We start from the raw sequence: 109,232 nt of genomic DNA on the forward strand, positions 1-109,232 counted from the left end.
GAAGAAGAAGCCAGTACACGGGGCAGACAGAGTTGAGAACATGAGGTGGGAAAAAAGCCAGAGTACTGATGACATCAAGAAACTCTAGCTCAAACCCCCTGAAGCCTGCCTCCCTCTGGACTTTAGCCAATGAATTGGTTTTATTGTTTAGATCTGAACTGTGGCTTCTGTTACTTGCAATTTAAAACTTTCTAATAATAGTCTTTTGCAAGGTATAAACTGGTTCCCAGAGGCAGTTTCTTAATACTGGAACTCTATCTGCCCCACTTTATGGACTAGGATGCTTTTGGCTGCAACTGTAGTGGCTTAACCAATGAGATCCAGGACCACCATGTTGTACGACGTGGAGAGTTCTCCCCGGAGTTATGCAACACAGTGGCTCTGATGAGGCTGTTTATAACACCACTCAACAAGAAGTTCAGAAGCAGGCCTGCTGCAGACTTGGTTAATGTGCAGCTCGAGAAGTCTTTAAAGACCTGGATCCTTCAGCTTTCCACTCTGCATCCTCAGTGGATTGGCTTGGCTCCTCGTAGTCCCAAGACAGCTGACACGGAGGAGATATTTTCCTCAGAAGTGCCCCACAGACTTTGACTCATATCTCATTGACCAGGACTGGGTCACCTACCTACACAAAAGCAAAAACAAATGGGGTTGGGCAAATCATAATCTATATTTTGGGGCTCAAGATGGATCCCACTTCCCTGTGTACACTGCCGTTTGACAATCTGAAAAAAATTAGGGTTCTTAACATGGCTGCATTGGCGACTAACAGTGTTTGCCATATCCACCAAGGATATCATCGAAAATATCTGTTACAAACCTTTTTGTTTTCTACCTTGAGAGAAACATTTTTTTTTTAAAAGATTTTATTATTTCCCTTTTCTCCCCAACACCCCCCGGTACATAGTTGTATATTCTTCGTTGTGGATTCTTCTAGTTGTGGTATGTGGGACGCTGCCTCAGCGTGGTTTGATGAGCAGTGCCATGTCCGTGCCCAGGATTCGAACCAACGAAACACTGGGCTGCCTGCAGCGGAGCGCGCGAACTTAACCACTCGGCCACGGGGCCAGCCCCTTGAGAGAAATATTTTTATCAAAATGTTCAAAGCACAATCATACAGTGGAAATAAAAAAGTGATTTTCAAATCCAATTTTTTATGTCTGTTTTATTGTATGTCAATTTTACCTCAATAAAGCTATTAAAATATTTGTTATTAGTAGTGGTATCACAACTGTCATGCTTGACTCATATTTTAATACTAAAACACAAAGTCCCTGGACCTGGGCGAATTCAACATCAAAGATATTAAAAGAGGAGGACGCTCAATTAATCTGTTGTGTAGCAAGATCTATCAGATGTAGAAGCTACTATCCTCTCAATACCCTCTCTTGAGGAAAATAAGTTGAGAGCCACACAAGAGTTAAAATATTTGTTTCGCATACCTGTGATTCAAGATATATTATTGCAAAACCTAGTTATATTTTTGAGACTAGAAGCAAAGTTTAACCAACAACAACTTAAGAAATGACAAAATGAAGAAACAGAAAAAACTAGATAGGTAAGGAAAAGGAAATTGAACTAAAGAAAAAGGAAAATAGACAAGGGGAGTAATAAAAATATTTTTCAAAAATTATATATGCCTGGCTATCATTAAAAAACCACCCAAATATAAGTGATATCTATGTTTTCAGAGATATTGCTATTCGTATAATACTCATTTCTTTTGAGTTTTCCAGTATCATCAGTCTCTCACTATAGAATTACATTTGCTATGCCATATTATTTATTCTGTATTAAATTGCTCTGGCAATAATCAAAGACATGCTGTGGGTTTCTGTAACGTCCTGACCTATGGTTCTCCTTCAGTCCTCTTACTTTGATTAGTATGGTAGTTCTCCTGCTACCCTAGAATGGATTCCAGAAATGGAGAAATTGGCTTTGGCTTAATATTTATTACTTCCACTTTTCTTATAATAAGCTCTTAGGTCCCACTTATTTCAACATACATCTCCTGCCTTTTCATTGTTTTGTTGTTTATAATGTCATTGGCAAACACTGCGGGGGGAAAACCAGCTCTAACATAGCGAAATTCTGTCTGTAATTATCATGGTAGATAGTGGTAACAATTGTATTATGGCTTCTCTTTGTTTAATATAATTCAGCTTATATTTGTTAATCAAACGTTTAGTGACAATATGTTGTAAATTGCTGCTTCTGAGATGCATCATTTTCTAGTGTCACATCCTCTACATCTCTCTCTCCTTGACCGGGGTTAAAGTGACACACATTTCTTTGTGTCCACATGTACTGGATGGATTCCAAAGCTGCAGCTGCAGAAATCTCAGGTGAATTTTCAATGACATTTTAAATTGGTGCTTCAACTGGAAAAATCTCAGATGGTGATTGTGATAGGCAGCCTCTAAAACAGCTCCCAGCAATCCCATCCTTCTGGTGTTCATGAGCTTGTGCAGGCCCTCCCCTTGAGCGTGGGCTGGACCAGTGCTCCCTTCTAATAGATAGTGTACGGTAAAAGTAAGTGATGGGATGTCGCCCCTGAGATAAGGTTACAAAAAGACTGTGGCTTCCATCTTGGGCTTTCCTTCTGAGGGAAGCCAGCTGCCGTGTTGTGAGTCCCCAGTGGAGAGGCCCACGTGGCAAAGAGCTGAGGGAGGCCCCCAGCCCACAGCCAGCAGGTAACTGCAGCACCTCAGTCCAACAACCCCTGAGGAACCGAATCCTGCTGAGAACCACGTGACCGAGCCTGGGGGTGAATCCTCACCCAGTCAAGGCTTCAGATATCACCCTGACTGCAACTGGAGCCCCAGGCACCCTGCTAGGCTGCACCCAGACCTCTGACCCAAAGGAACAGTGACATAACAAATGTTTCATGTTTTCAGTCTCTAAATTCTGAAGTAACTTAAGCAAGAATTGATAACTAATATAGCGGCCAATTTAGTCCTTTTTTCCCCCAAAGACTGAATTGAGAATATTGTAAAATGGACTGTTAGCTCTGAAAAAACAAGAGTGGTCCAAGATTACCAGCTCACTTCTTGAAGTAGCCCCACTCCCTCTGTTTCAATGGCGAGGTGGGGAGTGGGGGGCAGGACCTCCTCTACCACCATATAGTCTGTCCATAATTAGTATTGTTAAATATATTAGGGTCCATTTTTCATTGCCTCTTTTTCAAAATAGGTTTGAGGCAGTTTATATTAAAGAGCATAAACACAATACAATTAACATTGCAATAGGAAATCAAGGCCAGGAGAAGAAGACTGCATTGCATCTACCGAGGGCGATGGTGGGAGGCAGAACGACGGCCCCCAAAGATGCCCACACCCTAATCCCTAGATCCTGTGAGCGTGTTATGTTAGATGGCAATGGGGAGTCAAGTTTGCAGATGGAATTAGATGTGCTGAAAGCTGACCTTAAAATAAGGAGATTATCCTGGATCATCTGGGTGGGCCCGGAGTAATCCCAAGAGCCCTTAAATGGGGAACGGGAAGAACCAGAGACTTGGCGTCAGGAGAAAGAATTGACCGGCCACTGCCGGCTTTGAAGATGGAAGGGGCCCAAGCAAGGGAGTGATCTTTTTCTAAGTTTTCAGACCCTTGTCATTTTATCTGGTCATCAGACGAAAAGATTTCAGGGGCAAATAGGCACCAAGGCAGGCTAATAATTTCAAGCGACTTCAAGCCTCTGCTCTTTCAGTATTGACTCACCGTTTACGTAGAGAGGCTGAGAGTAGTGTGCAGGAAGGGCCCTGCTCTGAGAAGTTCAGCTCAGGCTGCAAATCTGCAAGTCCCACACACTCGGGGAAACAGAAGCCCCGTCACAAACACACCGCACAGACCTACACATCTTAGAAGGAGTTTAGCCATGATTTGCTGCTTCTTGAGCAAGCCGCCTTGGAGATGGGTATCCCCCACCCATCACTGTAGAAAAGTGTTCTGACCCATCCCCTTCCCCTGTCTTTCTCCACTGCAGCCACGCTGGCCTCGTTCCTGTTCCTAAATGCCCCTGCAAGCTCCTGCCTCCTGGCCTTTGTGTTTCTGTTTCCTCTTTCTGGTATGTTCTTCCCCATTGCTCCCTCACCCTTTTCAGATCTCTGCTGAAAGTCACCTTGACAGAAAAGCCTTCCCTCTCCATCCTGTGTAGAGTGCTCCTCCCCTGTCACTGTCCCCTTAATCCGCTTTCCTCTCCTTCGTAGCCCCCGTCACTGCCTGACATTTTCTATAGTGATTCTGCACCGTCTCTGTCCCCCACTAGAATGTGGTCTCCACAAGGGCAGGGTTCTGGCTTTCTGATCACTCTTCATCCCCAGCATCCAGGACAATGCTAGGTGTACAGAAAGCACACAGTGAGTATTTAATGAACAAGTGAATGAATGCTTTCTAACCACCTATTGTCATCTCCCCCAGAGAAGTTTCCATAAATGGACTTTTCTCCATCTTGCTTCATTTTCACTGCTGTCTATACCATCCAGTGATGTGGGGAGTTCTCTGGCACCTGGGACGCTCCTTGTTGGCCCCGTCCTTGACTGGACTCTGCGAATCCACAAATTTGACCTGTATATGCTCGTTAGAGGGTCAGTAACATCTGTTCTATTCACCTAGAACTTACTTATCCCAAGTCGAATCTAGATCTCTAATAAATAACAGATCTTAGTGCATTGTTTTCAAACTTATTTTAGCCCCAATCCCTTTGTTCAAAGGAGGAGCAGAAGTCTAACACGTAAAACTAAATAAAGCAGCTATGCTCATTCCTGCTCCAAACTCACCCCTCCACACCTAAAACTCCCCAGGGGGCTCCACACCTCCCTGCTCTTCTGAGACCACACAGCGGAAAACATCCGTCTCCAGGCATATGTTATTCCTGGGGATCCCTCAGTTCAGGGGTCAATAACAACAAGGTCTCCTGAGCACTGTATACTCTGAGCATTTTTTTACCACTTTACTACCATCGGAGTCATGGGAATATGTCTAAAGAGTAAGAATTTAGGGAGTTCCACCATCTCTTTCTTTCGGCAGACATGTCCCTTTGGTCTGTGTAATCCAGGGTCTGCTAGTCCTTTCTCAGATTCCACAACATCTGCCCAAAGGTTTAAGATGTTTAAATCCCGGCAACGTTAATGAGACAATATCGTTAATGAAATGGAGGGAAAGCCCTACATAGTCTACTTTTTTCTGTTACAAAAGTCATATACGGTCATTGTAAAAGTTCTCTCAAATACAGAAATGAATGAGATAGACGTGACCCCTGACGTCGGGCTGCGGCACAGCTGCAGTAACATCTCCCCTCTCTTCCCTTCCATCACCTGTGCCCCGTGTGCTCCTGTGTGCAGGAAGTCCAGGGCCTCCTTCCTGAGGCTCCCTCTCCTTCTTCCCCCTATCTGGCCAAGAACCCCGGGCTCACTCAGGCAGAAGTGCCAGGCCTGCTGCTTCCAAACAGCACAGTGTCACCAGTGAATAGCTGATCCCTTTCTTGGCTGATTTTCTTGTGTTGCTTCCACTCAGGATTGCTGTGAAAGTGGTGGTCTGCTGCCCTTGCTGAGCCACACTTGACGACGTCACCAGGGTCCCTGTATCCCTCCTCAGCACTGTGAACATTCACCATACACACGCGGCTGAATGTGGCCACTCAGACAGGGAGGAAGACTCAGGCAGGAGCTGCTCCACAGAGGAGTCCTCCTCTGGGGCCCACAGACCCCGGAATTTCACTATAATTTGTTTCTGTGAAATGATATGTATTCAATTTTGTGCTTTTAAAAATGTTATTCTGAGAACGTGTTCATAGGTTTCACCAGACTATCTAAAGAGTGCATGGCACAAAAATGGTTAAGAACCCCTTGGAGAATGACAATTCTCATGCTCAAAGTTCTGTATTCTCAGACGCCCATCACATATAATACATAAAAAGTAAAAGTCTCTTGCAATCCTGGTCTTCATTGTCTCCCCTAAGCCTGGTTCTCCTCTTGAGTTTCCTGATAAATTTGGGATTCTTCCTTGAGCCCTCAAATGCCAACCGCTGTGGATTTTCCCTCCTAAATATTTCTTGAATCCATCTACTCCTCACCTTCCACGGCTACCGTGCTGGGCCACCATTCTTCTCTTCCCAGGAGCATTGCCATGGCCTCCCGGCAAATCCACTGCTCCCCTACTAGTGCCCATTCCTGCTCCTGAACTCCTGACATTTGAGCAGACACCTGAAGAAGGTGAGGGAGCAAGTTAAACAGATGGTGGGAAATCTGGTAGGAGGATCGTGTTCAGGCAAAATGAATGGCAGGTGCACCAACTCTGAGAAGGGAGTGTGCACAGGGATTGGAAGCCAGTATGAAAGGAAAGGAATGAGTGTGTCAGGGTGAATGGTAAGAAGGTGGGGGACAGTGCACAGATCAACTAGGGCATTCTAAGTCACTGTAAAGACTTTGGCATTTACTCAGAATAAGATGGAAGCCATTGGAAGGCTCTCGGCAAGGAAATAATATGACTTGACTTCCGGTTTTTGTGTTGACAACGGACTGCAGATGAGCTAGGGTGAAATCAAGGAGACCAGTCTGGATTGCAGTAATCCAGGGACCCACGGTGGGAACAGAAGTGGTCAGATTCTGTATATATTTTGAAGATAGAGCCCACAGGATGTGCTGATGGGTTAAGTGTGGGTGAGAGAGAGAGAGAAGAGTCAAATATGATTCCTAGGTTTTTTCCCTGTGCACCTGGTAAAATGGAGTTGCCATTTACTGAGATATTAGCCTATCAATAATGATGCCTATCTTTCTAGATTCATTTTTTCAATGCACAGAGAAAAATAGGTTTATTTTACAAAAATAGGATCAACTTGCTTTAAAAAGTCACACTTATAAGAGTAACACATCCTCCGGGTAGAAATTCAAACAGGAGAGACGGGACTACATTGAAAAGTGAAGTACTCCCCATCTCACATTTCCACACACTAGACACAGTCACTTTTAAGATTTCTTTTTGTATCATTTCAGAAAAAAATTTTTGCATATACAAATATTTATGTATGTTCTTTTTCATATTAATAAGATGATACTATTCGTAACATTTTTTATACTTGATTATTTTTATATCATTTATAGATCTACCTCTTCATTCTTAATCTTCGCACAATATGCCACTGGGTGCATGTACAATTATCCCTTACCTAGATAGGTATTTTAGATTAACTCTAGTGTTTTACGACTTTCTTTTTTAAATGCCTCTACTGTCTCAGCCAGGTGATCAAGAACAACATCAACAGTGATAAATCATGTTAATAGCATGCACACTTGATATGATATGTTCAAAGTGACATTTTACCTCTGTGGTCTTCCTCCCCAAACTTATAACTGCAGTCTAACCATGAGAAAAATGTCATACAAATTCCAATAGAGGGGTATCCTACAAATTGCTTAACCAGTACTCCTCCAAACTGTCAAGATAAGCAAAAACAGGGTAAGTCTGAGAAACTGTCATATCCAAGAAGAGTCTAAGGAGATATGGCAAGTAAATATAACATAATATCCTGGATGAGACCCTAGAACAAACAAAGACATTAGGTAAAAAACAAGAAAAAGAATCTATGTGAGATGATGGACATTAGCTGAACCTGTTGTGGAAATCATTTTACGGTATTTGTAAATCAAACCATCATGCCATATACCTTAAACGTACGTGGGGTTGTATGTCAATTATTTCTCAATAAAAAAATAATACTTTTTTCTCTGGAAAATAACTAAGGAAATCTGAGTGCATTACAGACTTTAGTTACTAATAATGTATCAATATTGGTTCATTAATTGTAACAAATGTACTAATGTAAGATCTTCATAATAGGGGAACCTGAGTGCGGGGGTTTATGGGAACTCTCTGTACTATCTTCTCAACTTCTCTGCAAGTCTAAAACTGTTCTAAAAAAAAAGTCTGGCAAAAAAGGCAAATTTCATAGAGAGAACTTGTATATATCTTTATATATATTTAGAAAAGTGGAATGCTGAGTTAAAGCATTTCTGCATTTAAATTTTTGATAGTGACAAACTGCCCTACTGTTTACTCTCCTGCCAGCAAGATATGAGTGCAACTTGTTCTTTTCCTCTTAGTAATGTTTAGTGGCCTATGTTGCTATTTCTAATGGCTATGTACTCTCTTCTATGGATATATCTTAATTCATTTAACCAATCCCCTGTCATAAAATGTAAGCTGTTTCTGATGCTGCAGTATACATCTTTGTTCATCTTTACACATGATGCTTACTTAGGATTAACTCCTCTAAGTGGAATTGCTGAATTCAAGGCCTTACACATTAAAAAATCTCCACACATATTGCCTAACTAACCTCTAGAAAAGCTGTGCCGATTGACATTGCTACCAACAAAGTCTATTTCCTCACATGCTCACCAACGTGACTTTTCATCTTTGCCAACCTAACAGGAAAAAGAAAAAGGTATCTCACTCTAATTTACGTTCCTTTGATTGTTCCTGAGTCTGAGGTCTTTTCAAACGCTTGTTGGTCATTTGCATTTCTTCTTTGAGTTGTCTTTTCTTGTCCTTTGCTCATTTGTCTATCAAGTAGGTTATCTTTTTCATAATTTATTTGCAAAGGCTCTTTGTGCATTACGAATATTAACTTTATTTCCTGTCATATATGCTTAAGTATTTTCCTCAATTTTTGCATTTTAGCTGTTTTTGGTGTCTTTTGATGCACTCGCAGTCAATCTTTTTTTACAATTTCTGGTTTTGGTACATGCTAACAAAACTTCTTCCCTTCAAAGACTATATTTTCTCCTATTACTTCAATGTTTTCCCTTTTACATATAAACATTTCACATTCCTCATAATTATTTTAATGTATGGTATGAAGTAGGAATATGTACATATTCCTGTATTATATTATATATATTTCAAATGGCTATTCAATTAACATATATTGAACGATCTGTGTATTCTCCCCTTGACTGGAAATATGGAAATACACTATCTACATCATACCATTAATCAATTAGTATGCATAGAATCTCTACATTTCACTTTATTTATTGATTCCTGGATGAGTACCACACTATTTAATAACTGTAATTGATGATATGACCATATGTTTTGATATTGTGTAGGGCAAGTCTCCTATGACTAATCTTCATCTTCAAAATATTCATGGTGATTTTAAGTAATTTATTCTCCCAGAGGAACTTTAGAATGCATTTTTCATCTCTTCTCCACACCCACCCAGACTCTTTTTGAGGTTTGGATTAGGAGTGCATTGAATTTATTAGGGAGAATTGTTATGTTTAAAATATTGAAACTCCTCATTCAGGAATATGACATATTTCTCAAATTATTCAAGTCTTCTTTTAAATTCAACATATTAGTGTCAGATATTCCTTGGTAAGTTTATTCTACTTATTTTATAGGTTATTATTGTAAGTAGAGTTTCCTTCCAGTATACTTTCTTACCAATTATAGCTAAAGAAAAGCTATCGCATAAATGAGATTGGTCTGCGTGTGTGTGTGTGTGTGTTTTTGCGAGTGTGTATGTGGTGGTGGTGGTGTTGTGATTCTAAACTTCATCAAGTTTCGTATTAATGTTATGCCAGCCTTGAATGTTATGTGAGTTTATCACTGTTGGCTTGCTTATAATCTCTGCTTAGTCCATATGACCATGATGTATATGCTAATATTTTAAAAATATTCATCTTATATCTGGATATCTGATCTTTCCATCGGTCTGATATATTTTTAAGTTGACTATCCTGGGATTCCTAGGTATATATCTAGAATATATCATTGCAAATAATAGTTTTGCTTTTCCTTTCTGATACTATGCTTTTTATTTTTCTTGTAGCATTGACTAGAACATTCAACAGAATGATAAAAAATAGCAAAAATGATAGTGTAAAAGATGATATGAATCGAGCTATGTTAAAATAGAGCTAAGGGCAGGCCCCATGGCCGAGTGGTTAAGTTCGCATGCTCTGCTCCCGTGGCCCAGGGTTTTGCTGGTTCGGATCCTGGGCATGGACATGACATCACTCATCAAGCCATGCTGAGGCAGCATCCCACATGCCACAACTAGAAGGAGCCACAACTAAAAATACACAACTATGTACCAGGGGGCTTTGGGGAGAAAAAGGAAAAATAAAATCTTTAAAACAGAGCCAGAGCAGCCATTTCAGAGGAATTGCCTTGCATGTCTTGTTTTCTTTATCTTCCAAACTAGACCAAACCATCAACATTCCAAGAAGTCACTAACAAAAAGAATATCTTGTTTGTTAGGACTCATGAAATTGGACTCTGCTGATGACTGAATCACTAAACAATCAACGAAGTACGAGTCTAGCCTTTTTGCCTGATGGCTGAACCTCAAGCCAATCTATGAAGGACATCCCAGCCTCACCTCATCTAGCATCAGTTAACCCTCTTGATACTACTCACCTCAGTCTCCTCCATTTTTCCTATGAAAATCCTAAGCCCCTCTCCTGTAATTGGGACACTATTTGGGTTTCTACCTGAATCTGTCCTCCCCAATTGCAATTCCTTGATCTCAAATAAACACTTTGCCTCTTAAACTGGTTTTTGTTTTTGTAGGTTGAAATAGAAACCCGTGCCTAATTTCTAATCTTAACAGAAATAGGTCTAGTCTGGTATTTCACTCTTAAGTACAATGTGTGCTAGTGATTTCTGGAACATAATTTTGATATTATTAAGGTAGTTGTCTTTTTCTCCTAGTTTACCGTCAGGAATTAATATTTAATCTTATGGAATTTACTTTTTCATCTATAGTGATGATGATTTCATATTCCCCCTTTAATTTGTTAATGTATAGTAACTGATTCTATAATATTGAAGCAATCTTGCTTTCCCTTGAGCATCCTCACTTTTGCTGCTGGGCTCCTGGCTGACCAGTACTCACTCTGCCCCTCATCTAGTGGTGTATATTGTTACCTCCCCACCAACAGTGTCTGCTTGGACCAATAAAAATACGTGATCAATGCACTTCAGTCCACAGGCATTATATTACCTGACTGAAAAAGATGAGTTCTTGGGGCTGGCCCTGTGGCCAAGTGGTTAAGTTCGCGTCATCCGCTTCGGCGGCCCAGGTTTTCGCCTGTTAGAATCCTGGGCGTGGACATGGCACCGCTTACCGGGCCATGCTGAGGCAGCGTCCCACATGCCACAACTAGAAGGACCCACAACTAAAATAAATAAATAGAGAAATGCATTTGATATTCTGCAAACCTGAATGATTGGTTATCTGAAAATGTCTTAGACAGATGATGTGTGTGTTTGAACAAGATAGTTAGTTCAGTTGTTCCCTTTTTAATTATACCATATATAAAAATCAGGTCTAGCTTGTTTATTCCAGACTTCATGGTAATCTGTTTTTATAAAAGTTAGTTTGAAGTTTATGAGAATATAAAATCTTAACTCTTAAGTCTTTGTTGTTTGAGAAAGTGTTTCTGAGCCAGCCCTGATGGCCTAGTGGTTAAAGTTTGGCGCATTCGGCTATAGCAGCCCAGGTTCAGTTCCTGGGCACGGAACCACAGCACTTGTCTGTCAGTAGCCATGCTGTGGCAGCAGCTCACGTAGAGGGCCTTAGAAGGACCTACAACTGGGATATACAACTATGGACAGGGGCTTTGGGGAGTAAAAGAAGAAAAAGGGAGATTGGCAGCAGATGTTGGTGCATCTTTCCCAGCAAAAAAAACCAACAAGAAACAAGAAAATGTTTCTATCAAGGAGAAAAAGAACAGAAAATCTGCTATCACTCTCTCATGCTACTGTCATCCTTTTGTAACTTTGGAAGTAGAACTATGTGATTGTGCTCATACTCTTCTAATTTTCTGTATCATCTCCTGTTAATTTTATTAGTGTTTCATGCCTTTAATTTGCCACTAAAATAAGATGTGTGTGTGTCGATTCATTTTTATAATGGAAAGTAATTGAGCGTGTATTACTTAAAGATGTTAAAATTTTCCCCTTACGCATATTTTAGCATACTAAATACTATAACATATTGGGAAGCTGTCATAAGGCATACATTTTAAATAACACTTTTGCATAAATTCACTTGATAGAGCAAATCTCAATAGATACTGTGATGATTCCCCTTTTCCCTAAATCATTAGGCTGATGGTATCTTGAATCATTATATTCAAATATGAAAACACACTTTAATAAATAATTGTACTTAGAACAATATAACATCTATACATCATATAGCAGAGAATTCATAGAAACTTTTTTCCTCCCAGTTTGTTTACCATAGAAATCAAATAAAAATTGAATTAAGCATGTATTTCTTCTTATGCCACAGTGCTCCCTAGGTGCCACTTATAAAATAGGTGACATATAGAGATTCAATGTCAATTCTTTATGTCTACATGATGCTGAAAGTGACTTCAGAATTTATTTTTACCGTAATGCTAAAGTCAACCAATATAAAAAAGAAAGCTCTCTGTACCTTGTAGTTCACATACTTTTTCTTTATGGATGACTGTTGTTGTTTCTGGAACCCTGGGTCTTTTGGGAATGCAAGGATATTAACAATTTGGTGAATGTGACCTTGATAATAAGGCCAAGTTGCATACTTGGGCTCCTTGCCACTTTAGTGATTTTCCCGGTATCTGGCAGTATCAGAGGTTTTCATTACTGTACCTTCATGGCTCCATTATCCTTTACTGTCACAGGGCAGTTGCAGGAGCACCTTGGAATCAGATGGTGCCCTGCATGTCACAAAGTGATGGTGTTAGAGGTGGGGCCTTTGGGATGTGATTAGGTCAGCAAGGTGAAGCCCTCATAAATAGGATTAGTGCCTTTATAAAAGAGACCCCAGAGGACTCCCTTGCCCTTTCTGCCATGTGGAGACACAGTGAGAAGTTGGCTGCCTATGAACCAGGGAGTGGGCCCTCATCAGACACCGAATCTTCCCGGCACCTTGATCTTCAACTTCCCAGCCTCCAGAACTATGTGAAATAAATTTCCACTGTTTATAAGCTAGCTGATCTGTGGTATTTTTGTTGCAGCAGCCTGAATGGACTAAGACAGTGGTCTTAGGCTGACGGAGCTAGGACAATTTGGAGTCTGCTGAGGTTTGACCTACACCCTCGCTGCAGTGAATTAGGACCTTCAGTTTGGCAGTAATGTACATATCTGAGGCCTCTTGAGGCCCCCTGTCCCTGATTACATGGATTTTGCAGTGCATCGGCATTCTGATGATCTCTTTGACCCCGATGTCATGCTTATTGTCTCCTGGGGTTTGGGGAATCTGATCAGACTTCGGAGTCCTCCGGTGAATTTGGCTTTAAGTCCCATCTCCTATCTTGTGCCTGCCCACCCACCATCTTCTATTGTCGGTGAAAACTTTCCTCAGTCTTTGTGTATGAGAAGTCGGCTTGGGGAGAGACCTTCTGTCCACCCACGTTGCCTTCTAACCCCACGTTTCTCAGGTTAGCAGTCAGGCGGTCTAACGTTAGGGTTAAAGCCCGAGGCAGACATGGAGTGGTTTGCGTTTGATAGAGCATCAGGCGGCTTTCCATGGGGCTGTCAGCGGACGGACTTGTGCTACCTGCTGGCGCAGCTGCAGCCCGGAATCATAGTGGCCGCTCCGGGGAACTTTGAAATGAACAGGACTTTCACTGGAGAGGCGCCTTAGAAGAACACACCAACAGAAAAACAGCAGACAAACCCTCAAGAGGAGAGCCTCTGTGTTCTTCGTCTAAAAGAGACCACTTTGTTTAGGTAGACCACTCACCTTTCATGTCATTCTTAAGGGCTTTTTCACTGTGTGGCTAACATTTCAACTTTCTCTTCTCCGTGAAGAGGAAGGCAATCAGCCTTTTCCAGGGGTACTTTCACGGTAGTATTATCAAACTCAGTAACCGAGGAGGCCCATCAGACAGGGGCTTTAATGCCTTAGCAGCCTCTGTAGGCAAACCAAAGCCTAGGCCTGTAGCGCCCCGGGGCTGAGAGTTGCGACCGCAAACCCTCGGGCCCCAGCCACCCACCAGGCTTCCCAAAGAAGGCGCCCGCGGAAGCCGCAGCCCGCCTAGTGATCGCCTTGCTTGGCCTCTGCCTCTTCTCTACAAAGTCTTCCCCTGGCTCCCGCTGGTGGGCTGTTCCTGACCACTTCCCATTTGCTGCTGCCAGATTTTAACCCATTTTTGCTCAAAGTCAAAATTTTTAATATGCCTCAATTTATCTTTTAATGGTATAAAGCTGGCTCTAGCTCACCTTTTTTCCTATTTCTCTTTTTCCTCTCACTTGAAAATTTTTAAAGATGAATTCAGAAAAAAATAATTTTGTCATATGTGCAATCTAGGACTATCTGGTGCAAATGAATATCCAAAATGGCTAAGAGAAAAAAGCCAATAAACTATTTGTGCTGCTTTTGCGTAAAATGTGGATGAGCAAATTTAAATAATAGCCTTTGCTATTATGGTTATAAGCAGAAAGGTTTTAAGATAAAAGAGGAGCTTTTAAATATGATTTAATGATTATGAATATAAGGTTTATAAAGTATTTTTAAAAAAGGTTTATGAAATATTTCCGATAAGTGGATGAATTTGGGCAAACTAATGAATGAATATTTCTTTAAATCAACTATATGTCTTCTCCAGGTTTTATTATTTAAAATTAATGCTAATAAAATATTCTAGCTTATATAAAACTAAGGTTGAACTTCTCATGATTTAAATTTTCTAACTTTCCTGTATTCATCTTATAGGTCAAATAAGTTATCACTGACTCACCAATTATGTAAGGTTACAAAATATAAAATGGTGTTTAAATAAAGCTGTAATACAGATATCCTTTAAAGGGGTTTTGACCTTATGAAATTGTAATTCTATTAATTATAAGGACCAAATGTGTTAGCTAAAATTGCAATTATTCAAATCCTCAGGTAACTTCTCAAGACCTTAGAAAATGTGCAATTAGCCCTTGGATACTTGCGTAATTTATAAGTGAAAAATGGTACAAAGCTTTGGTCACTAAAGATAATTTCAATGTATCTTTATTCTTATACATTTATAAAGTGACTGGATTAAAAGAATATGCAAATGTTTTGGATGATACCATATATGTGTATTTTGCCATTGTAAAACTTAACAGAGGTACCATATAATGTGTACACATAAGAATTTAGCTAGAGACTTCTTGGTTTTTTGTCTTTTAGTTTCCTCTGTGGAGAAAATAGTTGATCCCTTTGGTTAAAAGTGATTAATAAAAATAAGATATACTTTGTATAATAATTACGGAAAAATATGAAAATATACACACATAGAAGATAATGAGTATGAATTTTTCCTCAAGGAAACTGTTAAAGTGGTAATTTCAGTGTAACAGATGTACTGTTTTATATGTACTATTAAATAATTATATCTTAAAATTTTATTACCATTTACATAATTATGTGTTTATATATTTTAAACAAATACATATAAAGGCTTCTAAGACAATCTCCGAAAGTCTATAAATGAAAAAGTTTATTTAATGGTATATTCAGTGTTAACGGATTTATTCATCAAAGCAGCTTAATCTTTTTTTGTAAATTAATATATGGATGATATACAAAAAGTAAATTCGAAATTCATTACTGAGTCTCTGGTTTTACTTGTCCCTTGTAATTTCCTCTGATTTCTATTTATTCGATCTCGTTCATTCCACAAATATCATTGAGCACCTAGCCCACGCAGGGCGACCCAGCGATCCACAGCCCAGTCACTGTTCTCACGGCATTGACCTCACTGGGAAAGGAGACAGCGCTCAGGTGTGTGAGACGTCTGGTCTGAGAAGCGCTCTGCAGAGCGAAGCCGCACGAGAAGAGCGACGGGGAGGAGCTCGCGGGCGCGGAAGAGCCGGGCCTGGAGCACCCCGTTGAGCGGCCGCCTGCACGGAGGGAAAGCGCGGGCAGGAGCGGCCGGCGGGGCGGGGGGCAGGGGGCCGGGGCGGGAGAGGCGGGCTGGCGCGCGGCCCCGACCCCCGGCGAGGGGTTAAGGCACGCGCTGCCAGGAGACGGCGCGCTCACAGCGACTGAGTGCGGCACCGGCTGCGGTTTATGAGATGAAGACGACTGCAGAAGACGGTGCTGGGAGGGAGATCAGACGCTTCGTTTCGGACATAGTAAGTTCGCGATGCCTCCAAGTGGAATCGTCAAGGATGCTGTCTTCCATATGAACTGGCCCTAAAACGCCTAACACCGAAGAACGACGGAACGTTCGAGATGAGAAAAAGCACTTGTAATTGATAGTTCAGTCATCATTTTTCCACATTCTTTTCAGGTCGTGTCCTGTAGATAAGTATTTTTTCATATCTGTGATGGTAGCATAGATGACAACTGCTCTTTTTGTCACTTAAATTCTGTTAAAAAACGTTTCTCCGGGTTGCTACAGTTGGCACCACATCCCAAAAGGCTGCAGCGCTCTGGGAGCGTGCAAGGCTGGATGAGCTCGGCGAAGCGACTGCAGCTCCTCTTCCTCGTCGGCAGAGGGCGCCCGGGCAGCGGAGGGCGCTGCTCGGCCCTGAGATCCGGGAGCTCCTCCCTCTTTCCCTTCGTCCCTCCGCGCTCGCGTCCTTCGCCCCGGAAGTGCTCTTCAGGCGCTGCTGGCCGGCGTGACTTTGAAGGTCTCCCGCCGCGGTGCCGGTTGCTGAGCATCCCGGAGCCGCGGGCCCTGCGCTCCGGTTCTGCGCCGGCCATGAGGCTGCTGGGGACGGCCGCGGCCCTGGGGCGCGGGCTCCCGCGGGTCCCCGCCGCGCTGGGCTGGCAGGGGAGGCAGGTAGAGTGCCCGGGGAGCGGGGCCGAGCCCGGACTGTCCCCTGGCCGCGTGGCCCTCGGAGCGGCCCGGGCCCCTCTCCCTGTCCGTGCCGGCCGCGGGGCGCGCCCGGGGGCTGGCGTCGGGGGGCGGTGGCCCGCTGTGCCCGGGCCTGGCGCGCGCGGCTCGCAGGCTTCCCTGGGTTTACTCTGGAGGCGCCCGGCGCCAGGGTTCCCATTAGTTTTACCCGCCGCTTCCAAGTTGTGCTTCCCTCTGCCCACAAGTGACCGCAGTGCACTTGGATGTGCAGCCCTGTGGGCAGTGGTTTACATTGTGTCTTAATTCCATAAAATGCAGGATTCTGCCCTGTCCCCCCCGCCCCGCCCCAAGTAAAATAAAGTTTAAAAAAAAAGTCGTTTACTTTGTGTAGAAGGAATTGGAAACCTTTTGTGGGTTGCGTTAGAGCTGTCGGTACCACCGCGTGAAGCACGGAAGTCCTCGGACGGCCTTGCTAGCTGTGAACGAGACTAAGGGGGAAGGGGAAACAGCAGAACTTAAGATGAAAACTCTAGTTCCTAGTAAAGTAGTTGTTAGGATCTATCTTTCTGATTTTATTATCCCTAGTGTATACTTTCAAACCTATAACATTTGATAAAAGTAGTTGTCCCCTTTTAGTTAATTATATAATTAATGCGAGCAGCTTTTTCTGATTGGTTGATTATGTATTTGTTTTCAGGCTGTGTCTTCTCTGCTCTCCCCTGCAGCCTTCCCTTTGGTTTCGGGAGTTGCGGTGGAGACGTGCCCTCTTTTGCCTTTCCAAGCTGTCTCGTATGGTGTTTTGTGTCCGTTGAGTTTCTCTGGAGGAACGATGTCCGCTGAACCCATGCTCTCTCTTAGAAAAAGTGCACTGAATTGATCTCTCTTACTTTTCAGGTTAATTGGAAGGTCTGCGATGGTGTTCATCAGGGGTGATTCCCAACGAGAAAATACGAAATATTGGAATCTCAGCTCACATTGATTCTGGGAAAGCCACATTGACAGAACGGGTGCTTTAGTACACCGGCAGGATTGCAAAGATGCATGAGGTGTGTGGTTGTGGTGGGCTCCAGAGTAGTTAGAGCTTGGTTTTACTTGTTTTGTAGTTAATGGTTTGATAAACTTCACAAAACTTGAAAGGTTAAAAGAATGGTAACCGTGGATCTTTAGTCAGTCATATCACACAGAGGATTGCTCAAGTTGGCCTGAAATGTTGCTCTCAGGAATCCGTCTAGACCATCACTGTGGGTATCTTGAGTAGATTGTCTTTTAAGAGTGTTGTCAATATGATGTACCCTTCAACAGCCATTAAAATAGTATATACATAATTTTTAATGTTATTTAGAGATGTTTATAATGTTAAGTGGAAAAAATGGTTTTAAATATATAGTATGAGCTTGAGTTAAATACATATAGCAGAAAAAAATTTTTTTAAATCTTGAAACTCTCTTGAAGAAATTATTATATCATTGAGTGACTTAACTTTCCATTTAAAAATATTTCTTCAGATAAAAGATCGTCTTGTTAAATCATACGCTTTAAAAGCTGAATCCTTCCCACCTGGGCCTCAGACTCTACATGCAGCAGAGCAGGGCAGAACCCGTTCTCTGAACATCTGCTCCCGGACTAACACGAGGCCGGTGGGCAGGAGCGGGGCAGAGGGAGCAACAATGGCTTTCAGACCAGGTGATCGCTCTGTGGGAGCCCTTGCTGGGAGCAGCAGTGAAAAGAGGGTTAGACAGTTCACAGAGGGTAAAACCTATTACCAGTTTTCTATTTCAAGAGATGATCTGGTTTGGTGATTAGGCTTCTTTGGAAATTGCCCAGTTAACCATCTGTGCTCTAGTTCCACCTCAGTAAAGACTTCTTTCCTTCTTGGAATATAGGGACAGAAATCTGAATCACTGTGCTTGTGTTTAGGTGAAAGGTAAAGATGGCGTTGGTGCTGTCATGGATTCCATGGAACTAGAGAGACAAAGAGGAATCACTGTTCAGTCAGCGGCCACCTATACCGTGTGGAAGGATGTCAACATCAACATTATAGATACTCCTGGTAAGCTGAGTTCTTGGTTTTGTTGCAGCTTATTTTGGCAAAAGCCCATTTACTTCTTTTCTATTCTATGACCCAGCTCATTGTTGAGTATCAAATAATACTCTAAAGTGTGACTGTGAATTTCCTATTAGAGAAATCTGACTTGGGACCTAGAGCATTTCGTCCTTATGTAGTTTCCTTGAAAAATAGTGCAAATAATTTGTGAGTGGGAAGGTTCTCACGTTTTATGTGTTGTAGCTGATCCAAAGGTGCCCATGTCCTGGTATCTTTTTGAAGTGATTTGGGGCTCTGGACCTTATGCTGGGTGAATGGTATGAGTGATTTAAGAAATCCACATTCTAGGGGCCGGCCCCGTGGCCAAGTGGTTAAGTTCGCATGCTCCCCTTCAGCGGCCTGGGATTTTGCCGGTTTGAATCCTGGGCGTGGACATGGCACCGCTCATAGGGCCATGCCGAGGCGGCATCCCACATGCCACAACTAGAAGGACCCACAACTAGAATATATATACAACTATGTACTGGGGGGCGCTGGGGAGAAAGAGGAAAAATAGAATCTTTAAAAAAGAAAAAAGAAATCCACATTCTAATTAGAAGACTTATGTCGTGAAAGATAAAAAACTTTTAATTTTGCATGTTATAAAAAAATCAGACCGCTCTTTAAGACTCTCCCACACTTCTTTGTCTCATTTAGGGCACGTGGACTTCACAATAGAAGTTGAAAGGGCCCTGAGAGTGTTGGATGGTGCAGTCCTTGTTCTCTGTGCTGTCGGAGGGGTGCAGTGCCAGACCATGACTGTTAATCGTCAGATGAAGCGCTACAATGTTCCATTCCTAACTTTCATTAACAAACTGGACCGCGTGGGCTCCAACCCAGCCAGGGCCCTACAGTAAATGAGGTACCGAGCCTGAGAAAGGACAGGGGTTGTGACCATCTGGATAACAAACCTTACCTCCAGAACTACGATTGATTCAGTGTCACTGGAAAAAGAAATTTATTTATGTGAGTGACTTATCTTAGTAAGTGGAACACTGAGGTCAGTAGTTTGATTTGTGTTGTGATCTCATCAACTACCTTCTCTGTAAAATGGTGAAAATATGACTTAAATTGTAGGGTTGTTGAAGGTGAATTCAGAAGACAATCTGGTAATTACTGTTTTGCTATAGTTAGAAAAGTCATAATCTAGAGTAGATTTTAAAAGTTTGTTAGAGCTGTTGACATGATTCCGACTCCTAGTGACACAGCAGAGTGGTGTCTTTCTGCACCGTCCTCTCACCTTATGGCGCTACGTCAGAAGTATTCCGCTGCTATCCACAGGGTTTTCATGGCCACTTTTTCTGGAACTGGGTGACCAGGCTCTTCTTCGCAGTCTGTCTAGTCTGGAAGCTCCACTGAAACCTGCCCACCCTGGGTGACCCTGCTGGTGTTTGAATTCCTGCAGCCACCACAGTATGACAACCGACAGAGGGCTGGTGTGGTTCCCTAATGGGGAAATGAACTCAGGCGGCATGGTGAGAGCGCCAGATCTTACCACTGACCACCAGGCCTGGCTAGATCCTAAAAGTACTTGCATTTACTGAGACAAACCTAAAAGATCATCTTCAACTAATTTTAATTAATGCCCTTAGGTAGTCTGCTCTCTTCCCTTGCTCTCATGTGGTAACATATTTGCTGAGACACAGTAGCACTTCTTTCTGTGCCAGATGTTACCCAGTGGTATTTGTGGCATTTTACATTTTGCACAATACTGTGTGTGTCACATAGCCTTGGGAAGAGTCCACGTTTCGCTCTTCACCCTTTGTAACTGTGTAAATGGAGCTGTAGCGTTCCCACTCAGCTTTCCCATGGCAGAGCTGATTGATGGGTGTAGGCAGTTGGGTTCGTGGTAGTGGAGAGACTGAGTGATGTGTCCAGTGCCGGGAGGGATGGTGCTGAGGACCTTTGTATCACTGTGTGCACTCAGATGGAAGTGAGCTATTTGGGAACATGAGAATGAAATTTTTCTTTATTGGATGTTTGTCATATTTTCTTGGTAAAATAGAACGTTTTCACTTTTTTGCCTTTATTACTTATATTTTACTTGTACTTGGCAGTAGTGGACTCTTCCCAAGTCTTTTTCTGAATTCCAGGAAAATTTTCTGTTAGCGTTTATTTTTCTACTTTGGTTCTTTAGTCTACTCTCTTTTTTTTTTTTTTTTTGAGGAAGATTATTCCCGAGCTCACATCTGCCGCCAGTCCTCCTCATTTTGCAGAGGAAGACTGGCCCTGAGCTAACTCCCGTGCCCATCTTCCTCTACTTTGTGTGTGGGACGCCTACCACAGCATGGCGTGCCAAGTGGTGCCATGGGTTCCGAACCGGTGAACCCCAGGCCGCCGAAGTGGAATGTGTGTGCTTAACTGCTGCACCCTGGGCTGACCCCTACTCTCTTTAATCTGTTTTCCCATTTTGTAACTCTCATTAAACAGATTTTGAAACTCCTGAATCTCGCCTTCTTAACTTTTCTGCCATACTTTCTGTCTCCTTCTCATTTTGCACTGGGTCACAAGAGAATTCTTGAGGTCAGTCTTCCAGCTTACTACTCTGATATTCATCTGTATCCCTTCTCTTGTTTAACCTATATTTTTCTTTTTAATTTCAGCAATTATATAGTTAATTTCCATAAACTTTCTCTTTTACTGCAACATCTTTGTTAATAGAGGTAATTACTTCTCATCTTTACACTTTATTTTCTTATAGTAACTCTCTCTTTGGACGTTAGTTCTATTTCTTGAACTCATGCCTCTCTTTCAAGCTATTGGTTTCCTTCGAATATTTGGTGATTGTTAGTTATCTATCCATAGTTACAAATGGGGGCCTAAAGTCTAGACTGGATGTTGGTAGCTGGAGCCCATTTCTTCTTGAGGGAGAAGCCCTGCTGGTGAGTGTGGCTTCTGTTCAGTGGTTGGCCTGAGTCGGGATACGGGCTGGTGACGAGTGTCTGCCTTTAGCACCTACTCTGAGAGTCTTCCCCTAAGAACTTCCTCTTCAGATGGCAGTACTCGGCTTCACGAGAGTCGGCTGATCCGAGAATGAGGCGTGGGCACAGTTACCCCACCATCTTCAGATTTCCTGGCCAGCTACCCATTGACCTGTTCCTCCCCCTTCGGTTTCTGATCCAGGCTATTCTGGGGATCTGATGGCAAAACACTTACTTCAGAGTTCTTTTTGTTGCCTAAATAGGGTTGTGGCTTCCTGAGCACGAAGAGTTTGGTTGTCAGTCTGTCCCTGACTGCCGTATGTCTTCCATTCTGACCTGCTGGTGACACCCCTCGCTGTCCCACCTCATCTGCCATAGATTTCTTTTTATATTTATTTTGTCATTTCAGAGACATTTGGGGTGAAGAAAGAGGTAAACGTATGTATTTTTATTTTTCAGGTCTAAGCTAAGTCATAATGCAGCGTTTGTGCAGATGCCCATTGGTTTGGAGAGCGATTTTAAAGGGATTATAGATCTTATTGAGGAGCGAGCCATCTATTTTGATGGAGACTTTGGGTAAGTATTAAAAATATATTAAAATCTTACATTTTAAAAAGTATGAAAGAGAAGGAAAAGAATGAGTTCTTTAAACGCAGAGTAAACATCTTTTTGAAATGAGGCTGGGAGAATATCCTTTAAGCTGATTCTGTTCCAATGCCTTTAATCCTGGTTTCTTCCTATTTTGCTTAGTATTCATTCCAAGGGAGCGTAGGTTAAGTTTTCGCTAATTGATTTCTATCACATTGTGCCCTGCCTGGTGTGGTGGAAGGAGGCCTTCAGCTTGGGCTAGGAATGCAATCTCTCTTTTTCAACTGATTTATTTATTTGTTCATTCATTCTGCAAACTTTTTTGGAGCAGCTGCTATGTCTTGGGTCTTGTGACAAAAACTATGAAGAAAATAGGGATCATAAATATTTTCTCTGCCTATTTCATGAGATTACAAATATAAAAAGATTAATATGTAAAGGCGGTTAAAAATTGCACAGATGTGGTTTGGGCAATATAAGAAGCAAATTGGTAACTTTTTGACATGGTATTTGGTCCATCAGTCCACTTTTGAGTGGCCTTTGCATACAAAGCACTATAATTGCCCAGTGGTTATCAAACCACAGCATTCACAAAAATCCCCTGGAGAGCTTGTTAACGCACATGTTCCTGGATCTTCCTTCGGAGATTCAGTACATCTAGGGTGGGGCCTGGAATCTGCGTTTCTGGAAAGCCCCCAGGTGATGCTGATGTTGCAAGTCTGCAGACCGCACTTTGAGTGGCACTAATCTAGACAATGTGGGGAGTGGTAAATGACCCTTTGTTCTGAGGAGTGGCCCCAAGGGCCTGGCACTTTCTCCAAAGGTACTTCTTGAGGGATTTCCTTCCTCTGCTCTGGAACTGGGATTGCTGGTCCTGCAGGTGGGTGATAGGGCCTATGATCAATTAGCTGTAGAGTTTATCTCATCTTGTAGTTAGGGAAAAGATGGAGGCTGTCCAGCGGATGAGGCATTTCTCTCACTTTTCGTGTGACAGCAACAAAGTTTGTCTGTCCCCCTTAGAATGTAAGGCCCAAGAGGACAGGGATTTTTGTCAGGCTTATTCCTTCATGTCCCTAGCCCCAGAACAACCTGGTATGTAACAGGGACTCAAAACATGTTGGTAGGTAAAGGATTAAATCCACTTCCCCAGAATTACCAGGGCACACGTTTCTGTCCTCTAAAGTGAAGGCTTGTCAACTTTGTTGTGCATCAGAACCCCAGGTGGAACCTCTTAATATACCTGCCCCTGCTCAGCGCTGGCCCGCCGGGCATGTGTATATTCTGATGTGAAACGCTAAGGGTCAGGGAGCTTGCGGGAAGGAAGGAATTAAGCTCTAAAAGCTGTGAAGAGCATTCTTTAGGATAATAATTATTTTCTGATCGTTTGCAATTGGCTTCTTTTACTTTTTTGGATTTAGAAATGTGTTTTCTGAAAAGCTTATTATTTTTTGACATTAAGTTCCATTTTTAAAGAAATACTTTGAAAACTGTCAGACTATTGTTTCTAAGTGTCAGGTGTATCCATTTCTTGGTTGTGTATGTTTTATTTGTGACTCTTAGCTATTCGTCCCCTAGAGGAATGAAGCATTGGGATCAAAGTTGAAGAGTCTGCGTATTTAGTAACCTTTTTTTTTTTTTTTTACTGCAAAATGGGTTAGTCTGTGTTAAAAATTATGTGATTGGTTTGTTATTAATGGAAAGCAATGGAGTCGGGTCTCTAAATCTGCTTGTTAGAGACCATGATGTTCTGATTCATTTGGGTAATAAATTTTCAGGTGCTCACACGGGCTTTGGGGTCAGACTGGTTTCGAATCCTGCTGCTTCCATTCACTAGCAGGACACCCTTGAGCGGTTTGTTCTGGCTGTGTCAGTGAAGTATTTTGCCCACTGTTTTGTCTGAACTTTAAAGCTGTATGTTAATCTTATTTGCCATTATACTGCAAATATATCAGAGCTCTTTCTCATCTGAAAAAATATTTTAGCCATTGGTTTATCTTCTTCATGAGTGCTTTATGTGTTTAATCGAATATCCTCAAAGTACCAAAATAAACGTTTCTTTTCTTAGTCAAGTTGTTCGATACGGAGAAATTCCGGCAGAATTCAGAGCAGCAGCAGCTGACTGCCGGCAGGAGCTGATTGAGTGTGTTGCTAATTCAGACGAGCAGCTTGGTGAGATGTTCCCGGAAGAAAAAATCCCCTCTGTTTCTGATTTAAAGGCAGGTGCCGTCGAACTGGGCCTTAAGTTGACAAAGCACGAGGTGGGGGGTCTGGTTTGCAGCGAGGAGATGTGATGCTTTCCGATGGGCTTATTCATGGAATCTGAGTAAACTTATTTAACATGATTGCTTTCTTCAAAAAGTACTCGAGGGCTAGCCGTGTGGCCTAGTGGTTAAGTTCATTGTGCTCTGCTTTGGCTTCCCGGGTTTGGATCCCAGGGCAGACCTACACCACTTGTCAGCCATGCAAGTGTAGAAAGTGGAGGAAGACTGGCTCAGGGCCAGTCTTCTCAAGCAAAAAAAGAGGAGGGTTGGCAACAGATGTTAGCTCAGGGCGAATCTTCCTCAGGAAAAATTAATGCTTGACATGGTCTCGTACTCGTTTTTTTTTAAGTAATGAGTTATGTAATATTTTTAAATGGAAAAGGAGTCATAGTTTGTTCTAGAAAAAAGATACTTAAATAGCTAACCTCTTGGGTATGTCCTTATTAGAAAGAAAGAAGATATGTAGAGAAATGTTACAGCAATAAGAGAGATTAAGAGACAAGGCTGCTAAGTGTTTGCTGACTGCATGTTGGTACTTACACTGTTGTACTGTTTGGAAGGCTGTATAGAGTCTTTCACTTCATTGCTCAACTCTTTACAAATAAAGAGAAGATCCCTGCCTAAGACTGGTAGCCATTTTTTGATTATATGTTTCTGCATAGAAGATAACAAATGACCAATAAGCACATGAAAAGATGCTTAAGATTGTGAACCATGAGGGAAAGCAAATCAAAACCACAATGAGATACTGCTTCATCCATTAGGATGGCTATTATTTCCAAAAAACAAAAAAGCAGATAATAGGTGTTGGCAAGGGTGTGGGGAAATTGGAACCCTTGTGCATTGCTGATGGGAATGTAAAATGATATAACTGCTGTAGAAAACAGTATGGCAGTTCCTCAAAAAACTAAACAGAACTACTGTATGATCCAGCAATTGCACTTGTGTATACCCAGAAGAGCTGAAAACAGGGACTCAAACGTACTTGTCCACCGTTTTGATAGCAGCACTATCCACAGTAGCCAGGAGGGGGAAACGACCCAAATGTCCGCCAATGGATTAATGGATAAACAAAATTGGTATATACATACAATGAAATATTATTGAGCCTTTAAAAAGGAATAAGATTGTGATACATACTATGTGAATGAACCTTGAAGACATTATGCTAAGTGAAATAAGCTAGACACAAAAGAACAAATATTTGATTCCACGTATATGAGGTACACAGAACAGTCAAATTCCTAGAGACAGAAAGTAGAATAGTGCTAATCAGGGGCTGGGGAGGGGCCGAAGGGGGAGTTTACTGGGGACAGAGTTCCAATTTGGGATAATGAAAAAGGTGTGGAAATGGATAGTGGTGATGGTAAGATAGCAATGTGAATGTACATAATGCCACTGAACCGTAAACTTAAAAATGGTTAAAATGGTAAATTTTATTTTATGGACATTTTATCATTATAAAAAAATGACTGATATTCATTTTGTCTAACCACTTCATGCACTTAGCAGAAATCACATAAGTAATTATTGTGTGTAAAACATTGCACTCATGGAGTTTCTAGGTCAGATGCCCAAGGAAAGAACTGTTGAAGCTGAGGATGCTTACTAATATATCTCATAACTTAGTCCTTTACCGCTCACAAAGCTCACCACCTCAGTTCTCTGATGAGTAGGGAACACAGTGTAGGAAGGGATAGGTCTGGCCATAAATAAAGTCAAGTATTGTGTCCTGGGAACCACAATAGAGAGTTAGGTTTTTATCTATTAAACAGAATGTGGAAGAGGTCCCCACGACCACGCCCAGGTTCGTTGACTAGGAGGACTCGCAGGACTCAGGACATAGTCACACTCAAGGCTGTGATTTCTTACAGAGAGAGGACATACAGCAGAATCAGCACAGGGAATAGGCACGTGAAGTGAAGTCCAGAAGAAACCGTGTGTAAGCTTCCACGAGTTCTCTCGCAGTGTAGTCACGTAGGCGTGCTTGACTCCTCCAGCAGCAAGTGGTGCCTGCGCCTGTGAAATATCTACCAGGGAAGCTTCTCAGAAACTCGGTGCCTAAGGTTTTATTGGGGGCTGGTCACATGACACCCTCTACCTGGCATGCACCAATTCCTGGACTCCCAGAGGGAAAGCAGGTGTTTAGCATACACCACATTGTACAAACAGTCTTGGCCCGGTGAACCAGTCTTAGCACTTCTGGGAATGCTGGGCACCCTCCTGAAATCCTGGTTCCCAGACACCAGCCAGGGGCCAACCTTGCAAGCAGGCCATTCTCAGGATAGCACTTCCAGTCCTGCTGTGTTTACTGTTTTCTGCACAGGATGCGTGGGTAACTTTAGTTTCTGTATTGTTGGATATATTATTATTAGAGACAGTGGAAGTCAACAAAGTGTTTCTTAAGAAAACAAGGGAAAATTTTGGAAAAGTACAGCTTTTGTTAGGCTGGTATAGGAATAGTTTTTCTATTTATCTACCACTATTTGTTTCTCTATCCAATGGATGTAAAGTAAGCATGGTAAGATTCTTATATGCCCCTACTTGCGTATAAGGGAGGGGTGGAAGGTCAAGGATGTGACCATGTGGCCTGGGTAGCCTCGGTGGTTAGTGACCTAGCCATTTTTGGTTCCTAGCAATGGCAAAATCAAGTTGCTAAGGTAGTTTCAAATAGTAATTGTTTTTTTGCTGTGCATGTTTTCCCCTGTTCTGCTCTGTTTTATCATGCTAGCTGTTATCTTACTTTTCATTTTCGTGATGTTTAAAAATTTTGGTTATAAATATTTTGCTTTAAGCTTTTTGAGGGTAGTTTTTTTTTTTTCATGAGGACTGACAAATAACTGTATGCTGGCTCCATATTTCTGCAGAGGTAGGTTGTGGCCACAGCGCTGCCCTTGGCCTCTTTCAGCTGCAAGAGCTGACGCTCCACTGCTGACGCTTGGAGACCTCCTGGGCCATTCGGGCACCTGGGGATGCAGCCTGAGGCCCACTGATAGGGCTTGCACTAAAGCCTGGCGTTCGTTATTGTAGAGCCTCTTACTCTCATTGCCCTTTATGATGAGTGATCCGTACCGCTGGACTTCCTGTATGTATGTTCTTTTAAAAAATAAATAAATAAACAATCAAGTGTTTTCTAAGGTATGCCTTTTTTTGGTAAGGAAGGTTGGCCCTGAGCTAACGTCTGTTGCCAATCTTTCTCTTTTTTTCCTCCCCAAAACCCCAGTACATAGTAGTATATGCTAGTTGTAAGTCCTTCTAATTCTTCTATGTGGGATGCCACCACAGCATGGCTTGATGAGTGGTGTGTAGGTCCCTGCTGGGGATCCAAACTGGTGAACCCTGGGCTGCCAAAGTGGAGGGTGCGAACTTAACCACTGCCCCTCCAGGCTGGCCCCAAGTGTTTTTAATAGATGATACTTTCATATGGTTTAAAATTTTTTAAAGTATGCAAAGATATACAGTAAAAAATCTCCCACCTGTCTCCCCTCTGCTCAGTTCTCTGCCCCTCCCTAAAGCAGGTTACTGGTAAATGGTTTCTGTTGTATCTTTCCAGAGATTTTTTTTTTGCATATGTATAACTTTTCCCTCTATTATGTGCAAGTGTTAGCATACTGTTCACACTCTTCTGTGTATGTGTCTATTTTCTATATGTATGTATCTTTTTTTGCCAAATTGAAAATTAGTGACATTCCAAGAATGTTGAAAGCCGTTGTACAGTACGTAGCTTCCAAGCCCTGAAAAAGGAACTGATTTTGTTTCTTTTTCTTTGTATTTTGACCTTAAGTTATAGAGAACCTGATGCTAGTCTCCGCTAGAGCCAGTACTCCAAAGAGTATCAATGCATTTCATTCATTTGTTGGTTTATAATTGATCTGAAACAAAAAATGTAATTTTTAAGATTAACTAATCATTAAATTTTTTTCTGTTGCAGCTTGCAATCCGAAGAGCTACTCTAAATAGGTCCTTTACTCCTGTCTTTTTGGGAAGTGCCTTGAAGAACAAAGGCGTCCAGCCTCTCTTAGATGCTGTTTTAGAGTATCTACCGAATCCATCTGAAGTCCCGAATTATGCTCTTCTTCATCAGGAGGAGTAAGTCTTGCAAACTGACTCCTAGTTTCTGCAGAAATACGTTAACACTTATGCAATATGAAAGCAATGGTTCCTTTAAGAAACAGACTTTTTTAAGCACGCATTGATTATTTTTCTTTCCTGTCTGTACCAGATAATTTCTGTATTTTTTAGTCTGCTCTGGTCCTGTCACCATGTTGTAACTAAGCCCAAGGAAGTTACTCTTACTGATCTCTTTCAAAGAAATTTCATTTATGTGAGGTCAGAAATGTTTAACACACGTGCATTTTCTTAGCTAATACTCTGATGAAAGAAATTGATATAAAAGAAGTATTAAATATTGCATCTCATAGATTTATGTTTCTTTTATTTTAAGTGATTCAAAAGAAAAAACCAAAATCTTAATGAACTCCAAAAGAGACAGTTCTCACCCATTCGTAGGCCTGGCTTTTAAACTGGAGGTAAGTTGCTTTCTAATGTATTTAACTGCTGTAGGTAGAGATTTTCTTTTCTTTTAGGTTTTTATTCCTATTATAAATTGACTCATAAAAGATTTGGTGACAGGGTTCTCTGCTGTAAAGTTACTCTTTTTTCCCCCTTTTGATACTGACTCTTTAGGAGGAAGTTACTATGCACAGCCACAGTTAAGGGGTGGGGCATCAGCTCCCCCTCCTGGAAGGAGCAGCATCTACATTAACTTACTTGGGATTCTTCTATATGGGAGAGTTGTCTCTTTACCCCTGTTTATGTGTTTACTCAGTCATTAATTTATATCAGTATGGATTCATGGATATTTATTTGTAGTTTGAGTTGTAATCCAGTAGTATGTCACTTATTCTGTTGCCCAGCTTTGGCCAGTGGAGCTCTTTCCGTTGGCTCCTGTGTCTCTTTGACGTTCTTCAATGTTTTGCTTTTTTGAATACTTTCTTACTTTGTGGCATTACATGGCCCAGGCCCTAGAATCAACCATTTCTCTGGGAGCCCTGATTCCTTTTAATCAAGAATAGTATTAGGAACCAAGATTTGAGCATGGAGTGTGCTTTTTGTTGGGATATTGTTGCTTCTGTTCCTAATATTTTAAGTGGGGAAAAATGATGGATAAGTTAGAAGTGTGAAGAGTGGTTATTTCTGGGATGGAATTTTATTTGGGGACTTTTTCCTAGTTTTTATTTTTAAATTTTTACAATCTACTTCTTATTACTTCTAAAATGAGAAAATAATTTTAAATTCAAAAGTAGAAATAACTGTGCAGTGACAATTTTATGCATAAAGCTTTTAAAAATAGGTATTTAGGAATGCTTTCTTAGCATCCCAGAATAGTGATTATTCAGTTTAAGGTATGGAATGTTTTAATATTTAATGGTTTGTATTGCCAGATTGCTTTCATACTCTCAGAATTAATGTACTAGGTTATTTCAATGAGTCTTATTCAAATTGAGTATTATTTATTAAAAATCATTACTGATTTCATACATGAAAATGGCATTTTAATATTTCATCTTGCCTTAATTCCTAATGATAGAGAATATTTTTTCATATACTGTTTATGCAGTTGCATTTCCTTTTTTGTAATTGTTTCTTTATTTCTTTTGTCTTTCCTTTTTTAAAATTAGAGTCAAAGTGTTTTACTTATTTATATGAGCTTTCCCTAATAAAGTTCTCTTTTAAAACAATTAGCAGTTTAAAATTTATATAATCAAATATATGTCTTTATCTTAAGTCATTCTCTCATTTTTAACTGCAGAAGCCCTGCTCTTTGAATATATTTTGTAAATATTTCTTTAGTTTCCTCTGCTTTGTTTATTGGTTGTTAAACCGGCTGGAATTTGTTTTGCTGTGTGCTGTGAGGTAGGGTCTAAGTGGATCTCCTCTGCCTCCAAAGAGAAGACCCATTGTCTCGTTACCAGGTTTTGAACAACGTTACACTTTTCCATTGATTGTCATGTTTTTTTAATCATTGTTGACAAATGAATTAAACATTTTAGATTTTTAACTATGCTCTATGGACTGTTCAGTCTAATTGGTGCTAGTTCCATACTTTTTAAGTTTTGGAGTATTTAATATTTTTAAATATTAGTCAGGGTTAGTTTCTTCTCATTGCCATAGTTTTTAAAATTTCTATTTTTAACCATTCTTCTAAGTAGATTTTAAATCACTTATCAAATGTTTATATATTCCTCTTGGGATTTTGGTTGCTATTGTGTTAAACCCATAAATTAATGTGGGAAAAATTGGTAACTTTTAAATATATATCTAATTGATTAGTGTTACTGTTCAGGAGGAATTGATTCTTGAGTAGTCATTTTATATTCAGTCACTAGCTTTCCAGGTGATTATCAAAGGGTTTTTTAGATGTATAGTACAATCTTACCATTTCTAATGATGTTTTTGTTGTCTTTCCAATAATTATACCTTATTTTTGTGTCTTATTTTATTAAACTGAACTTATGAAATAATATTAGAAGGCAAAAGCATACTTCCTAATTATATAAATAATTAAAATTTTCTTTTGATAACTTTTATTTTGGAGGAAACAGAAGTAGTACCTTGGATTGTGATACCAAAAAGAATAACAACAACCATTTAACTTATCTTATTCAAAGCTAGTATTAAGGTAGTTTATGACAAACCAAAGCATGTATATAAGATGTACTACTAAGATTGATAGGAAATATTTGGAGGTAGTGTGAAGTTCTCCTAAGTTTGATTACTTTTATTATTATTTATTTGATTGAGGTCGCTTTGGTTTATAACATTGTATAAATTTCAGGTACACATCATTATATTTTAATCTCTATGTAGAGTGCATTGAGTTCACCACCAAAAGTGTAGTTTCTCTCTGTCGCCATACACGTGTGCCCCTTTACCCCTTTTGCCCCCCAGCCCTCTACCACCTGCTGCTCTGGTAACCACTAATCTGTTCTCCTTATCTGTGTGTTTATCTTCCACATAGGAGTGAAGTCATATGGTAATTGTCTTTCTCTGTCTGACTTATTTTGCTTAGCATAATACTCTCAAGATCCATCAGTGTTGTCACAAATGGCACTATTTCATCTTTTTTTATGGCTGAGTAGTATTCCATTGTGTGTATATACATATACCACATCTTCTTTATCCCTTTATCCATTGATGGGCACTTAGGGTGCTTCCAAATCTTGGCTATTGTGAGTAATGCTACAGTGAACATAGAGGTGCATATATCTTTTCAAATTAGTGTTTTCATGTTCTTTAGATAAATACCCAGAAGTGGAATAGCTAGACCATATGGTATTTTCTATTTATAATTTTCTGAGTAATCTCCATACTGTTTTCCGTAGTGGCTGCACCAATTTACATTCCCACCAGCAGTGTATGAGGATTCCTTTTCCTATACATCCTCTTCAACACTTATTTCTTGTCTTTTTAATAACAGCCATTCTTACAGGTGTGAGGTGATATCTCATTGTAGTTTTGATTACCTTTCCCTAATAGTTAATGATGTTGAACATCTTTTCATGTGCCTGTTGGCCATCTGTTTATCTTCTTTGGAAAAATGTCTGTTCTTATCCTCTGCCCACATTTTGATTGGGTTGTTCATTTTTTTGATGTTGAGTTAAATGTTTTTTGATGTATTTTGGATATTAACCCTTTATCAGATATATGATTTGTAAATATTTTCTCCCAGTTGGTGAGTTGTCTTCATTTTCTTGATGGTTTCCTTGCCATGCAGAAGCTTTTTAGTTTGAAGGACTCCCATTCATTTATTTTTTCTTTTGTTTCCCTTGCCTGAGTAGACATGATATTGAAAAAGATGCTGCTAAGACTTATGTCAAAGTGTACTACCTATGTTTCCTTCTAGGAGTTTTATGGTTCCAGGCCTTACATTTAAGTCTTTAATCCATTTTGAGTTAATTTTTGTGTATGCTGTAAGATAATGGTCTATTTTCATTCTTTTTCACGTGGCTGTCCAGTTTTCCCAACACCATCTGTTGAAGTGACTTCCCTTTCTGCATTGTATGTTCTTGGCTCCTTTGTCAGAGATCAGTTGTCCATAGATGTGTGAATTTATTTCTGGGCTCTCAATTGTGTTCCATTGATCTGTGTGTCTGCTTTTCTGCCAGTACCATGCTGTTTTGATTACTATAGCTTTGTAGTATATTTTGAAATCAGGGAGTGTGATACCTCCAGCTTTGTTCTTTTTATCAGGATTCCTTTGGCTGTTTGGGGTCTTTTGTTGTTCCACATATATTTTAGGATTCTTTGTTTTATTTCAGTGAAAAATGTCCTTGGGATTTTGATAAGGATTGCATTGAATCTGTAGATTGCTTTAGGTGATATAGACATTTCAACTATGTTAATTCTTCCAATCCGTGAGCACGGAATAGCTTTCCATTTCTGTATGTTTTCTTCAGTTTCTTTCAATAACGTCTTATGTTTTCAGTGTATAGGTCTTTCACCTCCTTGGTTAAATTTATTCCTAGGTATTTTCTTCTTTTTGTCACAATTGTAAATGGAATTGTATTCTTAATTTCTCTTTCTGCTGGTTCACTGTTCGTTTATAGAAATGAGACTGATTTTTAAATGTTGATTTTGTACACTGCAAGTTTACTGTACTTGTTAATTATTTCTAATAGTTTTTTGGTGAATTCTTTAAGGTTTTCTATATATAGAATCATGTCATCTGCAAATAGTGGCAGTTTTACTTCTCCCTTTCCAATTTGGATCCCTCTTCTTTTTCTTGCTTAATTGCTCTGGCTAGCACTTCCAATAGTATGTTGAGTAAGAGTGATGAAAATGGGCATCCTTTTTGGGTTCCTGTTCTTCGAGGGATGGCTTTCAGTTTTTCACCATTGAGTATGGGTTGGCTGTGGGTTTATCATAAATGGATGTTGAATCTTGTCAAGTGCTTTTTTGTATCTATTGAGAGGATCATGTGATTTTTATTCCTCTTTTTGTTATTGTGGTGAATCACATTGATTGATTTGTGGATGCTGAGCCATCCATGTGCCTGGAATAAATCCCACTTGATCGTGGTGTATGAGCCTTTTAATGTATTGTTGTATTTGATTTGCTAATATTTTGTTGAGAATTTTTGCATCTATGTTCATCAGTAATATTGGCCTGTAATTTCCTTTTTTGTGTTGCCCTTGTCTGGTTTTGGTTTCAGGGTAATATTGGCCTTGTAAAATGAGTTAGGAAGCATCCCGTCCTCTTCATCTTTTTGGAAGACTTTGAGAAGGATAGGTCTTAAGTCTTGGTTGAATTCACCAGAGAAGCCCTGTGGTCCTGAAGTTTTGTTTTGTGGGAGGTTCTTCATTACTTCTTCAATCTCTTTATTTGTGATTGGTCTATTCAGATTCTCTATTTCTCCTTGATTCAGCTTTGGGAAGTTGTAAGAGTCTAAGAATTTATCCATTTCTTATATGTTATCCAGTTTGTTAGTGTATATCATGTATAATGTATATCATGGTGCATAGCTTTTGATGGTATTCTTATAATCCTTTGTATTTCTTTGGTATCTGCTGTAATTTCTCCTCTTTCATTTAAATATATATTTAAATAAAATATTTAAAATAAAACTGATTTTATTTATTTGTGCCTTCTCTCTCTTTTTAATTTTTTTGTTGGGGAAATTGGCCCTGAGCCAACATCTGTGCCAATCTTCCTCTATTTTGTATATTAGTTGCCACCACAGCATGGCTTGATGAGCAGTGTGTAGGTCTGTGCCCAGGTTCCAAACCTGCGAACCATGGGCCCCTAAAGCATAGCTCGTAAACTTAACCACTACACCACCAGGCCAGCCCATGAGGCTTCTCTCTTTTTTTCTTAGTCTGGCTAAGGGTTTGTCAATTTTGTTTATCTTTTCAAAGAATCAGCTCTCAGTGTCATTGATCCTTTCTACTGTCTTTTTAGTCTCTATTTCATTTATTTCCACTCTGATTTTTATTATTTCCCTCCTTCAACTGACTTTGGGTTTTGTTTGTTCTTCTTTTTCTAGTTCTTTTAGGTATAGTGTTAGATTGTTTATTTGAGATTTTTCTTGTTGCTTGAGGTAGGCCTGTATTGCTATTTAGTTCCCTCCTGGTACCACTTTTCTGCATCCCATAAGCTTTGCTGTGTTGTGTTTTCATTTTCTTTTGTTTCCAGGTATTTTTTGACTTCTCCTTTTATTTGTTCATTGATCCAATAGTTGTTCAGTACATGTTTAGTCTACACATATTTGTGACTTTTTCAGCTTTCTTATTGTAGTTGATTTCTAGTTTCATAGCAGTGTGATCAGAAAAGATGCCTGATATGATGTCAGGTGTCTTAAATTTATTGAGGCTTGTTTTGCTTCCCAATGTATGGTCCGTCTTTGAGAATGTTCTTTGTGCCCTTGAGAAGAATGTATATTCTGCTGCTTTGAGATGGAATGTTCTGTATACATCCATGAAGTCCATCTGGCCTAGCGTTTTGTTTAAGGCTAGTGTTCCTTGTTGACCTTCTGTCTGGATGATGTGTCCATTGTGTAAGTGGGGTGTTGAAGTCCCCTACTATTATTGTCTTGCTGTCAGGACAGGGTATTCTTGGCTGACAGTTTTTATCTTTCAATATTTTGAATATATCATTCCACTCTGTCCTGGCCTGTAGAGTTTCTGCTGAGAAATCTGCTGATAGCCTGATGTGGGTTCCTTTGTATGCTATTTTCTCTGGCTGCTCTTAATATTCCTCCTTTGTTGTTGACTTTTGGCAGTTTTAATGTAAAGTGCCTTGAAGAAGGTCTTTTTGCATTGAGATAATTAGGGGTTCTATTAGCTTTATGGACTTGTATATCCAGTTCCTTCCTCAGTTTTGGGAAGTTCTCAGCTGTTATTTCTTTGAATAAGCTCTCTGCTCCTTTCTCCCACTCTTCCCCTTCTGGGATACCCATTGTCCTTATGTTGCTTTTCCTGAGTTGGATATTTCTCCATTTTTAAAAAATCTTAGTTCTTTCTCTTCCACCTGAATCATTTCTAGATCTGTCTTCAAGCTTGCAAATCCCTTCTTCTATATGGTCTGCTCTATTTCCACTGCTTTCTAGTTTTTTTCATCTCATTAATTGTGTTCTTTATCTCCAGAATTTCTGGGGGGTTTTTAGTTTCAGTCTCTTTGGTGAAGTGCTCCTTCTGTTGATTTTATTCCTGAGCTCATTGAACTGTCTTTCTGAGTTTTCTTGTAACTCACTGAGTTTCTTCATGACAGCTATTTTGAACTCTGTCAGTTAGATCACAATCTTCCGTGACTTCCAGTTTGGTCTCTGGAGGGTTGTTGTTTTCCTTCTGTTCTGTGTGTTGCTGTGCTTCCTCATGGTGGGTGATGAGTTCATCCCCTGCCAGCGCATTCATGGTGGTACCCACCTTTCTTATTTGGGCACGGCTTTGGTTACTTTGATTCTGAGCTGCTTCTGGTTGCATTTCAGAGCCTGCACTTTCCACCCTCCACTGCCTCTGCCAGAGGCATCGTCAGTGCCCTCTTGTGCTGCTTGTGCCTGCAAGGTTGCTGCTTATGATGTCCCCACAGTCGCGGGTGTTGCCACTGGGGTCACGAGGATGCAAGCACCTCTGCTGGGTCTCGTGTTCCTCCACTAGCTCTCTGTGGGCTCTCCACAGGCTCGGGTGCTGCTGCCCCGTGCACCACCTGTGCTGCTGCTCCCAGGTTATCTGGGGATGCTGGCAGTACTACTATCAGAGGCACTCAGTTCACAGGTGTTACTGCCAGTGACTGAGGTCTGGGGTCTCGTGTGCAGCCCCTGCTGCTGGTAGGGCTGGTGTCAGGAGTGCCGCCACTAGGGGATGGGTGACAGGTACTGCTGTGACTCCTGGAGCCTCAGGTTGCAGGTGCCACCCGCCACTGCAGGGGAAAGGAGAGGGGTTAAGTCACAAGTGCCACTGCTGGGAGAGGGGCAGGGGCTGAGCCAAAACTGCTGTTGCTGCTCGTGCAGCCTCTGGTCTCCAGTGCCACTGTGCTTTTTGAAACTTCAGGTCAGGACACCACCACAAGGGGTATCTGCATTTTAGATGCACCCTTGCTGCTGGGAGGGCTGGTGTTGGAGTTGCCAATACTAGAGGAGGACACCGGGGCTGCTTCCCTAGTTCCACTGCCTCCCAGAGGTCCAGTCCACCCACCTTCAGGTGTTTATATGTCTGGATCTCTCAGGGTTTCTGGTGTGCTGTGCACCTTTTGTTTGTCATTCGATCTCCTACTGGCTGTAACTTAGAGGGGAGACACAATGGGAACAGCTCACTCTGCCATGATACTGACATCACTCCTAATTTTGATTTTTATGTTTCTTTTTCATTTCTTTCTGCCCTTACCCAATCTTGACTTCTAGGCAGGTCGTTTTGGACAGTTAACTTATGTTCGCAATTATCAAGGAGAGTTGAAGAAGGGTGACACCATCTATAACACCAGGACAGGAAAGAAAGTGCGAGTGCAGAGGCTCGTTCGCATGCATGCCGACGTGATGGAGGCAAGTACAGTCATTGCTGTGAGGTCCAAAATTTCTCTGATGTCCATGAAATACATCTACCTTCTTGGTATCCTGAACCCCATGGGGAAATCACTTCTATTGAACATGTTCTTCTGGCTTCTTCCTTTTTAATTAGCTGTGCTACAGGTCTGATGGAGCACTTTGGTAAAGGTTAAATCAGCAGATGATAAGAACACATTCCACACCACTATTTGTGAGTTAGCTGTATTTCCTCAATGGCCGAGGTTAAGGAGAAGGGACAGTTTGGTCCCTGAGACTCAGAACACAAGATTCAGCCCTTAAGAGCTATCATTACAAAGAGTATAATAGGTTTTTAGGACAGTGGAACTGTGGTTCTCAAAGGTAAGTGAGAGTAATAAATTCACACATAATTTCCCACATTGTTTAGTGGATTTACTTTCTGAAATATGGCGGATGTGAAAGCTCTTTTTAACCCTAGAGTTTTGTATTCGTAGAACCAGCCCGTTGACAGGTCCCATTGGTGCTGGAATCTATCTGAAGATTGAAAGCCTTTCGAGATCTGGTCTGGAAGATGAACTTCTGCTTAGGGCTTGAATGCTTGAATGGGCTCTGAGTCTGTCCTGGCCTTCTCTTGTCCACGGGGTTAGGCCTTGGCAGGAGTACCGAGTGTGTGTGGTTGTCTTCTACTCTCAGCCTTTCCCAGTTCAGCTCTGTATTCCTGGAGAAATTTAGTTGTCTAAGCAAAATCTTGACGTTCAGAAATTTTTGGTGGCCATAACTTTTGTGTCTCCTGGAACATAAATAGGCAGTCTCGATCTTGGGCAGCATTGCTGTTTTCTGAGATGGGCAACAGGGGCAGGCTGGAGGGGTTAGTGCTGGCACTGCTGTTTCATGGGCCGGAAGCTAGGCGATCTGTACGGCTGTGTAACCGTTACAGACACACACACACTTGCTCCTTCACAGTCAGTCGCAGCTCATTCACAGCTGTTCAGAATGAACTGTTAGTCTAAAAGGACAAAAAGCAGAAAGCTTAGAGGCACCAATGCTTTGTTCTTAGAGTTCCTGTGTTTTCTTAACTGCTTACATCTGTGAGAAATTGATTACTTTAAGTACAATGGGCTCCATTCTCCTTGTTTTCAAAACTTCCTTTGCAGGTTTTCCGTGTAAGCCTTTGTCATACACATCTCATTGGACTATGGCAGCACATAGAGTACATGCTTTTTAATTCAATAGAAATAACTTTAGAACTGGGAGGCTCTGTGTTCTGTCAGTACTGCAGATCCTCCAAGTAATGAGGCCATATCTCTGAGTTTGTTGTCGACTGAGATGTGGTTTAAATAGGGGCCCTGTTTAAGGTGTTTTGCTGTGGTTGATTGTCGGTGTTGCAGTGGTTGTAGCTAATTCATTCTTTGTAGAATTCATGGTGAGATTCTGCCCTGTTTATTTATGAACAATGTATTTATTCTGCAGTTACTTTTTAGTTACCATGCCCTGATTTGTATTACTTGCGAGTATCATTTTGTGTTCTTTCTTTATTTAGGATGTTGAGGAAGTGTTTGCTGGAGACATCTGTGCATTATTTGGCATTGACTGTGCTAGTGGAGACACATTCACAAACAAAGACAATAGTGGTCTTTCTGTGGTGAGTCATTTAATTTCAAAGCTGTTTATCACTTGAGTTTCGAAAGTCTGTGTTTCTATGTAGTACCTTTAGTACCTCAGAAAAACAGCCACTGAGGTTTTCATTGAGTGCCATAGGCATCACGTATAGTTTGGCTGTGGCTCTTTAAATGTCAATTAGACAAGTGTTCTGTGTAAGCTGACTTACCTGGTTTTTCATAGTAAAATCCTTCCATGATCCCCCAAGGTGTGGCGTGGAGGGAAAATCTCCCCTAGACACAGCTGGACGTGTAGCTCTGACTCCTCTGCCTCCCCATTTTGGGTGCCTCTCTAATTGCCGTCACCAGCATCAGGCTAGTCCCAGTGGAGTGCCAGCTCTTTATTAACTCAGCAACCAGAGGGCGGGCCCTCAAACCCCAGGAGAACTGCTGGACCAGACTGTAACGTTTAGGCTAGACCTGGGGAGAACAGAACAGGACAGAACCGTGGTCTGAAGGCAAGATGCAGCTAGACAGCATGACTGACTGCAGCCTGCCCTGTGGGCCTCACACAGGTGCCTTTTCAGCATCAGCGACCCTGAAGGGAAGAACGTGCTCGGCAGCCGCTGCCTTTGAATCCCCTTCACTGACTCCCCTTTTTTGCCTCTACAGGAGAGCAGGCTCTCCTACAGTATGACCACTTGTTCGTGAGGCTGGTTCCTCTCCTGAATTCAGTAAAGAAAGAATATGAGTACTTAGGGGACAGGTAATTTGCAGTGAAGGCATTTACAGTGGGTCGTTTATGTAAGAACTGGTCCAACGCTAACAAGTGAGCACTATAATAGCTCCTGTATACAATGATGAACTCATAATTTTGTAATTTAATTTTTTTGTATAAAATATTCTCTAATGTCTATGGTTTTACAAATGATTTAAGATACTACAAAAATCATAAATAAATCCATGCAAGTTTTGGGGGAATCTAGATAACGGGAATGTTGTATTTTATTATTGATAAGACCGCCTTTAAATACTTGTCCCTGGCAATGTGAAGGGACTGGAGGTGTGGCACGTGCTCAAGCTTTGAAGCAAGTCAGCCTGCTTAGAGTCTCACCTCTGCCCTCTGCTCTCTAAGGCCCTTGGCCAAGGTATTTTATCTTCTTTCCAAGCCTTTAATGATTTTATTTGCAAAATGGGAAAAATAATATCTGCCTCTCAGAGTTGTGATTGATTAAATAAGGTATCATATGTATAAAAAATCTAATGCCCTTTCTCCGTTTCTCTTGTCAATGAGTATAGTATATTTTGATTAAATAAAGTAACTTCTCAGAAGATAGCAACAGCAAATGTAGCCACCAGCCAATAAGAATTCCGCATCTCATCATTTGGATTCATTATAATGATTATGTTAAACAAAGGGTCAATAAATTTAAGGGTCTTAGACAGTTAAATAAATAGATACTTTATTTTTGATATTTGGGGAGGGAGGAGATCATATAAGTGGACACCTTTATTTATTAATTAATATGTTCATTTATGTAATGCAAAACAGACCAACATATATACCGTCTGGACTACAGATGTTGACTAGTATTTGTCCTTTGTTCTACTGGAAAGTAGAACATTAAGATTAATTCATCTCTGACATACACAGTACTACCTCTGAATTCTTATCTCTTCTTTTAAATAATATTGTAGGAGTCAATTCATGTTCCTGATCCTGTCATTTCAATAGCAATGAAGCCTTCTAACAAGGTAGGTTTGACTTAATGTTCAGTATATCACAATAAAAACTTGAGCTCCTTTTTATCTGTCTACACAATGCACAGTATCTTTTGATAACCAGCAGTCTTATGGTCTTCTGTTTCCTCTTTTGGTATTGAAATCTCCTTTTAAATTTATCGGTCTATTAGTAGAAATTACTCCCCAGTATATTTGAAGAAATTGATAGTATTAAGGCCTTCACGAGACTGTGCATTGTAACTCCTTAGGTAGCGTTGGCTCCAGAGTGGGAAGTGACTTCGTAGATTTAGGTCGCAAAGGGATGGTAAAGGGGAAGCAGGTGCGTTTGTCCGAAGTTGGGGGAAAGCCCACTGTAAAGGACACTAGAATATTGCAGAGATTGACTGCCTCATGAATCATAATACATCCCCAGACTTGTGATAGTTAAGTCAGTGTCTGATTATAACATGGAAAGCCTACAAACTGTTTTTTTCACTTTCAGATGTGACAGTTTTATGATTGGATTTGATGTCATTTAGCTTTTTACAAAGCCAAAATTGCTTGAATAGGTTCTGCATTCATATTGCTTGCCACTGGAATTAGTCATGAACTTGAACCATAACTTGTTTAGTTCTTAAGTTGCCTTGACATTCGTAACAATCACCTTCATATGGTATATTGAAATTAACTCATTCATGCATTAGCTGAACATTCTGACCTCTTGTCACCTGGAAACTATCATTTACAGAACATGCTCTGATTTATTGTCTTGTGGATACATTAACAGCTGCTACTTCATCTATTTTGAGGAATTTGAGATTTTCCAGACCCTTCTCATTATAGAAAAGAGAATGTTGAGATGGCAAGAAACAGTAAATGACTCCATCTCAGAAATCTGAGGAGAGACGAACCGTCCGTCTTGCCACACAGATGCCACAGTTTGTTCCAAGTGCTTTGCTAAATTGTTTGCTTTTCCCCTCAGAATATGCAGGGCTATAAGTTAAAGATACTATGTTTCTTCACTCCTAAATGCAGCGTTTAGGGAAGGCATTTAAGTGTTGATAATCCTCAGTAACGCAGGGAAATCAAATGCATCAATATCCAAAAGAGTTTTTGGTGTCTCAGGGTTGTCTGCCTCCTGGAGTAAATTAATTTAAATCAAATAATGAAGTCATTGCATAAAGCCAAGACTCTCAATAGTGGGGGCAGGGATGATCTAGTAAGTTGAGGGTACCTGGCTAGCGCAGGGAAAAGGGAAAAGACTTTGGAGATAGACTAACCCAGTATTCAGTCCCAGCTTTGCCCTGCACTAGCTGTGTGGCCTTGAGCAAGTCACTTAACTTCTCTGTGCCTTGTTTCCTCACCTGAAAAATGTGGATAATTCTGTCTTGCAGCATTATGGTTAGAATCAGATAACATATACAAAACACATAGCACAGCTCCAGCCACAGGTGATAGCTGTTAATACTGGTGATTTGGGGCATGTTAGTTTCCTTTTGCTGCTGTAAGAAATTGCCACAAACTCAGTGGCTTAAAACAGCACAAATGTATTATTTTACAATTGTGTAGGTCAGAAATCTGACATGGATCTTAATGGGCTAAAATCAAGACATTGGCAGGGCTATGTTGTTTTCTGGAGGCTCTAGAGGACAGTTTATTTCCTTGCTTCCTTAGATTGTTGGCAGAATTCAGCTCCTTGTGGTTATAGGACTTGGGTCCCCATTTCCTTGCTCACTGTCAGCTGAGGGCCGTTCTGGCTTCTAGAAGCTGCCCCCCTTCCCAGGTTTGTGGCCCCTTCCTCTTCAGTGCCAGCAGCAGTAAAGTAAATCCCTCTCGTGCTTCAGATAGCTCCTGCCTCTTCTTCCCTCTCCCATCTCTCTGACCTACCCTTCTGCATTCCTCTTCCATTTTTTAAAGGCCCATGTGATTACATTAGGCCCACCCAGATTATTCATGATCATCTCCCCCAGCTTGAAGTCTGCAACCTCAGTCACTTCTGCAGAGTCCCCTTTGCCATGTGAAGTTCACAAGTTTAGGGGGATATGGACATATCCTTAGAGGGCCGTTATTCTGCTGACCACGTATGGAATTAGGTCTAAGAAGAATAGAGGTGCATCGCAACACACCCGCGCAGATTGCTTTGAAGGGGAGCCGTCTCAGTGTGGCATTTGCCCTACTGTTGGTCTGAACTGTCCTCCTGAATCTACAGTAGAGTCTCGGTAAACATGCTGATTCCTTTGATTATGTATAGGACTTCTGAAATATAACACAGGAAAACAGATTCTACTTTCTGCAATGATGGGCAGTTTTCCACAAATGGACAGTTTTTATCAATATAATAGGAAAGGGCATAGAGTTAAGTCTTGGACTCTTGATTTTTCTCTTGGTAGAGAAAGAAAATTCTGTGAGCTGGCTATTCCCTGCTCTCTTGGCTGTGTGGTATCCAAGCTCACATATTAAAGCATGTGTCCTAGGAACTAGATGGTGGATTATTTTTAATTCTTAACTGCTTATGTATTTGATTGCATTCAGTAAAGTTTGGTCAACAATCCCATTGCTTATCATGCTTAGTAAAATGTGTACTGGCTTTCTTTTTTTAAAGAATGATCTGAAAAAATTTTCAAAAGGTATTGGCAGGTTTACAAGAGAAGATCCCACATTTAAAGTCCACTTTGACACGGAAAGCAAAGAGACAGTTGTATCTGGAATGGGAGAATTACACCTGGAAATCTATGCTCAGGTATTAAATAACAAGGAAGTTAATTTAAATTCACTTTATTTATGTCTGTATTTCGTTAAGAGTGAAAGTCAGTAATTCTCAGTCTCACAGTCATAATAACAACAGTGCTTCGCCAAGCTTCACTGTGGTTTGCATCCAGATATGGTGTACTCCTTCCTCTTCTACATGTTACAAATTATTTTGATCTCTAAATCTTTCTATTTGTAAAACATTGCAGACTTCTAGAATCAAGGCTCAGGAGATTTGCAGTAAGACCATCCATCCATCCCCAGGTCATGGTTAGTTGGGTCATGGATATCCTGGCCCCAGCCCCAGGGAGACAACCTGCTGAGAAAGTTGTCCCACCAGTACGCGCTCTCCAGGCCACTTCTTGTCTGTTTTCTTCCCAAGTCAGCACTTGAAGACCGTTATTATATGGATAAAAGAGTGGCTAGATGGGGCCTGTACTTCCCTAGGAAAGGTGTTGTGTTTCTATGAATGAAAACGAAAGATATGTGACTTAGAGTAAAAATTCTGGTTGTGATCATATCTTTGAAGTTGAGATAGAAGAAAATTCTGACAACAGATTCAGATGCTATATAGTGAAATTGCAGTAAGATGGAACAAAGGTGAAGTTTTAGTGGATGGATTACTTGGAGGTAAGTGTAAATTAATCAGTACAAATTAGAATTCATTTATACAAAATCTGTAAAAGCAGGTTGTATTGTTTAACATCATGTATCCTTGTAAGATACTTAAATGATTTAAAACATCATTTGCTTATCTATTTAAATGAATGCTTCTAAAGTAGTTAAGATTCTTAGAGTTTTTCTTTTTTATTTTTTTAATTTAAATATACCAAAACATTATCTTCCCTGCTCTTTTTAGAGGATGGAAAGAGAATATGGCTGTCCTTGTATCACAGGAAAACCAAAAGTTGCTTTCAGGGAGACCATTACTGCCCCTGTCCCGTAAGTATGCAACACGAACATCCTATGAGGCGAGAACTGAAGCTTTTTATTATGGGATATACATAGCACTGTTACTGTTATTAAGACGCTTGCACCTCTTGGCACTTTATTATGGAAGCTGTATAGTACTGTAATCAAGACATTTGTACTAAGCAACACTTTGGGATTTGTTTGGCCCCTTAAGCTAGATATCAGTGAAGACTGACATACACATCGTTAATAAGCATGTTTACACTTCCTCCAGGGTTAGGGTCTTCATTTATTCCAGTTGTGCTTCCTTAGGCAGACGGCTGCTGTGTTTTACTTTAGTACCATACTGTGGATGCCAGAGAACTTGCATTTGCCAGGGAATAATCTCCTGGAAGCAAAGGAAACTAATGCTATGATAAAATTCAGAAAACAGAGTTGGGCTTACATTTTATTCGAGACAAAACAGTCCTCATAAAGAATAAAGGAAAACAAGTTAAACTGCTACAAGTATGATATACTTCAACCTGGTGCCTATTTGAATTTACACGAATTCTGATTTAAAGTCAAAATTAATAAGGCATACTGTGGCTACAAAACTAGTCTCAATTTTCAAATGAAGGCACATGATACTTCACCTGAGATGGAATGTCATGAAGTAGAATGGTATAGTGTAACTCAATGAAGTCATCATTTCTTTGCTATAATAAAAAATAAAAACCTGCTGTTTAAAACTTAATATCATTGGCAAAAATACTTTAATTTTAAAAATCAGGTTCATTAGTAGATGATTATAATACTTCCACTTAAGTAAAAATAAAATTTGAATGTCATAATTTATTTAGCCTGACAGAAAAACTGTTGTCTTATAAATAAGTTTTCTTTCAAACTACATTTTAAAATCATGAGTTGTCATTTGTTACTCTAAAAATCATTTACCCTTTCTGTTTGGGGTTCTTGTTTTTTGGGGTTTTTTTTGAGGAAGATTAGCCCTGAGCTAACTACTGCCAATCCTCCTCTTTTTGCTGAGGAAGACTGGCCCTGAGCTGACATCCGTGCCCATCTTCCTCTACTTTATATGAGGGACACCCGCCACAGCATGGTTTTTGCCAAGTGGTGCCATGTCCGCACCTGGCATCCGAACTGGCAAACCGCCGAACCGCCGGCCACTGAGAAGCGGAACATGCGCACTTAACCACTGCGCCACCCCGCCGGCCCCGCTCTTTGGGTTTCTAAGTTGTGGTAGCTATTTAAGAGCATTACAGTCTGTAGTTCGTCATTTAAGATTCCTTAATGTTTCGATTGTTCACAGAAGCATCATTTAAGGGATAAACTACTGAAATGAGTGTTTACATTAAAGGAAACCAATTTTGTAATAGAAATTCTTTTAAAAAAAATGAAAATAGTAAAATGTAATGAATGCGGTTATCTGACTTTGTCATTAAAGCTTTGATCTGTGCTGCTTCTTGCTTTGGGAATATAAAGTATTTATACCACTAGCTCCACAGAAATATTGCATCCACATAGTTTAAAACCAAGATTATCAAAGGCTGGCCCCGTGGCCGAGTGGTTAAGTTCGTCCGCTTTTCTTTGGTGGCCCGGGCTTTTGCCGGTTCAGATCCTGGGTGGGGACATGGCACTGCTCATCAGGCTATGCTGAGGTGGCGTCCCACATGCCACAACTAGCAGGACCCACAATTAAAATATACAACTATGTACTGGGGAGATTTGGGGAGAAAAAGCAGGGAAAAAAGAAGATTGGCGACAGTTGTTAGCTCAAGTGCCAATTTAAAAAAAAAAACACAATCATCAGAGATCTGCTCTCCTTACACAGGCTCTTTAAGGCTTATAATGGACGTATCAAAACCAGCCCGAGACTCCCAGGGGCAGCACAAGCTCCTGCGGCTTCTTTGGTTAACAGTGATTATAAATGTGACCCCAGGGTCAAATACTATTCTCTCCTTACAGCATCTTGAAGTAATCCTTTCTTTGAATATATCAACAAAGACTGTCTTTTAAAGATAAGGTAAAAATCAGTAAGGTTCCTTACATGTTGGATCTTAATAGGTAAAGATACATAAGATACATAGCCTGAAGCAGTGGTTAAACCCTTCTCCTGAGATTTTCCTTAATGCTTTCATGAAACTACTAGCACTGTCTTGTGCATATTTTGCATAAAAACGTGGCTTGAAATTCATAATTATGATTGTATAGGCTCTGGTACCTGGACCACTTACTCAGTTATTTGAGGCTGTAGTACCCCTATGGGAATCTTGTAACCAAGGTTGATGTCTTCAAAAACGCATTAGAGAAAGGCTGTTTCTTAAAGTGCCACTGTAATATTCATGTTGGGTATTTGGTGTCACACTCTGAGTTGTAAGTGACTGTCCTGCCTCAAGTGCCCATAGGGATCTAATAAGTGGTCGAAAAAGCCTGCAGAGAAGGTGCTCCAGCTGCCTGGAGTTTGTCAGCAACGAGCTGACACCGGTCTGCTGGAGAGGCCTGTTCTCCCAACGGAGCTCACTACAACTGTTGGTTGTGGTTTCTTTACAGTATTTTCCTTGTTTTCCATTAGATACTACTGGTTGACATAGTTTTTTCTTTTTAACCTCTTAATAAAGATAAAATCAAAGAATTTATTTTTATTTCTTTAAGGTCCAGAAAGAGGCAGTTCAGAATAGTTATACCAGACGTAAATATTGTAAATTATTTCCAATAATTGCTTGGAAATTATGACTAAATAGATTATAAAAGAAAATTACATATAGCAAGCTTCACAAATCCATGCCAATATTTTTGTTCTGGCTGAGCCGTAGGGAAAAAATGCAGCCATGTGTCACAGCAGCTCTGGCACCACCAGCTCTCGGTGGAGGAGCGAAGCAGACATGGTCTCAGTATTGCGTGGCTGCAGTAATTTGACCAAACTTGGGTTGCCAAGGGAAATAATCTATATTAGGCTGAGCACAAAAACTGAATGCCGAATTATCTCTGACTCCAGACTTCACGCTCTTGAAACTGCAGCTTCACGTTCTCTAGCCGTCATTATAACTGACCTCTCTTTGAAAATACTAGGTCTTGAATACAAAGTAACTAAAGGGGCGCTATTTATCCAATCATGAATTATAACACTTTCAGTAAATATTAGCCCTGTTAATAGTGTATTTTATAGAAATTACTTACCACTTGCTTGACAGTTTGAATTTTTACCATTTTATACCATGTGTTTTCAGTAGAATTCTGCCATATTATATAACCACAGGCAACCCAGGCTAAATGTCGAACTGGCTTCATTTCTGGAGATACGTTTCCAAAATTGTCTAGTGAAGGAAACATTTTTATGGTAAATGGAATTATTTTATACATACAGTATTAACCTCTTAAAAAAACCTAAATTCTAAATCTTGTCATAGTTTCCTTGAAATGTGTGCAGAAAATAATTAAGCTATGGATCTATAAAGTTCCAAGGCCTTTTTTTGTTTAATTAGATTGGTAATGAATATTTTTGCAAAAGCCAGTATATTTCCAACATTATGTTAACATAAATTTTGAGCATAGATAATTGATATTGATTTTAAAGTTGAAAAAATATTTTTCCATGGCATATTTATGTACCTGGAATATTTTGTGCTTCTAGTGGTTCCTCCATGGACTTGAGTCTTTGATAAAATGTGTTATCTTCTTCATCTGGGTTCTTTCCGATTTCTCCTTCAAATGTGAAGTTGACTTCTGGTGCAGAATGTTGTCCCGTTGGAGGGTAAAGTACTTCTGCTGTGCAGTCCACTGTAACTTGCTGTGTGAAACATTTTGCAGATGATCTTTACGTGCAGATGGCCATCCATTACTAATTATTGTTCTTTGAGATAGAACGTTTAAGGCATTGGCCCGCTATTGGTGTTTCAGACCTGACTTCGGAGTAACATTCCAGAGGTATCTAATGGGGATGGCCTAATACTTTTCTTAGAGGTATCTAAAAGAGATTGCTTATTTTACAACTTAGAAGGCCTCATAATCCTCTAAATTCATCCTAAAACTTTGAATATATTTCAGAATTAATGGGGCATCCATCTGCAAGGCCGGATTTGAGTCTGACTTTGCATGCCAACCCCAGACGGGTTACTTTTTAAGTCTTTCCGTCACTCTTCGTCTCTGCTCCTGAAATAACACAAATCCTCTCAAGCTCAGATACAGCAGTCTGTGCCTAGATGTAAATGAGAAGATTGTAGCATTGGTTCTGCGTGGTAAAGACGAGTGTCTAGCAGCTCAAGTGCCTTTTAATGAATCTCCTTATGTTGGCCTATATCTCTTCTGAATTATGCTCAACAAAAGGGCAAGCTTTTTTTAATTACAAGATGGTTATGGTACGAATTGCAGTTCCTTTTAACTTTGTTTCATTAATAGTTTGATAGGTGTGTAATTTTTAAACATTTCCCTGCTCCATTACTGAAAGATTCTTATCTGAACACGGTGCTATTAGTTGGCCATTCTAATACTCATAAATATCTAAAGCACTTGCTTTTTTTAAGTAAAAGAAACCAAAAACAGAATGAGAAAGGCAGACAAAAAAAGTGATGAGAGTAATATTAGGCATGAGTTCAGACTGCCCGATAAGTATATAACATTTTTAAAGGGAATTTATTTGAACTGAAGTATATAGAGTCTGTTTTCTAAATAGCTCAATAGAAATACTTCATGTATCTCAGAATATACAAAAAGAGTAAAAACTGACCCTTGTATGATATCGTTTATTTCGAGGCAGGGATTTCACAACAGCTTTAAAAAAAACCCCAAATTCTATGATTCGATCAGCAAAGGTACTCTGGAAGATTTAGAATCAAATTTTATTTAATAATAAAGGAGGTTCACTTACTTTTTGGATAATTTCTTCCACAGAAAATTTAAGGCGATACTTATGTCCTCTTCCCGGAATATCCTAAAATTAAGAAAATGTGGTGAGTTATTATAACAATAACGCAGTTCTTTGCATTGTTAGAAGAACCCATTCTCCTTTGGTTGGGCGGCTGACTGGGAGGGGTAAAATGATTAGAGCCTTAGACCTTGAAAAATGCATTTCACCGTGTATGTAACATCTAAGTTAGCAGGTCCTCTATCAGGTTTATTTTGGATGAGAACAGAAGGGTGGGATAAAAGCATATAGAAACAAAATGGGTTACAATTCACTTTCATTCATCAGAGGACTTCAATCTCTGGGTCTGTGATCCTAACTTCTCTACAGAAGAAATTTTGAAACAGCCTTTAATTCTAAAGACAATAAACAGAATACACCGTCGAAAAGATTTTTCATAAAGTCCTGTGTACCCTCCAGATAGTGTTCGGTGAAGCTGAATTAATTCTATTGAGGCAGATTAGTGTGGAGTGGTGAGAGATGTTTAGTACTGTTTTTACTTGTATGGTTGGTGGACCTGCAAAAAGAGACTTTAACAAATTTTATAACAGTAAGACAAACATTTAGGGATTTCACCTTTCAATCAAGATACAATTGAAAGTTTACGCTTCATTATGCTGTCTGATGCAGTTTTGAAATAACACCGTCCTCCCTGTCAGCGCTTAAAGACTGTAGCAGTTAAACTTATGTCGGATAAATAAGGGAGGACCTCAGAGCCCTTAGAATTTAGTAAAATGACAGCGAACGCAGTGACTGCTGAGGCCTTAAGCATTTAATTCACTCCTTTAGCCGGAGGAAGCACGTCTCTTACGGAGTCAGCGGCAGGAGTGTTGGGGTGGTTCAGGCGAAGGTTCGGGCCACAATGCTTTTACTCTCGGACTTTGGTTGTCACTTTCTCCTGCTGTTTCTCCCCCTTCATTATGGTCAAAGCGTCTGATAAGGGTTGGTCTTAAAATGTAAGCAACGAAGACTCGTTCGCAGGACAGGAGCTTTTGTAGGTGCGGACTGGAGTAGTGGGGGAAGCGCAGGAGCGGGCCCGCAGGTCTCGCCGGGGAGAGGGGAGAGGGGAGAGGGGAGAGGGCCGCCCGCCCGCCGCGGACTCACCTCCCTGCTGGCCTGGCGGACGGTCTGCACCAGGAACACCCTGTGGGGGCTCCCCTGCTGGTAGTTGATGCAGTTCTCCGCCACCGAGGCCGCCTTGGCGGCGGGGTGCTCTGTCGGCGGGATTTCCATCTCGGGCAGCTGCGGCCGGGCGGCAGGCTGCTGGAGCTCGGCGGCCGGGCGGCGGCTCCTCCTCGCTCCCCGCTCGCCCCTCCCTGCCCGCTGCCCGGAGTCAGGAAGCCGCCCGCCTGCTCCCGGCTTCCGCGTGCCGGAGCCCCTGGTCCCGGCGGGAGCGGCGTGCGGGCGGGACTTCGTCCTTCCTGCTCCCAGCCTGGCCCGCAGTGCGGGGCGGAGCTTTCCGGACTCCGCCCCTCGGGGCGATGCCCCCGGCCCTGCAGATTCCGCCCGCGACAGGAGCCCGGCTCCCTTCCACGCCACGCACCGTGACGGGCGCCGGGCGAAGTGCGGGGAAGCGCCGGGTCCTGCGCGGTTCCCATCCCTTCGTTTCCTGCTCGTCAAGGGCGTCCAGGAAGAGGCTTGCTCATCCCCGACTTTTGTAGGGTTGGACCACTTCTGACCAAGAGTATGCGACTGCGAACTGTGGCATTAGTTTGGAGGATTATGTAATTTGGATTAGGAGAGAGAGAAAAATGCACCTGCAGCCCTCTCGCCCTTTACTGATCTTAGAAAGATGAGGTTTTGATATAACACCATGCTTCGAAGTTTCTGATTCACTGAAATTTTTACTTTCAAATAAATACTTTAAACTTTCCAAAGCCCTACATTGAGGTAGCTTCTAACAAAAGCAGGATTTTTAAAGCTGCTTAAGCAAGCGCAGACTTTGAGCAGGCCTTGCGTTTCCACTCTCTAGATCTCCTCATTACCTTCTTGTGTCACCTTTAAAGGAACTGCTGGGTTTGCTCTGGATCAGGAAGCTAAGGTTCCTTGTCATTACACGTATGACCAAACTGCCCCTTTAGCTTGTTGGCTTGGAAATAAAGATTCTTTGCTCTTTTTCTCAAAATGGAGTTTTGAAGGCTCTTTGAGTAGACATATGTTGTGGTGATGCTTTTTAAAAAAAAGTTAACAAAAATGTATTTGTAATATGTTGTTTTCCTCAGAAACCTTTTTCAATTTATTTGTAAATAAAGTCTTTCTATCGAGGAAGTAGCTTTTTAAAAATAGTAAGCACTAAGGCATTTCCCATCCTTTCTAGTTATATTAGCCAACAACTGTCAAGTCACTGGAGGATGAATGGGTCAGTTTTTCTTCTGAAGGCTTTTTCTAAAAGATTGAAGGTTTTTTGTGGGGGAGGGTGGTGACTCATTCATCCTTCAGCCAACCTTTTAGGTTGTCATTGTGTGTATGTGTGTGAATTGTTTGAATTATGTGCTCCTTTCATAGTGTCCAGGAAAGAGTGGCTGAGTACATTCTGATGACGCAGAAAGAACTTTTTGCTGCTAATGAAATTTTATTTTTTTGGTGAGGAAGATTAGCCCTGAGCCAACATCTGTGCCAATCTTCCTGTATTTTGTGTGTGAAACGCGGCCACAGGGTGGCTTGGCAAGCGGTGTGTATGTCTGCGTTCTGGATCCAAACCTCCGAACCCTAGGCCACTGAAGCAAGCCCACGAACTTAACCGCTATGCTACTGGGCTGGCATCTGATAATAAAATTTTAAGGTTTCACAATTAGCTGGTTAACATCTCCTGTGTTATTACCAGTTAGAGTTGTGAGAAGTACAATGTGTGAGCTTGCTAGATGAAGTCACCATTTTGAAGCTTTCTGAATACAATTATCATCTCTGTAGATCAAGACTGATAACATGTTATGACACATCAGGCATTTACTAAAAGTACACATACCGATTTAGGTTCTTTTTAAAATAGAATTATTACACTAAAAGAAATTAACTGCCTATTTAGGTGTTAAATAAACTACATTAAGAGAATCTCATTCCTGTATTTGAGTCCTTGAAATCTTAGTTGCTTGCTAAGGCTTCACAAATGGTTAGTCAAGAGATCATTATCCTTAAACTTGAGTATGTGTGGATTACCTTGAAAGTAACAAAATTATTATGAGTCTCTGGCATCAGGTAAATTAAATTGTTATAGCTTTATATAACTATATGAACATAAAACTAAGTAAAAATGCCTCTGGATTGCAACTTTGGTACGACTATAAAATTAAAAGAAATCTGCAAAATAGAAACAATAAAACCAACACAATTCTAATTAACATCAATTTTAATGAGTCATGATGTTTTGCCAAAACTAAATTCTGCAGCACGCCAGTGGTCTGGCAGAGGGCATGGGTTCTTTTACCTTCAGCTTTCCTATTAGCTGCCTACCAAGTGATGTCTTCCTTCTTCCACCTCTTCTCTACTGGAGCTACTGTAAAATCTGTCTTTGTGCAGCGCCCCCTAATGGCTTTTGAAGTGAATGCATTATTTGCAGGTTAAGTTAGTTTATATTTTTATTAGCCTTCTAGAAAAATGTTTGATTAAGAGCATTGGTTTTGGTGCAAATCCTGGCTCTGCCACTTAATATCTTTATCACATCTGGCAAGTTACCTAGCTTCTCTGACCCTCAGGTCTCACATCTGTAAAATGGTGATAAAAATAGTACCTACTTCCTGGGTTTGTGGTAAAGAACAAGTAAGACAATCCATAAAAGTGTTTGACACAAGCCTGGCACATAGGTGTTTTGTAATTTGGCACCCAGTTGATTGTGAACCCAGCCACAGTCCCTGAAACTGCACGGGTGACTTGTTTGCGAGTTGGCCTCCAGAGCAGCACTGTCTGGTAGCACTTTGTGCAGGGGTGGAAGTGTTCTGTCCTTGTGTCCCCTACAGGAGCCACTCTCCACATCTGCCTGTTGACCCTTGAAATGTGATTGCTTCAATTGAATTTTTAATTTTATTTAATTTTAATTAATTTAAATGTGAATATCCATGCTTAGTGATTACCATATAGAGAGCACATCTCGAGTATGTTGTATAGATGTTATATTGTTGTCAAATCAAAAACAAAATTTACAATGTCCCAGAGAACTCGTGCATCCCTGAGGATATGCCAGCGGGCTGCGCTGTTGCGATCCGGTCAGTATCCTGCGGGGACTTGGCAGTTGCTTCTCTTCTGCTTTCCTTCTCAGTTCTGAGAGCTGTTTTTCCCCTCCCGGGAAGTTAGCCTTTTGGCAGTTTTTCCCCTGCCCATCCTGAAGTCTTGCCCTCTGGAAGACTGTTGAAACGCACTTCCTCAGGCATGTCACACTTGGCGTCTTTATGAAGTCTGCTTGTTGCGAGCTGGCAGCTCCTACCAAAATTGATACTTTTGGGGATTTTTTTGAGGAAGATTAGCCCTGAGCTAACATCCGTGCCCATCTTCCTCTGTTTTATATGTGGGACGCCAGCCACAGCCTGGCTTGACAAGTGGTGTGTAGGTCCGCACCCGGGATGGGAACTGGGGAACCCCAGGCCACTGAAGCGGAACGTGCAAACTTAACCACTGCCCCCCTCCCCCGGACTGGCGCCTGATAGTTACTTTCTGAACACCGCTCGGAGATCTGTCTGCAGGATCTCACACTCATTAATGTCCATTTACCTGCAGTTGTCTGCAGAAAATTTGAAAGCAGCTGGCCTCTTCCATTTTAACAGTCTTGAGGAAGGTTTCAGTTTAAAGGAAGAAATGCTTTGTGAACAGTAGATACTCAAGAAATGTTTTTTCAATGAAGTAGTAGCTTATGTTTACGTATGTTAAATATGTATGCAAAATGCTTATTCTGTCATACTTCTGTTGGCGGTAGTGGTTTGACGTAAACGCCTGTGCCTATATATGTTTCTATTTGAATGGCTTTCTTATGTTACTCATTTTGAGGTGTTCATTATTCCACTTGAAGCTCCCTGCTCTTGAATTGCGCCAGTCTGTGATGTCCAAGCAGTAAATCAAATAGGCACTATCTGAATAAGTTACCTGCGGGGCGCCTGCTTTCAACTAACTGTCCTCAGTGTAGAGACTGAAGGAAGGAACACTGCATGGCCAGGAAGGGAGGCGTTCCAGGAGAAGTGGGCAAGCTCTTCAGAGTGCCAGAACAAGAACCGTAGACTGACTGACTATTTTAGTCACTCAACTTTTACTTTTTTCTACTTGTGAATTTCGGAATTCGCAGAATTAAAACCATGGATTACTTTGGTGGTGTTCCCCACCCCCACTTCCAAGTAAGAACAGAAAGGAGAGGATTCCTTTTTAAATAAATTCTACAATAAAATTTTATAGCAAAGCTATCATATTCAAAGGAAAAAGTTAAAATGATGAAATGTGGCTTTTCACTTAAATTAGAAGTTATTTCGTTTTGGTAATTACATAATGTTATATTGATTTTGTTTTTTCTTCTTAAATCACTTTCAGGTTTGAGTTTACACATAAAAAACAGTCAGGTGGTGCAGGTCAGTTTGGAAAAGTGATAGGCGTTCTGGAGCCTCTGGACCCAGAGAACTACACTAAGTTGGAGTTTTCAGATGAAACATTCGGGGCAAATATTCCAAAGCAGTTTGTGCCTGCTGTAGAAAAGGTAAAAAACAACAACAAAAAACTGTCTTGCATTTTTTTTTTAAATCAAAAACAGTTTATTAGGTGTTAAATTACATTTCCATCACAGTGTCTTCCATGATTCATTTTAATTACGGTCCTCCTTCTTTATCTGATTGTCCAGCTCTCCATCTGATTTAGAATCTTTAATTCATTAAGTTCAAGAGCTATAAATATATGCTGTGACAATGATGGGAAACCATTCTGTTTCTTAATCATAGTTATTCTATTTCTCTTGATAAATTGAAGCCTCTTCATTGATTGTAATCAGCAGTTGAAATTTGTAGTCGTCGTTAGGGTCTGTGAAAGTTTTAGGGGCACTGTTGTAGTTGGATAATCATTTGTCACGAGTGCCCACACTTGGGTGCTGCCAGCGTCCCTGCGCCTGATCAGCGTGCTCTTTGGTCAGTCACGGTGTGCAGAGCCAGTTTCTTCATTTGTAAACCAGCAATAAAATACTTAAGCTTGAACCTATCGCTGAAGTGAGGCTCCGATGAGCTGCTGTGACATTCCTTGGGAGCTGTGACGTGCTGTGTACACGTAGGGCTGGTGTTGTGTTGGCTCTGGAGGTCCCTGCTTTCAAGAATGTTGTAAACCTTTAGCAACTGTCTGTTCTTATAGATTGGGGTTTTTAGTGTTTTTTTTTAACCTGTTAACTTAGAAATCTTTATTAACAGATTATAATTTTGGTTTCAGTGGTGGTAGCATTTTTTGTGATTAGTATATTTCATTCGTTATACTTTATTTCAGGACAATATTTTGTTCACACACTTTTAAATTATCTTCTGTTCTCCATGATAAACAGAGGTGAGGGAGAGCTTAGATGTTCACATACAGAGTTTACAGCTTTGAAATCTCAGAAATGTACCGTATGTGGAGCTGTATGATTGTCTTGCCAAGAAAAACTCACTTGATTTGTAGGAGCTCTACAAATATTTAAGTGATTGAATGAAAAAGAATTGCAAACTTATCAAATTGTGTTCTTTAATATGTATAGTTTATTGTATATCAGTTATACTTCAATGAAGCTGTCTTTTAAAAAAAGAATTTCATTTGGAAAACTGAAATTACTTTTTAATTCCAGCTCTTACTGACGTTTGTGTAACACTAAAGTAATCTGCCGATGAGACAAAGCAATAATAGGTGTGTGGCAGGAGCTCAAGACACAGCTGTTGAGTAAACGCCAATTTTGTTGGAGGTTTGCTTTTAGGGTGTTCCTTAGATCTGCCTTTCCTCTGTTTCCTCCTTGTAAAATTAAGATCATGCTGTCTCTGTAATGGGTGATGAGAGTTAAGGAAGTCCTGAAGATGAGATTATGAGAAAGTGGTTATTAGCACTTCCAGCATCACTTCCAGACCAGCTCACACTTTAAGTAATATGCTTTTACAAGGGATTGCTCATCTCAATGCCACAATGATAAAACTTAAAACAGTAAAGCTGTTCAACTTTCTTAAGTTCCTTTCTTGAGGAGTGAAATATAGCATTCATAAAAATGTTAAACTTGTGAATACTAAAATGGGGGAGAGGGGCTTCTTGGTAATTCATCCACAAGTGAAATCCACTTACTCCAGAAGTTGTGTTCATTCATTAACAGGGGTTTTTGGATGCCTGTGAGAAGGGCCCTCTTTCTGGTCACAAGCTCTCTGGGCTCCGATTTGTCCTGCAAGATGGAGCACATCACATGGTTGATTCCAATGAAATCTCTTTCATCCGTGCAGGAGAAGGCGCGCTTAAACAAGGTACTCTGTGTCCTGGCTCCTGCCGCATCACTGTATCTGTTTCCCCTGGTGGACCATCAGAGCCTCAGAAGGCAGCGCTGTGTTTTGGTCTTCTCCCCCGAGAACACTAGGCAGCACACCAGGGAACGTGGAAGGCCCTGGGCAAATATTTATAGAATCGGGGGCCGGCCCCATGGCCGAGTGGTTGAGTTCTCGCGCTCTGCTTCGGCGGCGCAGGGTTTCGCTGGTTCGGATCCTGGGCGCTGACATGGCACTGCTTGTCAGGCCATGCTGAGGGGGCATCCCACATGCCACAACTAGAAGGACCCACAACTAAAAATATACAACTATGTACCGGGAGGCTTTGGGGAGAAAGAGGAAAAATAAAATCTTTAAAAATATATAAATGTATTTATAGAATCACAGTGAGGATAGATTACTGTCTTCTCTTTCTTGCAAAATTAAAAGCCTACTTTGTTCTCTCCTAAATTATCTGATGTTTTTCGTATGTTTAAATTAATGGATAATCTGTCAGTTCTATTTTTAATAGAGAAGATAGAAATGCTCAGAATTCTGAGAAAATTTTAAACAAACATTAACTACAGTAGTGCTATTTTTGGTGACTTACTCAGATGTCAGGAAATCCATAAATTTGTAATTTTTTCATGTATGACATTATAGGCTTTTAGGCATTTTGAGAATGGCACAGTATTTTGAAAGAATTCAGTAAACCCTATTCCCAGTGCAGACCTCTTGCCAAACTGCTAAAATTGTCAACCTTTTTCACACAGAGTAATATGTGTATTAAAACCCTGATGAACCAGAACCCTAAGTAATTGCAAATACATCTGATTTATTGCTTTTAAGAGAGGAAAGCAAATGACAACACAGCAGTTTGACATCAGGCTTTTTAACAAAGGAACTTCCAAGTTGTGTCCCGAAGCCAGAAAGGTCCCTCTCTGTCGTGTCTTCCACGCCCGTTACATGGTGATTCGTTAGGATGCCCAGAAGTGTCTCTACACAGGGGAAGGATATGATGATTCAAAACATTTCAGAAATATTTCTATCCAAGAGGGTCAAAATGGACAGTAGAAAATTAGGTAAATCGTAATACATTTCCTAAGCATTCTGTAAATCAGGATTTTATTGATTCTGTGTGAGTTTTGGACTTGACGTTGTTTTTGGTCTGTTTGCATCTGCGATCAGATGTGGGCCAGTGGTTGGAGGATGTTTCTTATTCCTTGGGCAGGTTGCTAGTTCCTTATTTTCCTTACCTGCCTCACTTACAGTGATGGGAGCCGCAGTGATCTGTGTTAGTTTCTCAGTTGTGAGAGGGGAGGGGCTGCTCCATCTCCTTCATGTGAGCTGCCTCACTTACAGTGATGGGAGCCGCAGTGACCTGTGTTAGTTTCTCAGTTGTGAGAGGGAGAGGGGCTGCTCCATCTCCTTCATGTGAGCTGTCCCACTTACAGTGATGGGAGCCACAGTGATCTGTGTTCTAGTTTCTCAGTTGTGAGAGGGGAGGGGCTGCTCCATCTCCTTCATGTGAGCTGTCCCACTTACAGTGATGGGAGCCGCAGTGACCTGTGTCCTAGTTTCTCAGTTGTGAGAGGGAGAGGGACTGCTCCATCTCCTTCATGTGAGCTGCCTCACTTACAGTGATGGGAGCCGCAGTGATCTGTGTTCTAGTTTCTCAGTTGTGAGAGCGGAGGGGCTACTCCATCTCCTTCATGTGAGCTGTCTCACTTACAGTGATGGGAGCCGCAGTGATCGGTGTTAGTTTCTCAGTTGTGAGAGGAGAGGGACTGCTCCATCTCCTTCATGTGAGCTGTCTGTTAAAACTGCATTGGGAATCTCTGATCTGGAAATCTTGTCACAGTCTGAAGACTGTGTTAATAGAAAAAGGGGAAATAAAATCACAAAGAACATAAGACTTTGTTAGGCATAATTCAGATTAAAACACCTGCCTCTTGCCCTCTAGGTGTTTAACACTTTAATAAATCTAAACTGACATATTAGTTGTAATCACTTCATATTCCTTTTTTCAGCTTTGTGGAGGTATAATTGACAAATAAAATTATAAGATTTTTAAAGCATACAATGTGATGATTTGATAAATGTATATACGTTGTGATACTTTTTTTAAAAACTACAGTTAAAACAAATTAGAAATCGCCAATTGTTCCATAGTGGTTCTTGACTGGAAATAGATATCTTTCTTGGAGATAAAAGTTATGTAAAGTGAGATAGTTGGTGTAGTTATCAATTAACAATGAGACTCATCGTTTTTAATTGCTCTTAGATGAAATGTAAACAAACATGGATGTATACGCCCATAATATACACACACATATCCATGAAAAAAGTCTGTATGTCTGTGAATATTAACTAAACAGGTGAATATGTACCATTTAATTTTTAATTATTTAAGTGTACAAATATTATTAAGTATGGTTAGTTGCCTGGCAGGTGTGCAAAGGAAAAACACCAGATGATAATTGAATTGAGAAGTGTTGAGTTGTTTTGCCAGAGAAACAGTACAAATAAGCAGGGTGCTAGCATGAAAAATGAATTACTTTGCTGTTTCTTCATCTGATTCTTATTTCTCCATGACTGAAAGACTAGAGAGTAAAGAGGTGAAAGGAAGTTTTTGCCAAGCTCAGTAAGAAAATCAGCTTTTCATGCATATACCTCCCTTGAATGCCATATCAGAGTTTTAGGGTGAAAATGTTAATAAATGAGCTTAGTAGCACAATAGCTTATAACTTATCAACTATTTTCTATTGTCAGAGTTGGAGGAAAAATAGTCCAAATTCTCATGTATTTTTCATTAAAAAGATGAAAACTGGAACTATTTTCAGTCACGATTTAAACTTTGTGCCTGAGATTAATCAGTGATGTAGCTAAAACTGAAATGTGAAATTGAATGTTCTTTCTGGTCATGTTTCACCTTAGGGATGTGACTGTTGCCGTCATTTTCTCTGGCCAGTTTTTAGAAAGAGCACTATGCTTGGTCTCCCCAGAAACGTTGGACCTGTAGCCACTCTACTAAAGGCCTACCCAGAGGCATGGTTAGCTCATGTAACTCGACAGTGCCCCGTTTGCCATCGCTTGCCCCATTGCATGATGGGCTTTGAGTTTGTATCCTGGCTCTACTCCATGCTTACTGTGTGGAAATCGGCAAGTCATTGGAACTTCCCCTCGGCTGCTTAGAGACACTAATTCCACAATATTAAATGAGAATGTACTTGAAAACACTTGCACATACCTATTTGGGCATAATGGATGCTAATCCCTCTTCCCTTCATATTACCTTTGACCTAGCACTGTGCCTTGCCACACATTCCCTGACCTTATGTCTCAGAGGGGTCATAATAACATTTATTGGATCAGTTATGTGCTCTGTATTATGCTGAGTACGTGAATGATCATATTTTGTCTTCACAGTGACCTTACAGTTGAGAAAATTGGGACTCAGAGCAGTTAATTGAATGGCCCATGGTTATACGCTAGTTAGTGGTGGGGCTGAGAGTTAAACCCTAGACCGGAGTCCTCGCCCTTGACCACCTCCTCACACAGCCTCTTCAGCGCCTGGCCTGGTGTTAGCAACGTTCTTCCTGCTGGGCTGAAACAGAAGCATTACCACCTCTACCCACCACTTTAGGCTCAAAAGGTCCTGTGATGTTGTTGGTATTTTTACTTCCTATCTTAAGAAGCTACAGACCACGTGGATCTGCTTGAGGGAAAATTGTTTTTAGGACTTGGCTGCCGTGTGACTGTTGAAAAACGGCAGGGTGAATTAGCTCTGGGCTTTGTCACCTGGAATGGGGTTAGTGGAAAGCATGGATAAGGGCAGTCTTGGGAAGTGAGTGAGGAGGTGGATTTAAGAAGGAAGGGAGCAGGGTGAGGGAGCATGAGACTGAGAACTGAACAGGCTCCTCACAGTTAGGTGACGGGCACTGTGCCCTTGGCGCCTGCCTTCGCTTTAAATCTGACCCCTTCGCGGTCCAGCTCTCCTAGATTGCTGACCTGCTGAGAAGACTGGACAATGGACAACTAGATCTGCGTGTGTCTGCTGGCGTCCCCCTCTCTGGCTGCCTTCGTCTGTATTAATTGCGTTCGTTTAGAGCCCAGGAAGCCCTGCCCTTGTGATAACCCAAGAAGTTCCAAGCAGGAGAGCTGTAGCTAGAGTCTAGGGTTGTCAGTGTGCTGCTTTAGAGGAATGCGCAGGGTTCTGCAGGGCGCAGCTCATGAAGCTTAGGAACCTGCAAAGTTCAGTTATTCCTCTTTTTGGAACAAAATTCACTAATTAGGACTAATTGGTCACAGGTAGGTGTGAGCTAGGATACGATTTGAATTAGAAAATATTTCAAAGGAATGCAAATATGTTAAATTGCTGTTCTGATAATTATACTTAAGCTAATAGTGTCATTAGAAGTACTTTAAGAATATACAAGAATGATTGCTATTTGGTTTATTAGACACAATGTCTTTGTTTTGTAGGTGAGGAAACTTGAGATTGAACAGATGGTGTTTTTCCAAAAGGCATATAACTTGTTAGAGGCAGAGCAGAAACTAGAAAGTTGGTTTTCTAATTCTCTATCCGGTGTTGAAATTGTTCAGTGTAGACAAGGAAAGACCGATCTCAGCCATGACTTGATTATCATCTCCAAGTATATGACGGTGCCCTCAGCCCCACTCCCGCCCATGATAAAAAGTTGTTGTCTTACAGTTCAAAATAACTGTCTGCCAGGAACCAACAAGAAAAGATGGGTTTGCCCTGGTCAAAGACTTAACAGTTTGTGTCTTTTCTCCTGAAGGTTTTCAGGAGAGAATAAGTTACCCTCAGCTCAATAATTTAGATGGTAAAGGACTTGATCGAATGTTGTTTTAAGACCCCTTTCATATTATTCTCTGCAGCTTAATGATTTTAAGGATAAAAATATGGTAATGGAAGTACTCTTACTAGAATGAAGTGTTATCTTATTGGAACTTGCATTTGGAAGAGTAACTGTTCCTGCTGCTAGGAACTGAGGCGCATCAGAAATTGTAACCTCATCGTTGGTGTGCAGACCTTGGGAGAGCAGCATCCAGCTCCCTTTTGTGGATCTAGATAGAAAAGAGTCCCAGTTTGTTTAAAGATGAATAAACTAATTTATTTATTTTTTTAAAATCCAGCCTTGGCAAATGCAACATTATGTGTCCTTCTATTATGTCTGTGGAGGTTATAGCCCCAAATGAATTTCAGGGATCGGTGATTGCAGGAATTAACCGGCGCCATGGGGTAATCACCGGACAAGATGGAATTGAGGACTATTTCACGTTATATGCAGATGTAAGTACTGTTCTCACTGACAATCTTGCTCTTATTAACCACAAGAGGGAATCAGAGTTAGCTTTAGTTTTTGGAGATTGTAGAGCAAGTTGACACATTGCCCTGGCTGTTTGAGTGTTGGATTTGTGTCTCATGTATGTGTGGCAATTTCTATAATTTGCTGTTAGAACAACTCTTAAGTGCAAAAGCTAAAAATAAGATTCATTTCATTGAGGCCTTTTGTGAATATGTCATTTTCTTAGATTTATAGTTACCTTTCTTTCTCGTTATAGCTTTATTTGCATAACTGCTTTATTATGTTCTTTCTCATTTATTGGGAAATATTTCATTGCTTTGCTAAAATGTACCTTGCTTGACTTAAATCTTGGGAGCAAGGGTTTATCACATTATAGAAAGCCTCCTAGAAGATACAGCTATCAGCGTATCACTGAAGTGTCCAAAGGAAGGTTGTATTAACGTTTTCACAGAAGAAACACTTCTGAATGCCTGAGCTGCAGCCAGAGAGTGGGTGGGGATGAGGGAAGGCTGTCGGTGGCGGCCACTCTGAAACTGAAAGATCTGGTTTCCACTTGTGACTGTCAAATGAAATTATTTTCAGATAAGGTCTCTACTTTCAGTAAAACAAAAATGTTTCTCTTTGGCTGTTAATTCTTTTAAGCCAGAGTACTTAGTAGAAATGTGAGTCTAAAGGAATTAAGTGGCTAAGGCTTTTCTGTGTTTTTCTCAAATATTCTTCCATAAGCAATGCTGAAATGTCACTGCTTGTTTTCAGGTCCCTCTAAATGATATGTTTGGTTATTCCACTGAACTTAGGTCATGCACAGAGGTAAGCAAGCATTTAAACTTTACTTCTTGCCCTTCAAGAGACCACCCTACAAAATGATCAAATTTATGAAATCTTCTCTTTGCATGACTTTGATAGTTGTTAAAAAAGAAAGAAAGAAAGAAAATCTCTCCTTTTTTTTACATTCCTAGGGAAAGGGAGAATACACAATGGAGTACTGCAGATATCAGCCGTGTTCGCCGTCCACACAAGAAGGCCTTGTTAATAAGTATTTGGAAGCTACAGGTCAACTTCCTGTAAAAAAAGGAAAAGCCAAGAACTAACCTTTCTCACTTTAAGTTGACAAACTGAATCTGCAAGGTTTAGATACTTTAATAGATTCCAGCGGAATGGATTCAAGCTGAAATAAGAAATTTTAGAAGCCCTTCCTGTTTTGTTTAGGAGCTTCTATTATATTCAAAGATAATTCTATGTATATCTCAACTCGATTGGTTTTATGGTTCATTGAAAAACCTCAAATAAAATATGATTATTACTGAAATATATTTAATATTTATCTAAGGGGAGAAGAGACTAATTTCAGTTATACTTCTGAGCTTAGAATATATGTAAACTTCCTTTCCAAAATTTTTATCATAAGAATTTTCAACATATAGAAAAGCTGAAACAAACAGTATAAATAACAGCATGTATCTTCTATCTAGACTCAACAACGAACAATCCTGTTAACAATTTGTTTATCAGATAGTAATTTGTTTTGTCATATTTGCTTTATCTGTTTGTCTATCATTTGCCTACCTATCTCTTTATTTAAAAATTTTTTTTAATTATTGTTTTGCTGAATACTTGAAAGTGAATTGCATAAATCATGATGCTTCTTGGAGTGTCCTGTTTTTTTTTTTTTTGGTGCTGAGGAAGATTTGCCCTGAGCTAGCATCCATGCCAGTCTTCCTCTATTTTGTATGTGGATTGCCACCACAGCATGGCTGCTGACAAGTGATGTAGGTCTGCACCCGGGAACTGAACCCAGGCCACCAGAGTGGAGCCACCAGACTTAACCGCTAGGTCACCGGGCTGGCCCTGGAGTGTCATCTTTTAATGAGCAGCCTTTTTTGTTCTAGTGGATTCCATGTGTTCTTAATGGAGGATGTTTTTCAGATTCTTCATTGGGATAGTAAAATGCTAGCTAAATTTCTAGCTGTTTTATATATAACCAACTGCTTCAATTTGTGACTTGTCCAAATTTATAACTGCCTTCCTTGCAGACCTGTGAAACGAAGAACAGCCCCTTGCGCATGCTCTTCTTGTCTCTGTTCTTCTGAATGTCTCTGCGGCTCTAAAAAGAAAATAGAGTTTAAAGAGTTGCTGACCAGTCAGTTTCATTCACGTAGTAAATTCTAGTTGAATTTGAGTCTGTTGGAATTTATCATATATTGTATTCATGGAGAGTGTGAAAGAACAAATGTTAAGCTTTTTTTTCCTAGAATGAGGTGGACTTTCCCAGGTACTTTTACCATGCTGTTCCGAATTGCTTCATCCAAAAAAATCATCTGATGTGATAGATAACATCCTAGTCCTTTCTCTTGTGGATAATAGAAATAAAATAACTTTTAAATTCCTTTGTTTTTCTTGACTTATAGATTTGGCTTTATGACTTAAGCCTTCTAGGAAGAAAGATTTTTAAAAAGTGTTGAAGACATGTTTTGAAGGCATTTGCTAAATACAGCTGTCCCTCGTATCCACAGGGATTGGTTCCATGACCCCTTCTGGTACCTAAAGGATGCTCAAGTCCCTTGTATAAAATGGTGCAGTATTTGCATATAAACTAAACATATCCCCCCCCATACAATTTAAGTCATCTTTAGATTACGTATAATACCTAATACAATGTAAAAACTATGTAAATAGTTGTTATACTGTATTGTTTAGGGAATAATGACAAAGAAAAAAGTCTGTACACGTTCAGTACAGACACAACCATCATAGGCCTTTCCGTCCATGGTTGGTTGGATCCGCAGATGTGGAAGCCTCGTATATGGAGGGCTGACCATGCTTTAAACACATTATCTAATTTAGTTTTCACAACCTTATGAAAGTAGGTACTATTATGATGTCCCTTTTGTAATAGAGGAAGCAGAAGCACAGAGAAGGTAAATAACTTGTCCAAGACCACACAGCTCGTTAAGTTTTGAAATTGATAATTTAGTTATTCATCAAACCAAGTGTCTTTTTCCCATGAATGTGTCTTGCTATAATAGCATCAAGCCTGAAAAATGTGGCTTTGGCATTTCGTCAGCATCTCATGCGATTCGCAATGACTCTGAATATTGTTCCTGACGAGGAAATAACCTTCATAGAATTTAGCACAGTTCCTCTGGCTATTCAACAGTCAGAAATGCTGGAACTAAGATGGATAAATTTGGATGTGTCTTTTACTTGCGGAACATTCTGGATATCAAGATACAGCGTCAGAGGGGCCAGCCCCGTGGCCAAGTGGTTGAGTTCGTGTGCTCCACTTCGGCGGCCCAGGGTTTGCCAGTTTGGATCCTGGGCGTGGACATGGCACTGCTCATCAAGCCATGCTGAGGCGGTGTCCCACATAGCACAACCAGAAGGACCTACAGCTAGAATATACAGCTATGTACTGGGGGGCGTTGAGGGGAAAGAAGAAGAAGAAAAAGAAGATTGGCAACAGATGTTAGCTCAGGTGCCAATCTTTAAAAAAAAACATAGTGTCAGAAAAGAGTCTAGATAGCTAATCCAATGCCAGCGTCACACGGGCAACGACACGCCCAGCTGGTGGGAGTAACTAGAACAGATCGCAGACGGTGGCTCCAGGACAGAGCCGCCTCCTGCTGACTCTCGAGTCTGCTTCCACCTGGTGAAGACCACGTACTAACCGAAGTCTGGAGCGAGGAAGAAGTTAACGAGGATTCGTAAATGAGGACTTTTTAAAATACTATTGTTGTGAAGAGAAATTGGTGGCTAATTTAAAGAAGGGTAGTTGTCACTTGTGCTGGAGAATGTGGCAGCAGTGGGCAGGACTGTGCTGATTGCCCCCTGCCGCGTTTAACCACCTGGGGCCCTTGGCCAAGAAACACGCCAGCCAGCCCTAGCTACTCTGACTCCGGATGGGGTCGAAAGTTTTCCACGGGGTTCTACTATACAGGTGTGCTTAAAGACCACTGCAGCATTGCCTGCACCTCCAGGACAGGAAATGGAAGCTCTTTTATATTATTATTACCAATTATACTTAATTATATTAATAAGTATTACTCTTGTGTGTGATGTTAGAGTTTGGGCGGTTGGCTCTTAGTTTGATAGGTTTACCTTTACAGAAAGACAGTCAATTTTCTGTTATTCCTCTCCTTGCTCACTCTTACATTGTTTAGTTGTAAAATCACTAAAGTTTAATCAATTCTGAACTTTTAGGATTTTTCATATTTTAATGTTTTTGAAATCTGGATTAGTCTTAAAATTGATGCCAACGAAACTAGGCAGCCACCAGTAGGTGTAAATTGTGACACGTAAGAATATATCCCCTTGTAGAGGCAGCTGTTTGCATTGCTAAAACTGTAACTGCGTGAATTAGAGCTTTAATTGCTGCCAAAAGTCTCCAGATGACACTGGACTCATCGTCGGAAGAGTTTCTCGTGTTCACGGACAGTGTGTTGTGAGCAGTCATTCATTTATCCAGTCAGCTAAGCGCCGGGCAGCATACTAGGTTATTGGAGCGCTGGGAAAGCTGGGAAAGGTCAGAACAGGTTACAGGATGTTGTCAGCTGGGAGGAACTGGGTAATAAATTCGTATGTCATGAAGGGTGTCATTCAACGGCAAACACAGAAACTTCCAACTGACTTTCAAAAGAACTTCTTTAACTTCTAACAAGTCATAATTCAGAATGGAAGAGTGAAACTATGAGTAGAATCAAACAGAATGCAGATGAAATCCTGGTATTATTTTTTGTCTTAAAATTATGAAAGTTCTAAAGAGGTTAGGAAAATGAATGTGATGCTGTATATAACCGTCATTGGCTTAGAGTGATTCAGCAGAATTTAGACTCAATGAAAAGAGGGCTTAGGGAATTTAGATTTTTCATTTTATGTCAAGGCAGATGAAGTAATTTGTCTTTGCTGTTGGCTAGCACAATCAGTATTAGTGAAATCAAGTCAGCAGTTTTAGAGTTTGTGCTAAAAAAGATGTTCTAATGAGGATGTTGAGAAATTTTTAATTGGTTTAACTTTTGTGGGGTTTGTAAGTGTCAGCTGGGTAATTGTGCGTTGTCTGTATGTGTAGAATTCCCCTTACTCCGTCTATTATGTAAAACGAATCTGTTAAAGGGTTCCCTTAGAGCCCTGCCTGATTTTGGCGAGCCTCAGCTCACTAACGAAGAACGCCTGTCTGAGGATGAGGACTTTGAGAAAGCTAAGACTCCAGAGAGCTGAAAGCTCCTTCTAGGCCTTAACGTGACACTGAAAGACTGCCTGGCGGGCACAGGTCGGCGAATCTGCTGGTATGGTGCTCTTGGCAGTTTCCGTGACGACTGTTTAGGGAACTTCACTTAGAGGAGTTTATCATCACTTCATTTTGGCATGATTTAATCTTTGTAGCTTGTTCAGTATTTTAGAAAGAATCTTTTCTCTGCGTTATCACATAGGCGGGAGGTCTGATGTTCGCCCACATCAGACAGTTTCCAGTGCTGCAGAATACTCGGCCCTGTCAGTCAGGTAGGTGCTGGGAAGAGGAGTGCAAAGGTTGGAGTTTTAAATAGAAAAACACATAAGCTAGATCTGCTAAAAAGTAAGTATCATCCATGTTATTTTTATTTTGGATGAGTCTGTGTCTTTCAAATTTTCCTTTAGTATAAACTTTTACAATTTCCTTGTAGACTTAAAAGTAATATTTTGGTATATTTTAAGGCTGATGCTTACTAACCAATTACCGGCCAAGGAACCTTGCGTCACTGATAGAACCGTTCCATTAAATGATAAGAATTTTGAAAGGCAAATTATGGCCACATTTCCTGGATCAATTCTTCCTGCCTTAGGGAGACACTCCACCGAATTTGATTACGGTGCATACTGTGTGTGCTTTTATGAATTACTGAGGCCAACAGTAGGTGCAAGTTTTCCCTATAAATGAAAACTGTAGATATCTGATATGCTTTCAGTTACAGCACTGTTCCATGTAACGCATGTTTGCAGACAGTGGCTTTATCTGGGAGACACTCCATATTTTTATTTGTAAAATTTGAATTAAGCAATATTAAGAGCTCAATTAATTCCAGCTTAGCAGAAATTTTGCCTATGTATACAAATCTACACACACATTTAAAATATTTTATTTAGAAAGATAAACATTTATTTAAAAGTAAATATCAAGTTAAAAAGGAATACTTGCTTGAAATCATAAAAAATAGTACAATTCTTCTTAATAATATAGGTAATATATTCCCTACAATTTGCTTTTGTTGAAATATATATCTTTTTACATACTAGGTAGAAGCAATTTAGCAACATAAAATAGTTGGCTACAGTATGTTCAAAATAATGAGAAATGCAGATTTAGAGGTAATACCCTCAATTTTTGTTTGGTTAAAATACTTGCTGATCCAGTTGTGTCATGTACTAATTGACTGGGTTGTACGTTTTAGGACTGCAACCCTGAGGAGCCTGTGGGGTGACTGTTAAGAACAGAATTGAGTATGCACGTGCACCCAGAGCTAAAACGAAGCGAAACCCACTGAAAAACAAAAATCCCAACATCTTTTAATTTTTGAGTATTTACTTGAAATCACAGTCTTTCCCAAATTATCAAAAAGCCTATGCCTTAGCTATTTTACTAGAATAATGATTCAGGCTATTCGGTATGGTCATTTTGTGTAGAACTTGGTATAAACAGATCTTTCTTTTCTTTTCAGAAATTACTAAGCTCTGTTGGTGCCACAGCTGATCCTTCTTCAGTTCCAGAGGCGTCTTCTGGTGCCAGCAGCTCTTGACAGTGGTACTTCACTGTAAGTGGTTTGCCAGGGGACCAGACCAAGTGAATACGACAGGGAATGATTTCCTAGGAAATAAGAGTTCTAAAATATCATAAGCTGCAAAACCTTCTGGTAGAAACAATTCAGTATGCAGTGCTGTCTTACCTGCGTTGAGAATTCATGGAGTAGAACAGTATAATCAAAATCAATCGCACCATCATTTGTTTCCTAGAGGAAGCAAAAAGAGTCAGTGTGCTAAGCAGGGTGGGTTGATCTTAGCTCAGAACGTGGAAGGCTCGTCTCATTTAAAGTCTTGTTTGGACGCGCGCCTTGAATCTCCTGCTGCCCCTTTCACTCTGTTCTCATTTCCTTTGGTAAGTAAGTTTCCTGCATCAAGAAACGGAAGTCACGGATCCTTAGCATTGCTTTGTCACTGAGTTACCTGAAAATCTAGTTGAATGTCTTTCTCCCACTTTCTCTCTTCAGTATTTATGGGCTTTGATGGAGGCTAAGGTCTGTGGGGACAGGGAGAATCTTTTGACAAGCTCGGGAGTCTAGATACTTATATGTACCTCAAGCCCATCTGTCAGCTCAGATATGCCAGCAGTAAGATAAGGGGACCTTCTGATCTGAGTGACTTTTTAAAAATTCTTGCTTGTTTTGCTGAAAAATCTTGGGAATCCTTAGTGGCCACTGAAGAGCAGAACTTGAAAATCTCTGTGGCCACTCTGTGCATACTTTTCTATAACCTTGAAACCAAATTTCCCAGTTGCTCTGGTGATTCAGACTTCTGTGAGTTAGAGGGCTTCACTAAATTTGCTAGTCTGCATTTAACAGGCCCCGAGAGATGAAGGGATTTGCCTTGGGTGATCCAGCAAGTCAGCTGCATAGTCCACTATTACTTTTCTAAAACTCAAACCCCACAGGGTAAAAAAATCTAAAGCTCCTACTTAGTGGCCATTCTCCCTCTGCATTCTGATTTTCTTGATGCTCCAGTTACACTCGTCCCCACTTTCTCCCTTGCAGGGTGCTTGAGGGACTTTAACGGACAGATGACGGGCAGCAAAGACTGGCCAGAACGAGAGAGAAATGGAGCTGCTGTTTGGAACATGGATGCCCTGGTGGTTTGCTTGCTACTGTGCCACATACAACTGCAGAAGAAAGGAACGCACTGACATTAAAAGACCCTCATTTGCTCCCTGTGTTGTCTCTGCATCTGTTCCTACTGAGTTCTCCTCTCACATTCATTACAATTGGTTCTAAATTATCTTGACACCATTTTCTAGTCTATAAACAAAAAATCTTCCCCATACTTCTCAGGGAAGGTCAAAGCCCCTTGCTGAGGACATGATCATCGTAGCAGATGAGAGAGAGAAACTTTTATCTAGCAAAAGAACTGGTGCTGCATCCTGACTGATAATGTAGCAACAATCGATCAAATGGTAATTCATATTAAAAAGCACTCTATGAGGGGGAAAAAATGTTTTCATTTTGATAAGTAAAGAGAAAAACTACGTTTCTAGTTGTCTATTTTACTAGTGGCCTTTGGAAGGCACACCAAACTATTACTGGCGTTAATAATGCTGACCTGATGCTGGGCAAATCCTTGTACTCAGAAGATACTCACTGATGACCCATCCATGGGTGAGTCCACCACGTCGCCCATCCATGAAGAGAATGGTTTTTAGAAATTTGAACTTATAGTCGGATTCACTTGCCGCCCTCAGAGTAGCTGATTCGTTTACTCTGGAAATGCCCCTCTCTCTCCATCACTCTTGCCTGACAAAAACTACAACCCCGGCTAAATCCAGCCCTCCACCTACTCCGTGCCGGCACACACAGCTGAGTGACTGTCCTCCTCCAAGTTTCACGCGGCCTGCAGTGTTGCGTGATGCTCAAGTCCATGCGTTCCCCCTACACTCCCAACACCTCATCCACTCGCAGCTGATGACTTTGCCTCATTTCTCACTGAGAAGACGGAGCAGTTAGAATAAAACTTGCACAAGCTACCAGGGTGACATCTAAGCTACCAGCATCTGTGCCCTTCTTCCCCGCCCTCCCTCCAGGGGAGCTCTGTGTTCCTGGCTGAGATCATCTCCTGGATCCATCTTAGCCTCTCACCACTCAAAGATACTAACTCCAACAATTCTTTCTTTTTCCTACAAGTCCTACTTTGCCCTTCTCTACTGGATTTTTCTCATCAACATATAAATATGCTGTTAAATCTCCCAACCTGAAAATACATCAGGAAAACAAATCCCCTTTCAGCCCTGTGCTTACCCATGCTCCAGCTATAGACCCTCCCTTTCTTTTACTTCCCTTTCTGGCTGCATTCCTTGAAAGAGATGGAGTGTCCACTCCTCCCAGCCTCTCCTGAACCTACTCCAACCAGGCTTTTACCCACACTGTGCCAGTGAGATAGCTCTTGACAGGCTCTCCATTGACTTCCACCTGCTAAATCAAATGGTCAATTCTCAGTCCTCATCTGGACGCTCCAGCAGCATCTGATACAGTCAGTCGACCTCATCCTTGAAACACTTTCTTTTCTCGTCGTATCTCCACCCTCTCAAGTTGGAAGTGTTCCAGGACTCCACCCTTACATAACTTCTTGTCTTTTGTATATACCACTCATTCTCTGCGATCTCATCCCGTCTCACGGCTTTACATAGCACCTGTGTGATGGTGAATCCAGCGTTGTCCTCTCCCCTGAACTTGAGACCCTTATGTCCAGATGACGATGTAAATTCTTTACTTGGTTACAGGATTTAGTATGCCCCAAATCAGGCTATTTCCCCCAAAATCTGTTTTTCTTGTAGTATTCCTCAATCAGTAAATGAACACTTTCCAGTTATTCAGGCCAAAATCCTAAGAATCATCCTTGACTTTTCTCATTCTCATATCCATGTCCAACCCATCAGCAAATACTATCAGTCTACCGTCAAAATGTATCCCGAATCCAAACATTTCTCCCCACCTCCCCTGCTGCCGCCCTGGTCCCAGGCCTCGCCTAGATTACTGCAATACTTCACTGGTCTTCCTGCTTCCATCACCTCTCTCCACTCTTCTCAACATGGCAGCCACAATGATCCTATTGGAAGTCAGGTCACCTCACGCCTCTGCTAAACACCCTCTAATGAGTGACAGGCGCAGTCCTGACGGCCTCCGGGGCCTCGCATGAACCGATCCCATTTGCTCTCCTCTCCTGGCGCGCACTCCTTGCTCACTCTGTGCTGGCACACCACCCTCACTGCCCTTTACCCCGCCCATCGGCCCCCTCTGCCTGAAGTGCTCTTCCTTGCTGGAGGCGGGCTCCCTCTCACTTCCCTCAGGCCTCTGCTCCAGGGCCGCCTCTGCTCACCCTCTAGACTGAAGCATTAATTCTATCCGTACCCTGCATGCCCTTGGCCCACTTCACGCTTCTCCACAGCACCTGGCGCCCTTTGGTGCATATTCACTTGTTGACTAGTTCCCTGTCTTCTCTTCTCTCACTGGACTTCATCAGTGAGGACAGCAACATGGTGTTTTTGTCCACTGCTGTATCCTCAGTCCCTAAAGGAACACCGGGCCCACTGCTGGCATTCAAACATTCATTGAATGAATGAAATGCAATGAAAACTCTTGGCACGAAATTAGAAATTCACATGGACTCAGCCTAAGAACGCTGCACTGGTTGCACCTCTTGCGGCGCGCGTTCGTTTTCAGCTTTTCTTACCCACTGCTTCACGCCGCTCAGCTGTGCCATGTAGTAGTGCAAAAACCGCGTTGTCTTCTCCCACATCACGTAAGAGCTGCCGAGAAAAGCTAATTCCCAGACGGGTCGCAGAGAGGGGTCAATATGTCCATGACTGTCTGAGAGCACAAGAAAAGCACATCTGTATTTAGGCATTTGGGGACAAAATTTCAGAAGTTTCAGTAATGAATTAAGGGCTTATACTTGGTCGCATCGGTCATCTCTCAGCAAGACCCTGGGCTGGATACGTGATTTTGTTGCTATCCGTTTCTACATTATGTGAAGATTGACATGCTTCCACTTGCTCTGCTGATAAAGCTACTATAAACAATATAATGGCTATTTGCTGCACTATTTAAATACAGAGTACACGCTGTACTGATACTCAGAATTAATCTAAAATCTTGTTAGTTAAAAAGCATTTTCTAATTAGATTGAAACGTCTATTGGTTATCTTCTCCACATTACCTTCTGGTTTGGGTCTCCAGTCAATGTGATGGGCTTTGCCAATCTGCCAAATGTCTTTGTCCTTCTCTGATCATTGACTGTAAAGCTAGTCAATGTATTGGCAGCATCTGTCACTTTTTTTGAACACATGAAGATATCAAGTGGGTTCTTCCTGTGGCATTGTGTTTGGACCTGCAATCTTTTTAATTCAGCAGACATTTATAAAAAACCTACTTAATATCAGATACCACTAGAAGTAGGGATACCTCTTGTGACTTTTTCTTTCCTGAGGAAGATTAGCCCTGAGCTAACTGCTGCCAATCCTTCTCTTTTTTGCTGAGGAAGACTGGCCCTGAGCTAACATCTGTGCCCATTTTCCTCTACTTTATATGTGGGACGCCTGCCACAGCATAGCGTGCCAAGCGGTGCCATGTCCACACCTGGGATCAGGCCGGCCCCCTTTTGTGACTTTTAGAAACTCAAATTTTAGCGAGTAATTCATGAGACAACTGTTCATGGACTATCATTTTATGCAATTTGGCAGAGCTGTCCTTAGTCTACAGCAAAGCCCAATAACAGTATACCATGTGAGGAAAACTAACGAGCTTCTTAGGAAACGAATCGTTCTTGGTCAAATGATCTCTAGCACAAGTTTTGCTCCGTATTGGGGGAACTTGCCTGGGCGGGCTCACAGTGGTCGTCAACTGAAAAACCATTCACTGCTTGCTTGCCCTGTGAGGGGCACAGATGGTCCCCACCCTCCACCTGTTGGTTGTGTAGAGACACAGCTGGAACCCTCCTTAAGAGACGGGGACAGGGCCGAGGGACGCAAGGCAGGGGGAGGGGCCTCTGGGCAAGAGGCTTGGGGAAGGCTTCCGAGTTGAGATCGGAGCTGGCCTTGCCCTCCTGTCGTGTAGGTCAGTGGGACAGGGAAACCTTCCTCCGTCCAGCTCCGCGTCAGGCACTCCGCCCGGCACCGCCGCTGCGAGCACAGCTCGTGAGGACAACCCACTGCCGCGAGGGCCGCCGAGTTACTGTCAGCCCGCCCCCGCGAGGGCCGCCGAGTTACTGTCAGCCCGCCCCCGCGAGGGCCACCGAGTCACGGCGCGGGCCAGCCCGTCCCCGCGAGGATCACCGAGTCACTGTCAGCCCGCCCCCGCGAGGGCCGCCGGGTCACTGTCAGCCCGCCCCCGCGAGGATCACCGAGTCACTGTCAGCCCGCCCCCGCGAGGGCCGCCGGGTCACTGTCAGCCCGTCCCCGCGAGGGCCGCCGGGTCACTGTCAGCCCGCCACCACGAGGATCACCGAGTCACGGCGCGGGCCAACCCGCCCCCGCGAGGGCAGCCGAGTCACGACAGCGGACGCGCAGGGGCCCAGCGCAGGGGCGGGTCCCAGGCCCCCAGACTCTTGTTGCTCTGTGGTATACTTGGGCTCATCGACAGGACGCTCATGAATTCCTCAGAAAAAGTACAATTTTTACTTATAGTTAAAACCAGACACCTAGTTTTTTAGGCGAAGGAGTGCGGGGCGAGGACTGGCTCCCCTCACTTGTCAGCTGTGAAAACCAGCGGGGGGGGGGGGGTTGGGGGGGGTGGGACGGGACGGACGCCGCCGGGATCCGGGCTGGCTGCTCCGAGATCTCTCCACGACCGAGTCTTTACCTAAAGCCAAACTCTTTCAGTTTTAAGGAGATAATTTGATACACAGGCTATAAATAGCACCATTGCATTTCCCTGCCGAATTTAACGTAACAAGAGAACCTGCGAGTTTTGTCGATGAAAAGGTACCCTCTATTAGAAAAATTCTGACACTTCACAGTAGCCACATTGTTAGACGACAGAACGATTTTTGCGGGCATAGCGGCCTTATTAACTGAACGTGATCCAGTTAACCGGCACTTTTGAAAGGCGTCCAGAATCTGGTGATCCTGTGGCAAAGATTCAAAGAAAAGGTCCTAGCCAATGTCTAAAAGCTGTGTTTTAAGGAGAATCTATATAGCCCTCTATTTCCCCAACTAACGCTAAGGGGCAAAAAAATCCCTAAATAACTAGCTTTTAAGTATCAGTCATTAGCCCGTTTATTTCAGGCAGTGCTAAATATAAACAAATTCCACTCCAGTGTAAGATGTGAATGGCTCCTCTCAGTTCTTTGGAACAGGCCTGAATCCGAGTTCTCAGAACCACAGCGAGAACCACGCGGGCTTCTGAATCGTCGAGACGCCAGCAGCAGCGCTCCACCGCCACGCCCCTCAGAGTCGCCCCCGAGGGGCGCAGGCGCGCTGAGGCGGCCCCGCCGGCGGAGAGAGCGTGCCCAGAGGGCTGCGGGCGGTGCCGCGAAGCCACAATACGCTCCGTCCCCACGCGCCAATCCGGAGTGGGCGGCGGCTTCGGGACTTGCGTTTGCCGGCGGCACCCGCCTCCCTGGCGGGAGCTGGGACAGAGGAGCTCGGCTTCGCGTCAGCCCAGTCACCTCGGAGAGCAGCGCGCGCTTCCTGTTAGAGACGCGGCTGCCGTCAGCCCTTGAGCGAAGGCGAGATGAACCCGACTCCGCCGCAGCCGCCGCCCAGGCCCCTGACGCCGGCTGTCGCAGCTCCGGCGGGCGTGCTGGGCAGGGGGAGGCCCTGGACGGCGTCCCCTCACCCAGTCTTCCAAAGCGGCCGCCGGAAGTCTCCGGACGTGTCCCCTCAGGTTCTGACTCAGCCCTGAAAACTGGGGCCTACAGGCGCGTGCTGTCGCGGAGGCCTCTGCTCCGCGGGCGGCCTGGCCCTGCCCCCACCGCCCAGCAGGGAGGCGCGACGTCCAAGGCAGGAGGTGTTGGCGGAGTGGCCACACTGTACTGGAGATGGAAAAGAAGGTGATACCCCTGAATTTTGTTTAAATAAGGTGTACCACATGCCATAGGTGAATTAAAGCCCCACTTTGGGGATAAAAACTTGAATGATCGTTCTTTTTAAGATGTAGTGATTATATACATTCCCGAAGGTAGAAATTCTGGACACGAATTCATACCAGGTATGCTGACTCCGTCCAGGGGGTTTCTCAGTTGCTTCATTTGCTTGTAAAGCCGGTAGTCCTCTTGCTGTCGTTTGGTCTTCTCCATGAGCCGTGCACACGTGACATTAACGGCGGGTCTGGGCTTCTGGTTCCTGAAGAACACTCGAGCAGAACATTTCCCCAAACGTTCCTCGCCTTCCTGAAATAAAGATTTGGAATTGAAGAGGATGGTTCCCCACCACTCTCCCCCGCAACACGCGCAGACGGAGAAGTTCCCTGCAAGGGCAGGGAGGCACCGGCGTCAGCAGACAGTGGCCTTCGCTTTGTGCAGAGTGAACACGTCAGTCCTCCGCTCTCGGCTGTCATTTAAACTCCCGCTTCCTGATGGTGCCTTATAAATAATGCTGGGCCCCGTCCAAAGAAGCGCCCCTGCTGTCGCCGAGCGCTGCCTGGCTCAAACTCTTAGGACAGCGGGGACCTTGCTCTCTACTGTGCACCAGCACGACGCCCGGCTGGACCTCAGGCTTGCTAACTTGAACCAAAAGATGCAACTGGCTCCCTGTGACAAAAATGGCAACGCCTTCATGCTGCCTTATGAACTTGGTCCTCTTATTCAAGTTTCACAGATGAAGACTGAAGCTTAAAGAGGAAGCTACTCCATGTCTAACAGGCAGTCAGCGGGAAGCCAGGACTTGAGCTCCCGGCCGAGGCCAAAGCCCAGGCACTGTGCTAACTCCCTCTCTACACTCGGAGAGCGAATCCGGAAGGAGTGGAGGTGCACATCATCACATGGGGCTAATTCAACTAGCTGCGTGACCGCGGGATGTTTGTCCTCGTTCATATCTAAGTGTAGACGGACTGAGTACTCTGGGATCACCCTCACTTATTTTCCAATCCAGAGACATCTGGAGCCGGACAGCGGGCTGCTTCAACTAGACAGCGGATGTGGGGCTCATTGCCAGGGTAGTGCGTCTTCACCCTTTTAGAGCAGAGATTCCTTAACCCAACAACAAAAGCCGGGAAGCCTATTCCCAGAAAAATGACATGCGCTCACCCTGGCTGCTCTGGGCCTGGAGTCTGAGGCCGTCGTGGCCCTCCAGAGCCCGTCCGTGCGTCCCGCCTCAGGAACTCCTCTTACAGGGAGGTCGGTGAGCAACTGCGGCAACAACCTTCTTTTCACATTTGCAGCTGCTTAAACTGGGTGCAGTCGCAGGGGGAACCACACCAAAAATAAACTTCAAAAGAAGCCCACGAGAAAACAAACTGTAATCAAAATTGGATCTGCTGAAGAAGCCCATTTCTAGAACTCACTCAAAAAACTGAAATAGGCTTTCCCATAGCAGCTTCTTCTCCTGTGAGCGCTCGTTTTGAATGAGACGGCATCTCAGTGTGCCTTAACATCCTAAGTATTGGTGCAACACAGAGAAAGGAGAAGGTGAGCATTCAGGAGGAGGCTCATCGGAGGCACAGGACAGGGCTGGGCACGGCACCCATCCAGGGAAGACACGAGGAACCAGGCATCGCCCCCTTTGGTTTTCCCTTCCCTTTCCCCGAGAACAGCTGCACAGAATCAAAGCAGTTTTCTGAAGGTGAAAGAACCCTCCCCGGCCCGTGGCATGGAACATGTCAGGTAGCTAGCTGTGCTCTTCAGGGAAAGGTACTGTTGGTCAAAACCACCTAGTAATTGTTCCCCTTTAGGTGTAAGCTAACGCTTTCAAGTCTGCAACACCAGAAGTCAAAGGCATCTTCCTCACGCTTTAAGAACATTTTAATTCTTAGGTTAATTAGTGAAGTCAGAGTATATTGTTGTCTTGTTAGAACTGGTTTCCAAATACTGGAAGCATTCTTCCAGAAGCCTCGGGCTGGGGGGTCAGGCCCCGCTGAGGCCCTGGAAGACTGGCCACAGTGCCGGCTGCTCTGACTCAGTACTGCACAGAGAACGTGGCTGGTCCCGGCTCCACCCCTGTTCTGGATGCTGGCCCAGCAGAGGGAAGGGCATCTGGTTCTAATTTCTGTATAAGTTTTCTGTTTACTCTCTTCCTGAGAATGGGAAAAGGAAAGGTGGCAAACCATGGGCTGCTTGGTCGGGCTTGTAGAGAGGCAAATAGTGCCTGTGGCCGGCACGGGCTCTGCTCTGTGTTTCACAGAGCTCCTCAGTCCACAGAAGCTCCTGGAATCGCCTCACGCTATGCCAGCCTGCTAAGGAGAAGTGCCACCAGTTGGCAGGAAGAGGAACAGATTGGCATTTGAGAGAGTCATTCTAAGGACTCTGAGGTGCTAGGGAGGGGGACCCAAGGGAGCTGGGACAGTCTCCCCAGGCGCAAAGGAAGGAGGGGATGCTGGCTGTGTGCAGAGTTTTAAACACAACCCTGCATAAGGCCACGAAGTCCAAGGAGCTAAATCTTGAGTTCTCGCCTAGCTCTGTTCTTCAATTCTTGAGACCAAATAGAAAACAAAGCAGGAAAAGACAAAACACGAGCAAACCTCCAGGTCACTGTACATTAGATTCTCACTTTTCTTAAAAAATACATTCACACAAGTTGCTAACAGGATGCCTCACTAATTGTGGCCGCTTACCTCTGAGTTGTAGTGCTCTGTGGTAAACACCAGGTCAACTGTACATTCCTTCTTTGCATTGATCTGAAACACAGAAACAGAAACTTAGCCTAGCGGAAGCTCTGCTAGCATCTTCAGGTCCAAGAATCACCCTCTTGGGATAACATGGCGTGCAAGGTAGCTGCAGCATTTACACCTGAACATAACTGCTGATTTTTTGGGAGAAAAGATCTCAGATTTGGTCTGGTCATGCCACTTGGCTTGCTAGTTTGACACCTACTCACAAAGAGCGAGGTTGAGAGAGGAAGCATTGTGCTGAGGCTGGACGTTGCCTTCATGAGAGCAGCTAGGTGGCAAAGGGACATGTGCGTGCAGGGCTGTGGAGTGAGTTTCTTCCATCCCCAGCTGTCAAGTGTCGCCCACCCTGTCTTGGGTGCTGGGCTGCAGCCGTGAGGGAGACAGGCGAGGGTGCCACTCACGGTCCCACTGTGGCCACAAAGGTGGACCTAGATTACTAAATAGTGGGTTTGCAAATGGTGATAAGTGAAGAAAGAGTGGTGGGCATGTGTGGCAATGTTACTAAGGTGGACAGGGAGGCCGCGGGGAGCAGTGAGGCCCAGCCGCCTCTGTGAGGAGCAGGCGGGGCGGGCGGGAGACGGCCAGCGTCGGGGGAGGCGGGAAGGCTGGTGGACAGGCCTCGGGTGGCGGGGGCCACCTCCCGGAGCCCCGGGTTTGGCAGACCCGACGTGGCATCGGCAGGGCGCCCACGGCACCGGGCCAGGGTGCCAGGGCCATGGCCATCCGCAGTCCCTATCGGCATGAACATGCAGGGACGTGAGGGGGGCCAGAGTCGTGCTGGGCCCTGAGCCCTGCAGGGAGGAGGCAGGGAAGGATGCTGCGCCCTCCGTGGAGAGGCGCTCCCGCGGAATACTCCTGCCCCAGGTTCCCAGTGAGCGGCCCAAGGGTGTGAGTGAGATGCAGGGAAGAGCTGGACGGCTGCCCAGCGTCTGTCCCCAAGTCACCTGAAGGCTGCGGTCCCGCCACCCGGCCAGAGTCGGAGGAGCACACAGAAGTATGGGCTACTGCCCGTGACCCCTCGGCCACACCGGTGCCCATGAACAATGCACCCTCATGCGAGGCTGTGCTGCTGCTGGCGGCAGGCTCCAGGCTTTCAATGGCCTGCACGCCGGCTTGGGGCCCCCTCACCTGCAGCCTGCAGCATGCAGGACCTAGGAGTCTGCCCTTCATGTCGCTTAGGGCCCCTGTGTGCAGGCCTCCTACGACCCAGTCAGGGACCCCACAGGCCACTAGTTGGCGGGTGAGCAGGGTGGGTGGGGAGGCCATTCACAAGAAGAGGTGGAGGAGGCTGGGTTGGCAGTACAATCTTTGGCGTTGGGGCACAAGGGGGCCATCCAGGAGGCAGCTGAGTGTGATGGAAGCAGACCCAGTAGAGGTGGTGGTTGAAGCCGTGGAAGCTGGTCGTCCTGTCCCATCGTCCATTCCCTGCCCCGCCCCGCCCCGCCCCGGGAAGATGTGTACACTAGACTCCTGAGGACCACCAACTTCACATCAGTAAGAAATGCGCATGCTTATTTGCTATACACAAAGATTCACAAAAGTTCTCCTGATTCTCAATACAACTGTGCATACTTAAAGTACTTAAGATCTCATTTCACTCAACAGTTTTTGGAAAACCCATGGAGGCGAAGTGAGGGGCCAGCACAGTCTTTGTACGGAAAGAAACAGAACTGGATTCACAAAGGCTGGGAGCTGAGTCAGAATGGAGCCTGTCCTGAAGAGTCATTTTCCTGGCTGATTAGATTTCCTTATTGTTTTAGCTAGGCACTCTTAAAAGCTTCTACAGTGTGTCCAAAACAAGATTTTCATAGTTTGGTCGTACTTCATCATCTCTCAAGATGCAGCCCTTTATCTGTCTTCTCCCTCATCTGTGTCACAGGCTCCCCAGAGGCCTGAGGTCAGCAGCCAGGGCCCAGCGCATGGGCGCAGCAGCCAGCCGGCTTGGTCTGCGAGGGTCACTGCTCCTCTGCCAGTTTAGGACCAAGCTTCACTTTGGCTGTCTTTGATTAAAATTATTCTGCCAGGTCTTTGTTCAAAATCCACTGCAGGGATTAGCTGAGCGCTGAGCACTGTGCTGGGCGCAGGAACAGCGGGAAGGGAGCAGCTGCAGCCTCAGAGCAGGCAGGTGCGGAGAAGGACTTGAAATAGATGACTACAGATTGATTACTTGATCATGGATGACTTAAGAGCCATGAAAGGGTATCTGGAGAACTGATTCAGTCTAGGGATCAGGGAAGTGCCATTTGAGCTGAACTCTGCATTAAGAAGAAATTGACTTGGGGGCAGGGGCTGGCAAATCATTCCACACGTTAGGAATGAAGGAAAGGGAGGCTGTAGGCCCCGAATAGGGCGGGAAGGTGGAGCCAGGGTCAGGAGGCGGCCCACCAGGGAGGCAAGGGCTACCTTGAGGGTTTATCCCAAGAGAAATGGGAAGCCAGGGACAGGAGAGAGAGATCCCGCAAGCCCGAGGTGGATAACTCGCGCCGGAGTGCAGAGGTGGCCAGAGTGGACGCAGGTCTCGGGAGCTAGTAGAGGGGGGATGACAATGCAAACGGAGAGAAGTTCATGGTGGACAGACTGCGTTCTACAGCGGAAGACAAACGATGAACAGGGACGTGAGTCAAGATCATAAACAGTCACTGGAACACAAGTTTTATATTAGGGCACCATTATTAGATCAACAATAATTTAAATGATACTTGTATTTACAGAACAACAACAGACACCCTGCTGGGCCTGTGCAAGGCACTGCTCTAAGCGCTGCCCATGTCTCAACCAGGCTGACGAAGCCCTGAAGGCCGCTCAAACTCAGAGTAATCAGGGAAATGCAAATTAAAGCCCTGAGTGATCACTGTATGACTATCAGACCAGCAGTAAACGAGAAAGGGGACAGGGCCAACTGTTGGCTGGGTGTGGGGGCTAAGTGGGAGGGTCACCTGGTGCGGCCCAACCGGGGCAGTCCTGCCAACGTGGTCAAATCAAGCTTGTGTGCCTCTGCCCTAGGATCTGACACCCCACATCTGGGTGGGTCTCTCAGAGGACTGTGCTGCGGGTCCATGGGACTCACAGGAGAGCATTCCTTGAGGCACTGTGTGTGTGCAGGGATGTGCTGTCCATCCCTGGGGGTGCCCACCCCCTAGCGCTATGCAGCGGCCACCGGGAACAAACTAGCCATGTGTACAGCAACACTGATAGATCCTAATGTTGCAAGCGACAACAGAAACAACAAAATGTACGGCATACTACCAGTGACAAGAAGTCCTTAACTAAAAATGTGCAGATCCACCCACAGTATCTTTTATAAGAGCACTTGCAGACAAAAGACCACGCATCAGATGCTGGGAGACGGGTGGCGGCCAGGAGGAGGGATGAAAGAGAGCAGACTCCAGAGGGGAGCCTCCGGGGACCATGGCAATGATGGAACCCAAGCCCAGGAGCCGCACCCTCAGCTTTGCAACAAGCACACGGGACAGGAAGTCGGTTTGGAAGGTGACTGAAGTCGGAAGCACCTGGGCATGGGTGTCCTCCCTGTGTCTGAACTTCGGTCTCCGTCCGCCGCGTCGGCAGTGTGCTTAGCTTTGAGGAGTGCGCCAACTGCTCGGCACCTGCGGTCTCGTCTGGAAGGCCCGCGCCCAGCTCTCAAGGCCACCTCCTCCTCCCTCTGCCACTCGCTGGGCTGCCACAGGCACAGCCATGGGTGCAAAGCGGATCCATTCATTCAAAGCCACTAAGAAGGAAGCTAAACAGACATTTCTGAAAGAGCCCATCTGACCCTGGGGAAGGTGACAAGCAGTTCTGGCTCCCCCGAGTGGGGAGTGTTCCTGTGACGGCAGGTCACAGCATGCTAGTCCTGTCATCCCCATGAGGACAAAACTGTCCATCTGTGGAACAAACCAGGAAGTTTCACTCCCTTTCTCAAAACACAGCCAGAGGCGCGGCACACTGTTCTAATATTTTCCAGAATAAGGTTCTTTATATAGAGAAACAGTCTGCAGACAAAGCAAATGACCAGGTGACGATCCACCTGAAGGAGGGACGACCACCCAGCCATCCACCGGCAGGGTGAGTTAGCAGCCGTGCGCAGCAGACTTCTCAATTCTGCACAGCAGACTCGGGCCCCACAGCCCAGGACAAAGGTTCAGGATCACAGCCGCCACTGACATGGTTTATGTTCCTGTCGGGTTTTTTGTGTTCTATTTATTTTCTAAGTTTCCTGGTTTGGGCCCCACTGGCCACGAGGAAGGCAGCCCCGGCCCTCAGGTCCCCATTCCCCACGCCATCCTCACAGCAGGCTCTCAAGGGGCCTGATGGGCACTTTAGTTTCTCGCTTCCCTTGCGGTCGGGAGGGAGAAGGGCCACGTTTAAAATCCTGTGTGAGAAGGCACAATGGAATGCCTTCAAAGAACTGAATGCACGGCACTGGATTTTTTTTTGGTAAGAGAAATGCTCCTCACATCTCTATCAAATCACTATCAAGCATTCCTTCCGTGCTTGGGTATAAAGCACGCTGCCACCTTGAGGGGAGAGGCGAGGACGGCTGTCACCCCTGCCCTGAGCTCCCGCAGCCAGTGCTACTCAGCGTATCACAGGAGCCTTTCGAGGCAGGTACTGCTATTACCCTCAGTTTAAGGATGAAGAAACTAGGCCCCTGCCCAAAGTTAAGGAATTGTCCAAAGTCACAGAGCTGGTAAGTAGCGAGCCTGGCCCTGGGGCCACGCTCCCCACTTAGACTGCATGGGGTCGCACAGGCAGGGCCACCAACCTCTAAGAGGAGGAGGGAAGAAAGCCACCCGGTGTGTGTGTGCGCCCACAGAGAGAGACAGCACGGCCCTGTGGACCAGAGCCCCAGCCCTCCCCTGCAAGGGAGCCAGCCAGGCAGGCGTCAGTTCCCTAGGGCGGCCACGACAAAGGGCCACGCATGGGTGCCTCACATAGCAAAACGATCCCGTCAGAGCTCTGGAGGCTGCAAGTCCACGGTCGCTCCTGCTGAGGCCCTGGGGATGCCTGCCTCCCCCTCCCAGCTTCGGGTGTGGCCACAATCCTCAGCGTTCCTTGGCTTTTAGCCGCATGACTGCATCTCTGCCTCTGTCTCTCTGTACCTCCACGAGGCTTTCTTATAAGGCCATCCTTGGACTGAGGGGCCCTGCTGATCCAGTATGGCCTCGTCTTAACCTGATTACATCACCGAGACACTATTTCCAATGTTGGTGTTAATCAGAGGCGTGGGGGTTAGGACTTCAATGTATCTTTTTTGAGGACACATCTCCACCCACAGCAGCGTGGAAGAGAAGAGGAGCCGAGACTTTGGGGGAGCCCCTGGAGGCACCCTTTCAGGCAAGGCATAAATCAGAGCTTGGGCCAGAGCAGCAGAGGGGTCTCCAGGAGGACCAGGACGGAGGTGAGTGTGAGCCCGGCGGTGGGGAGCCAGCCGACAGAGGGGTGCCTGCGGGGCCGAGGTTCCGATGGCGGATGGGGCCCTAGGAGAGAAGGGCGCCTATGGGGCCTTGTTGCGGAGCAATGGGGCTCCGCCTCGAGCCGTGACAGAAGCTGTCGGTGGCTTGCCAAAGCGGCATGCTGGGCCACACCTGAGTTCTGATCCGGTAAATGTGGGGGAGCCTGGGAACGAGCATTTTGAGTTGCAGGTGATGCTGAGGCCGCTGCTCCAGAGAGCACACTGAGAACTTCTCTCCAGAGGCTCTGGAACCTCCGAAGGTCTGAGGGAGGGGTGCGAAGGGACAGGTAGCTCCAGTGACCGTCACTAGAATACAGCTGAATAGGAGATTAAGGACAGGACCGTGCATTCTTTCCAAAGGCCCGAGGACATCGAGAAGCCTACATGAAACGGAGGGCTGTTGCCGAAAAGTCTGGCCCACCTGGAGTCTCCAGCAGATGGGGCACGGTGCCTCTGAGAGTCAGGCAGAGCCCACGCAGGACAGGCCGCGCCTCAGGCGGGAGCACGGGAGAGGGCGGCCCGAACTACGGCAGGTTTTGAAGAAAACTTGCTCTTTGCTTGCTGTAACCCGGACAGCTACTGCACCGTGAAATGACATTTTTATCAAGAAGTTAAACAGCACATTCCAAGAGCAACTATGAAGCCATGTCTTACTTCTAGTAAAAAGCTGTTGGCTGTAAAACACAAACCCTTGTTTTCAGGTCAGTGGGTCAGGGCTTTCCTCCGCGCGTCTGGACAATCTTTACATTAGATACACACAGTGTCTGTTGCCTGTTTAAGTCACTGAAATACTGGGGGTGAGTACTAGAAATAAACCTGGGGAACCTGCTGAGGGATGGAGAATAGGTATTTATTTATTCCAAAAGCACATTTTAAAAACCTAAACTCACTCAAAAACACAACAAAAACTTGGAGTAAATGAAAGCGCAGGAACGGTGCCCCAGAGAAACCCTGCTGTCGGCTGCTGTGGGGAGACCATGAAAACCGCGGCCCTGGGAGCCTCACAGGACGCAGTCCTGCCAAGGGCGGATCTACAGAAAGAAGCCCGGCTCTGGGAGCCACCATCCTGCTTCTCCTCCCGCTGCTGTGGGGGGCTGGCACGGCCCCTCCGTGTTGCCTTGGAGTGGCAGTGACAGCTGCAACCTTCACGGTTTCAGGTGGAGAGGTGGGTGGCGGGGACAACTCCTGCCATCAGAGCTCTCAGGGGACTCCAACCTCCCCCCCACGCACACCGGGCCTCCATGGCCTGACAGACTCGGCTGTAAATGTCCCCTCCAGCCTTCACATTCGGTGAGAAAACATAAATGTCATGCCATTCCCGTAAAAGCAAACTTCTTCATTTTATAAGGTTAGTTTTATGAGTCAGGCTTAGTTGGAGACAAGTAAACAACTCATCTGTGGATAAAAATTGCTGTGCCGTTCTCATGTTCTGGACAGAGAGTGCAGTGTATTGCGTTATACCCTGGAATTATCTTATTATATTTTCCTTCTCTTGGGCAACCCCAGATAAAGCAAATACAGATTATGGAAGAGCCAGTGACTCTCGGATCAGGTCCCATACCCTGGGGTCCAAGGAGATCTTTGCACATGGACACTGTGCTCAATCAGGGCTAGGAGGAGTGGCGAGAAAGAGCCGGAATGCTGTGTGTTGACCTCTGTTCAGCCAACTCCAGGTAGGAGCTCTCGAGCCTGCAGAGCAGCCAGAGAGGAAGAGGCCAGAGGCAGCATTCCCTCTGCTTTGCCACAGCTCAGGGCGGAGCTCAGTAGAAAAAGCTGGTTCTGAGAGGGACTCAGGGAGCTGGGTCTCCCTCCCTGCTCTAGCAGAGCTGAGAATGAGTCAGGGCCTGGCCCAGCCCCCTGTTGTGGAAGCCCAGTGGTCCCAGCACCCTTCTGGCAAACTCTGTTTTCATTTAACAACTATTTAGTACTGTCTCTTGCAGAGCCCTGTGCTGGCGCAGCGGAGGAACTAAAGAGCTACTGATGCCTTCCACCCGGAAGCAGCAGACGCACGTGCAGAGGGGCACTAACGCTGGCTGCTGAGGATGGAGCACAAACCGGCATACGGGAGGTACCCAGACGGGTGCAGAGGGCAGGCGTGGTGGGAAGTGGGGAGACGACCAAGGCTGCAGAGATCAGCCAGGCAGGATGCCGGATAAGAGCAGCCATTCCCTGGGTCCAGTCACAGGTCCAGCGTGTGTAAGGACTTGCATGAGGTCACGGCCACCCCAGAAGCTGCTATGGTAGGCTGTCATGGCCCCGATGTTCTCATCAGGGTCCTTACGAGGAGACAGTAGTGTTACATTCAGGAGATGCTCCGCTGCTGGCCATGAAGACGGAGGCTGGGGCAGGAGCGAGGAGTGTGGGTGGCCTGTGGAAGCTGGGAAAGGCAGGAAACGATTCTCCCCTAGTCTCCAGAAGGAACCAGCCCTGCCAACACCTTCATCTCGGCCCAGCGAGACTCATTTCAGACTTCCAGCCTCCAGACTGTCAGAGAATCAATCTGTGGAGTTTCTACCTACAAAGCTGCGGTGACGTGTCACAGCAGTGAAGTACGGGTGTCCTTCCTGCCGCTTTCTGTGTGGGCCGGCCCCTGGGGCCATCAAAGACCCACAAGCATCCAGTGCAGGGCGCTGACACAGGACCCCTTTCATAACTGGACTTGACCGGCCCACAGTATCCTGCACAACCTAAGAAGTAAGCCAGAGTGCGGACTTGCTACGGCCACTGTCCCCACCCACCACGGAGCAGCTCTGTGGAAACCTCAACAGAGGCCCAGCGCAGAGGCCTGGAAACGCCAAGGCCACGTGAGGGTCAGTATGTCTCTCGGTTGACCCAGGGCCCATACACGGCGCTCACAGGCCAGGCTGTGTGCGTGCATTAGCGCCCCATGCCTGGCTGCTGTCAGTCATTCCAGTGCTCAGCGTTTACCCTCGATCTCCAGCAGAACGACCAAGGTCCTTCAAGGGAGAGTGTGCGGCCATGGCAGGCTCCTGGTTAAATTCACAACCCACGACCAGTGGGCTTTACTTGGGGCCACTGCTAATGCTCCATGATCACACGCATCCCCGGCCATGACACCGCATGTGGCAAGAGAAGCAGAAAATGTTATGGGCTCATAAAAATTGTCTGCGGTTCAAAAACAATTTATTACAAGCTGGTTAAAAACATTCCTACTTGCTGGCTCATCCGGGTGACTGGGGCAAAGTGCCCAGGACCGGGTGGCCTTTCCCACCCGATGCTAGACCCAGACTCTGCAACCAGAGCCTGCAGACCGGCGGGTGCTGCGGTGGGAGCTGTGCCGGGGAGGAAGGCAGGCTGTGCCTCCTGTGCTGCGCACACCCTCAGGGCTGCTGTGCTCCCCGTGCGTGGTCAATCCCAACTGTTCTTTCCAGATGGCTGTAAAAGCACTTAGGCGCCTTCCTTGGAAGTAAAGCTTATTTCCGGTCTCTGTTGTGTTGCTTATCTTCCCCTCCACACTCACTGCAGCCTTCTTCATTCTTCAGTTTCTGTCTCCAGAGCCTGCTCTGCTTCCTTGCAAACCATCACCTCTGAATTATTGACGTTAATGGAGACAAGGCTTCAAGAAGAGCAGTAAGCAGATGAATTATGGTGTATTAAAGTGCTTTAGAGACAAGAGCGATGAAGCGAAGAAGTCCTCCTTAGCAGAGCGTGCTCTCCTCCCGCCTGTGGCTCAGCCCAGGGGCTCTGTTCTGCTGTTGGAACCGCAGCGGGCAGAGCCCACAGCAGCCCAGCCGCCTGCACGGGGCACAGATGCTCACCCAAAGTCACCTGCTTTGCTCCCAAACTAGCTCGTGCCAAGTGTACTTACTACCTAATTGCATAATTAAGTGCTATGTAAACTGGTGAAGAGTGGGCACGAAAAAGATGTCACGTCCACAAAATACACCTTAAATCTCTAGAAAGAACTGACTAAGTCAAGTCTCTTAAAACTCTTGCTGTTGAATTGGGTGTGGGTGAGTCAAGACTGGGCAAGAAAGAAGGAAAAAAAGGTAAAAGTAGGAGATTATGCACTGTATTCATCGCAAGTGCTCCCTCCATTGCAAGTAAAGCAAAATGGAAATGGGAGATGATCCGTGAGGGCGCGCCTTCTTGCTAAAGGCTGTGAGGACGGCCAATGATGGCCTCGACCCCGAGCTACATTTACCCTTACCGATTTTAATCTAAATGGAAGCAATTAAGGCATGGGCAGAACTCCCCCCACACTGTGGTCCATTGTTTCAGTTATGCTTCTAACTTCTGGAGCTGGCCTGGTCAGAGGCGTTCCCCTCAAGTGACCAATCCCCAGAGACGGCTGATGCCTGAATGGGCCGCCTTTCTCTTGAAGGATGCGCACACAGGGATCTCCAGGCGTGAGGGAAGGGCCGGCCTCTCACTGGCTGCTCCGGCAGGGGCCAGCGGTCCCAGGACTTAATGCGTGGCCAGAGGAGAGCTGTCCAGAAGTCGGGAACCGGGCTGATCCAGGACACCCTGGGGAGCACCGGGACTCTCAGCACCACCCCAAATCTCCCACCGCTGCACCCTGTGGGCCCTGGGGCTGCGCCACATGACGTCGGAAAAGCAGCAGCCTCCTTGGTCGTGGGACGGTGGTGTGAGGCCAGGAAAGAGATGGCACCAGGCGGGTGGTGAGGGAAGGCAACCACGTCTGTGATCTCTGTCTACAGTTAGTAAACAAAACAAAACGGCAGCTCACTGGCTGCAGCCCAGCAAGCGCGGATTTCTCCTCAACGCTTCCCTGCATTTACCACCGTGCTATTACCGCATTTCGCCACTAGAGGGCAACAGTGTTTCTAAAATGAGCGATTCTCGCAGAACCAAGAAAGCGCTCAGACCCAAGGAATTTCAGAGCTGGAAGAGCTCTTAAAAATCATTTGGTTCTCTGGTTTTCAAAATTTTTATAGCTGAAACCCACAGCAAGAACTGCATTATTCATAAAGACCTAGTTCATACATATATCTTCAAAACATTCTGAGGTACTACTTACCTTTTCTTCCACTTAGCTTTTCTTCCACAATGCACTCAATAGTCTGTATCACAAACTATTTCATTAAAAGCAAACAAACAACTACAATAACAAACAACTGTAACTACTAAGTTGATTTCATAACCCACTAGCAGGCCATTATTTTGAAAAACGCTGACTTGGTCGCAGCCTCTCATCTTACAAAGGGGTGTGCTGACCCCGAGGATGGAGAGGCAGCCCTATCAGCGACGCCCTCACCCACTGGGCCACCTGCTCACCTGGCTCAGCCTGGATGAACGATCGAGCAACTGAGTGCTAACTGTGACAGGCACTGACTGGATAAAGATGCAAACCCGGGTGTGGGGATCTGCCATGTCTGACTTCCTGCCAATGCTACGGATGCTCCTGTAACTGAAGCAGAAGTTCCTGAAATCCCTAAGTGGAAGCGCCACGCGGGTGGTGGCGTCTGTGCTCCTCACTCAGGCGGCTGAGGGACTGCTTCACAACCAAATGTCTCCAAGACCCGCCCCCCTGAATTACAGGCACTCTATCTAGCCCAGGGCCCCCGCACAGGGCAAGTGCTGGGTGAGTGGACCGCTCCTCAGACAGGACGACAGTCACTCACATCTTCAGACTTTACAATTGGTACTTATGTCCTCTCTTACAACTCTTAAAAACACCTGGCATGGTTGGCAGAACACGCATTATTTCCACTCCAAATGAGGACACAACCAGAGAAGACTTACATGCCCTTCTCTAGGTTGTGTGGCTCGTTGCAGGCAAAGCAGGGGCTGGTGTCTGAGTCCCCTATGACACCCCACCAGCTGGCCCCCTGCATTCCAGAAAGGCAGCCCATGGCAGTTTCCGGGTAGGAATCGGCTCTCACTCTCGCCACCCCCTCCTCTGCTTCTGCCCCGCCCCAGAGGTCCTGGCCTGCCAAGGCCACAAGTTGAAGGCACAGTCCGCCCCAGGCTGCCTTGATCGCCCTGGGAAGTGGGCCCCTCTTCAGCGGCGATGTTTGGAGGAGGCAGGGGAATGGAGACAAAGTTTCACTGAATTCCTGGGAGAAACTGAAACCCCTTTAGTCCCTAGAGATTCTTAGCCCTGAAAGTCACTGAGCTCTCTTCCTTGGCTCCTTGATTTTAAGACATTTATAGCCATTTTTGAAGGAAATGTAAAGGGAGACCAGATGACAGAGGAAGTTGTCCTTTCTTAGGGTCAATGCCCCGGACCCATCTACTATTTTTTTAATATAGTATTTTTTTATACATAGCTTTTTAAAAAATAAAGCAGTTTATGACGTGTTATTTCATAAAGAGCAGACTGTTTTCCAAAGAGAGACACAGACACAGCTACGAGGGCAAATCTGAACACAGGTGTACGGAGACGGGTGGCGGACGGTCGACTAGTAAATTCTCCTCTCTCACGCATGCTCGCCTCTGATTCATCCTTCCCCCCTTCTCCTTTTTGGCTAAAAAGGAGGCTATCTTTAAAATTCAGGAGCATTATACTATTACAGATGAAAAACAGTAACTGAGCGCTTTTTGGATGAGAAAGGAAATTTTTACTTAACTCATTCCGGTTTTGAGAGCTAGTTTGATTATTTCGTGAAAGATGCCAAGTATTTAACTTTTTTTCAAGGGAGTGACTAAATGCATGAAAGTGTAAAGCATTTTATTATGTTTTTACGGTCTTGGAAGGAAGAAAACAATTCCCGGAATTTGAAAGCTGGTGTACTTTAGAAATCCGAGCTTGCTTTCCCTAGGGGCCTCCCCTCTGGTAGTCGGAGCAAATCTTCCAGGACCCACCCTCTCTGGGCTCTGGGAGGCGGCGACTCGCCAACTTTGGTAGAAAGTTCTAGAGTTCTGTTCCCTGTCTGCTCTGCGGCACAGCTAACAGTGAACTTTTTTCCCCCTGAAACAGCAAGGACTAAGACAGGCGACAAAAATAGGTTGCCTTTTTCTAGGAACAATTTGATTTCATCTCTCAATAAATCTAGCCACCCCAGACCCCGGGTGCGGGATTAAGTCAGGAACCACGGCTGACCTTCCACACGCCTCCCCCACCCTGCCTCCCACCAGGTCTAGAACAACCTAACAGCCTGCCGCCGCTCCTTACAACTACCTAGTTACACTCCCTACTTCATTCCAGGTTCTTAGAGGCCGAGTGCGCAGGCTTCGTGGAATATCTGGGGGTTACTGGAAAGCGCGTCGTACTTTTGGGATAGACTCCGCGGAGTTCTGTAACTTTTGCACTCTTCCATTCGATGAAGAAGGCAATGCAGCTCCACAGACGCGAAAGGACACCTACACCCAGTGCCTTGAAACCAGCAACCGAACAACCCGCTGCCAGGCTCACGCCCGTCGGGTCCGTGCAGCACCCCGCGGGCTCCCACCCAGGCCGGCGCGGGAATCGCGGCCGCCGCGCCCGGACGCCTCGCGCACCCAGCAGGACGGCCGCTCTGCCGTCCGCCTCGGGGACCCGCTTTCGTTCTGGAAACCCGGCGCAGGTCGGGCCCGCCGTGACCGCCCCCACAGCAACCAAGTCCGGGCGCCCCAAGCCAAGATCAGGCCTTGCCGTGTGGGCCTGTTCCTCAGTTTCTCCAGGCGCCTCTTTCCCAGCTACGGGAGTTGCCCGGTGAAAAGTCCGCGACCTCGTTAATGCCAGAAAGAACGAGCCACTTTTCCGCGGACTCCGCGCACCAACAGGTCCCTCCCACGCCGGAGTCCCCGGGGGGCGCGCAGGCCCGAGCCGGGTCGCCCCAGCGTCGCGCGCGTCCGTCCCGGCCCCGGGCGCGCACCCCGGCCTCAGCCCGGCGCCGACCCCCGCACTCACCCGGGCGCGGCCCTCCTGCACGGCGGCCAGCACTCGCAGGGCGCTGGGCGAGCCCGCACGGAAGTTGAGGAAGTGCAGCGCCGCGCGCGCCGCCTGCCGCAGGAGCCCGTGCGGTGGCCCCGTGTCCGGGCGCCACTCCGCGGCCTCGGGCCCCGTGGGCGCCGCCGCCCCCTGGACGGCGAGCAGCAGCAGCGGCAGCGCGAGCAGCGGCGCGGCGGGGCGCGGGGGCCCGGGCGCGGGCGGCGGGGGCCGGCGGGGCTGCATGGACGCGGCCGGCCGGCGCGGCGCTCGACGGACCCGGCGCGGAGCAGGCGGCGAGGACGCTCGAGGAAATCAGCCTGGCGGACCCCTTCGCCCCGCCCCGCTCGCCCGCCCCGGCCCCCCCCCCGCCCCCGCCCCCCCCTCCTGCCTGGGCGCCCCCGCCCCCTCCGCCCGGGCCCCCTTCGCTCTGCCCCCGCCCCCCCGCGCGGTGCCCGGACGCGGCGGCGCCTCCGCGGCGCGGGGTCGGGGGTGTCTGGCCCGGACGCGCAGGCAGGGCGACAAGTGGGCAGCGCAGCCTGCCCGGCGCCGCTCCGCGCCTCCCCCGCCCCCTCGGGGACCCCGGCTTCTCCCCGCTGCGGTCGGTCGCGGCGATTTCGCAACCCTTCGGGTTTGCGAGTTCAGTTCTCCAAAGCTGAGAGCAGTGATTTCCCAGAAGATGAAAGAGGGGGTGTGTGGAGAAGGGGGCGGGACGCGGCCGGAGTGGATGGGGGTCGCTGCGGCGCCATGACCCTGGATGTGGGAGAGGTCGCGGGAGAGCTGGGGCTGGAGAGGAGGCTGAAGTGGTCAGCAGGGCAGAGTCCGATGAGGACCGACATGCCCACTGCACTTGGAAGCCAGTAGGTCACGGGGACCCTGGGGCGCGGGGACTTGAAGGCCCGCAGGGCGAGGCCGGACGGGGCTTCAGGGCAGTGCCTGCTGCGAGTGTTGACACCTCTGTCCAGACACACGGTAGTGAAGGGCGGAGGTGGGCCTTGTTTTCGAGCCACAGACAGGCGCGAAGGCCCAGGAGAAGGATGCGTTAGAGGGTGGGCCTGGCACAGCGAGGCGCCCCCCGCATCCTCTTCTCCGTCTCTCTGTTTTGTTCCGGGCACCACCCTCCCCAAGGCGCTGACCTCAGCCTGCCGTGGGGCTAAAGAGGAGCCGTCTCTGAAGACACCCTCCCCGGCACTTCTGATGCTGTCCATCTCTCGTTTGTCTTTCTGTTCTTCGGCGGATATTTTTGGGACATCTGCACTGCTAGGCCCTTGGGAAAATGAGGGGGAACAGTCAGGTCAGCATCTCTGTCCTCTTCCAGGCAGGTGGGGCCCAGACGATCAAAGAGGCCAGGGGATGTGCCCTGTGTTGGACGCAGTTACAGGCTGTGGGGAAAAATTAAGCCCCAAAGGGGATGGGGAATTCGGAGGTGGTTCTAAATTAAAGAGTGTGTCAGGGCGGGCCTCACTAGGAAAGTGCCGATTGAATAAGGACCTGAAGAAAGTCAGGGAGCCAGGCAGACAGGTATGGAAAGAGCACTGTGGGTAGAGGCTTCCAGCAAGTGGAGAAGACCAAGCAAGTGCAGCTGGGGGGAGAGCGAGGGGCGAGAAGTCAGAAGGAGACGGATGGGCAGGGCAGGCAAGACTCCATAGACGCCTGCCATTCTGGATGTGCCACCTGGAAGTGCAGCCTGAGGACAAGCCTCTCAGAGACGGCTGAGCACAGAGAGGGGAGGGGTGTGAGCTCCCGTGCCCTTGTTGAACGCCTGCGCCACTGACCCTGGAGCTCCTGTCCACTGTTTAAGTCCACTCACGCTGGCATTTCTGTTTCTTGCCTTCAGAGGCAGCCTAACACAGATAATTCTCTCTCCGGAACCCAATCATCTCCCCCTTCAAGGGGTTTTAGTTGCAGGCTTCTTGAGAATTTATCGCCTCCAGGTCTTACAAAGATTAAATTTTCCTTGTTTTATTTCGGCATTTTGTCCCCAGTGGGTGTTAGGCTGCTTTCACTGCAGGTAACCGGGAAACTGATTAACGTTCTGAACTATTCAATGGTCTGGAGTGGGAGGTCTCAGGAATGGCTTGGTGACCCAATGATTTTTGGAAGGGTTCAGGCCCTCTCCATCCTTCTGCAGAGCTGTCCTCAGCTGGTTGGCTTTTTGTTTCTAGACTTGTAGCTTCATGATTATAGGATAGCTGCCACAGCTCCAGACATCACATCTTCCACATGCTGCAACCAAAAGCAGGTAGCAGGGACTAGGTTGCCAGGGTGGCAAGAGAGCTGTATGTCACGCACCTGTTTGTTTGGTTTTTATTGGGGAAGAAAAATCTTTTCCAGAACCTCTTCGCCCTCCCTTCTCCCCACCAGACCTTCTCTTATATCTCATTGGTCAGAACTGGATCACACTGGCAAACCCTAGCTGCAAGGGAGGCTGGAAAAAGCGAGCATCTGCCTTTTTTCAGTATCTATAGCGGTGATCTGGTCTATAAATTAGGATTAAGTTTGGCTGCATGGAACAAAAACCCAATGACACTGGCTTAAACAAGAGAGGAACTTAATTCTCAAGGAAAAGAAGCTGGGGTGGGGGTGGGGTGTTAGGTAATCTACGGTTGGTATCGGCAGGTCCATGAAGTTGTCAGGAGTTTCCAGATCTTTGCTCCCACATCCCAAGGGTGTGCCCGCGTCCTCAGCGTCCAAGATGAGCTCTAGCCCTCAGCAGAGCTCCCTGTCTGGACTTCCTAGAAGTTCCACAGGGCACTTCTGCTTCTGCCTCATTGGCAAGAACAGTCACCGTCTTAGTTGCAAAGGAGGCTGGGAAATGTAGTCCTTACTCAGGGAGGCCATGTGACAGAATGAAAGTCAGGATTTTGTTACTGAGGAAGAAGATCCTGTCTTACGTTGGGTGTGTCAGAGGCAGGCCTTGAGACAAGGATTGTGTGCAAGTGGTTTATGAAGCGAGCGCTCCCAGGAGAAACCAGTAAGGACCTAGAAGGAGGGCAGCGAGCAAGGGTCTAAAAGTTCCCTAAAGGGTCACTTTACCCGATCCGCAGGGGAGCTCCGGAGGTAAATTACACCTCTGTTGTCCCCACCCAGGCGGGGACTTGTGCTGCCATATTCTATGCCTGTCGGTCATTGACCGGGGCTGCGCTGGTCACACAGCCCAGGCACTTGGGACTCTCTGTATGGGGGCACAGAGGGGTGGCAGAGGCACAGCCCTCCTGAAAAGAGTCACAGGGCCCCCAGGGGGAAGCAAAAGCTCCCCCATGGTAGGGGCAGGGTCCCAAGGGGCTCCCAGGGGTCCTTGCAGGGAGAGCAGGTGCCAGGAGGTAACATCTCTGTCTCTGAGGCCAGGAGGCGGGGTGGGAATGGTGAAGGCGCCATGGGTGCTTCCGAGATGCTGAGGACCACAGAACTCATAGACGGGCGACAGACACACGGGAGACCAGAGGACTCTGCCAGGGCCGTTGTTTGTAGTGTGATAATAACTGCGATTGGGGCAGATTGATGTTCATCAGGAAGCAACATTTAAAGCATTTTGAATTGCAGCATTAATTTGATAAACAGATTTTCTGGAACACAGGAGAGTATTTCCTTTGCTGAGAACTGTCTTCCTGTCCTTTGTCCATTTGTCTGTGGGACTGTTGGATTTCTAATTCACTTGTAGAAGCTATTTATTTATTTACTTAGGTTTCCAGCAGTCTTGGCCCCCGGCCTCCGTGCAGAGTAGATGTGTCCCACCAAGAGTGTCCCGTATGTGAGTTTCCTTGTTCCTCAGTCACCGCCCAGGGTATCCTGAACATTTTCCTAAAAAGAAGTGGGTTTGTGTTTAAGAAACGTAATGGTATATAAAACTATAATGACGTGAAAAGATGTTCAGTACAGAGAGGAAGAGAGTAAACTGATAGAGCCTTTTTGTTGGGCTGTTCGCAGTATCTGTCAAAATCAGCAATGCGCGCACCTTTGACCCAGTAACTTCACCTCTAGAATTTACAGTGATGATAAATTCACACATGTACACAACGAAGTGTGTGTGGGAACGTTCATCTCCACATGCAGACTGTGAACGCCTCAAATGCCCTATTTGCTGCTGTCTCCCTACAACAGTGCCTGGCACACCATGGCACCAATACATATTTTATCGAAAGAATAAAGAGTAAAAGGCATGAAAAAAATCTAAGTTCCATGGACAAATAATTATGGTACCTCCATCTGGTGGAATATCGTGCAACCATTAGGAGTGAGATCCAGGTGTGCAGAAAATGAACCATCTCTAAGGTATAATGATGTTAAGGGACAGCAAGGAGTAGAATAGGGCAAATCGTGTGCTACTGTTTGTTTAAAAAGAAACAGATGACGTACACACATGCGCACATCCATAAATGTGGAAATACGCAGACTGTCTCTGAAAAGGTTCACGAGAAATTGGCAGCGCTAGACGGGAGAGGGGTGGGAGACGAGCTTTCGCCATTGCACCCTGCACAGTGGTTGTCGTCTTCTTTTGTGGTGCATGTGGCCTGTTCTACATCACAAGTAAGCGGAGTGCTGTGCATGAACACCCTTAGATCAGGCTCTTCTGTGGCAGGAGGCCACTGTGCCTACAGGGACTTTACAATCCTGTCTCTCAGCGTAGCCAGAGCAAGCTCAGCCTCGGCTTATTCGCCGTGTGGTTCAGGCTGGTCTTCCTCACTCAGAGCCTCACCTTTCCCCAGTCTTCTTTTGCCTCAGGCCAGTCATGTTTCCCCACATGAGAACATCCAGGAAAGGAGTTGATGAGCTAATTCATACTGTGGTGGAGATGACTGCCATGGCTCAGCGCATTGTTCCTTTCAGAAGTATTACCATTTTGATAAGGACAAAGTCTAGAGCCAAGAGATCTGAGTTCTGATTGAACAGCTTGCAGGCACCTGCAGCTGTTAGGGTGCTAAGTAGAGGCATTCAGCAGCCGCTGAAGGCCCACACCGCCCCTCGCCCACCCCTCCAGTAGTAAGACGCCAGAGAGCAGAGTGGGAGGGCTTTGAGAGGCGTATAAGGATCACGCCCCTCCCTCCCCAGAGCTGGATGAGTCTTCCCTGGGATGGCTAAACCGCGAGGCTCGCTGAGATACCTCTGCCAGCGGCCTGAGAGCCCTGGCCAGGAGGGGGCCGGGCGGGCGTGCAGAGAAAGCAGCGCACGGCGACGCTGCCGTCCCGCCATCCCCAACTCCCTCGGCTCGGGGGGCGTGCGGGCGAGGACTCGGGGCCGGTTCCGTGGGCCGCAGACCCCTGCCCCTCGGCCAGGCACTGGGGTACACCCACGACCGGTGAGGGCTTTGTCGTCGGTGGTTACAGAAACTGGAAGAGCCGAAAAGCTGACTTCTGCACAGACCCATCCCCCAGAACACTGTCCGGAGTCTCCCCGGGGACTGCCTTGAACAACTGGAGGTTTTTGAAAATTCATTTTTGATGCTATTTTCAGTTTCAGATTTTTGACCAGCAGTCTCTTACCTGTAAATTTGTAAATAATCTCCATGTTTCTGTGAAAATATATTATCAATAAAACGGGAGGAAAACACCTTTTTTAGCTAAAAAACAACTCCCAAAACCAAAACACATCTGGGACCTCCAGGAGCTGCCCGCGACCTCCGGGTACCGGGCTCTGACTACCCCTCCCCGGTCCCAGCTACGGAGCCCTCCCTCCGGGCCCCTCGGGGTTCTGATAGCCCCGCCCCCGTCCCTGCTTCGGACCCCTCCCTTCCGGCCCCCTCCACCCCAGCGGCTCTCGCTCGCCCTCACCCAGGGTATTCGGTTGTAGGTCTAGGGTCAGGCTGAGGACCTCTTTGGGCGGGTGAGGCACGAGGAGTCGTCGGTGGGGTCTCCTCCGAGAGGGCGCGCCCTCCCCTCGCCTCGCGCCCTGGAGAGGAAGCCTGGGACCCTGGCCGCGGGCCATCCTGCTCCTCGGGAGAGAGGCCTGGGGGTAAAGGCACAGAAGAGGCTCAGAGGGAAAGCAGGTCCTTGGGATATCACTGACCTGCTGGCTCACGACCCACCAGAAGCCTGTCCCAGCTAAACTTTTCAGTTATAAGAAGCAATAAACCGACTATTTTTACACCAACTTGAGCATCATTTTTGCACCAGATGAAACATTCCTAATGGATTGCTGAGGCAGGTAGTACCTTGTGCAGGAACCAAAGTGAGACAAGGCTGCCTCAGGAGGTCTGCTGGTGCTACGACTGGGGGATGCAGTCTGGGAACCCGTCAGCTGCCTCCTGCCTTGAGAAGATCATATTGGCAGATTGCCCCAGCTCTGGGCTGAGCCAGCCTGGGAAGGGACACCCCCCTTCCAACAGTACTCAGCCATGGCTGCAGAACGTCCCTCCGCCGCAGGGGCCAAGCCTGACAGTGAGCCCAGATGAGAAGAAGCTGCTCCCAAGCTGGACAGCCATCCATTCCCACTGGAGCTCCACTCTCTCAGGCTCTTCTCTGAGAAGAGCAGGGGCAGGGGCAGCCAGAGGGAAAAGAGACGATGTGGGAGAGGAAGGAATCCCCAAGATAGAGACTGGCACCTGGGTCATGGTTCAGAGGCATAGCCAGAGGTGGCGGCAGCATCTCTGGGGTGGATGGGACACCCTGTGAGGCCTGATCACCCTGTATGGATGGCTTTCGGTTTCCTCCCTGGCCTCCCCAGTGCAAGTCCCCAAAGAGACCACGCACTGCGATGCCACAGCTCCTTCTTGCTAGATGCTGATGTCTGCACAGCACGTCTCTGGAGGGACAGTCAGAAACCTAATGGTGGCTGCTTCCGGGGAGGGGGCCTTACTCTAACTGGAGGTGTCATCACAGGGAGCACAGGTTGGGAGTGAGGGCCGGAGCCAGGCTGCTGGGTGTGAATGCAGCTCCACCAGTGTGAGCCGAGCTGAGTGAGTCACTTCACACACACACACACACCCGTGCCTCCTCCCTCACAGAGTTGTTGGTGAGGTGTGCTTGTGCTAATATCTCTACATGTGTGAAGCCCTCAGACAGCGCCCGGCTGTGGACGTGACTGTGATTGTTATTATTGCTATTAACTTTAAAAAACTAGGTATGATCTTGAAGAATGCAGTCAGCTGTGCATTTCTTTTCACAAATGATGAGAAGGGATGGCAGGGACTGAAAACTGCCTGGCCGTTCAATAAACCTCAGCTAGTACTTTGAGCTCACCTAATCGTTTACTGGAGCTTTAGCAATTCAGAGAAGGTGACTCTATGTTCCTTTTTTATTCTTCTCTTTGGCAGGGGGGAGGTGGATGGGATTGGGAGAAGAATAAGGATAATCAATCTGTGACTATTGAAAGCTGATTGGCCAAAGCTCAAGTGTGACCGGCAGGATCTTTACCTCTGAGCCTTGGAACCAGGAAGGCTCAGGAGAAGACGCAGCTGACTTGGTCCTTGGGTCTGCACCTTGCAAGCTCTAAGGTGACCTTGGCTTTGTTTTAGGTTAAACTCTGTAAAACTACACAGTTTCCATGCTGTGTCTCTCTGTCCTGCATAACGTCTGTCCTGAAACTCCTGGAGAAGATGCTTTGCTGGTCCCACAGAGAATAGAGGCCCTGCTGATGGAGGGTGGAGCGGTGGAGGGAGCTGCTTTCCTAGAACATTTGGCTTACTGAGCTCTCCCTTGAGGGTGCTTGGGCATGTGGAGGAATTCACAGGGTCCTAAACTCCAGGCCCATAAGCTGCCTGAGGCTCATGCTGGCTGCAAGTCCCCAGAGACTCTGTTTTGCTTTGGGAGCAAGACTCAGGGCTGGGAGCTTTCAGCATCAGGCCTACACCCCGAGAGTCAATGGTGAGGCACAGGCTGCAGAGCCAAGGGCCCTAAAATGCAGGTCTGGACCATGGTGGGGCAGCTAACCGTCGGTTTCTGAATCTGTGAGGGTGAGGAAGCAGCCTTTCTAGCTTGAATCCAGCAAGACTAAATTCTTTGACATGCAGAACTAGAGACAGGGTTCTTTCTAAAAGAGATGCGATGGGAAACAGAGCGGTTGCATGTATTCCTGTTTCGGGGAGGAAGACATTTCTTCTACCCTCTCTGGGTTCATCTGGCCGGAGAACGAATTAACGGAGACAGAATAACAGGATAAAATCAAACAAAGCTTTATAGCATGTATACATGGGAGAGGCTCAGGCAAGCTGAGCAACTCGCCAAAAATGGCTGAAGCCACCACCTTAAATATCATCTTCAGCTAAAGACAAAGGAGGATGTTGGGGGTGGGGGGAGTCAGTTACAGGAGGTTACCAGACAAGCACAATAAACAGGAATAAGATTATTATGCAGATTTAAGTCCTTGCATTCTGTATTGATAGGAGTTTCTAGAGATAAGGTCATCCCCCTTCTTCCTTGTATAGAGAGGGAGACACCTTTACAGATGGAGATTTCCCTTACAAATGGAAACGTCTCTTAACAAACAGTAAGTAAATTCTGCTTTCCAGAGTTTCTCTCATGTCTGCAGTTTTTAAAAGTAACCAGACCAAAATAATCCTCATGCCAAAGAGACATATCTTGGGGTGGCCAATTCCAGTCCCCCACACCTGTCACCAAGGAAAGACTTCCCACTACATAGTTTAGGGAGAGACTGACATGGATGTGCCAGAAGCCTGGAAATCCGAGTGGATGAGGTAACCAGCACTATCGAATAGAACTTTCTGATGAAAATGTTCTATGTCTGCACAGTCCAATGTGGTAGCCACTAACCACACGTGGCTACTGAGGGCTTGGAATGTGGTTAGTGCAGTTGAAGAATTGAATTGCATTTTTACTCAATTTTAATTGATTTAAATATATGTAGCCGCTTATGGCTGGTGATTACTATATTAGACAGCACAGTTATAGACAATCAACTTTTCACTACAGCAATGATTTGAGGAAAGTAGTATTTGGGGAACTGTGTTTCAGACACGATGCTGGATGCTTTCTGTAACAGAATTATCTCATTTAATCTCCACAATTTAGAGGAGTGCACTGAGGGCCACAGAGGGGTTAGGTGACTCGCCCGAGGTCCCATCACTAGTAAGGGACGGGAGGATCCACACTCAGGTCTGGCCCACCCTTCCTCCACGTGCCGTCTTGTATGTTCCACAACCAGAGACACAAAAGGGACTGGAGAGGTTTAGATCCTAGCAGCAAAGCTAACTGGGGGCCGGGAGACACGACTCTGTGGTCAGGGGAGTTGGAATTCTTCTATTTCAAGAGAAGAAGATTGAAGGAGCCACTCAGCCTTTGGTACTAAACTGAAAGATCGTTCTTCAGAGGAGAGGCATCTCTGTCACTGCTTGTGAGAGCTTCATTTTATTCTGGTCAACACGGGGGCGTGGAAGAATGTAAGGAAGCCTTGGTGTTGACGTGGGGGCGTTTCTCTCCACATCCCAATGAGCCTGGTTGGACTTAGGTCCCTGTGAGGCTGACTCTGGTCCAAGAGAAACTGGACAGCCTGGGCCTTAGGACAATGTGTGAGTAGCGTTTAGGCTAACCAGGAACAGGTGACTCCTAAAGGAAAAGCCTATATTATAATTATTTGGTGGTCTCAACACCGGTTGTTGGCAAAAGTACCATGCAGACAGCAATTGCCCGACGGCTCTGATGCGCAGTTACTGCTGAGCCAGAGAGACGAACAGAGCTGTTGTGCAGGTCTCTGCTCCGCTTACCCATGGGCGTGAAACAAATACTTTTTAAAATCCACCTTGTGTTCTCCTTTAAAACTAAAAGTAATTTAGATTGTGTGGCTTTGAGAAAAATTTCTTCTCTTGTGAAGCTATGACAAGCCCATTTTAACACATAATTGCCAACAGGTGGTTTTTTAAGTGTGATGAAACGGACACGGTTAGTACTGCATGTATTGGATTTTGCAGTTTTCCAAAGTAAACCCTCATTTTTGGCATGTCATGCTAGTTAAGAATTCAACATCTTTATAGATCAATTATACGCCTTCTGGTGAATTGCGCATGCATTTCGTTTTCCATCAGTCACTTAAAACAGGATATTTGCCATTCCAAGAATGAATTAATTTTCTACTTGGTAATCTGTAAACTGAGATGTAGAATAAATGACTCATTTGGACTGTTGTACTTTTTCAAGCAAATGATTTAAGTAAATCTTGATTTAAGTAAAGCTTGAAATGGTAAAGTTTATTCTTTCCTGTTTGAGAAGATGCTATATTCATTACGGAGTGAAATAAAGGATTTTAGTTTTTTCCTCACAGTCATACTTAGAATTTTATCTTTTTCAAAGCAAAATCCCTAATAGTTGTTAATGTTTCTATACCATGAATTCCTGGAGTGATTAATTTTTGAAATTCTGTTTATGATGCTAGTGTTCAGCAGTCAAACTGGCGTTGAGCGTGCCAGCAGGGCTGCCAACACCAGTTCTGCAGACGGCAGAGGAAGGCGTCTGCCCACCGACGGCAGCCTCGACACCAGGACGGTGGGGGAGAAAACCCACCTTCTATTTTTCCCTCCTCACCAATCTTTCCACAGGGTACATGGCACGGCATCATCTAATCATGAGACGAAGTGCCCATGAGTAGGTCACCTGACTGGTAAATAAATGACACAGTGGCCCAGACAACTTACACACACGCAGAGGTTGTCTGAGTTCCTTGGAATGCAATAATGCAGTGCGTGGGTCTGCATGCCAGAAGATATGCAAGAAGAGCTGGATTTATGGTGTGCTTCGAGGAGTCGGAATGCTGTGAGAACATCAAGGGGCAGTCTGATCCAGGCGGAAGGGGCGGCCTGAGGGAACTGCAGGGAGGCCCAAACACGGACAGCAGTGAGGGTGGCTGGCATGGCGCCAGCGGCTCCCTGCGGGAAAGCAAACAGGTGAAAGGCCTGGAAGGCAGACGTGGGCATCTGTCCTCACAGGTCCCTCGGAAGCTCCTGCACCCCAAGGCTGAAGAGAGCTCACAGTGCGCAAGGTGGGTTGGCTCATATGAACATTACTTTTTGGAAACAAATGCCAGTGCAAAAATGGTTTTCATGGGTAAATAACAGAACTCTGACCAGGCTTCAGGACAAGGAGGTAAATTGTTGGTAAAATGAAATTCTATCTTTGGCTTCTTAAAGGACTGACAAGTATGGTATAGGGCAAAGGCTCTGGTGTGAGAGTCAGGAGGAACGAGGTCTAGTCCCAGCCCAACCGCCCAAACCGGCTCCAGTCTCCCCCGTGTAAAACGCCGCGTGTGGGATGAACCGGCTGGTAATTAGAGGGGACTGCGTGCGTGAGCTGATGCAGTCACGGTAGGCTGGGCCGTGCTGCAACCACGGACACAGCCCAGATCTCAGGGCTCAAAGTGGCAAAGACTGATTTGTGGCTCTCACTACAGGTCCCCCGTGGGCTGGCAGGGGCTTGGCCCATCTCACACGTTCCAGGGAGCAGGCCATGGAACAGCCTCTTTGGGAGCATTGCTCTTTGCTATGGCCGAAGGGAAAAGAGAGCAGGGGAACTGTCATCAGGTTCTTGAAGGTCCTGCCAGAAGTGACATGTCACTTCTGCTCACCTTTTTTTTTTTGCTGCTTCTCCCCAAATGCCCCCAGTACATAGTTGTATATTTTAGTTGTGGGTCCTTCTAGTTGTGAGATTCTGCTCACCTTTTATTGGCCAGAGTATGTCAGGAGGCCATGCCTGACTTCTTCAGGGGTGGGAAGCTGCAATATCATCGTGTTCCCCAGGAGACCAACCCCTGCTCTGCCCCAGCACAGAGAGTTGAGGCATTGACCCCATCATCATGTTGGTGGTTTCCACCCAGCAGAAGCCTAATCTTCCGCTGGTTCCGCTCTCCGTGCACAGGTCTCTGAGTCGCCTCCTCTCACTGGCAATTCTTTAGCAAACTCCTGGGAGTTCAGATTGATTTACTTAGTATTTCCAGATTTTATTCTATCAATAAAGAAATTGATGCAGTGGGATATTCCTTCAAGTATAGCCTTTCAGAATTTGCGTTTTAACCCTTTCATTCCTCTACGTGTCTTCTAACCTCTAAAACTGAGTTATTACCTGTGGAGAAATGCCCAGATCCTCCGTGTGCTGCTCCATGATTTTGACAAATGTAGGGATCCATGTCACCAGATCCCCAGTCAAGATACGCATCACATCTAGCACCCCAGAAAGGGCCTGCCCTCACCCTTCACATGGTCTAAGGCTCCCACACTCGAACAGGCCAGAGACACTATGCAAGTATAACTGGGGTGAGTAAATATCCTATAAAAATAAAGTAAGACAGATACACATGGTTTGAAAATATCTACAGCTTAAAATTTCCTCCCTCTCCAGAGGCAGGTAACCAACTGTTTACTACATTGTTTTCCCACAATTCCCATTGCATCATTTTCTTTAAATAGTTTAGTATGTCAAACCAATTAAAGCATTTATTCTGTGTTGTAACTTGTATTTTAAAAACATGTATATCAACTTGAACTGAAATGGAGACGATCTGCATGGTCATGAGCATCCTTAGGTACGGAAGGACCAACGTCATGGTCGTTGGCTGGCAGAATTGACTGGGAGGCCTGAGCCAGCAGAGGTGCCACCAGGTGCAGGGGTGGGCACCAGCCGGCTGCCGTTGTCGGGGACTGGCGTTTGCCAGCACACTGCCCACTGCTGTGGCCACACATCTGCAGGCGTCTGTGCAATGTGAGTGAGCGGCGTGGCTGGGCCTCGCGAATAGTGAAGACTTCTCTTGTAGGAGATGAGCTGGGCTGGGCCATTTGTCACAGGAGGACAGAAGCCAGCGTACATAATTCCACTTGGTAAGAGTGGCTGACATTTATTAATACGATGGTGACCTCAAGAAAACTCGGGGAAGTTCTTTAAGTCCAAGAGCAAATTATGTTTTGGCTATCCTGTCTTAGGTTCAGCTTTGGTGTTTTTGCCCAGAGATGGTTAGGTAATGCTCAGATCATGGGCAGCAATGAAGAAGTATTAGTGACAACAATAATCACCGTGCCCATCATGATGATAATGGCAGCAACTGCCTGCTCGCTCGTGCTAGATGCCGTGCTGAGGAGTTTATGGAGGTCATCTTAATCCATTCCCAAGGCAGCACCTTTTCTAGTGGCAGTAACTGGAGTCAGACAGGTTAAGTCGCTGGCCTCATAGGATTACATCACATTAAAGCAGAATCTGTCCCAGGTGTACAGTCAGTGTAAGAGATGGCCAACTTAAGCTGGGCGGCTGGAGGCGCGTGTGACACAGGTGTCGGCAGGGTTCAGGGGAACCGCCAGGGCTCCTAACAGTGGGGGCCTGTGCCGCCCGGCCCATGGGGCAGAGGAGGAACCTGGGGACAGGGAGCTATGTGGAGAGGGTCTCTTTCAGCAGCTGTGGTCTCTGGTTGAGAGGTACAGCCACGTGGAGATGGGTGCCCCGGGAGAGTCGATGCCCCAACCTCGTAACACCTGCCTGTCTCCTCTCCACCGGGCTCTCCATTGACAGCCTGGGGGAGCAAGAGCTGGAGCCCTGGGGTCAGTGGATTGTGTGTATGAAAAATTTCTTCTCTCAGTCTGTGGCTTGTTTTTTCGTTTTGTGTACACTGACTTTTGTCCTACATATGTTACATTTTAATGTAATCAATTTATCTTTTCTTTCATGGTTTGTGCTATTACATCTTGTTTAGGAAATTCCTTTCCCACTCCAATGTCATAAAAATGGCCTCTTATTTTCTTCTAAAGGGTTAAGATGTTGCTTTTCACATTGGATCTGTAGCGTCCATAATTTTGTATATGTGTGTGAAAAAGTGATTTTCCCCCCAAATCAAGAGCCAGTTGTCCCAGCATCATTCACTGGTGTGAGTTGTAGTGCCCCCTCTGTCATGGGGTGTTCACGCGTGTGAGGGTCCACAGCTGGACGTGCTCCCTGACGTGCTGGTCATCTGGCCTTGTCATTTTATAAACACCCGGCACTCGTTGTTTTAGTGCCTCTCGCCTTCATAACTAAGTCACATTATCCGGAAGACTGAGTCCCCTTCTTCTCCTCCTCCAGTGTTTTCCTTAACTCTACTTTTCCTCTTTTCCTTGCTATTAATTTGAGGACGAACTTGACAAGCTCCGTGAAGAGAAAAATCTGTTGGGGTTTTGATTGGAGTTGTATTGCATTTATTGGTTAATTTGGAGAGAAATCACTTATTTAAAGTACTGATTTACCATTGGTGACTGTGGTAAATATGTCCACTTGTTTAGGTGTCCTCTCATGTCCTTCATTACAGTTTGATAATTTTCCCTGGATCTTGTACTGGTTCTGTTAGATTTTTCTTCTATTTAAGTACCTGGTGTTTTGTCCGTGTTGTATTAAGATTGGAATCTTCTTTTCCATTACATTTTTATTTGTTGATTCTAGTCTAAATACTTTTGGTTTTTGTCTGTTGATCTTGTATTCAGCAACCTGTTAAACTGTCGTATTAGTTATAAAAGTTTTTAAGAATCTCTTCGATTTTCTATGTTGTGGTAGGCAAAATTCTAAGAAAGTCCCCAAGATTTTCATCTTCTGGTATACATACCGCGTATAATCCCCTTTCCTGGATTCACAGGGCAGGACCGGTGAATGTGGTGGAATAGTCACCCCCTTGATTAGGTTATTTTATATGGCAAAGGTGATGGGATAGTCACTCCCATTATTATGTTATATCATATAAGACTCAGTCTTGGCCCACAGAAGGGAGAGATTCTCCTGGTGGCTTTGAATAAGTATGCTGTCACAGTGTGGGCCACATGTCAAGAGACTCCTGGGTGCTGAGAGGAGCCCCTAGGTGACAGCCATCAAGGAAATAGAAACCTCAGTCCTACACCCACAAGGAATTGAATTCTCACAGCCGTTTGGGCTTGGAAGGGGACCCTGAGCTCCAGCTGAGAACAGAAGCAGGCCCTCAACTTGACTGCCACCTTGTGAGACCCTGACCAGAAAACGAAATTCTGACGTACAGAACTGTGAGATAATAAATATATGCTGTTTGAAGCTGCTATATCAGTGGCGATTTTTCACCCAGCAACAGAATACAAACGCATCCGTAAACAATTATATTGTTTGCAATTAATGGCAAGATTGTTTCCTCCTTTCTAACACCTACACATTTTATATTCATCTCTGGTCTTCTTGCGCTGGCTAAAACCTTAGGTCAAACAGAACAGATAATATTGAAAATCCTTGAATTTTTCTTGATTGTGAGGAAACTTCTAATGTTTCATCATTAAGTATAATGTTTGCTGTAATTTTTTGGAGGACATTTTTTATGAGGCCATGAGTTTTCCCTTCTATTCCTACTTTGCCAAGAGTTTATTTTCTAAATATGAAGGGGCTTTAAAATGGTTAAATGAGTTTTCTAGATCTATTGAAATAATTATGTATTTTTTCTTTTTTAGCATGTTAAGCTGGCTCCTACATTGATAGACTTTCTGAAGTTACACCATGATTCATTCTGGCAATAAACCTCACATGTTTATTATTTTTTCTAAGTTTCAACACATTGCTGGATTTAGATTGCTAATGTTTTACTTAAGACTTTTGTTGATTTTCTTCAAATGTTTGTTAAAACATTTGTAAAACCATCAGGGATTGTCGCTTTTTTTCCCTTTTAAATAGACTTTTGCTTTTTAAGAGCAGTTTTAGGTTCATAGCAAAATTTAGCAGAAAGCACAGAGAGTTCTTACGTACCCCTGTCTCTCTCCACCCCCACGCCTCCAGGCGCCTCCATGATCAACAGCCTCCTTAGAGGGGCATATTTGTTACAACTGATGAACCCACATTACCACGAAAAATTCATAGTTTACACTAGGTCTCACTCTGGTGTTGTACATTCTGTGGGTTTTGACAAATGTATAATGCCGTGCATCCACCGGTGTAGTATCATACAGAATAGTCTCACTGCTCTAAAGATCCTCTGCGGTCGGCCAGTTCATGCCTCCCTCCCTCCAGCCCTGGCACTCACTGATCTTTTCACTGTCTCCATGGTTTTGCCTTTTCTGGAATGTCCCAGAGTTGGAATCATACAGTATGTACCGTTTCAGACCGGTTTCTTTCACTTAGTAATATGTTTCTAAGTGTCCTCCACGTCTTTCCTTGGCTTGATAGCTCATTTCTTTTCAGCACTGAGTACTATTCCATTGTCTGGATGGACCGCGGTTCATTCATCCGTTCACTTACTGGAGGACAGCTTGGTTGCTTCCAGGTTTTGGTAATTATGACTAAAACTGCTGTAAACATCCATGTACAGGTTTTTGTGGACATAATTTTTAACTCCCTTGGGTAAATACCAAGGAGCATAATTGCTGGATTGTATGGTAAAAATATGTTTAGTTTTGAGAGAAACTGCCAAACTGTCTCCCAAAGCTACTGTACCATTTTGAAGGATTGTTCCTTCTTTCAGTGGCTGAATTTTTTTTATTATTATTGATTCAACTTGTTTTTAAATGCTTATAGTTCTTTTTAGGTTTTTTTATTCTTCTTGAGTCAAGTTTGCTTCTTTATATTTTTCTAGAAACTTGTCTACTGCATCTAATTATTTATTGTCCTATTGTTCATAGTATTCTGTCATGAAATTAAAAAAAATTTCCTATACCGGTGTGTATATTTAATTTTCATATTTAGTATCATTGATCTGTGCCTTTTCTCATTCATTTGACCAGTTTTGGGAGAGTTTTATCCATTTTACAAGTACGTAAAGAGTCAGTTTTTGATTTTATTAAACCTAGTTTGTTATCTTTTCATTTCATTCATTTCTGTTCTTACATTTATTAGTTCCTTCCTTCCACTTTATTTTGTTTATTACTATTTTTATAACTTCTTGAAGTGAATGCTTAGATCATTAGTTTTTAATTTCTCTTCTTTTCTACTATATTTTTTTTCTCTAAGTCCTGAGTTGGTTGCATTCTACATACAAGATTTCCTTTGGCATCCATTTCTAAGTATTTTGTAATTTTTAAAATGACATTCTTTAACTCATGAAATATTTAGTAAACCATTTCTTATAGTGTAAGTACATTGATTCATATTTGACATTTCTTTTTATTTTTGACTGTTTCTTGATGGTGGAGAACTTCATCTTCACGGCACTGAGTTTTTCTAGTACTGAGATTCCTTCTGCTGTCGGTCAGTGGTCAACTTTTATAAATGTTTCAAATGTGACAGAAAAAAACATATTCCTAATGTTGGGGACAGGGTTCGATTATCTCAGATTGTTGAAACTCTAATTCCTTTTTGTATCCTTACAGGGTGGTTTGTCTTTTCTTGGATCACAGGGCTTTTTGGGTCCCAGACTAGCTCTTAGCTTTGATTTTTGGATCAGGATTCCTGTGCTCTGAGGATAAGGTGAATGTGCTACGCCACCCCTACAGAGGAAAGGCCGTGGAAGACTTTAGGAGACCCCAATTTGGGAACATAATCACTCTGAATGAAGAAGCTAAAGGAAATAAAGTGTGGCATATTTGGAGGAAGTAGGATTGGGATGAGGTAAAGTCTTTTATGTGCTAAAAACAAGATTGCCCTTTGACTTCTTGATGAAGGCAAGTCATCGTAAATGCTTAAACCATTTGATGTAATATTTTTCTGTGTGTGTGTGAGGAAGATTGGCCCTGAGCTAACATCTGTTGCCAATCCTCTTTTTGCTGAGGAAGACTG

General features: G+C 44.6%; 3 protein-coding genes and 1 long non-coding RNA gene across 4 annotated transcripts; 2 read left to right on the forward strand and 2 right to left on the reverse strand.

Moving 5' to 3' along the window:
* Window positions 1–16,290: 16,290 nt before the first annotated feature.
* LOC123285608 (elongation factor G, mitochondrial-like) lies at window positions 16,291–64,173 on the forward strand. The gene is given in 20 exon segments (XM_070509735.1): window positions 16,291–16,768; window positions 17,678–17,693; window positions 17,696–17,829; window positions 18,701–18,833; window positions 19,524–19,728; window positions 22,247–22,363; window positions 24,441–24,591; window positions 28,568–28,725; window positions 29,081–29,165; window positions 37,034–37,171; window positions 38,694–38,795; window positions 40,450–40,506; window positions 43,076–43,213; window positions 44,081–44,163; window positions 54,539–54,701; window positions 56,313–56,457; window positions 61,615–61,641; window positions 61,644–61,771; window positions 62,544–62,597; window positions 62,747–64,173. Coding segments are annotated over 20 exon segments (2,499 nt in total). The 5' UTR covers window positions 16,291–16,435; the 3' UTR covers window positions 62,879–64,173.
* On the reverse strand, window positions 43,233–50,477 carry LOC139045294 (latexin). Its single transcript, XM_070509737.1, has 6 exons — window positions 50,138–50,477; window positions 48,998–49,060; window positions 47,743–47,920; window positions 47,311–47,447; window positions 44,769–44,831; window positions 43,233–44,521 (listed from the first exon to the last, which is right to left on the reverse strand). The coding sequence occupies exons 1-6, from the start codon at window positions 50,264–50,266 to the stop codon at window positions 44,423–44,425; spliced, it is 669 nt and encodes a 222-aa protein (XP_070365838.1). The 5' UTR covers window positions 50,267–50,477; the 3' UTR covers window positions 43,233–44,422.
* Window positions 64,174–68,430: 4,257 nt separating the features above from the next.
* On the forward strand, window positions 68,431–69,738 carry LOC139045295 (uncharacterized). Its single transcript, XR_011503344.1, has 2 exons — window positions 68,431–68,569; window positions 69,563–69,738. It is a non-coding gene; the product is annotated as an uncharacterized lncRNA (long non-coding RNA).
* Window positions 68,473–91,927, reverse strand: LOC139045293 (retinoic acid receptor responder protein 1-like). Its single transcript, XM_070509736.1, has 6 exons — window positions 91,609–91,927; window positions 78,284–78,346; window positions 75,722–75,905; window positions 72,249–72,385; window positions 68,702–68,764; window positions 68,473–68,622 (listed from the first exon to the last, which is right to left on the reverse strand). Exons 1-6 carry the CDS (start codon window positions 91,870–91,872, stop codon window positions 68,473–68,475), a joined length of 861 nt encoding a protein of 286 aa, XP_070365837.1. The 5' UTR covers window positions 91,873–91,927.
* Window positions 91,928–109,232: the final 17,305 nt, after the last annotated feature.

Source organism: Equus asinus, chromosome 5, assembly GCF_041296235.1.
Source record: "Equus asinus isolate D_3611 breed Donkey chromosome 5, EquAss-T2T_v2, whole genome shotgun sequence".
NCBI classification, from domain to species: domain Eukaryota; kingdom Metazoa; phylum Chordata; class Mammalia; order Perissodactyla; family Equidae; genus Equus; species Equus asinus.

Coding starts and splice junctions, on each gene's coding strand:
- LOC139045294 (XM_070509737.1), bottom strand. CDS start 50,266: ATGGAAATCCCGCCGACAGAGCACCCCGCCGCCAAGGCGGCCTCGGTG. Junction 49,061..50,137: donor TCCGCCAGGCCAGCAGGGAG/GTGAGTCCGCGG, acceptor TCTTAATTTTAG/GATATTCCGGGAAGAGGACA. Junction 47,921..48,997: donor TGGAAGAAATTATCCAAAAA/GTAAGTGAACCT, acceptor TGTTTCACACAG/CAAGTTACAGTGGACTGCAC.
- LOC139045293 (XM_070509736.1), bottom strand. CDS start 91,872: ATGCAGCCCCGCCGGCCCCCGCCGCCCGCGCCCGGGCCCCCGCGCCCC. Junction 75,906..78,283: donor CAGAGCACTACAACTCAGAG/GTAAGCGGCCAC, acceptor TCTTTATTTCAG/GAAGGCGAGGAACGTTTGGG. Junction 68,623..68,701: donor TCCATGAATTCTCAACGCAG/GTAAGACAGCAC, acceptor CTTATTTCCTAG/GAAATCATTCCCTGTCGTAT.